Consider the following 118,363-nt stretch of genomic DNA (forward strand, 5'->3'; position numbering starts at 1 on the left):
ACCAGTCCGGGGGGCTCTGCATTTTAATTTAATTTTAAATGAAGCTTCTTAAACATTTTAAAAACCTTATTAACTTTACGTACAACAATAATTGTTATATATTATAGACTTATAGAAAGAGATCTTCTAAAACGTTAAAATGTATTACTGGCCTGCGAAACCTTAAGTTAGAGTGAACACATGAAGACTCGGCACAGCACTTCTGAAAGGTTGTTGACCCCTGCTTTAGACAGTTGTTGTTTTCCTACAGTCCCAGGTCCTGCAGACATTAATTCAATGTATTACAGTAATACCCAGTTGAGACCTGTGTCTGTACAGCGCCTGGCACAATGGGGCTCCGGGCCATGATTGGGACTCCTAGATGCTACTGTAATACCTATAATAAATAATACAGCCTAAACAGACCAGAAAGAAAAGAAATTATTCCTATTCTCCATATGGGGAAACTGAGGCACACCACTGTCTAAAGACTCAAAAAAACCCCAAACAAAACCAGAGCATCCAGAAAATTAGAATGTCTCCCTGAGCTCTTTCCTCATCCCTCACCTTGCTTGAGATGTGACTCAACAATTCTCCTTGTTCTCGCGCAGTGCATCAATTCTCTTCTTGTTAGGCCTTCTCTCTACGGGGGACCTTGACTGACATCGGCTATTCCGGAATAACCTGACACCGTTTTGCAAAGAAGAAAACAATAGATCAGTGCTTCCCTGGTAGGAGATCAACCCGTTATTCCTCTCCCAGTTAAAACACAATTGTGGTTGGTTCAGAATTGCAGGAAATTCTCCGGTAGCATATTCACAGCCCATGCACCAATAAGCCCAGCTGCAAGGCAGAAGTTCTCCCTACCAGATCCCTTGTCTAGGGATAAGAACGGCCAGGCCCATCTAGCCCAGTATCCTGTCTGCCAACAGTGGCCAGTGCCACGTGCCCCGGAGGGAATGAACAGGCCGAGGAATCATCAAGTGATCCATCCCCTGTCACCCATTCCCAGCTTCTGGCAAACAGAGGCTGGGGACACCATCCCTGCCCAGCCTGGCTAATAGCCATTGATGGACCTGTCCTCCATGAACTTATTTCCTTCTATTTTTGAAGGCTGTTATAGTCTTGGCCTTCACAACATCCTGTGGCAAGGAGTTCCACGGGATGACCGTGCATTGGGTGAAGAAATACTTCCTTTGATAGCATCAGTATGGGTCTGTTTATAGATGAGTAGCAAGAGCTCAAAGAATGTTCTGAGCTATACTTGGAAGTTGGCCTCCTAGAGCGATGTCTGTCGGGGGGATGATATGTTTGACCAATCTAGCTATACTGGTACAGCCTGCTAGTCTGTGGATCCAGTTACACCAGGATATAGGTGCCTGCCACCTGGATAGCTTATTCCTCGTCCCATATAGGAATAGTGCTAACTTGGTGGATGGAGTTCCTTTAAATAGGCCAGAATAGTTCAAACGGTACAACTTTAAAGCGCAGTGAGGCATTTACAGAACGGAGCTCTCTGTTATTAATAGTCCGAAACCCAGGTGGCACAGTTAGAAACAACTTACTAACCCACGGTGTCAAATTGATTGAAAAAAAAACTAATTTTTTTAACTAAGAAAAATTTGGGAGGAAATGAAAAATGTTCGGTTTCCATCAAAAAACTTTCCTAGACTTTTGTTGTGGTTTTGCCATCTTTTTTCCCTTTCAGTTTTTGGCCACCGAAAACTGAGGAGAGGGGTCAGGTGGAAGCCAAAGAGATGTTAGGTTTTTTTGCCAGTGAAAACCTCCAATTTTGTATTTTATTTATTTATTTATTTTGAGGTTTGGCTGATTGAAAAGTGACCTTTTTAAAGGGCTGGAAGCCAAAAGCGTCGTAGGTTTTTCTTAAAACCCAAAAGCCCAAAAGATTTTGAGGGAAAAAGGAGAATTTCAGGAAAACAAAAGTTTCTTCCCCCCTAAAAACATGTAGGGGTGAAAAAAAAATGGAAAGAAGAAACTAGCATGAAAGGTTCATAGATCCACTGTGATCATCTGGTCTGACCTGGATAATCCAGCTCCTAGGACTTCTCTGAATGAATCCCTGTCCGAACTAGGCAGCTCTTTTACGACAATGGACCAGCTGGTGGGTTTTCTTTTGCCGAAGTGGGTCCCACCCCAACCCTGGTTGCACCTGGAGGTGTCCTGGCCAGCACTGTCACCAACCCCAAACCTGGATGGGTTATAACTTGCCCCAGGAGTTATAGGGGACCTTTCCTGGCCTATTGTCCCCATGGCAAGAGCTAAGCAGGGAGGGAGCCTTTCGCGGAGCTGCAGGTCGGGGCGGCTGGCACCTCCTGGACGAGTGCTCTGCCCAGGAAGTGGGTGAGGTGCAGACGGGCCCAAGGGATGGCGGGGCTGGGTGGGGGGAGCCAGGCCACGGCTCTCTGATGTCTTGCCACAGGGCCAGCCAGCCGTCTGTCCTAGGTACCTCGCCATCGGCTCTGAAAGCCTCCCGTCCCAGGCTTCCAGGGCTGCAGGGGACTCCGGGAACAGGACACCGGGGAGAGGCAGGTGCCCCAGGGACTCTGGGTAACAAGGAATGGGGCACTGGGGATGGGGAGGGTTCCCAAGGGATACTGGGGCTCCAGAGGATTGAGGGTAACAGAGAATGGGCCATTGGGGATAGGCAAGGGCCCTGGGGGATTCTGGGTAAGAGAGAACGGTCTGGTCTGGGTGGGCAGAGGCCCCAGGGGATTCTGGGTAATGCAGGTATTAGGGCCCTGGAGGATTCTGGGTAACAGAGGCTGGGGCTGGGTAGGGTGCACGGAGGACCAGGGAACTCTGGGTAATGTAGGTGCTAGGGTCCTGGGGGATTCTGGGTGCAGAATGGGGTGCTGGAGCTGGGTGGGCAGAGGCCCCAGGGGATTCTGGGTAATGCAGGTATTAGGGTCCTGGGGGATTCTGGGTAACAGAGGCTGGGTGGGGTGGGCAGGGGCCATGGGGAACTCTGGGTAATGTAGGTGCTAGGGTCCTGGGGGATTCTGGGTACAGAATGGGGTGCTGGAACTGGGTGGGCAGAGGCCCCAGGGGATTCTGGGTAATGCAGGTATTAGGGCCCTGGAGGATTCTGGGTACAGAATGGGGCGCAGATGCTGGGCTGGGCAGGAGCCCTGGAGGATTCTGGGTAATGGAGCTGTTAGGGCCCTGGGGATTCTGGGTAACAGAGACTGGGTGGGGCTGGGTAGGGTGCACGGAGGAGCAGGGAACTCTGGGTAATGTAAGTGCTAGGGCCCTGGGGGATTCTGGGCACAGAATGGGGTGCTGGAGCTGGGTGGGCAGAGGCCCCATGGGATTCTGGGTAATGCAGGTATTAGGGCCCTGGAGGGTTCTGGGTACAGAATGGGGTGCTGGGAGGTCATTAGGCCAAAGCAAAACTATTCAGGGCTGGATGGGCGGAGTGATGCTGGGAGGCGGCTGAATGGGGAACAAAGGGAGAAGTGAGACCCTGCTTGGAGCAGGTGAGGATTAGGCTGGGGTGATGGGGCGGTGGGGGGCTGGCTCAGGCTGGGAGTTCAGGGGGTGCAGTGAACAGGCTTGGGGGGCAGTAGGGGCCTGGCTCAGGCTGGGGGGCAGTAAGGGGCTGGTTCCGGCCGGGGGGAGGGCTGACTCAGGCGGGGGGGGCAGTAGGGGGCTGGTTCAGGCTGGGGGGGCTGGCTCAGGCTGAGGGTTCAGGGGGGTGCAGTGAACAGGCTTGGGGGGCAGTAGGGGGCTAGCTCAGGCTAGGGGGTGCAGTGATCGGGCTGGGGGGCAATAGGGGGCTGGCTTGGGCCGGGGGGAGTGCAGGGGGTGCAGTGACCGGGGTGGGGGGGCAGTAAGGGGCTGGCTCAGGCCGAGGGGGTACAGTGATCTAGCTGCAGGGGCAGTAGGGGGCTGGCTCAGGCTGGGGGGTGCTGATTCAGGCTGGGGGTTGTGTACAGGCTAGGGGAGCAGTATGAGGCTGGCTCAGGCCGGGGGGAGTGCAGGGGGTGCAGTGGCCAGGCTGGGGGGGGGGGCCGTAGGGGGCTGGCTCGGGCCAGGGGGAGTGCAGGGGGTGCAGTGACTGGGCTGGGGGGGCAATAGGGGGCTGGCTCAGGCTGGGGGGAGGCTGGCTCAGGCCGAGGGGGTACAGGAGGTGCAGTGACCGGGCTGGGTGGCAGTAGGGGGCTGGCTCAGGCCGGGGGGGGTGCAGGGGGGTGCAGTGACCGGGCTGAGTGGCAGTAGGGGGCTGGCTCAGGCTGGGGGGAGTGCAGGGGGTGCAGTGACCGGGCTGGGTGGCAGTAGGGGGCTGGCTCAGGCCGAGGGGGTACAGGGGGTGCAGTGATCTGGCTGCGGGGGCAGTAGGGGGCTGGCTCAGGCTGGGGGTTCAGTGTACAGGCTGGGGGGGCAGTAGAGGGCTGGCTCGGGCCGGGGGAGTGTGGGGGGTGCAGTGATCTGGGTACGGGGACAGTAGGGGGCTGGCTCAGGCTGAGGGGGTACAGGGGGTGCAGTGATCTGGCTGCGGGGGCATAGGGGGCTGGCTCAGGCTGGGGGGGGCTGATTCAGGCTGGGGGGTTAGTGTACAGGCTGGGGGGGGGCAGTAGAGGGCTGGCTCAGGCCGGGGGGAGTGCAGGGGGTGCAGTGACCTGGCTGGGGGGGGCAGTATGGGGCTGGCTCAGGCCGAGGGGAATGCAGGGGGTGCAGTGAGCGGGCTGGGGGGGGCAGTAGGGGGCTGGCTCAGGCCGAGGGGGTACAGGGGGTGCAGTAATCTGGCTGCAGGGGCAGTAGGGGGCTGGCTCAGGCTGGGGGGGGCTGATTCAGGCTGGGGGTTCAGTGTACTGGCTAGGGGGGCAGTATGGGGCTGGCTCAGGCCGAGGGGGTGCAGTGACCTGGCTGGGGGGGGCAGTATGGGGCTGGCTCAGGCCGAGGGGAGTGCAGGGGGTGCAGTGACCTGCCTGGGGGGGGGCAATATGGGGCTGGCTCAGGCCGAGGGGGTACAGGGGGTGCAGTGATCTGGCTGCGGGGGCAGTAGGGGGCTGGCTCAGGCTGGGGGGGCTGATTCAGGCTGGGGGTTCAGTGTACTGGCTAGGGGGGCAGTATGGGGCTGGCTCAGGCCGAGGGGGTGCAGTGACCTGGCTGGGGGGGGCAGTATGGGGCTGGCTCAGGCCGAGGGGAGTGCAGGGGGTGCAGTGACCTGCCTGGGGGGGGCAGTATGGGGCTGGCTCAGGCCGAGGGGATACAGGGGGTGCAGTGATCTGGCTGCGGGGGCAGTAGGGGGCTGGCTCAGGCGGGGGGGGGCTGATTCAGGCTGGGGGTTCTGTGTACTGGCTAGGGGGGCAGTATGGGGCTGGCTCAGGCCGAGGGGGTGCAGTGACCTGGCTGGGGGGGCAGTATGGGGCTGGCTCAGGCCGAGGGGAGTGCAGGGGGTGCAGTGACCTGCCTGGAGGGGGGCAGTATGGGGCTGGCTCAGGCCGAGGGGAGTGCAGGGGGTGCAGTGAGCGGGCTGGGGGGGGGCAGTATGGGGCTGGCTCAGGCCGAGGGGAGTGCAGGGGGTGCAGTGACCTGGCTGGGGGGGCAGTATGGGGCTGGCTCAGGCCGAGGGGGTACAGGGGGTGCAGTGATCTGGCTGCGGGGGCAGTAGGGGGCTGGCTCAGGCTGGGGGGGCTGATTCAGGCTGGGGGTTCAGTGTACTGGCTAGGGGGGCAGTATGGGGCTGGCTCAGGCCGAGGGGAGTGCAGGGGGTGCAGTGACCGGGCGGGGGGGGGCAGTAGGGGGCTGGCTCAGGCCGAGGGGGTACAGGGGGTGCAGTAATCTGGCTGCGGGGGCAGTAGGGGGCTGGCTCAGGCTGGGGGGGGCTGATTCAGGCTGGGGGTTCAGTGTACTGGCTAGGGGGGCAGTATGGGGCTGGCTCAGGCCGAGGGGGTGCAGTGACCTGGCTGGGGGGGGCAGTATGGGGCTGGCTCAGGCCGAGGGGAGTGCAGGGGGTGCAGTGACCTGCCTGGGGGGGGCAGTATGGGGCTGGCTCAGGCCGAGGGGGTACAGGGGGTGCAGTGATCTGGCTGCGGGGGCAGTAGGGGGCTGGCTCAGGCTGGGGGGGCTGATTCAGGCTGGGGGTTCAGTGTACTGGCTAGGGGGGCAGTATGGGGCTGGCTCAGGCCGAGGGGGTGCAGTGACCTGGCTGGGGGGGGCAGTATGGGGCTGGCTCAGGCCGAGGGGAGTGCAGGGGGTGCAGTGACCTGCCTGGGGGGGGGCAGTATGGGGCTGGCTCAGGCCGAGGGGGTACAGGGGGTGCAGTGATCTGGCTGCGGGGGCAGTAGGGGGCTGGCTCAGGCGGGGGGGGCTGATTCAGGCTGGGGGTTCAGTGTACTGGCTAGGGGGGCAGTATGGGGCTGGCTCAGGCCGAGGGGGTGCAGTGACCTGGCTGGGGGGGGCAGTATGGGGCTGGCTCAGGCCGAGGGGAGTGCAGGGGGTGCAGTGACCTGCCTGGAGGGGGGCAGTATGGGGCTGGCTCAGGCCGAGGGGAGTGCAGGGGGTGCAGTGAGCGGGCTGGGGGGGGCAGTATGGGGCTGGCTCAGGCCGAGGGGAGTGCAGGGGGTGCAGTGACCTGGCTGGGGGGGGCAGTATGGGGCTGGCTCAGGCCGAGGGGTACAGGGGGTGCAGTGATCTGGCTGCGGGGGCAGTAGGGGGCTGGCTCAGGCTGGGGGGGCTGATTCAGGCTGGGGGTTCAGTGTACTGGCTAGGGGGGCAGTATGGGGCTGGCTCAGGCCGAGGGGAGTGCAGGGGGTGCAGTGAGCGGGCTGGGGGGGCAGTAGGGGGCTGGCTCAGGCCGAGGGGAGTGCAGGGGGTGCAGTGAGCGGGCTGGGGGGGCAGTAGGGGGCTGGCTCAGGCTGGGGGGGGCTGATTCAGGCTGGGGGTTCAGTGTACTGGCTAGGGGGGCAGTATGGGGTTGGCTCAGGCCGAGGGGAGTGCAGGGGGTGCAGTGAGCGGGCTGGGGGGGCAGTAGGGGGCTGGCTCAGGCCGAGGGGGTACAGGGGGTGCAGTGATCTGGCTGCGGGGGCAGTATGGCGCTGGCTCAGGCCGAGGGGGTACAGGGGGTGCAGTGAGCGGGCTGGGGGGGCAGTAGGGGGCTGGCTCAGGCTGGGGGGGGCTGATTCAGGCTGGGGGTTCAGTGTACTGGCTAGGGGGGCAGTATGGGGTTGGCTCAGGCCGGGGGGAGTGCAGGGGGTGCAGTGACCGGGCGGGGGGAGCAGTAGGGGGCTGGCTCAGCCCCAGGGGGTGCAGTGACCGGCCTGGCGGGGGGGGGGGGAAGGAAATTGACTCGCGCTGGGAATTACCCCCCCGCCCGCTACTCGGATTTTCCAGCCGGCCCCTAGGGCGGAGCCGGCAGCTTTAAAACCCGCCCCTGGGCCGGGGCCGGGGCCGGCTCCGCTTTGCAAATTGCCCCTGCTGCCTGCCGGGCCCTGGAGCCGGAGCTGGAGCCACCGGGGGGACTCGCCCAGCGCCCTGCGGGGTGACCCCGGCTCCCGAGCGCCCCGGCTGGGGGGAGACGGGGCCGCCGTGATCCGGAGCGCCAGGACCCGGTGAGGGGGGGTCTCTCCGGGGGCGAGGGGGGACCCCTATGGGGAGCAGGCAGGAACCCCAGCTGGAGCAGGGGGGCAGAATCTCTAGGGGTGCGGGGACCCCGGGATGGGGTCTCATGGGGGGCGAGGAGCCCTAGGGGGAGCAGACGGGGACCCCAGATGAGGTCGGGGTGCAGAAGTTGGAGACGGGAAGAATCTTCAGGGGTGCAGGGACCCCGGGATGGAGGGTGGGGTCTCCAGGGGCGCAGGGATGGGGTTTACTGTCTCCCTTTCCCCAGAGGTGCAGGGATCTGTCTCTCCCCGTTTGAAGAGAAATGCCTGACCCCCCCTCCACTCCCCTGGGCCTGGACCCTGGGCATATTGGGGTGTGTGGATGCCCCTTGACAGTGGGGTGGGGGAATCGCTTCAGTTATCGCTGGCTGGATCCCCCTTGAGACCCTTTGTTGGCCTGGGGCAGGGAGAGCCCCTTGAGTCCTGCCCTTAACTCTGGCACTGATGCTAAGTGGCTCCTGGCATGGCCAGGTCCTTTTTGGGGGGATCTGGGCAGGGGGTCCCTCCTGCTCCAGGTCGCTTTGAAAGCCAATAACCTGTGAAGCCCATGGCTGCCCCCCCGTTCCCCTGCGTCTCAGAGTGCCAGCAGGCCGGGTGGGTGGCCAAGCCAAAGGGGAGATGCTTGGAGAGCGAGCAGCTTGGGATCTGGGGGCTCCCTGCCCCCCCCCCCCAGGCTGCGGAGAAAGGAGCTGTGACTCTTCCCAGGCCACAGCCTGGCGAATAGGGGGTGCAGGTGTCCCCCTACATCCAATCTAGCCCCAGCTGCTAGAGATCAGTGGTTATCAAGCCCATTTTATCTAAAGCATTTTTGATAAACCTCTAAACCAGGGGTGGGCAAACTTTTTGGCTCAAGGGCCACACCTGGGTATGGAAATTGTATGGTGGGCCATGAATGCTCACGAAATTGGGGGTTGGGGTGCGGGAGGGGGTGAGGGCTCTGGCTGGGGATGCGGGCTCTGGAGTAGGGCCAGCAATGAGGCATGTGGGAGAGGACTGGGATGGGCGTGGGGATGGGGGCACGAAGGCCACGGATGATGATGTAGGCCCTGGGGTGAAGGAGAGTAGGACTGAGGAGTTCAGAGGGTGGGAGGGGGATCAGGGCTGGGGCAGGGGGTTGGGGTGATGGAGGGGGTCGGGGTGCAGGCTCTGGGTGGTCCTTGCCTCAAGTAGCTCCTGGAAGCAGCAGCATGTCCCCTCTCTGGCTCCTATGCAGAGGCATGGCCAGGCAGCTCTGCGCTGCCCCATCCGCAGGTGCCACTCCTGCAGCTCCCATTGGCCACAGTTGCCAGCCAATGGGAGCTGTGGGGGCAGCGCTTGGGGTGGCGGCAGCATATGGAGCCACCTGGCTGCCCCTATGCGTAGGAGCCGGAGGGTGGCCATGCTGCTGCTTCCAGGAACTGCATCATGCTAAGAGTGGGGCAAAACCCGGACCCTACTCCCTGGCAGGTGCTCAAGGGCCAGAATAAAACATCTGAAGGGCTGGATGCGGCCCCGGGCTGTAGTTTGCCCATCCCTGAACTAAACCCATTTCTCCAAAGCCAGTGGGTGTCTCCCTCCGGGTTCTAACCCATAGCTTGGTACTGGGAGGGAGAGGGGTGGTGCTCACTTGTAAGATGGGTTTTCAAGTCATACAGGATGGTAACGTGTTGGCTTGTTGCAGCTGGTTCTGCAGCTCTGGGCAGAGGTTACCAGTGAGATGGTGAAGGTGCCGGGATGTCCCAGGCTGCACCGGCCCTCGGGTTACCTCTCCACGGCTCTGTTCTTCGCGGCGCTCTGCGGCTCTGCTGCTGTCCTCAGGAGCAAAGGTACTGGCTGGTTCTCGCTTTCCAAACCCGCTCGTCTGCCTTTCTCTCCCCTCCTTGATGAAACCTTCCCATCAAAATGTTTTTGATGGAAAATTGGGTATTCGACAATCGGGTATTTGACAATTTTTTGGCAAAAAAAAAAAAATCTGCTTCCCTCTGGAAAACTTAGATTTTTTTTTTTAACTGAAGAGCTGAGCACCTGAGAAGCAGAATATTTTGGCTTGGCAGCTGTGGGACCTCATGGGAGTTGTAGTCTGGGTGTCCCCTGCTCCTCTTCTCTTCTGTAGGCCAGTTAAACTATGCTTCCCATGATGCAACATGCCATCCGTTCTTGGACACAAGGTGGTGAATTATGGGCAATCCTGGCTGTGGTGTATCATGGGAGTTGTAGTCCGATCAGGCAGCTCAGCCTATAGAAGAAAATGAGGCACGTGAGGCACATGAACTACAACTCCCATGAGGTGCAGCAGTAGTATTTCAGAATTGAAATATTTGGGTGCTTGAATTTTTGCTGAAAAATCTAAAATTTCCAGATGGAAAAACCCATTTCCTGACCATCTCTGCAGCCTGCCCCATAGCGCTTGTCTTGGTCCCCAGTGCCACAGCTCTAGGAATAGAGGGGTGGGAGCTGGGCTGGCTACGGGCTGGTCTCCCACCCCTCCCGTAGTAGATCTAACCAGCCCGATAGCTAAGATGCCCGTAGCTGGCTGAAGTTAGGTGCAACAGTTGGTGCTGGTGGGAGCCATCAGGAGAGAGGTTGACAGAGATGAGGAACGTAAAAGCCCAGCCAGCTTAGCTGCGGGTTTGTGGGCGGCGGGCATTTTGCTGTTGATGAGTCACTACTTCTCCATCCCTTCCACGGAACCAGGAAGTCTCCCACCATGCTGGTCTTGAGGCCAGGCTGAAATCTGGAGTGAAGCAGGGACAGCTGGTCCGTGTGTCCTTCCCAGAGCAGCCAGACGCCACAAGGAGCAGCATGGGGGACTCGGCTCCTCAGGATCTAACCTCTTTCTGCCCTGGGGGAAATTTGGGGTGAGGGGAGTTGATCCAAGGGCAAGAGGGAGGAAAAAGACGGGTCTGGAGGGAGGGGAGAGAGAGAAACCAGCACGCTGCCCTTTGCCATCCCTCCGAGATAAGAGATCCCCATCCTACAGAGATCATAGATCACCAGTGACTCTGCCGGGGAGAGATGCCCCATCCCCTTGCTCTACCCACCGGACCCCACTTCCTGCCTAGAGCTGGGGGGAAAACCCAGGCGTTCTGGCTTCCAGCAACCCCCCTGCTCTAACCACTAGTCCGCATCATGCTTCACTAGCTTCTTACCCCACTGAGGGGCTCCTGGTCCCTTTTCCCCCATTTGAACCCTCGATGTGCCTGTTCGTCCCTTCCAGATTGCCAGTTCCCGGACCCCTCCGATCACACTACCTACAGGTGCATGTCCCCGGTGTGCAAGCTGTCTCTGGGCAGCGGCGTGTTTAAGGCTGGCTCCATGGTGCAGCATTTCTGCGAAGCCGGCTACGTCCTGGCCGGCCACCCTGGGGTCTCTGTCTGCAAGGGCGGCCAGTGGAGCATGCTGAAGCCGGTCGTCTGCAAGCCCCTGGCAGGTCAGTGCACGCCCAGGCTTTCGGTCCCTCTCATGTTGCGATGGGCAAGGGCCTCTGCCAGAGACGTGGTACCTATTGGGGCCTCCCACAGCAGCTCGCGGGGCCTGTTTGCTCAGCCTGGCGTCAGCTGCTAGCGTAGGCAGATGTGGTGCTGTCCTAGTGCTGAGAAATGGGTGCTGGGGGAAATATGACCTCTGTGCCGCTTCCTCGTCTGTGTTATCATTGCATATTGCAGTCGCGCCTAGGAGCTGCCATCCATGGCCCAGGATCCCATTGTGCCAGGCGCTGTATGTTTTTATTGCTATTAGGTGTATTATGGTAGAGCCTAGGACCCCATGTCATGGCTTAGATCCCCCTTGTGCCAGGCGCTGTACGTTTTTATTGCTATTAGGTGTATTACGGTAGCGCCTAGGACCCTACGTAGCCCAGGTCCCCTTTGTGCCAGGCGCTGTACGTTTTTATTGCTATTAGGTGTATTACGGTAGCACCTAGGACCCTACGTGGCCCAGGTCCCCTTTGTGGCAGGCACTGTATGTTTTTATTGCTATTAGGTGTATTACGGTAGCGCCTAGGACCCCATGTCATGGCTTAGATCCCCCTTGTGCCAGGCGCTGTACGTTTTTATTGCTATTAGGTGTATTACGGTAGCACCTAGGACCCTACGTGGCCCAGGTCCCCTTTGTGGCAGGCACTGTATGTTTTTATTGCTATTAGGTGTATTACGGTAGCGCCTAGGACCCCATGTCATGGCTTAGATCCCCCTTGTGCCAGGCGCTGTACGTTTTTATTGCTATTAGGTGTATTATGGTAGCACTGAGGACCCCGCATGGCCCAGGTCCCCATTGTGCCAGGTGCTGTACAGACACGGAATAAAAAGAGGGCCTGACAAAGCCTAAAATCCAGGTATTAGCCCCATTCTGCAGCTGGGGAATGGAGGCCCAGGTTTACCAAGGTCCTTCAATGCCCAACTCCCATGAAAAGTCTGGGCCTTAGAGTGACTCGCCCCAGGCCAGCACCTTCGCCACTGTGTCACGTCTCTAAACCTGGGCTGATGGGCACTAACCAGAGCTGGGGACATATTCAGGCTCTGGCGGGAACTCTGGCTCCCGGGCCCATCACCTCCCTAGGCGTTGGAGTCTGAGCCGTGATGTCTGCACGGCTGCATTTCGCGTTGGAGCTCCAGGCCGGGTTGGAGTGGGGCTCTGAGACTCGCTGCTGGGGGGCTGGGTAGATGGACCCACACAGGCACTTGCCAGCGGTCGCTCCCAGGCGCGCCTTTGCCTTCGCTCAGGAAGTTGTGTCTTGCGGTGCGTGGGTGGCTCCCTGAGGCTGGGCTGCATTTCCTCTCTGTTACGTTCCTCTTCTGGGGGTGTGACGCTGCCGGTGGAAACTTCCTCCTGCTCCATGACGGGGGGCATGCACCCCATGTGACGCCTGCCGGGAAGGGTGCTGGTGGGGAGGAGGGGATGGTGGATGCACAGAGGAGACCCCCCAGCCATCGCTGCCCCATCTGCCCCTGAGCTGCTCCCTCACCCCCTGCCCTCGCTGATATCCCCATCTCTGTTCCAGGAGAGACGCTGGCAGCCACAGGAATTGGGGGGGGTGGCCTTTGCTCCCTTTTGCCCGGCACTGGTTGGGATGAGGCGGGTGAAACCCAGCCATGGTCAGTCATGTGAGAACACCCCTGGTTAGTCCCCAGCCCATGGTGCTGTCCCTGCTCCAGACCACTAACCTATTAACTAAAGAGAGGCTGCGTGGATAGAGCGCTGGGACGTGGGAGACCTGGTTTCTATTCCCTTGGCCAGCTGGATGACCTTGGACAAGTCACTTCCTCGCCCTGTGCCTCAGTTTCCCCACCCACCTTTTGTCTAAATAGACTGATCTGTGTGAGACTGGGGGGTGGGGGAGAGCAGAGTCTCACTCTGGGTCTGGGCAGTGCCTGGCACAAGAGGGGGGACCCCCATCTTGGCTGGATTCTGCAGTGAAGGTCCCCCAGATCTTGGTGTTGCCAGGTGCCGTGGGAGGCACCTGCTTCCTGGCACCTGAGTGCCATCTAGGGCCCGGAGGGCGCACGTCCCCCATCTGGGTTTCGAGTCCCTCTGGCTGCTTGTTGTTTAATGCATCTCGGGGATCAGGCTCGAGTTTGGAGGGCTGGTACCTGAGATCTGGCTGCCCTGAGTTGCAGGTGGCTGTGAAATATCCCAGCTGCTGTGTGGGATGACGCTGACCTTCCCCCCCCCACCCAGGATCCCCGGTGCCTCGCCCTGGCTCTGTCATCGCTGTCTCCTCCATCCCCATGGTGGCTGCGGCCTCGGTGACGGCGTCCGCCCTGCTGCTGGTGGCCATGGTGTGTGTACTGGTGGGGCCGAAACCCTGTAGCTACTGGTGCTGGAGGTGAGCTCTGCTGCCTTTCTGGGGTGGGTGGGACGGCTGCCCTTGCTGTAGCAATGGTGCTGGGGGAGCAGGCACAAAGCTGTGCTCCCTTCTCCCATTGGTTGATGTCCCTGGGGGGTCCAGCCTCCACCCTCTGTCTCTCCCCTTCCTGCCCAGCCTTTGGGGTGCGTGGGTCTGACTCACCCTCTGGCCTTGTCTCATCTTTGCCCGTTCAGTCAGTGCTGACCCCAGGGCAGGACTAGGGGGCACCACACTGCAGGGGAAGGGGCTGCACAGAGGGTGCTGGGGAAACTGATGCCCAGCGAAAAAGGAAGTGACTTGCACAGGGTCAGTGTAAGGACCAGGGCACCCAGCCCCCCCGCGCTAACCACTAGCCCCCACACTCTTCTCAGAGCCCGGGAGAGAACCCAGGAGTCCTGGCTCCCAACCCCCTGTGCTAACCACTAGCCCCCACACTCTTCTCAGAGCCCGGGAGAGAACCCAGGAGTCCTGGCTCCCAACCCCCTGTGCTAACCACTAGCCCCCACACTCTTCTCAGAGCCTGGGAGAGAACCCAAGAGTCCTGGCTCCCAACCCCTTGCTCTAACCACTAGCCCCCACACCCCTCCCAGAGCCCAGGAGAGAACCCAGGAGTCCTGGCTCCCAGCCCCCTGCTCTAACCACTAGACTCCTTGCACTCCACCCCCACTACTCCCTGTTGTCATGGCGGTCCTACCTACATTGTGGTGGGGTCCCAGCGGTGGGGGGGAAGGTCTGGGGCCTCAGGGTGCAGCCGTGAACTTGACGAGGTCTCCCCGTCCCCGAGCAGGTGGTACGAGCCCATGGAGGAGTCCGAGGAGAGCACAGTCGACAGCTGCCCGGTGCCGCTCCCATCCTACGAGGAGGCCGTCTATGGCTCCCAGGGGGGGCCCGTGCTGCCCGCGCCCCCCACGCTGACACCTCTCGTCCTCTCCAGGGGCCTGGCCCCCCCATCGGAAGCAGCTGAGCCCTGTTGGAATCCAGAGGCCGCCACTCCGCCCCCTTCCTACCAGGAGAGCCAAGCAGCAGCTGCGGGCGGCTCCGGCCTGGCCCGGCCCACAGTGCCCCCTGCCCGGTTCCTATTCCCTGGGGCTGCAAAGGACCTGTACAGGTAGCCGGGGGGGCCGGGGGTCCCCTGGCAGGGTCTCGACACTACAGCAGAGACTCCTCATTTGAAGCACAGACAGCCTGCTCCATCTTTTAACTTGCTGGGGGGAGAGGACACCCTGCCCCCCCCAGTTACTCAGCAACTTGTGAAGCTGATGGGACCAAAGCAGCCCCCTTCGGAGGGGCATCAGCAGCCTTCTGCCTGGATGGGAACCCCTCCCCCCCCGCAAGGTAACGGCTCTGTCTTCGGGGCAGCCCCGAGGGGCCGATCTTTGCCAGCTGGCTGGTAGCCGCCAGCTCAGCGTGTTCTGACCACCCTGCACTGCCATCCTGTGGGATCCCAATTTTCCCTGCCCCCTACTCCTCCCACCAGGGTGTCAGTTCCCAGCAGAGCCGTCACGGGTTAACTCAGGGTACAGCTGCCACCTTCCTCCAGCTGTGAGGATCTGGGGGCGGTGAGAGGCAGATTTCTCCCTCCCCTCCGACTTCCTAATGCTCTGGCGAACATCCCCTGGGCTTGTTCCATTCTTGGGGGGCTTCTCTCCCCTTGTGTGTGTTGATTAAAATGACCCAGGCTGCTTTATCTCTGGGCCATACTGATGCCCCCCCAGGCTGCAGGTGCTGCTCTGTGGCACTGGGGCTGGCTGGCAGGGGCCGTTGCACCTGCATCCCAGCAGGGGGTGCCGTGGGTGTGGTTTAAATAGCTGCACCCCGCCTCCCTAGTGCTCCCGTGGGTGGGTGGCTCTTGTCTCCTTCCCACTCCCATCACCCAGGCTCCCTGGCTTGGCTACAGGGGGTGAGCTGGCACCCCTGGCGGGGGGAGCAGAGTGCAGGGGAAAGTGGGTGCAGGTTCGAATCCCGGCTGGCCCCCGGGCCCATCCCGCACAACAACCATTGCGTCTGCAGGCGGGTGCTGGGCAGGGGCGAATCTTGGGCTATTCCTCAACAGTTGGGCCCGTGTGGCCGGAAGTGGCCAGTGGCCCAGGGGCCAGGTAGCCCCACGAAGCTCCTGTTGATGCCGGGTCATGTGCTCGGGCTGGCCTGCCTACACACGGGCACACATACGCCCGCCTGCCACGGGACTGGTTTTGCACAAGGTTGATTGTTCTAGGTTTGTATTTAATGACTATGGGTTTCTTTTTCTTTGCTTTGATGTATTTATATGGGGGAGGGGGTATTTCTCAACACTCCCCCCCCCCCTTTGCGTGCCCCTCCCTCCACCACTCTGTGATGCTGGGACGGGGGTTGTGGTCCTGGGGGCTGTTAAGGAGCCGAGGTGCTGATTAAAACACTCACCCCACCCGCCCCTTGTCTCCCATGTCTGGTTTTGTGCAGGGGAGGGGCCCTGTGTTAGAACTAGGTGTGGAGGGGAGGGGTATAAGCCCCATTTGTCCTTCTGAGCGTCCCCCACCTTGTCCCCCTATACTCCCTTCTCCCTGTTGGCCTTGGCTGTGGGAGGCAGGTGCTCGAAGGTCGGGGGGGGGGGTTAACTTGGCCTCCTGCCTGGTTGTAGGTGCCGGAGACTCAGAGAGGCAGGGCGTCCCCTCTCTGCTACCCCCCAAATTCCAGTCAGTGCCGGTGGGAGCTGCAGCCCTTAGATCTGGGCTGGCCGAGACCCCTTCCAGGCCTGCATCACCCTTTCCCTGGGGGTGGAGTCCCCGCTGGCTCTGGCCCCCCTGCTGGGGAGCAATGGGGCTCCCAGCTGGATTCCCCAGCCCCACCTGCCCCCCTTTTGTGGCAGGACGGGGCCCTCAGGCCTCTCTCCCCCTGCTTGGGAGGAGGGGCAGGTCTCCTGTGCTCAGCCCCTCGCCTGGTGGGACACCCCCTTCGAAAGGCTGCTGACCACCCTGGCTACAGAGAGCGGGGGGTTAAATCAACCCTGGGGCTGCTCAGTCCAGCAGGGCCTGGCCCTCTCTCTGCCCTCCTGTATGTGGCCCAGTCCCTGTGGCTGCCGCAGGGGTCCAGCGGGGGACCCAAAGCCGGGACCCCCACTCTGGTGCTGCGGCCCCCCGAGGGGGTGATTCCAGCTCCTGCTGTTGTGCCCGTGCCAGCTGCATGAAATCCCTTAGCGAGAAGGCTCAAATGGTGAGGCCGACCCTCAGCTCTCTGAGGCGTTGCTGTTAGCCGTGATGTTCCACCCCAGCCCTGGCTGCATCTCTCGGGGAACGGGCTGGAAGCTGCTAGAAACAAGGATGCTGCTGCTGGCCCTTTGTCTGCGTGGGAGGGAGTGGCTGCCGGGGCCCAGCCAGCCGCAGGAATCTGGAGTGTCAATGAAGAGACAGTGGGAGGCGCTGGCCCGGCTTGTCCGGGCACCTGGCTTCCTTTGTTCTGCGGGGCTGGGCCGACAGGTTCTGATCCCTGATCTGGTCTGTTTCAAACCACTTCCTGGTGGAGGGTGCAGGGCCCTGCCCCCACGGAGCTGGGGTTGGCCCAGGTCGGATCGGCACCCCCCTCTGCCTTTCCCTTCCTACCTCTGGGCAGGAGGGGAGGGGCTAGGACTCCTGGGTTCCTGTCCCAGCTCTGGGAAGGGTGCATGTGTTGGGACTGAGGGCTCAGCCGAGTTGGGGAGCCTGGGCCTGGGCTAGCAGGGGGCTGTGGGTCAGGAGTGAGGGGCCCCGGTAGAGCCGGCGCTGCAGAGCCGAGCGCTCTCCCTGGGGCTGTGCCTTTGCGGCTTGCACAACAAGTGTGTACGTGCCCCGCCTGCCCACAGCCCGTGTCATCACCTCCCCACGGTTGCCCCACAAACCTTCCTGTTCCTCCTCCCCTACCCTGGCCGCGTCCCGCCCTGGGCAGGAATCCCAGCTCCCCAGTCTCCCTCCTGCAACCCCTCGGGATGGCGTCCCAGCAGCTGCGGGCCCAGACCCTGCCCCTCTCCCCCGGGGCCCAGGAGCGGAGCTGGCAGCAGCAGTTCGAAGGGGCCTGGGAACTGGGCCGCAGGGGGGTCCCCCTGCCCAGGGACCCCGACTGGAAAGCCCTGTGCGAGCGCAAACCCTTCGAGAGGAACCTGCTGCAGAGCCCTAACCCCGAAGGTAACGTCTGTCCCGCCGCGACCGACCGATGCTAGCTGCCCCCCCCACCTGCTCCCTAGGGGCGGGGGCTGGCCCCTTGGCTGAGTCAGCCCCAGCTTGGAGGGCGGGGGGAGATGGGAAACTGGGCTGGGGAGGAATTGGGGGGAGGGGGGTATATGTACGGTGGTAACAGCCAGGGTCCTGGCGTGCCGGGTGCTGTACGCTGTCCCGGCCCTGAAAAGCTCCCAGGCTGGGCGGTGGGTAAGGGAAGGGCATGAGCCGGGGGGGGCACCCTGGTTAATAAACCCTGGGCATGCCTGGCGAGTGGAGGGTCTGTGCAGGACTCGGGGGGCTGGGGGAGTTCCCCTCCCATGGAGCTATTTTGAAAGGCCCCCAGATCCCTCCCCTGTAGGGTGACCAGATGTCCCGATTTTATAGGGACAGTCCCGATTCTGGGGTCTTTTTCTTATCTAGGCTCCTATTACCTGCCCCACCTCGTCCTGATTTTTCACATTTGCTGTCTGGTTACCCTCCACCCCCCCCGGGGCCTATCCGGCCGCTGGGCCAGAGCCAAGTGTGGGTGGGCTGGAATGCAGCTTGGGGAGCCCGACTAGCTGCGCCCCCTACCCCGCCCGCACGCCAGGCACCTGCCTCGCTCACTCCAGTAACTGACCCAAACTCCAGCACTTGCCCCAGGGCTGCTCCAGTACCGTGCAGCGCAGGAAGGGTTAATCAGTGCTGCTACCTTCCCGCACTACGACAGAGGGGTCCTGGGTCAACAGCTGTCCATCCCCAGAGATGGACGCATCTCTGTGCCGGGGCATGGGATTGTTGTGTAAACAGCGGCCCTGCCCCTCCCCAGAGGTGGCTGCGTCTGAGCACTGGGGAGGGCTCTCTGTAAACAGCGGCCCTGCCCCTCCCCAGAGGTGGCTGCGTCTCAGCACTGGGGAGGGCTCTCTGTAAACAGCAGCCCTGCCCCTCCCCAGAGGTGACTGCGTCTCAGCACTGGGGAGGGCTCTCTTTGTCAACCGCTGCTGTGCTCCTCCCCAGAGGTGGCTGCAGTGTGTGGTGTTTCTGTGCGGTTGATAGCCTGCTACTGCACCCTACTCCAGAGGCAGTGGCATCCCAGTGCTGGGCGAGGGATCCCTGTGTTAACAGCTGCCACCTCCCACCCCAGAGGCAGCTGGTTGTCAGTGCTGGGTGAGGGATTTTGTACAAAGTCCCCCACGTCCCACCCCAGAGACAGCCACTAGTTGAGGGATCCCTGTATAAACAGCTGCCGTGCCCCACCCCAGAGGCAGCTGCATCTCAGGCAATGCGATTCCCTGTTTGGGATGTGCTGTGGGATCCCTAACATCTCTCCTCATTCACGTGGCCCGAAGGCAGCCCCGTCTCCGGGGAGGTCTCTGCTACAGGGAAGGAGGCTCAGGGGCCTGTCCCAGCTCGCCAGCTCGTCTCTCTGGAGGAAAAGGGGGTTAGCTCCGATGCCAGTCCCAGCCTGCTGCCCGGGATTGCCCCGGGTGCATCCGTCAGCTTGATGAATCAGCATCCCCCCACCCCCACCCTACTCTTACAAATAGTTCTCCCCCATTGCACCTTCCAGAACCCTCCCCAGCTGCTCTCGGGGGGTGGGGGGGAAACGGAGGCACCGAGCAGGAAAGTGGCTTGGCCAAAGCCACGCAGAGAACCCAGAAGTCCGGGCTCCCAGCCCCTCCCCACTAGCCCCCACTCTGTGATACAAGCCAGGCGTCCTGACTCCGCTGCTAACCACTGAGCCACGCTGCCTCCCTGGAAGATGGGCAGAGAGCCGGGACGTGGGGCTGCTGGGTGGGGGAATGTCGTGCTTAGGCTGGAGGGGTGACCATGTTGTGTGTTTCATCCCTCCCCCCACATCAGGTGTGAACATTTCAGAGCCAGCTCCCCGCCAGCCACCCAACAGCCCCCGGGGGTCGCTGGAGTCCTTGGGTAAGTGCAAGGAAAGGGAGCCTGGGGTGGGGCTGGTTCCCCCCTCCCCCTCTGTCCTCCTATGGGGCACTGAGCAGCATAGGCATTGGGCCTGGCCCTGCCGGAGAGCCGGGGGCTAGGAGCTGCCTTGTGTGTCCCAGGAGGGGCAGCATCAGGCAGGAAACCCGCCTCTGCGTACTTCACCCCTGCTTCATGGGCTCCCCCACAGGGCTAAGTTGGGTGCCCTTCGATTTCCCTGGGGGCAGCTGAATCCCTATATAGACCACTGCCATGTCCCACCCCGAGTCAGCTGCATCGCAGCTCTGAGTGAGAGCTCTCTGTATAAACTGCGGCCATGTCCCACCCCAGCGTCAGCTGCATCACAGCTCCGGGCAAGGGCTCCCTGTATAAACCACTGCCATGTCTCACCCCAGAGTCAGCTGCATTGCAGCGCTGGGCGAGGGCTCCCTGTATAAACCGCTGCCACGTCTCACCCCAGCATCAGCTGCATCACAGCTCTGAATTAGAGCTCTCTGTATAAACCGCTGCCATGTCCCACCCCAGAGTCAGCTGCATCGCAGCTCTGAGTGAGAGCTCTCTGTATAAACCGCTGCCACGTCTCACCCCAGCATCAGCTGCATTGCAGCGCTGAGTGAGAGCTCTCTGTATAAATCGCTGTCACGTCCCACCCCAGCGTTAGCTGCATCGCCGCTCTGGGTGAGGCATCCCTGTATAAGCGCTGGTCCTCCCTAGAGCCAGCTGCATGTCTTGTGCTCCTGGCTCCTGGCACAAGCCTCCCCTGGCTCTGCAGACCTGTTTGCTGTCAGGGAGGCTTTTTTCCGCTGCATTTAACCCTCCTTGTAACCCTCCCAAGGGGATTTCAGCGGCTGGGCCATTAGCACCGAGGAGCTCCCTCCCCCGGTGAGCAGCACGAAGCCCGGCTCTGCGGCTCCGCGCTTCAGGTGAGCAGCTGTCCTGGGCCAGCCTGGGGATCAGGCGGCTACTCATGACTGGGCCATCAACGTGGTTTATGGCCCTGATGTCGCCCCCTTGTGCCCGCACAGCTCTAGCAGGAGATCCGGGCGCGTTGGGCACGTGCCTCCCTGGGCTGGATCCGAAGAGAGGGAGCTGGGCATGCATCTGGCCGGCTAGTGCAGCCCCAGGGGAGCGGGGTGGGGGGAAGCCTAATTCTGGAGCTGGTTGCTTTACTCACCTAGCCAGTGGCACCGCCCAGGCTAGGTTAGGCCAAGGTGTAGATCGCCCTGTGTGGCAACACTGGGTGGTGCAGTCTTGAGGCGACAGGAGGGAACCAGAGGTGGGGGTCTGAGTCCAGCAGCCTCCATGAAGAACTATGAGTATTATTTATTAGCTGGCTTACCATGGCACCCAGGCATGCCAGTTATAGACTCGGCCTCCACTGCGCCAGGCGCTGTACGTTGTCATTGCTATTAAGTGTATTACGGTAGCACCTCGGTGCCCCAGTTGTGGCCCAGGCACCCATTGCACCAGGTGCTGTACGTTGTCGTTGCTATTAGGTGTATTACGGTAGCACCTTGGCACCCCAGTTGTGGCCCAGGCCCCCACTGCGCCAGGCGCTGTACAGACACAGAACAGAAAGATGCCCCCTGCCCTGTACACCTGCCCCCTGCGGTTACCAGCTGCTCCGCTCCTCCCTGATCCTTTTCCTTCCCCCTCTTTGCAGCTGGTGTGTCAAACAGCAGCGGGTCGACCTGCTGGCAGAGGGGCTGTGGGAAGAGCTCCTGGATTCCTACCAGCCGAACATCACCGTCATGGACTGGTACTGGCTCTTCTTTGAATGCCGCGGGGGGCGGGTCCCAATCACTGCCTCCACATCTCCCCTCCCCTGGTACCTGGTCCAGCTCACCAGGGCCAGATACGAGCCCTGTCTTGGATCCCATGGGGGTGCTGGCCAGGGTGTGGGGCACCGCGGTGCAGTGCCTTGGTTGGGCTGAAGGGGGCGCATCGTCCTTTCCCACGCCCTGCGCAGAGCCACGTCCGGGCTATGGGGCAGGAAGGACCGTAGGGCAGTTGGGGTGGCACTCGGCTGAGAATCAGGCCACCTGGGTTCCATTCCTGGCTCTGCCTCTTGGGCGCCTGTCCCTTCTCTTGTGCCTCAGTTTCCCCATCTGTGATAATTTGGGAGTCCTGGCTCTCCATCCTCTCTGCTGTAACCACTAGACTCTGCTTCCCTCCCATAGCTGGGGGGAGAACCCAGGAGTCCTGACTCCCCTCACCACTAACCACTAGACCCCCCCCACCCCCCGCCGGAACTGGGGACAGAACCCAGGAGTCCTGCCTCCCTCTAGCCTAGGCTTTGCCTGTAAAATGAGGCTCATGATACTGTCCCCCTCTGGGTCACAGCTGCGGCTTTGCATTGTTACTATTTTCCAGAGAGAAATGGGATTTTTTGAGCTTCCCTTATACCACCCCCCTCCTGACCTTCATTCCCTCCCGCTAACGGGGACCAACCTCCATGATTCACCCCAGATTTTGGCAGCGGGGTGGGGCGGGATGGCTGCTGTTACTTGCCCTCTGTTCTGGTGCAGGTATGAAGATAGCCAGCTGGCCGAGAGCGTGTACCAGCTGCATGTCCGGCTGCTGGCCGCCGATGGGCAGACGCCCCTGCGGGAATTCCACCACCAGGGCCCCGAGCACGGGGCATCCCAAGAGAAGAAGAACTGGTGCCATGTAAGAGAGATGTGCCCCCTCTGGGAAGGGAGGGGGGCGAGACAGCTCAGGAGTAGCAGGGGTAGGGGTGACTTGGATACACAATGTCTGGGCTAGGCCCCAGTCTCCTTAGCATGCCAAGGACCCACTGAGGCAGGCCCACAACTTGAGGGAAACTGAGGCATGCCAGTGCAGTGGGTGGCTGAGGGCAGAGGGAGACGGGGACTACAAAGGGGTGCCAGGGGTGGGGAAGACGCTGGGTCGGGCTCGGTGTCTCTTTGGGCCGTGGGTTCAGGTCCTGATGGTTTCTCTTTCGAAGGTTTCCCACGTTTTCCATGGCTATGGCCCGGGAGTGCGCTACGTCCATTTCCAGCACCAGACCTTGGACGCCGAGACGCCGGGCGGGCTCCGCCGCACCAGAGCGACGGACAGCAGCGTCTCTGTGCAGCTCCGGGACTGACGGACGGGCTGGCAGCCAGGGGGCGGGGGAGGAAGCAGTTTGGTTTCTGTTCCCCGGCAAAAGCCGGTGCTGGATTCACTGGGAGCGGAGACCCCTGCCCCCTCTCTGTGCCCTGGGGGCAAAGCTGGGGCTGGGTGAGGCTGTCAGGTCAGTCTTGTCGCAGGGCTCTGGGAGCCAGGACTCCTGGGTTCTGTGCCCAGCTCTGGGAGGGGAGGGGGGTCTAGTGGTTAGGGCGCTGGTGGGACAGTCTGGGAGCCAGGCCTCCTGGGTTCCAGGCCTAGATCTGGAAGGGAAGTGGGGTCTAGTGGTTAGAGCAGGGGTTTGGGAGCCAGGACTCCTGGGTTCTATCCCCAGCTCTGGGAAGGGTGTGGGGTCTAGTGGATTAGAACAGGGGGTGTGGGGTGGGTGTCAGGACTCCTTGGTGCTATTCCCAGCTCTGAGAAGGGTGTGGGGTCTAGTAGTTAGAGTCGGGGTGAGGCAGTCTGGGAGCCAGTACTTCTGGGTTCTGTTCCCAGCTCTGGGAGGGGAGTGGGGTCTAGTGGTTAACCTTCCTGGTTTGCACTTCTGTCTATGACACTGAGTCAAGGCATGCCAGGTCTGTGCCTCAGTTTCCCCGGTTGCCCAATGGGGTGATACTTGCAGGGGAGCTGTGAGGCTGCATTCAAGATGGGACCTGAGCAGTGGCATTAAAGAATTTCTGGTGCTTCCTGTGATCCTGCAGCCTGTCTTCTTGGCCTCAGCCCCCGTTGCTGCTTCCCCTGTGGTATACCAAAGCCAGTGTTTATTGAGTGCTACCTAGCATCGGGCTAGGGTTCCCTGTATAAACAGCTGCTGTGCTCCACCCCGGAGGCAGCTGCATCTCAACTCCAGGCAAGGGATCCCTGTGCTAACTGCTGCTGTGCCTGCATCCCAGTGTCAGGTGGCAGATCCCTGTGTGAACAGCTGCCACGCCCCACCGCAGAGACGGCTGCATCTGAGCAGCTGGTTAAGGATTCCTGTATAAACAGCCCCTGCCCCAGGTGTCCAGTGGTTTGGGCTCCCAAGCTCAATTTCTTATACCAGCGGAAGCCAGCCAGAGCAGACAGAGCTAGTCTCAGTTCCCGAAGTGAAATCAGCTACCCCGGTGTGACACTCTGTACCTCAGGGGAGCGCCCTATAAACCCCGGATTCATCATTTATAGATAATTGTGATATTTCACTACCAGAGCTTGGCAACCTTTCAGAAGTGCTGTGTTGAGTCTTCATTCATTCACTCTGATTTAAGGTTTCCCTGCCGGTAATAATTTCAACATTTTTAGACAGTCTATAATATAGAACTAAACTTCTGTTGTGTGTAAAGTAAATAAGGTTTTTTCAAAATGTTTAAGAAGCTTCATTTAAAATTAAATTAAAATGCAGAGCCCCCCGGACCGGTGGCCAGGACCCGGGCGGCGTGAGTGCCACTGAAAACCAGCTTCTGTGCCGCCTTCGGCACCCGGGCCGTAGGTTGCCTACCCTGATCTAAAGCAGGCCTTGGGAGGTATCGCGGGAAGGTTACGCTCTGCTGAAAGCCACGGTTCTCTCTCAATACGTATCTCAGCAGTGCCTATGAAGTTATGAGCTTGTGCAGTATGATCGTCACTAAAATATGCCGCTAGCTGGGGAATCGCCCAGATATTAAACCCCCAGAGATGCGAACAAGGAAAGTAACCAACGCCCGGGCGGCTGTCGAACAGCCATTGTCCAGCAAGGAAGCTACAATGCAGTGACTCAGCTGCAGGGCCGGCTTTAGGCTGATTCACCTGTTTCTCCCGATTCGGGCCCCACACCAGTGCCTTTTTAATTTTTACTCACCTGGCAGCTCTCCGGGGGTCTTCAGCGGCATTTCAGTGGCGGGACCTTCACTCGCTAAGGGGGTCTTCGGCTGCATTTCGGCAGCGGGTCCCTGAGTGATGCGGAAGACCCGGAGCGAGGGAAGGACCCACTGCCAAAGTGCCGCCGGAGACCCAGAGCGCCGCCGGGTGAGTACGGATCAGGCCCTGCACTTGTTAAAGCCGGCCCTGCTCACCTGCACAAGGCCACCCCAGGGGAATTGCTCAACCTTGCCTGGAGATAGCGTGACCAGAAGTCCTGATTTTATAGGGACAGTCCTGATATTTGGGGCTTTTTCCTATATAGGTTCCTATTACTCCTCATCCCCGTCCCAATTTTTCACACTTGCTGTCTGGTCACCCTACCTGCAGACTCAGCTTGATTCACTCCAGGGATCCCCTCACACCCGGTAAAAGGGCATTTATGTTGATAGCACTGCGTGGACATGAGAGCCTTTGCCACTGTAGAAATCTCACCCAGCCACCACTCTCCTCACCGGCATTGCCAACATTTCCCCCTGCAGACCTGGCCTGAGTCGCTCTGTGCCTCAGTTTCCCCAATGTGTGAAATGGGGATCGTGCTACCCCTCTCCCTGGTGCTGGAATAGCTTGCAATTACTAGTATTGTCTTGCCAGCACAGTTATGTTTATTGCAGGGGAAGGCGTGGTAAAAGCCCAGGGGTGGGGGAGAGGGTTTGATGAGAATTGGATCTAGGGGGTAAAACCAAGCTAGCCCTGCGTGCTCGAAGATTACAGCCACCTGGAAGTATTAAGCAGAGCGTTGAACCTCTCTGGCTGCTATGGATGCTGAATTAGGTCGCTCGGACCCGCTAAAAGCTGAAGCTTGTGAGCTATTTGTTAATATCAGCTGATGGTTATTTGGTACCACCGAGAACATGGTAGGTGCTGGATAAAGTTCAGATTAACACAGCCCCCCCCCCCCCCACCTCCCAGGGAGTTTGATATTTAAAGGGGAATTTACCAGCTGCTTTGCACAGCTCCCTGATGTTGAGATGCTTTTCCAGTGGCGTGTTCTTGCCGGAAAGTCACCCAGGTTTCAGACAAACAGCACAGCTGCAAAAGCTGGGCTAAAGCCATTCCAGAAACCTCAGCCCCAGAGTGGGCACGAACCCATGGTGCTGTGAGCTGGCAGCAATCACTCAGGCGCTGTGGGAGAGCTGTTCCTGGGGGTGAATAGCATGGTGGTGTGTGGGCACTGAATACCGAAGCATTCAGGGATGCAGTTTGCCTGGTTAGAGGTTTGCTGTGAGCAGTGGGATTAAGGATTGGTCCATCTGGAGTCAGTGGTGGGATAAAGGCTTGGTCCAGCGGAAGATTTGATGGTGGCGGTGGGATAAAGGCTTGGTCCAGCGGAAGATTTGATGGCGGCGGTGGGATAAAGGCTTGGCCTGGTGGAAGGTTTGGTGTCAGAAGTGGGATAAAGGCTTGGTCCAGCAGAAGATTTGATGTCGGCGGTGGGATAAAGGCTTGGTCTAGTGGAAGATTTGATGTCGGCGCTGGGATAAAGGCTTGGTCCAGCAGAAGATTTGATGTCGGCGGTGGGATAAAGGCTTGGCCCGGTGGAAGGTTTGGTGCTAGTGGTGGGATAAAGGCTTGGTCTAGCAGAAGATTTGATGTCGGCAGTGGGATAAAGGCTTGGCCCAGTGGAAGGTTTGGTGTCAGCGGTGGGATAAAGGCTTGGCCCAGTGGAAGGCTTGGTGCCGGTGGTGGGATAAAGGCTTGGTCCGGCGGAAGGTTTGGTGTCAGCGGTGGGATAAAGGCTTGGTCCAGCAGAAGATTTGATGTCGGTGGTGGGATAAAGGCTTGGCCCAGTGGAAGGCTTGGTGCCGGTGGTGGGATAAAGGCTTGGCCCGGTGGAAGGTTTGGTGTCAGCGGTGGGATAAAGGCTTGATCCAGCAGAAGATTTGATGTCGGCGGTGGGATAAAGGCTTGGCCCAGTGGAAGGCTTGGTGCTGGTGGTGGGATAAAGGCTTGGTCCGGCGGAAGGTTTGGTGTCAGTGGTGGGATAAAGGTTGGGCCCAGCTGGAGGCCTGGTCTCACTGCTTCTCCCCTGGCCTCACCTCAGTTTCAAAGGTAGTAGGCAGAGATGGAGTTGTCCCAGTCCCCCAGGAGCCCCTTCTTGATCTCCTGCAGCCGATACACCACCCCACCGTTGAACTTGTGGCTGTAGCCTTCCTTGCCCGTCCTGGACCAGATGCTGAGCTCGCACCGCGGCGCCACCACCAGGGAGGAGACCTTGTTGTTCCAACCGAAGGGTATGTGGGTATGTCGACGCCGGGCTGAACCTGCAGCATTGGGCATAGTAGGGGTTGTCGTCACTGTACAGCTGGGCACAGATCTTGCTCCCGTCGGCGTTCTTCAGGTCCGCCGGCGCCGGGCACTGGGCCCAGGACGAGGCCAGGAGCAGGGGAAGGAGGAGCAGGGTGTGAGCAGTGGCATCGTCCCGGTGCCGATGGGGGAGCCGCCACAGCAGTTCTCGTTTATAGACACCCCCCTTCCGAGGCTGGGGCCCTGCTGGGGGCGGGGCAATAAGGGTGGGAAAAGGGAAAGCTGGTGGCACAGTGGAGCATGATGTGTCCTGCCAAGGAAGCTCCCCCAGCTGAGGCCTCACGCGGGCACCTGGGGGGGAGGGGGTGGCAGCTAACTGGAGTGGGGGCTGCTGCCCCTGGAAAGGTGGAGTCACTCACTGCTGCCCCCCAATGTCCTTTACTGTCCTCCCCCTATTTTATAGCTAGGGAAACTGAGGGGGGAGGTCATCCAGGAGTCCTGACTCCCCAAACTGGTTGTGCTGTAACCATGAGATATCACTAGCAGTAGAACCCAGGAGTCCTGCCGCCGGCCTCCCCTTGCTCTAACCCCTCCCAGAGCAGGGAAGAGAACCCAGGCGTCCTGACTCCCAGTCCGTCCCTCCAGTCAGGACGCCTGGGTTCTGCTCCTGGTTGTGCCGCGCAACCTTGGGCAAGTCATTTCACTCGCTCTGTGCCTCAGTTTCCCTGTTTGTAAGGCCAAGCGGAAATGAGCAACACAATCCCCTGGCTCCAGCACAGGGCTGTTCCAGGGACCCCCCAAGTCGCTGCCATTTGCCTTCCCTGCAGCCCTAAGATGCCGGGGTTCCATTTTCACCCCCCAGCGGGAGGGAGAGCAGTTCCCCTTCCCCCCACCCCGACCAGCTGGAACGACAAATGACAAGCTCCCCCATGTCGGTGGCAGTGACAGGTGTGTGCTTTCCCCAGGGCAACCATCCCCCTTGAGTCACGGCCCCGAACCGAGTGGGGAGGAGGGAGACTGAGCCTTTCATCTGCTTCCAGCCAAGCTTGTTTCCAAGGATGTGGCCTTCTCCAGGCAGCTCTGCAGACATCTGCAAGATCGGCTCCCCGCCCGGAGACCCTGGACCCTTTCCAGAGCCAAGTGGACGAAACTTGGGGCCCGATCTCTGCACGCAGGTGGGCTCCTAAGGACATCGGGGGGTGCCTAGGGGGATCCCTGTGAAGCGCCTAGCTGCTTTCTGTGCCTATGTCCCTTTGTAAAATCCAGCCTAATGCTCTCTGCTGGGACCTGGTTTTCCCTTGGGAATAGCGGGGACAGAGGAGGGAGGTGGTGTTACTCATTAACTGATTTTTGAAGCCCTTCTGCATGTGAGGAGAGCAGCCTGGCGATTGGGATGCTGGCCTGGCTCTCTGGTGTCGCTGGTTCCAGGCCTCGCTTTTCCAGCAGTGACTTTGAGCAAGCCCTCGACAGGGGGTACACAGGGCGGCTTAGGGTGACCAGATGTCCCAATTTTATAGGGATAGTCCCAGTATTTGGGGGTTTTCTTATCTAGGCTCCTATTACCCCCACCCCCGTCCTGATTTTTCACATTTGCTGTCTGGTCACCCCAGGGCGGCTAGTCGCTACTAACTGTGAAAATCGACCCCCCTCACAGTAAAATCTCTGGGGGTGTCTGTTTCCTTGGGAGAATAGCCCTGTCTTTGTCTATAGGGGCTGTCAGTCCTGCAAACCCCTGCAAAAGTCCTTCAGGTGGGAGGAGCCTTGCAGGGTGGGGCGGGGCTTAGCCCCTCACCACCACCTGGGACTAATTAGTGGCTTCCCAGGTGATGGGTCTTGAGTAAGAGGCCTAGGAACAGCTCAGGGGACTGGGAGCAAAGGCCACTCGGCCGCCCCACCTTGCTTACATGGAGCTGTTCTGATTTGGAGAAATAAACCCATCCCCAGAGAAAAGCTCCTGAAAAGTCTGGGAGTGCTGCAGAAGTGCTGGCCGGTGAGTCAACCCCACCGGTTTACAGGGTGCAGGTTGGGGCTTTATGGAGAGGCCGAGGCTCCTGGTGGTCTGGAGCCGCTTGGGAGATTCCAGCAACTTGAGAGCATGTTAGCAAAGCCCAGTGGGGCTGGAGGCCCTGGGGCAGGGCAGGGCAGGGGCTGCATGGGGAGATCAGGATGGTGGTTTTTTTACAAGGATGCGCCCAGCCCTCGGTGTGGGAAAACCTTGACCGTGTCCTGCCTGAGCCTGAAATTAGCTGCTGCAATCCCAAGGATAGGAGAGGGGACGGGGGCCACTCACATGTGGGGTGTGTCATGGGCCCTGCATTGCCTTCGTTGGGCCCTGCTGGCGGGGATTACTGGCTGCTGAGTAGCTTAGAGGGGAGTCCGATGTGGCTAAGCAGAGCGAGTCCGGAGGAAAGGAGGGAACAGCAGAGCCAGAATCCGTAACCTGAGCAAGCGTAACATTGATAGGATCGAACCTGGGACCCCTGGAGCTTAGTGTATGAGCTCAAAGCCACGTGGCGCTTAGCTAACGCTGTGCAGCAGCCTCGCTTGCTCTCTCTCTAAGTGGTCTTGGTGCCGCTAGATGGGACACAACACCATACCCAGGTGTGTGGCTTACACAAGGTGCTTTGCTACCAGCTTCTGTGGGCCTCGTGCCCGGACCCTGGCTTGGGAGGCAGGACACCTGGGTTCTCTTCGTGTCGCTGGCCTGCGGCCGGGTCTGACTTTGTGCAAGTCGAGGCACGGAGAGACCCTACACAGTCATGCCTGAGCTCCCACAAGAGGCTGTGGCCAATCCCCCGAATGCCCTGGGGATGGAACCCAGGAACTCAGGGTCTGCCCCACCGCACCTGCCTTCAAGGACCCACATATCTCTTCGCAGGTGGCTAAGGCTACATTAGCCAAGTGTCTCAGCAGGACATGTGTATCTTATTCCTTCCCTCCCGTCTCAGCAGAGACTGTGCCAGGTGAATCTGGGACTCCAGGAGCTGGGGGTTTAAGGATACCCCTGAATGAGATGAGAGTTTGCAAGGCTAGAACTATGGGAAACTGGTCTGCTGTGCTTGCTTGTGTGGAAGGCCATCGCTTAGGGTGACCAGACAGCAAATGTGAAAAATCAGGATGAGTGTGGGGGGTAACAGGAGCCTGTATAAGAAAAAGACCCAAAAATCAGGACTGTCCCTATAAAATCGGGACATCTGGTCACCCTGCCATTGCGAGGATATGGTAACGCAGCAGGCTGCTGTTCCGGATGCCTGGGTTCAGTTCCTGGCTCTCAGCATAACTCTGGGCAAGTCGCTTTCCCTCCCTGGGCCTCAGTTTCCCCACCGTTTCCTGTAACGTGGGGATGATGATAATCCTGCTTTGTCCACTGGACGCTCTTTGTCTCTCTCCCTGGGTCTGTGCAGCACCTTGATCTTGGAGCCACGGGGGGTGCTACCATAATACATGTAACACTGGGTCCGTTTCCACAGGTTGTTTTGTTGTCTTCAACCCTGCTGCATTCAGGGGGCTCTGCCATGAGGCTGTCATTAACTCTCCCTGGGTTCAGAGGGGATGAAAAGGGAAGTGAAAGCAAAACGGCGCCGGAGCCGGGAGGAATTCCCCGGTTGAGGAGAGAGAACCTGGGCGCTACGTCAAGTCGAGATTGTACCAGAGTCCCAGGCCTGTGCTTCTCTGGACGGATCCCAGCAGCCAAGGTTGAGCAGTAGATCATTAATGAAACCAGAGCCCTCTTAGGAGTGGAATCTGTGTTCGCTCTTGGCGGCGCCCTGTCCCCGTCCCATGGTGGCTGTAGCCTTGGCTACATTGCCGCGGCCTTGTGCTGTTAAATTCATGGGTTTGAGCCCGGTGACTGGGCCTTGCTCTAGCACAGCAAGACCCAGAGGTTGAGGGGTTGATCCGTGGCTGTACAACCATGTCTTATTCAAAGCTGCCCCGTGTCCTTTCCTTCAGCAGCTGCTTTTGGGACGGCGTTTGAAAGCCCCAAGAGTGATGCAAATGGAGCTGTTCTCCCAGCCCGGCCCAAGCAGATGACAAGAAGTATGTGGGCTTTTTTTATTTTTTAACCAGCCTTTTTATTAACACTGACATAAGGCACAGCACAGTGATAGGAAAGGCTCAAGGACCAAGTGAGTGCCTGCCATCATCACTCAAAATGGTACAGTGCAGAGAGCTCAGATTCTCCCCCCCATTCTGAAATCACAAGCTCCCTGCCACTCACATAATAAATAATTATTTAAAAAAAAAAACCATTAGTAGTACAGGGCACATGACACATGTCTGAGCAGTTCTCAATCCTCCCACTGCAGAGGGCAGTATTGCATGTGTACACGCAAGTCGGCTCATTGCACCATGTCGGACGGAAAGTCTCTCTTAACAGATGATCTAAGTCATAGACGATGAACCATGAATAAATAAATATCTAATCAAACTCCAGTTTCAATAATTACCCTGCTGATTCCAGGGACTGAAAATAAATTACATAAATAAGACACACATCCTGTAACACTGCTGCAGCCAGGGACGGCAGATTGCACCTTAAAATACGAATGTAGAATTTCTTCTGCTGGAGTGAAATTCACCCCCTGGGTAGCCGTGCGCTCCTTCTACACAGGGTTGAATTTCTCTCACTAGTGAGCAGAAACCAGCTATGTTCTCTTACTAGTGAGCAGAAACCAACGCTGTCTGCATGAAACTGTTGAAAGCTACTGGAAATTTCAGAATCACGAGTTTTGAAAATTCAGCAGTTTGGAAATCCAACAATGCTGTCCCCTAGCTTCAGAGTGAGTTTGCAAATCAGCGATAACAAAGCCACGAAACTGGCCATGCTTCGACCAGCGCTGATCGCGAGTCCCTTTCGAAAATGTTAGGCCTTAATTTCTTAAAGGAGAGGAAATTAGCCAGGCTGGTAAATCTCTGAGGAGGCTGGCAGGCTCCGTTAACTCACAGATGCAATCTGAGGGGTTGACTTTGACCTGAGAAGGTGAGGCAGGAGAAAGCTACATCATGTGATTGTTTTCCAGCCAGTCATGAGCCAGGATCTTCTCCTGGTATGTAACAAATACAATACTTAAAAGTATATAAGGTCCCACCCAGCCTTTCTCCCTCCTCGCCCATTTCAGTTCTGTGGGTGTCTGGTCACGGGGCAGCAGGGCAGCGACAGGGTTTCAGTGGCAGGACTCGTTGAACTTGTGGGCAACATTCTGCACCTCGTTCAGTAGGTGGAAGAGGTTGAAGATCACGCCTCCCTCCAGGCACCCGGCAGACCCCTAGGACCAGAGAAATAGCAAGTGGGTGTTACAGCCTGTCACAGCCGCAGATTCAGAGCCTGGCACGGAGCGCTGGGGGGCTGCGTGGCAGCGCCAGGGGATAGAACTTGGGTCACTTGGGCTAAAGGAGAATCGCTGTCAGCACTAGAAGGGATAGGACACAGGGTTGTGACTCGAGCCGGCATGTACAGATGTGCACAGAGTTCGCTACTATTCCAACAGCGCCTTTCCTTCTCAGCGGCTCAGGGTGCCCCTCCCCATCTCATCTTAACTGGCCCCAATGCCCCAGGGTGCAACTGAACAGGGATTTATTTGTAGTGGCCTTAGGGTAGCACCTAAGAGCCTCAGTCATGGAGCAGGACCCTCCTGTGCCAGGTACTATATATTTGTATTGCTATTAGGTGGATTACGGTAGCACCTAGGCACCCTGGTCATGGAGCAGGACCCTCCTGTGCCAGGTACTATATATTTGTATTACTATTAGGTGGATTACGGTAGCACCTAGGCTCCCCGGCCAGAGCAGGACCCTCCTGTGCCTGGTACTATATATTTGTATTGGTATTAGGTGCATTACGGTAGCACCTAGGCATCCCGGCCATGGAGCAGGACCCCCCCCTTTCCCCGTGCCAGGTGCTGTACATTTGTATTGCTATTAGGTGCATTATGGTAGCACCTAGGCACCCCAGCCATGGAGCAGGACCCTCCTGTGCCAGGTACTATATATTTGTACTGCTATTAGATGGATTATGGTAGCATCTAGGCACCCTGGCCATGGAACAGGGCCCTCCTGTGCTAGGCGCTGTGCAAACTCAGACCCATGGGGCAAAGGGCCGTAGCGGCATCCCACATCCTCACCTCACTTTTTCCGGCGTGGGGCTCCCGGAGCCATTTGGCAAGGATGGGCTGCTGCGCAGCAGCGTCACCATCCAGGCCCTTCAGCTGGATCTGAAAGACGGTGCAGAAGGCGTTACAAACAGCGCCCTCTCTAGCGTGCCGAGGGCAGGCAACAGCTGTGCTCGGCCTGCCGCTCTCTGGGTGGCACCAGCCTCATCTTCATGGAAACTTCTCCCACCCAGAGACTCCCCAGGCTCTGGCTGGGCTTTTGCGCCTCCGGAAAAGCCAAACCACCGGCTTTCAATTCCCTCCCGGCTGGCTCACGGCATGCTGGATTTCACTGGAAAAGAAGCGTCTGGGCCGGGACGCGGCAGGTTGTGGGGTCGAAACTGAGTTACAGGCCAGCTTGGAGGTTATTACACGGACAACGCAGAGACGTGTTGGGATATGTTTTAGCCACATCCATGTGATATAAAGCCACTGCCACTTGCATGAGTATATTAGAAGGGAGCAGTAGTTGTGAGTTGCTTAGTGTGTGTGTGTGTATGTGTGTGTGTAAATATAATCCAGATACTCACTGCACTGAAAGAAGCTGCCTTCAGCTCACCTTAAACTGATCAAAAGAAATATGTTTTCACGTGATGGGCAATTGGCCTGTGGATCTCATTGCCACAGGAAGTTGGCAAGCTCAGTGTAACAGGGTGGCCTTCCCCTTTAAGAGCCTGGGGCTTGCCCACCTGGTCTATGATCAGACCCAGCTGGGAAGGGCAGATGTTTTCTGGAAAAGCTCATGGGGGTGGAGAAACTGAGGCATCAGCTAGTCTGAGGACAGACTGGGTAAGGTGGTGATGTGCCTGGCAGGAATTTAGCAAGCTTTAGGAAGGGCTGTTTCTATGGTGCACAAGAAACGATGGTGTTATAAGAGCTAATGAAAATTTTAAGATTTTTGGCAGGGAAACTGAGGCTTCTGCTTTCAGGTTTAAACTCATCTCTGGGTATTAGTGATCAGGATGCTGGCTGCTGTCAGAGAGGGGATACCGGGTTAGACCGTCCTCAGCTCTGATCCATCCTGGAGACTCATGTGTTCGTTACAAACCGGATTCTGTGCTCCGTTTGCTGTGATTGAGAGTGGAACCTAGCCCCGAGTTCAGGAAGCCATGAAACCCTCTGCGGAAATGCAGCAGCCTCTGAGGTGGGGAGCGAGGTGAACAAGCCAAAGCTTGCTATATCCCATCCAACTGCAGGGACACGTGGGGAGAGAGAGGGCAGCTAGGCTGGGACGCCTGTGTTAAAATCTCTGAACCAACGCAGCGGGCCTGCATCTCAGTGCCATGTGAGGGGTCCCTGTATACACAGTTCCTGTGTCCCACCCCAGAGGTGGCTGCATCTCAGTGCCGGGCAAGAGATCCCTGTATAAACAGCTGCCATGTCCCACCCCAGAGGTGGCTGCATCCCCGTGGTGGTCATCGGTGCTGGTACTCACACAGCTCCTCAGGTCCTCCTGGATACTCGCCAGGATCTCCAGGGGCCTGGACGCGTTCCTGACCAGCTCGGGCTTGGTGAGGTTCTGAATGACCCTGATGGTCAGATCCACTTTCTTCTCCAGCACCAGCAAGTTTTGACATTCCTGGGGGGCACAGCAGAGGGATGTCTGTGTGAGACCAGAGGGGGGCAGAAGGGGACCCTCCGGGCTGGGGTCAGAGGGCAGGTCCTGGGGATTGCCCAGGCATGGTGGGGGAGGAGGGATGGAGGGGGTGGGGTAGAGGGAAGGGTGGTATGGGGCAGAAATCGGGAGAGGGAATGGGGTTGAGCATGTGTCTCTGCTGTGGGGTCTCTCACCGACAGCTTGTCCAGCTTGCGACGGAAGATCGCAGCGGAACAGTCCCTGGCAGGGTCCTGGAGCATCTCCTCCTGTGGAGAAAGGCAACGCGGGCGGTTAGTCGTTCCTTGGGCCGTGCAGCGAAACGTCCTCCATTCAGGCATCAGAGCAATGCAGGGTCGTACTTTACCCTAGAATGACTCCATCTTCGGCAGCCACCCATGAGATGCAGCTGTCTGTGGGGTGGGACGGGGGACTGGGATCCCTCCCCCAGTGCTGAGATGCAGCCACCTCTGTGGTGGGACGTGGCAGCTGTTTATACCATGATCCCTCACCTGGTTCTGAGATGCAGCCACCTCTGTGGTGGGACGTGGCGGCTGTTTATACCACGATCCCTTACCCAATGCTCAGATGCAGCCACCTCTAGGTAGTGGTGCGGGGATGTTTATGCAGGGATCTGTCACCTGGTGCTGAGATGCAGCCACCTCTGGGGCAGAACAGTGGCTGGGCAGCCACACAGCAGTGCTCGCACCACCCTTTAGGACAGGAAGTGGCAATCACTTCCTCCTGTATCCCACTGAAACTGCCAGGGGCTGCATGAAATTCACAGTTTGGCTCCAGTACTGAGGTTACCCCTACCCCTTGTGCTAACTCCTCAGATCCTGAGGGATCGGGACAGCGGTTTTACATCTCGCCCAAGAGGTGCCTCTACTCACGTATTTATCCCTGAAGTCCTTAAAGGCTTGGTTATATGGAGGGTAAATTAATTTGTATTGGGAAAGTTGGCAATTCTTTACTGGAGCCCCTTTGGCAAAAGCTTCCACCAACACCAGCAGGAGAGCTGAGACTAGCAGCGTCCGGCTCATAGTGACTGCGCCTGGGGAAAAAAAATCTCCTAAGTACAGTCTTTTCTCCACACAACATTAGGGCAGAGAGAAATTTTTCAGTCAAAACTTTTTGGGTTGGGAGGAACCTGGTGACCCCAAAATGTTTTTGCCAATTTGTGTCAGTTTGGTCAAATCGATTTGGTCAAAAGAAATGAAAAGTTTTGAGGGTATTTTTGGTTTGGCCTGACTTTGATTTTCAAAAATCCTTCAGTTTCATTTCAAGAGCAATCAAAAAGAGTCACAATTGAAATGAAGCCTTTTGTTTGACTCTAAATTAAAAAAAAATTATTATTTTTTAGACTTTTCAATAGGCTCCAAATTTTGAAAATTTTCCTTTTTGGTTCAACCTGAAAATATTTTTTTTCTTATTTTTAATTTTTTCCCCCCAACAAACCAACCCACCCCCACCATTGTTCACACAAGGGAGCCCCTCTGTTAATCATGCTTGGACCCATCAACCGCAGACTTTGGACCAGAACCGCCAGTCCGGATTGCTTTCACTTGAGCTATCTGCAGTCCTTCTGTGTCTGACTTTCCCATAGTCTCTGAGCAGCACCCGCACTGATCCTCACGACACACATGCGAGGTAGGGAAGTGCTGTTATCCCCTTTTATAGATGGGGAAACTGAGGCACAGAGCGGCACTGTGACTCTTCCAGGGTCACACTGGAAGGGGGTGGCAGAGCAGGGAATTGCATTCCAGAGTATGCCTTAATCGGTGTCACACCCTTTTTCTGTACACGGCCCGCTAAGCTGAGTCTGCGGGACCCAGGTTTCTGGGGATTTGAAGCCCACGCTGGCGTGTCCACACTGCATGGTAAACCTGGACTCGCAGTTGCTGGACCCAGGTCTGGCAGCCTCAGTAACGCATCCACTCTGCACTACATGGACCTTCTGAGCCGGGGCTGCAGTCTGAGCTGCGTTCACATTGCAAAAGGCCAGGGCTGGGACCCGAGTCCCAGCAGAAATGAGCTTTGACCCACCCTCCTATCCAAGGGCCTGGAGCCTGCGTGTTTGCTGACTTGAGTCAGACAGGTTTGTGTGTGGACGGGAGGCGGGCGTGGGCTCCAACACGTGTCAGAGCTTGAGCTTCGCGAGCAGTGTAGATGTGCCCTGATGGAGTGACATCATTAGCAACAGGTCATTGTCCTCTAGCAGAACTAGCCACTAGAACAGGCAAGAGGTTCTTCTCCAGGGTTAATTTCTCCCCTGGGCAGAGCAGGAGAGCCAGACTCATGAAGCAAGAGCTGCTGGCCAGATTTTTCCACTGGCTCTGCACCATCACCTGGGGCCAGCTTTTCTAACGAACTCAGCCCCAGGTCCTCCGAGGGCTTTACGCACCCGACGCCCAAGGGCCTCAGCACCCGGCCTGAGACTCAAGTGGTGCCTAGGCCCGGGGGGGCTGAACTGCAGTGGGGGAAGGGGTGTACCTATCCCACACTGGGCCAGAGGGGGTTAACCCCATGCTGTGGGCCGAGGAAGCCACACACCCCCTTGCCCCTGCTGGGCATACTCCCATTGGGACCAGCGTATCAGAGGAAACAGCCCAGCTCTGGCATGGCAGCCAGTGAACGCAGACGTGGATTCTGGGTTGGAACCTCAGCCCCCCAGCTGATGCCGAGGGACCCCCACATTGGAAGAAAGGGGAGGAAGTGACCCGGGGAAGGGGATGAGCAGCAAGAGCCCTGGGTCGAGACCCGGTGGAAAAGGGTGTGCCCGGGTCCCCCTGCCCCGTCCAACCTGCCGTGGACACTGCTGACGGGCTGGGAGGTGAATTGGGCTGCCAAAGGCCATTGCATAGGCTTTGGCCATTAGGCTGTATTGTCTTGAACTCTGGGACAGCCCTGTTGATTCTGGCCATTGGGCTGTACCACCCTGGGAAGGATGGCTACTTAGACTTTGGCCACTAGGCCTTACTGTTCCAAAGCCCAAGTCAGTGTTAGCGACTCACTCTATGAGGGCAGACTGCCCTAAGGGGCTGACGGGGTGAAGGTACCCTGCAGCAGGAGGGGAAATGTCACAATTACTTATTTATTTTGTATTCTCCTACCCCCAAGGAGCCCCAGGCTTGGACCAAGACCCCGCTGTGCTGGGGGCTGTACATTTTAGTGCTATTAGGTGATTACGGTAGCACCCAGGCCTGCATTGTGCCAGGTGACCTAGGAACACGCAGAACAAGCCGGTCCCTGCCCAGAAGAGCAAGGATCTCAAAGCCACGTCTTTCCCTTCTTGCACTGAGAGTGAATATTCATACTCCGTAGTGATCTGCCGACTAGTTTCCCCTTGGCTTCAGGGTGTCTGGTTTTTTGTTCTTGAAATGTGCCTGATCCCTGGCGCTACGTGATCTCACACATGCTGAATGCCAGGCCCAAAGCGAGAACGTTTCCCTGGGTGGCAAACTTCACACGTCTCTGGGACGTCTACGGAGAGCGTTAGAGTCACAGATGGGAGGCGACTCGTGTAAGTATGTCTCTGACGCAGGCGTATAATTGAAAATCCAGCGGGGTTCCATGGATCTTAAAGAACGCTTCCTCGGGAAAAGAAACAATTTTGTCTCCGCTAAGCCGGCTTCATAAACACGCCGCTAAGTTTTGTTGCTAATTAATACCAACGAAGCGGGATTGCTTCCCTCCTCGAATTGCAGCAATTGAATTGGCTGCTTTCCTTGTGTGTTGCGGGCATTCTCCATCCCGCTCAGCAGGAGTTTGGCAGCACAGAAATTGTGGGAGTACGATCATCCTGCTCTGAGAATGAAATGGTCATTTTTGCCCGTGGACCTCATGATCAGGGTTGACTTCTATTGAACTCCAAGGAACTGGGAGCGGGGAAGGGGAGGGTATGTGGATGGATAGGTGGGTTTGTGGGAAGGGAGGGGAGGATCGATAGAAGGGAGTGTGTGAGGATGGATGGATGAATACACCTTGAATCCTGCATGCAGCGCGAGTCGCCCCGTCTCAAAAAGATACCAGAATTGGAAAAAGACCAGAGAAGGGCAACAAAAATGATTAGAGGATGGGACAGCTTCCCTAGAAGGAGAGTATCAGAGGGGTAGCCGTGTTAGTCTGGATCTGTAAAAAGCAACAGAGAATCCTGTGGCACCTTATAGATTAACAGATGTATTGGAGCATGAGCTTTCCTGGGTGAATACCCACTTCGTCAGATGCAGGTAGTCAGATGAGGAGAGATTCAAAAGACTGGGAGTTTTCAGCTTGGAAAAGAGACGATGAGTGCGGTGGGATATGATAGTCTATAAAATCATGAGTGATGTGGAGAAGGTGAATAAGGACGTGTTATTTACCCCTTCTCATAACACAAGAACCAGGGGTCACCCACAGAAATGAACAGGCAGCAAGTTTGAAACAAACGAAAGGAAGGACTTTGTCACACAATGCACAGTCAACCTCTGGAACTCCTTGCCAGGGGATGTTGTGCAGGCCAAGACCATAACAGGGTTCAGTACGAAAGAGATCAGTTCCTGGAGGACAGGTCTGGCGATTAGCCAAGATGCTCAGGGACGCAACCCCACACTCTGGGTGTCCCTAAACCTCTGACTGCAAGAAGCTGGGAATGGGCAAGAGGGAAGGATCATTTGATGATTCCCTGTTCTGTTCATTCCCTCTGGGCCACCTGGCATTGGCCACTGTTGGAAGACAGGGTACTGGGCTAGATGGACTGTGTGACTGTTCTTCTGTTCTATGTTCTTATAATGTGTGTGTCCAGGGAAGGACGGAGGGAGCAAAGGAGGGGTGGCGTGGGGTGGATAGGAACAGAAGGAGCAGAATAAAGCTCCAGTTTTTCCAGGCTGTATTTGTGTTTACTCCCAGGCAGACATTAGGAGCGCTTGATGAGGGAGCTAATTGCATAATTACTGTATCGGGAAGCTCAGATAAATAAAATACTGGATGTGCTTGTGGCGAAAGCCTGGTCCTTTTCAGAAACGCAAGAAGGTAATTATGGGACTTGCTGGAGTCTGCCAAGTGAAGTCGTTCATTGCCAGGCGCAGTTTGGATTTCAATTATTTTTTAACAACATTTACATCAGCAAATTGAGTAATGGGGTGATTAGCACAAGGCAGAAATCTGATCCGGGGCTCCAATGCTGCCAAAGGAATCACGATGGCTCAGTCCTATCTCAGTGCTACAACCGACTCACTGTGTTACTTGGGTGCTGAGTTGCGTCACTGTTCAGTGCCTCAGTTTTCCCTTCTCTAAAATGGGTTAATACTATCCTGACTTTGTAAGGCGAGATCACCAGCTGGTGGTAATTGGCCGTAACTCCATTGAAGTCAGTGAGGCCAGCTCCCCAGGTGGTATAAATTCAGCCTCTTCTCCACAACTTCAAGGACCAGAAACTTTCTTCATTTGAAGTGAGGGAGAGATTTTCACCCAACTGTAACTGAGGCACCAAAAGTTGGCCAAAACATTTCAGCAGCATATGTTTTCACCAGGTTGTAAACAACCTAAAGAGATCTATTAGCGCTGGTTGGGAAATAGGGTTTTTTTTCCTGCAGAAAATTTGGACTTTTTGTTAAAGAGCAGAAACCCGAAATTTTCAGATAAAAAACTGGCGAAGGCTAAAAAGATTTAGGCCCAAAGTTGCCAACACCTGAAAAGTTTTAGCTGAAACTCTGAACGGTTTAGGTCCAAAACTGCGAAAAGCAAAATCATTCTAGATCAAAAGCCGATTTATTTTTTTAGGGCAGAAATTAAAGAATTTAGGCCAAAACCTTGACCATGTTCAGAAGAAAATTAGAAAAGTTGAAGCTGAAAATGAAAAAAAAATTGCAGCCCTGAAAAATCTGGTTTGGGTTTTCCTGAGAAAACGGGAACGTTTCTGCGGAAAGCAGGCACCTCCTGTGAAAACTTTCGTCCAGGCAAATCCTTCCTCCCCCATTTTCCCATCACACTGAAGTTTTGACCGAAAACTTGGGATCAGCCGTAAAGTCTGAAAAAGCCCTACCTGTGAGAGTGATTGCCAGGATGTCGGTCTGATTCCTCTGGATGCTGCGATCTCTTTCCACCCGCTTTTTGCTGCCGATTGTGTCTCTGCTACTCCATTGCTATGGCTTTTATGCCCCAGATGTTTTCTGTTTGTAACCTTGCAAAAAGAAAACATGCTTTTGCTTTTGGTACCATGGCGAATTCTCAATGCTCATGTTTGGAAAGAGAAAATGGAAAGGTTTGGCAGGTGTGTGCCAGCAGGCTGGGTTGCAGGGGAATGATCTTTGGAGAGGAAACACCAGCGGTATCGTGGTTCAGTGACGTAAAGTTTGGAGAGGTTTTGTACAATGTTAGCATGAGCTTGCCCCTCTGTGCATGAGGTCTCGACCAACAGGAAACCATGCCAGGAGGAACTAAAAAGGACTTTCCCCCGGCTCACGAAATCCCAGGTCAAGTTTGCTTTGCTGGGTGGTTTTCGCTCTGGCTTGCACAGAACCCCGGGGGGAGTCACAGGGGCTCAAGTCTGGTGGGGGCACACGAAAAAACTTTCTGCTGATGCCAAGGGGCAAAAGTTAGCAAGGTGCTGGAGGCAGGTTGGCCAGAGTTTTAGCCGTGGCAGCTGGTGCAGGGCCTGCTCGTTTAGGCCAGAGGTGCCAGGAGATCTGAGGTTCGGAGGGGTGGAGGTAGGTTTGGCCTCTGATAGATGCCAGGAGTTGGACATGAAATTAGGATCCAGATGCCAGTTTGCCCCCAAAGTTTGGGGCCATTTTAGTGCATCAGGGTCCACTTTATACAGATCCAGGAGATGCTTTATATCAGGAAGAGGAGTGGAACAGGAGCTGGCACTGAAGGTTGAGAGCCAGGACTCCTGGGTTCTCCCAGCTCCAGGGGGCAGCAAGAGCTAATGGTCAGTTCAGAAGGTTGGGAGCTAGGACTGCTGGGCTCGAATTTCAGCTCTGGGAGAGAGCAGAGCCTAGTAGTTAAAGTAGGAGTGGGGTGGGCCCAGACTGCTGGGTTTATCCCCAGCCCTGGGAGGGGAGTGAGGTCCAGTGATTAGAGCAGGGGGGAGGAGGGGGCTGACTGCCAGGACTCCGGGGTTCTGTCCCCAGCTGTGGGAGGGGAGTGGGATCTAGTGGTTAGAGTGGGAGTGGGGCTCGGAGCCAGGACTCCTGGGTTCTAATGCAAGGACTGGGAAGCAGCACACTCACACCTCACAGAGAGTTTTCAGCATGGATAGATTTGGGTGCATTCCCTGGAGCTGGGTCTCTGTCGTGCGTTATGTCCCACCCCACCACGCCTGTGTTATACAGTCCTTGGCCATTTCAACCCCAGACTCTCAGGCCCCGGCTCAAAGTGGCAGAAAATCCACTGCTGGGCCCTAGCACAAGTGCGGGATCTTCTGAAATCCGGGAATTTTGGGAATATCTGAGCAATCTTAGATTATATTTTTCTGCATGTGGGATATAAATTATTGGAAGAACAAATATTGACTGATAGGTGTATTATGGTAGCTCTTAGGCACCCCGTTCATGGCCTAGGCCCACGTTGTGCGAGGTGCTGTACATTTTTGTTGCTACTAGGCATATTACAGTAGCCAGGATCCTGCTGTATCAGATGCTGCACAAACCCAGACCAGAAAGACAGTCCCTGCCCCAGTGAGTTTCAGCCTCGGTTTGTGGCTCCTCTAATGCGTCAGCCTGGCCCCGTTTCGAATCGTCTAAAGCAGAAACCACCCAGCCAAGGACCCAGAGAACAGCTGGGTCCCTTTGTCACCTGTTCTGTGTCCCAAGCTGCAGGGTGTGGGAACCGCCAGCAGGGGACCCTGCGGCACTCACCAAAAAGGCTTTTCAGTAGAATCAGAAACCATCTGGCATCTGAAGGGGAAGATGCCCAATCAAACAGGCCTGAGATGTAGAGTTTTATTTTTTTGTGAACTTAAACAACAACACACCCAATCCCACTGCCCCCAAAACCAAACCAAAACAGAACCCCCTAAAATCCCCAACCCCAGTCCCCAAACCAATAACATCCCAACAGAAATTAAGAAAAGAAGAAGGTGACCAGATTGAAGTTGACAGAAGGAAGAGCTGTTTTGGTTTTGGTTTTTAAACATTAGGCCAAATTAGCCTGTGGAACTCCTGGCCACAGGCCGAGAGAGAGTCAGGATTCCTTTCAAGCAGCTGGGACCAGCCACTGTCAGAGATGGGCCATTGGACTGGCTGGGCCTGATGAATCGATTTGGAGGTTTGAAGGCCAGAAGGGACCCAAGGATTTGGGGGGATCATTTGGTTTCAAAAAGAAATGTCTATAAATCATAGAGCAGGAAGGCAGGAAAAGGCACCTGATCCCAGGCGGGTACTGTCTAGGCGGGTAGATTTGTAAGGCCTGGAGGGAGTGTTAGATCTTCTAGTGCCTGACCCGTGTAGCAGATCAGAGACTTTCATTCCGATCCCTTGCGGCTGAGTTTGGCTAACGCGCCTTCTCCAGAAAGCTACCAGCTGGGAGCTGACTCCAGAGATGGAGAATTCACCCCTTCCCCGCGGTGTTCATTGCAACGGTTAATCGCCCACACTGTGAAAAATCGCGGCTTGATTTCCAGCGGGAATCTGTCTGGGTTTGGTGTCCAGCCGTTGGCGCGTGTTCTGCCTTTCTCTGTAAGATTGAAGGGCGGTTTTAGGTTCTCCCAGTGGAGGTGTTTAGACACTGGGATTGACTTACCTCTCTGTCTCTTCTCTTTGACTAAGCTCCTGAAGTCTCTCCCTGCTGGGCATTTTCTCCCACCCTCAAAGAATTTTTGTGGCTCTGCTCTGTCCCCTTAACCAGCTTTCAACGTCCATTTGGAAACACGGCCCCCCAGAGCTGGTCGCATTAGCCCAGTATTGGTCTCATCAAGGTTGTGTGCAGAGGTGAATCCCCTCACTGCCACCAAGTATACATCCCAGGACAGCATCAGCCCTGCTAGCCCAAGCACTACCCGGGGACCTCACACTGAGCTGCTTGCCTGCCATGATCACTAAACCTTTTCTAGGGTCCCTGCTTTCCAGGAGACAGCTCCCCATTCTAGAGGGATGGATGTTGGTTTCAAATCTTGGAAAACTTGCCTATAGGTTAGTTCTTGTCCAGCTAATAATAATCCCTCGCTCTTAGCAGCAGGGAGATCTCAAAGTGCTTTACAAAGGAGGCCAGTATCAATATCCTCATTTTACAGATGGGGAAAACTGAGGCACAGAGGCGGGAAGTGACTGGCCCAAGGTTGCCCAGCAAACTGGTGGACTAGAACCCAGGTGTCCTGAATCCCAGACCAGTGCTCTGTCCACCACCTCCCTCCTAGGAGCGTGTCAGTTCCTGCTACATTTTTATCCTCCCTGACATACCTATGGGTGACCCTGCTATCTAGATACATGTGTAGCCCTCGCTTCTATCTCCTGTGCTGTGCATGACACAGCAAGGACATAAGCCTGCTGTATGTGCCAGCATGGTGGGAGTGATCAGGAAGTTGCCCCACTGTGCAGTCCTGAGGATACCAGCTCTCTGCCTCAGTGACATCTTGTGGCGGTGAGTTCCACAGGTTAACAGTGTGGTCCTTCGATCAGTTGCCTTTCAATTTCCTGGACAGCCCACAACTCTGACCAGTGATCAATGCCTTGTTTGACAATAATCCGAGCCAACAGGGGCACCTGGCTACCCTTCTGGATTGTACACACCTCTAGCCACGTTCCTTCTGATTTCTTCTCTCCTGGAACGGCCTTGTTCTTTTCAACCTCTTTTCATTTCATCATAGAATATCAGGGTTGAAAGGGACCTCAGGAGGTATCTATTCCAACCCCCTGCTCAAAGCAGGACCAACCCCAACTAAATCATCCCAGCCAGGGCTTTGTCTAAGGAAGGAGATTCCACCACCTCCCTAGGGAACCCATTCCAGTGCTTCACCACCCTCCTAGTGAAATACTGTTTCCTAATATCCAACCTAGACCTCCCCCACTGCAACCTGAGACCATTGCTCCTTGTTCTGTCATCTGCCACCACTGAGAACAGCTGAGCTCCATCCTTTTTGGAACCCCCTTGCAGGTAGTTGAAAGCAGCTATCAAATCCCACCTCATTTTTCTCTTCTGCAGACTAAACAATCCCAGTTCCCTCAGCCTCTCCTCGTAACTCATGTGCTCCAGCCCCCTAATCATTTTTGTTGCCCTCCGTTGGACTCTCTCCAGTCTTTCCACATCCTTCTTCTAGTGTGGGGCTCAAAACTGGACACAGTATCCAGATGAGGCCTCACCAGTGCCAAATAGAGGGGAATGATCACATCCCTCGATCTGCTGGCAATGCCCTGACTTACACAGCCCAAAATGCCATTAGCCTTCTTGGCAACAAGGGCAACCTGTGGACTCATATCCGGCTTCTCATCCACTGTAACCCCCAGGTCCTTTTCTGCAGCACTGCTGCCTAGTCACTCGGTCCCTAGTCTGTAACAGTGCAGGGGATTCTTCTGTCCTAAGTGCAGGACTCTGCACTTGTCCTTGTTGACCCTCATCAGGTTTGTTTTGGCCCAATCCTCTAATTTGTCTAGGTCCTTTTGTATCCTATTCCTACCCTCCCGCCAGGGACGGCTTTAGGAAGTGCGAGGCCCAATTCATACTCACCCGGCGGCTCTCTGGGTCTTCGGCAGCATTTTGGTGGTGGGTCCTTCACGCGCTCTGGGTCTTCGGTGGCACTGAAGGACCCGCCACCGAAATGCCACTGAAGACCTGGAGCGAGTGAAGGACCCGCCGCTGAAGTGCCGCCGAAGACCTGGACCACCGCTGGGTGAATAAAAATTAGAAAGTTAGGCGTTCTTCTTTAGGGCACGGGGCCCTCTTAGGCGTGGGGCCCGATTTGGGGGAATCGGGGGAATCAGGCTAAAGCCGGCCCTGCCTCTAGCGTATCTACCACTCCTCCCAGTTTAGTGTCATCTGCAAACTTGCTGAGGGTGCAGTCCACGCCATCCTCCAGCTCATTAATTTCATCATAAATTTCTCTTGGCCGATCTCTGCTCCAGCTCCCCTCTCGCGAAGCCGAAGCAGGCTGGTGTGTGTGTGTGTGTGTACGGTCATGCTACGCCCACCCCTGTGATGCTATCGTCAGTATCGCTTTCAGCCCCGCCGCGTGTCCCTCAGGCTTTCGCGCTGCCATCATGCGGCTGCGTCGTGCCGAGCTGTCAGCGAGATCCTTTTCCCCGCACGCTCGCTCATTGAGAGCTCATCAGCTCGAACGCGAGGCTCCAATTGCCCTTTGCGATGAGCAGCCCCTCACTTGCACTTCAGCAATCAATTCCCCGCCGGCATCTCTTAGCGCTCGCTAAAGTAAACATATCATTTCGTGTCACCCACTCATTTGAGTCCGCGCCTTCCCTACATTGCTAATAAAAACCCTCAGCTGCTGCGGCCTCCCAGCAGATCCACAGGGCGGCCGACGCTTAACCTTTTGCCATATTGAAAATTACCAGGCTCTGTCTCAAAGATTCCAGTTTCTGACCCAAGACAGGGCTTCACTTCTCGGCCCTTTGGCAGGGAGCTATTTTCTTTACTAGGCATGTGGTGTGCGGGGGACGGCGCTGGAACATGGGTGACTTGCTCGATACCTCAGTTTCCCCACAGTCCTCCTTTGTAAAGCACGTTGAGATCCACGGCTGACAAGCGCTAGGTGGTGGTGTTTATTAGGTGTATTACGATAGCACCTCCTGGCCCTGGTTGAGAGTGGGGCCCAATCCTGCACAGGTACAGAGTGAGAGATAGCCCCTGCCCCCCAAGAGTGTACAGTCTCAATAGACAAAGCCTGGGAGGGGAAACTGAGGCACACGATGGGGCCTGGATGCATCAGTTGCTCAGTGGCAGGAAGAGAACCCAGGTGTCCTGAGTCCCCTCCAGCATCCTACCCACTTCCCTGATCACTTGGTGCTGAGTTCCCACCTCCAAAAAACTGACGAGAGACATGCAGGCGAGGCAATGGGAAACTGAGGCTCAGAGATGAGAAGTGAGTTACCCAAAGTCTGACACCCCCTCCCCGTTATCCTTCCACGTGCCTGATATTAACCGGTTTGTCTTTCCCCATTGTCTCGCTGATGCGCACAAAACAGACAAAGACATGGCCAAGTATTCTGGTCTTTTCTTCCGTTTATTGTGTCAGTCAATTTTCTGGAAGCGCAGTGAGCTGCAATTCTGAGAAACACCCCCAGGGCATTTCCACAAGCGAGGTACAGGCAGACAGCATGCGTGAGACAGAGAAACCATGGCCAAGCGCTGAGGACAGCTCTCGGGGAAACACATCCAGAAGAATTCAGCACTAGGAAAAGCAGGTTCAAACACGCTGACCACAGCCCAGCAGTGCCAAGGTTAATTATCATTGGGGTTAGTTAATTATTAAGGAGGGGAAACTGAGGCACAGAACTGAGATGTGACTTGCCCAAGCAGGCCAGTGGTAGGGACAGGACTAGAACTCAGGGGTCCAGGATCCAGCCCTGAACAGCTGGGCCCCACAGCACTATGGCCCAGCTGCGTGCTGGCTTGTGCATCATGGGTATGTAGATCTGAATTCATGAAGGCAGATTCTGATCTCAGCCACTCCGGAGTGACTCCGCTGCCATCCAGGAAGGGGTTCCAGATTTACACTCGCCTGTAACTGCAGTTCCATTCTGGCTCCTGCTCCAGTGAAGTCAGTGGAGTATTTACCCCACAGTGTAAATGAGGTCAGGATCTGGCCCCAGGAGCATTGGTGTGAAAGAAGAATTACTCTGGATGTGCACCACAGTGTAAATGAAATCCAGATCTGGCCCCAGGAGCACTGGTGTGAAAGGAGAGTTACTCTGGATGTGCACCACAGTGTAAATGAGATCAGGAGCTGGCCCAGAGGGCACTGATGTGACTCCAGCATGGAAGACAGCTGGGTCTGGCTCCTTCCCTCTCTGCCCCGCTCTACGCTGGGCGTGGGACGGCACGGAGCTCATAGGAGAGGCCCTGGCCACGGAAAGCCCTCCGCAGCGAGGCCAAGTCGATGGCTCCAGGGTCCGCGAGCAGCTCCAGGGTGAAGCTCTGCAGCAGGGTGGTTATAAACAGGAAGATCTCTGCCTTGGCCAGCCCTTCCCCGGGACACACGCGCTTCCCTGGAGGGGGGACAAGAGGACAAGCCCGTCAGGTGGGTCTTGTCGGGCCACTCGGGGGCCTGCCGCCAGCACACAGCTGAGAACTGCGGCAGCCCCTGAGAAGCAGCTTTGAACGCCAGGGGCCAGTCGCCTCTTTCGGAGACGCTCAATCTCTTTCCAGCTCACCTTTTCTCCAGCCCGTGGCGCCTTCTAGGGGCTCTCCTTGGTGCCCTCTCCAGGGAGCAGCAGCAGTTTTAGAAGGCAGCTCCTGCCCCAGCGAGTGCCCAGTTGAAACAAGCAACGGGGGGAGGGGAAACTGAGGCACAAAGCGGGGACGCAACTTGCCTCAGGCCACCTGGCAGAGCAGGGGATAGAACCCAGGTGTCCCTGCCCCAGGGCGCAGCTGTGTTCTGTCGTACGCACCCGGAGCAGGACCCAGTAGAATCATAGAAGATCAGGGTTGGAAGAGACCTCAGGAGGTATCTAGTCCCACCCCCTGCTCAAAGCAGGACCAACACCAACTAAATCATCCCAGCCAGGGCTTTGTCAAACCTGACCTTAAAAACCTCTAAGGAAGGAGATTCCACCACCTCCCTAGGGAACCCATTCCAGTGCTTCACCAGCCTCCTAGTGCAACAGTGTTTCCTAATATCCAACCTAGGCCTCTCCCACTGCAACCTGAGACCATTGCTCCTTGTTCGGTCACCTGCCACCACTGAGAACAATCTAGATTCATCCTCTTTGGAGCCCCCTTCAGGTAGTTGAAAGCAGCTATCAAATCCCCCCTCACTCTTCTCTTCTGCAGACTAAACAATCCCAGTTCCTTCAGCCTCTCCTCAGAAGTCATGTGCTCCAGCCCCCTGATCATTTTTGTTGCCCTCCGCTGGACTCTCTCCAGTTTTTCCACATCCTTCTTGTAGCGTGGGGCCCAAAACAGGACACAGTTCTCCAGATGAGGCCTCACCAGTGTCGAATAGAGGGGACTGATCATATCCCTCGATCTGCTGGCAATGCTCCTACTTACATAGCCCAAAATGCCGTTAGCCTTCTTGGCAACAAGGGCAAACTGCGTACTCATGTCCAGTTTCTTGTCCACTGTAACCCCCAGGTCCTTTTCTGCAGATCTGCTGCCTAGTCACTCGGTCCCTAGTCTGTAACAGTGCAGGGGATTCTTCCATCCTAAGTGCAGGACTCGGCACTTGTCCTTGTTGACCCTCATCAGGTTTCTTTTGGCCCAGTCCTCTAATTTGTCTAGGTCCCTCTGTATCCGATCCCTACCCTCCAGCGTATCTACCACTCCTCCCAGTTTAGTGTCATCTGAAAACTTGCTGAGAGTGCAGTCCACACCATCCTCCGGATCATTAATGAAGATATTGAACAAACTGGCCCCAGGACCGACCCTTGGGGCACTCCGCTTGATACCGGCTGCCAGCTAGACATGGAGCCGTTGATCACTACCCATTGAGTCCAGGAATAATGATCTCACCCTCTGAAATCCCCTGGCTACTCCCCCTGGTCGTAGGTCAGGCGGGAGGCTGGCAAGGCCTTTGCATTGGTCTTTGTTCTGAACTGAAACAACCCCAAGCCTCTGCAATGTGTGTGTGTGTGTGTGTGTGTGCGTGTGTGTCACTCCTGCCCCCTGCTGGAGGGACTGAGCCCTGCTCTGTGTGTGTGTGTGTGTGTGACTGCTGCCCCCTGCTGGAGGGACTGAGCCCTGCTCTGTGTGTGTGTGACTGCTGCCCCCTGCTGGAGGGACTGAGCCCTGCTGTGTGTGTGTGTGTGTGTGTGTGTGTGTGTGTGTGTGTGACTGCTGCCCCCTGCTGGAGGGACTGAGCCCTGCTCTGTGTGTGTGTGTGTGTGTGTGTGTGTGTGTGTGTCACTGCTGCCCCCTGCTGGAGGGACTGAGCCCTGCTCTGTGTGTGTGTGTGTGTGTGTGTGTGTGTGTGTGTGTCACTGCTGCCCCCTGCTGGAGGGACTGAGCCCTGCTCTGTGTGTGTGTGTGTGTGTCACTGCTGCCCCCTGCTGGAGGGACTGAGCCCTGCTCTGTGTGTGTGTGTGTCACTCCTGCCCCATGCTGGAGGGACTGAGCCCTGCTCTGTGTGTGTGTGTGTGTGTGTGTATCACTGCTGCCCCCTGCTGGAGGGACTGAGCCCTGCTCTGTGTGTGTGTGTGTGTGTCACTCCTGCCCCATGCTGGAGGGGCTGAGCCCTCCTCTGTGTGTGTGTGTGTGTGTGTGTGTCACTGCTGCCGCCTGCTGAAGGGGCTGAGCCCTCCTCTGTGTGTGTGTGTCCCTATCACCCCCTGCTGGAGGGGCTGAGCCCTGCTGTGTGTGTGTGTGTGTGTGTCACTCCTGCCCCATGCTGGAGGGACTGAGCCCTGCTCTGTGTGTGTGTGTGTGTGTGTGTGTGTCACTGCTGCCGCTTGCTGAAGGGGCTGAGCCCTCCTCTGTGTGTGTGTGTCCCTATCACCCCCTGCTGGAGGGGCTGAGCCCTGCTCTGTGTGTGTGTCCCTGTCACACCTTGCTGGAGGGGCTGAGCCCTGCTGTGTGTGTATGTGCATGTGAGAGAGACGGGAGACGAACCCGTGTCCACATTACCTGCAGAGAAGGGCATGGCCGTGTCTCTCTTCCTGAATGCTCCGTTCTCATCTAAGAAGCGACCTGGGTTAAAATCCTCTGGGGTCTCCCAGCTGGCTGGGTCGAAGTGCACCGAGGCTAGGAGAGGGATGATGGTCGTACCCTGGGGAGGGTGGAGGGAGACAAGACACTGACAGCGCAAGGTTTTAGGCATTTTACGGCAATAGGACTGGAAAGAAAATAACACCCTGTGGGGTTGCTATGTCCCTTTCCCAAAGAGGAAAACTGAGGCACAGGGCAGTTACGGGATGGGCCCTAGGTCACACACTGGACAGCAGAGGGGGGAGGAGACTCCAGGATGTCCTGCTTCTATGCTGGCCGAGTAACATTTCACGGCTAAGCTGGGTAGGGGATCCCTTCTCCCACCACTGAAAGGCAGCCACCTCTGGGGTGGAACGGGGCAGCTGCTCGCCCAGGTGTCCTTTGCTTGGTGCTGAGATGCAGCCACCTCTGGGGTGGGACAGGGCAGCTGCTTGCCCAGGTGTCCCTTGCTTGGTGCTGAGATGCAGCCACCTCTGGGGTGGGACGCAGCCACAGTTTAGTGGCCCAGCAGCTTGGGGAAGTGAAAGCTATAAGGGGGAAGGGTGGCATTTCCTCAGCTCGACCTGGGCCAGTGAACTGGCTGTGTGTGTGGGGGGTCTCACCTGGGGGATGAGGTACCCCCTGAAGTGGGTGGGGCGGGTGGTGGCGTGCGGCAGGCTCATGGGCACCAGGTCGACGTAGCGCTGGAGTTCATGCAGCACAGCATTGGTGTAGGGAAGCCGTAGCCGGTCCTCCAGGGTGGGGGGCCGGGCCCTGCCCACCTCCCTGTCCAGCTCCCCATGTACCCGTGCTGCAAGGAGACACGAGTGGCCCTGGCATGTCAGGGAAGGGAGGACTCCCCCTATGTGTGTCCCCCCCACTTCCATCCTCCCCTTCTCACCCATCCCCATCAATGTCTCTCCCCACCCCCAATGGCCAGCCCCGCCTTCCAGACAGCAACACGTTTCCCAGGATCCTTTGCATCACTTTTCCTGCCCTCCCCAGGGTTGGTTGGCCTCCCCATGATGGCCTTGCACCCCCTCCCCTATGCCTCCGTCTCGCTCCTTGAACCCTGTTCTAGTCTCCCCCACCCTGCCCTTGGGACTGGGATGGGGGCAGGGGCTGTAAATTGCCCTTGTTCTCCCCTATGCCCAGAGCCCGTTGTAATGCAGAGCAACCTCGGGGCTGCTCTAATTCATAGGCCGCCCCCATGGGCCCTGGGGGAGCAGAGAATTGCCATAGCGCAGGGCGCACTGATCTGCCCCCTATGGGCCCTGACTGGGAGCAGGGCCCTTGCATCTGCTTCACCCTGGCTGGTGTGGCCCCTCTATGTGAGGGAAGAAACGTTGGGATCCTCGGGGGGGTGGTCCCCCTCCTTTTGAGACCCTTTTATTGCTGCCAGGAGCCCCCGCCTGCCTGAGGATGGAGCCGTCTGTCTGCTGCCAGCTGGGGTCCCCCCGGCAGGGAGCGTTGGGGATTATCAGCACCCTGGGGATGGGCTGTGGGAAGGAGCCGCTCGCACCCACCTTGCATGTCCGGGAACTTGCCGAGCACCAGCAAGGCAAACTGGATGGTGTTGCTGGTGGTCTCCACGCCGGCGATGAACAGGCTGTTGACCAGCGCTGTCAGGTTCTCATCCTCAAACTCCGTCTGCTCCTTCCCTCGCTCCTAGCACAGGGCCGGGGGGGGGGACCCCAGTGAGGCACAATCCCACCCCCCCACCGCAACCCGGGGCAAGGGGCTCCCCTGCCAGCCACCGCTGCCTGGCTCCCGGCCCTGGGGAGACGGAGGGATGGTCGGCCTGGCTCCAGGAAACTGGGAGGAACCGGCATCGGGGCAGGAATCTGAGCTGGAGGAGAGAGAGCCTGAACCCACATAGCGGTAACAGGGTGCCAAGTGTAGAGTCAGTGGCTGGCTAGATAGGTAGAGGGGTGTGGCTGGGGATGGGTGGGGGGGATTGGTGGATAGAGGGGTGTCTGGGGATGCAGGGGTGGGTTGATTTAGGGGTTTCCATGGGGTTGAAGGGATGGGTGCAGAAGTAGGGAGTGTCTGGGCTGAGGGGTGTCCATGGGGATGGATTGGGGGGATGGGGGGAGGGGGTGGAAGGAAGGGGGGATGATTAAAAGGAAGCGGGAGTGGGGGGATGGGTGGGGCTGTGTGGATTGAGGGGTGTCCATGGGGATGGATGGGGGGATGGGGGGAGGGGGTGGAAGGAAGGGGGGATGATTAAAAGGAAGGGGGAGTGGGGGGATGGGTGGGGCTGTGTGGATTGAGGGGTGTCCATGGGGATGGATGGGGGGATGGGTGGGTTGAGGGGTGTCCATGGGGATGGGTGGGGGGATGGGTGGGGTGTGGAAGTTGAGCGGTGTCTTTGGGGATGGGCAGGGGGATGGGTGGGCTGAGGGGTGTCCATGGGGATGGATGGAGGATGGGTGGGTTGAGGGGTGTCCATGGGGATGGGTGGGTTGAGCGGTGTCTTTGGGGATGGGCAGGGGGATGGGTGGGTTGAGCGGTGTCTTTGGGGATGGGCAGGGGAATGGGTGGGTTGAGGGGTGTCCATGGGGATGGGCAGGGGGATGGGTGGGTGAGCGGTGTCTTTGGGGATGGGCAGGGGGATGGGTGGGTTGAGGGGTGTCCATGGGGATGGATGGAGGATGGGTGGGTTGAGGGGTGTCCATGGGGATGGGTGGGTTGAGGGGTGTCCATGGGGATGGATGGAGGATGGGTGGGTTGAGGGGTGTCCATGGGGATGGGTGGGTGGGCAGAGGCATGTGTAGGGAGGGGGCGCAGAGGTATCTATGAGGATCTAGCTACAGGATCCCATCAAACCCTGCCCCCCCATCAATGGGACTGAATTCCAGCCGCCGTCTCCTCCTGCACCCTGGGATGCCCCTCACCTTGGCCTGCTGCAGGAGGAAGCAGTCGATGAGGTCGTGGGGGGCACTGGGGTCCAGGTTGTGCCGGTGGGACGCCACCTGGGCCTGGATGAAGGCTTTGAGGCGCTCCTGTTCCCTGAAGATCCGCTGGTGCTGGCCGGGCAGGAAGTGCATGATACCCGGGAAGGTATTGTACAGCTGAGGAGGGGGAGCAGAGAGATGGGATGGAGGGGGGATGGCCGTTTAATAGCAGGCAGGGAGAAGGGAGGCTAAAGTGCTGGGCTGGAATTCAGCAGCCCTGGGTTCTCATCCCACCACTGCCACTCATCTGCTGGGCAACCCGGTGCTCAGGCACTGCCTCTCGCTGCCTCAGTTTCCCCTCGGAGGCAGCTGAGAAAAGCTGGCTGGGAAACGGCTTTCCCGTCTGCTGAGCAGCAGGAAAAATGTCCTGCCCTCAATTGGGACATCTCGCAAATCCTCACAAACCCAAAGCGGAGGGGCAAGAGAAATTCCGGCACGGGGCTGTGGAAAGGTACATTTTGTCGCCTGCCTCATCTGCATTTGCTTTTGCGAAAAATTAACAGAGGTTTGGGAGCGAACAGTCATTTGGACACAAAACCCTGGAACTTTTTCCTTTCAAAAACCATTCTCGCCGGAGGGGGCAAGTTTTTTGGAAGTGGGGAATTCCCCAAAACGGGCCCTTTTCCCGCACTGGGGAATTGGAGATTTCCAAGGGGAAACTGGTTTGTCAAAGAATTCCCGACCTGCTGAAGGTACATCCTGGCCGCAGGAATGGGCTCACGGCTGTGCCCAGAGAGAGGGGCCTGCAGCCCAGCGAGCGACTGTTTTGGTGGTTTGGGGCTGGGAGCGTCGGGTCCCCCCGGGTACCTGCGCTGGGAGGGAGCGGAAGTAGCACATGTAGGACATGATGAGACGCTGGAGCTCCTGGAATGTCTCGTTGTCACTGTTGAATCGGGTCCCCATCACCATGGAGCAGATGACATTGGCGGCGGCCCGGGTGAGGTCAGGCACCGGGTCGAACGCGTGCCCTGTAACATGCGGGGCGGAGGGGGAAGCAGACAGCAGGGAACAAGCCCCACATGGGGAAACCAGAGAGTGCCCAGGAATCCTGGCTCCCAGCCCCCCAACCACTACAGCCAACTCTCCAGAGCTGGGAGAGAACCCAGGAGTCCTGGCTCTGCCCCACCCAAAGCTGGGATAGAACCCAGGAGTCTGGAATGCGAGCTCAGCCAGTTCTAGCCACTGGACCCCACTCCCTTCCCGCAGCTGGGGACAGAACCCAGGAGTCCTGGCTCCGAGCCCCTCCTGCTCTAACCACTAGACCCCACTCCCCTCCTGCAGCTGGAGTCCTGACAGCTCCTGCTCTAACCACTCTCAGACACTTCCCTTCCAGGGCCAGGACTCGCCGTCGGGTGTCCCAGGCTCACTGTCGGGGGATGCTGCCCGGTGCCTGTGTTGGGCACCCCACTGCTCACCTTGTTTCTCAGCCACAGCTTGGGTGAGGTGCTGCGCCTCCTCCTGCACTCGCTGCTCCAGCAGCCTCTTGCCCATGCCCAAGTCCCGGAGGGTGGTGAGGGTGAACCGACGCAGCTGCCTCCACCGCTCGCCGTTGGTGTTAACTAATCCTGCCACAGCACCGTGGGGACGTCATCTAATGTCATTAACAGAGGCCCTGGCTCCTCTCCCAGAGCTGGGAATAGAACCCAGGAGTCCTGGCTCCCAGACACCGCCCCCGCTCTAACCACTAGACCCCAGTCCCCTCCCAGAGCTGGGGTAGAACCCAGGAGTCCTGCTGCACACCCCAGTCTCCTCTACTGTCATCACTAGACCCCACTCCCCTCCCAAAGCTGGGGATAGAACCCAGGAGTCCTGGCTTCCATCCCTCTGTCTCCCCTCCCAGCTCTAACCATTAGACCCCAACCACCACATTCGGTTAGCATGGGTTACACAAACAGCCACTCCCTGGGGTTAGTTGGGAAATGTGTCCCCCCCGGCCATGAAAATTTTGGACAGAAAGGGAAAACAAACGAGGGGAAAAAAGCCACCATTTTCCTGTACACTTATTTGAAGTTTTTCATCACCTCTTGCCCCCCACAAAAAGGCCAAAGAAGGTAGTGATAATCTCCAGTGGCAGGCAGTGCTACAGGTTAACAAAGCCACTGAGGCAGTGGAGCCGGTGTGATGCCACCAGGCAGGGAGCAGGGCTTTGCAGAGAGACCCTCCCTGGCCCGCACTCACCATACCCCTGGTTCAGCTGCTTCTCCAAGGGGACGGGCGCCCGGCCGCTGAATTCCTCGCTGTGTTCCACCAAGGCGTCGTGTACCACCTCGTACCCGCACAGCACCACCGTGGGCCTCGGGCCCAGCCAGACGGTGAAGATGGGGCCGTACTCCTGGCAGAGCTGGGGGTGGGAATCGCAGCAGGAGGGGGAGCGATAAGACAGCAAAATGGGGTTTGGGAGGGAATTAATCAGGAACCAAGGGGACGTCACTGTTTTTACCTATGGTGGCTTTACCCTCAGTTTCCACTCAGGGCAGAAATGGGGGAAAGCAATATTAAGCCTCTGTGTGCTGCTTGTACCCTGCCTGGCCCCCAGTGTAATTTAGAGCAGCCTCAGGGCTCCTGTAACTCATGATCTGCCTCCTATGGGCCCTTGGGGGGCAGAGAATAGTCACGGCTCAGTGCTCTCTGGCCACGCCCCCCAATCTGCCCCCTGGGGGGCAGAGAATAGCTGCATAGTGCTTCAGCCACAGACCCCGATTCACCCCCCTACGGGCCCTGGGGCTGCCAATTTTGGTTGGCTGTATTCCTGGAGGTCTCATCACGTGGCCTAATTAAGTTTTAATTTCTGCAGACGCCAGGACAATCCTGGAGCGTTGGCAATTTTAGGCTGGCTAGATCGAGGGGGTGCCGGGGGCAGGGGAGGTAGATCGAGGTGCGGGGGGTGGGGATGGGCAGAGGGGTGTGCAGGGCAATGGGTAGCTCCATTGCACCTGCAGAGAGAAAGCAGGACGCCTGCCAGACGGATGGACCCGCAGTGGGAGCCGCCTTTGGCCCTGGCGCCTGGGCCCAGCCCCCTTCCTTACCTGGCGGTAGGATTGATAGAGCGGGAGGACGTTCTGAGTCAGGTTCCCCAGCACGGGCAGGGGGGCTGGCCCCGGGGGGAGACGCCCGGGGCCCTGGCCCGCTGAGGCTCGGAAGAGGAGGAGGAAGAGGAGGAGAAGAAGTCAGCCCGTGATCAACACGGCACCAGGCTCCATCCTCCTCGGCTGAGATCAGCGCTGCCTGCACGTCCCGGCTGCCTCGGAAGGTGTCCAGCAGTGCCCCGCGGCTAATGGCCCTCGGGCCTTATAGCCGGCCACAGGCTGCCCCCCAGTCACTGATTAACTCGCTGGGTGGGCCCCTGGCACGGCAGTTGTACATTGACCCTGGCAGCCGGGGCTGGCCCTCTGCAGTCATCAATGGACTGTAGCCTCCCCACACCCGGCAGCCTCCCCCCACCCATTCCTGCAGCAACTCCCCGCAAATGAACCTAACTCCCTCTGTCCCCAGCAACCCCCGCCATGGCAGGGTCGATCCCTGTGCCCTCGGCCCCACAGCAAGGGGCCGGGATCAACACACGTAGGGGTTTATCCGAGCGGTCATGCACCAGGGGCCCCACTCTGCCCGGGAGCTGCTCCAGTGTCCCGCTGCCTGTGGAGGGGGGGTAGATTTGGCACGGTCCCTCGCTGACCTTTGGGCTCTCCGCTTTCTCCACCCCCTGGGGGCACCCTGGGATGAACAGCTCCATAGCAGCATGGCAGGGCTGCCCTCCCCCATCCCCGGCATGCTGTCATCGCCCTAAAGAGGAGAAATCTCTCCCCAGGTAGGTCGGTGCGGACTGTCATCCCAGCCTCAGTGGTGCGGCCTAGTGACTGGAGCATTACAGTGGGTCTCAGGAGGCCCGGCTTCTCCAGCTCTGGCACTGGCAGTGTCTGCTGGGGCAAGCCAACCCCTCCTTCGTGCCTCAGTTTCCCCATCTGCGCAATAGGGACAATGCTGCTGCGCTCCTCAGCAAAGCGTGTTGCGAGCGCTGGGGGAGAACATCTGGGGATTGTTACTAACCGGGGATCGAGGGATGAGGCTCGCAGAGGGCTCTGGACTTGCCAGGTGCCTTGAGGGGACTTGGCCAGCGGAGTAGGGGCCAGGACACCCTGCAAAACCACAGCTCTGCCCCGTGAGTCCAAGCAGCCGCCGAGCCCTGGGGCAGGATTTGGAACTGGATCCTGGTTCTGCCCAGGAACCTGGCCGGGGGGCTGACTGAGGCCTGGAGCGTTTGTGCGCCGGGCACCCTAACAGGTGCCAGTCGGTCTCCAAGCAGGTTGCCCCCCAGCGGCTGGCCATGGGCCTAGCGAGAGAACGAGCAGCCCCCCATCAGTGCTCCTCCAGCCCCCGTCCCTGTGCTGGTGCTGGAGGGGTCAGTGGGGTTGCAGCTCCCCCTTCTGATCTCCTCCAGGTAGTGTACTGGGCTGGGGGAAGTGGGGCCTGGGTACACCTTGCCTGCCAGCCCCAGGTTCCCTCCCCCTTTCCCTCTGGCTTCGGGGGTGCAGGTGGGATTGACCCTTCCCCACATCTCCAGTGGCAACGACCGCAATTAGCATCAGACCTGCAGCTGGGGGCTGCTGGAGGGGTGATAAGCTGGGTGTTAGAGGAATGTGTGGAGGCAAAAGGAGGCGGCTGCATCTCAGCACCTTGCATCCGTCGAAGTGGGTATTCACCCACAAAAGCTCATGCTCCAAAACGTCTGTTAGTCTATAAGATGCCACAGGATTCTTTGCAGCACCAGATGAGTGATTCCTGTACAACCAGCCCTTGCGCCCCCACCCCAGAGGTGGCTGCATCTCAGCACCAAGCGAGTGATCCCTGTATAAACAGCCCCCATGCCCCACCCCAGAGGCAGCTGCATCTCAGCACCAGGCAAGGGATCCCTGTATAACTAGCCCCTGCGCCCTACCCTAGAGGCAGCTGCATCTTAGCACCAGGCAAGGGATCCCTGTATAACCAGCCCCCGGGCCCCACCCCGGAGGCAGCTGCATCTTAGCACCAGGCAAGGGATCCCTGTATAACCAGCACCCGGGCCCCACCCTGGAGGCGGCTGCATCTCAGCACCAGATGAAGGACCCCTGTATAACCAGCCCCCGTGCCCCATCCCAGAAGCAGCTGCATCTCAGCAGTTGCTCTACATAGCGATGGCCGGGCGCCCTGACCTCCTTTGAGCATTTCTTCCCCACGCCTAGGCGAACCCACAAGCTGCCCCCTCCCCCCTGAAGACTCACGGCTTGCTTCCCACGCCCCCCCCCAGCCCCATTGCAGCTCCCAAGCGAAGCTGTCTGATTTTCCAACACAACAAATGTAGCTGTGGGTCCTCCTCCCACTCACCTGTCCCCCCACCCTCTGTGGAGATGGGGTACACGGGTGAGGGGGGGCAGGGGACACCCTGACATCAGCAGCCCTCCGCCCCCTGCCCCCGTACAGCGAACGGGAAGCTCCCAGGAACAGCTGGCCAGGGGCGGCTCCCAGGCAGAGGGCTGCAGGGAGAGGGGCACCCCTGCTCCGGAGGTGCCCCTATGTAAGGCCGGCCCTGGTTGCAGAGCTGGGGCTCGGAGCTGAGTCTCTGCAGCCGGCACGCATTGCTGCTGGCTGGCAGGGGCAGCAAAGGCCAAGCCGATGCCAGAGGCCTGAGCTGTGGGCTTCGTCCGGGCTGCTGGGCTGGCCCGTTTCACCCTGAGCAAACGCCAGAGAGCCTAGGGCCCAGCACTGTGGCCCATGTGTGTCATTAACGATGTGTGGGCCGGGGCCGGCCGGAGGGGCCGGGGGGATGTTAGCGAGAGGTGGAGGGCTGGGGATTTACGGGATCTGAGACAGGTCAGTGAAAACTGGAGCAACTCTGTGGGCTTTAAAGGGGCCAGGCCGAGTTCTGATCTCAGCCCCCCCCCCCCAAGGGGTCAATCCGGAGTCACCCCCTGACTGCAATGGGGCCAAGCCGGGTTCTGATCTCAGTCCCCAGGGGTCAATCCAGAGTCACCCCCTGACTGCAATGGGGCCAAGCTGGGTTCTGATCTCAGCCCCCAGGGGTCAATCCAGAGTCACCCCCTGACTGCAATGGGGCCAAGCTGGGTTCTGATCTCAGTCCCCAGGGGTCAATCCAGAGTCACCCCCTGACTGCAATGGGGCCAGGCCTGGTTCTGATCTCAGCCCCCCCAGGGGTCAATCCAGAGTCACCCCCTGACTGCAATGGGGCCAAGCCGGGTTCTGATCTCAGCCCCCAGGGGTCAATCCAGAGTCACCCCCTGACTGCAATGGGGCCAGGCCTGGTTCTGATCTCAGCCCCCTGGAGTCAATCCGGAGTCACCCCCTGACTGCAATGGGGCCAGGCCTGGTTCTGATCTCAGCCCCCTGGAGTCAATCCGGAGTCACCCCCTGACTGCAATGGGGCCAGGTCGAGTTCAGGGGAGAAAGGCCCAGACTCTCAAGGATAACTGGGCTCCTCATGTCTGTTGAAATCAAGGGGAGTCCTGGGTTCTATCCCCAGCTCTGGGAGGGGAGTGGGGTCTAGTGGTTAGAGGGGGGGGCGTTGCTGGGAGCCAGGACACCTGGGTTCTCTTCGCTGCTTGTTCAGGGCCCTTGCGTGACTCAGGTCACCTGCCTTGCGGCTCCCGCTCTTGGCTATTTGAGGCCAAACTGACAGGTGGCGAATTTCCCTCCTTGCCTTTGCTATGGGGAGAGCCAGGAGACTCCCCGAGGCTCGAGTCCCGGCGTCTCCCGTGCCGCAGGGCGCGCGTAGCTTTTGGCTGGAAGAACTGGCCCAGTGACAGCTTAATTGTACGTCACAGCACAGAGGCAGGGGGAAATTAGTGCTTCAGGAGAAGGAAAATCCTCTGTGATGCTGGGCATCTCCTTGGGATTTCACCTGCCCCCTGGCAGGGCTCCTCACTGACTGATTTCTTAGGATTATAATAATGAGTTTATATTTCACCGCTGCCTTGCAGCCAGAAAGAGTCCCAAAGCACATGAGACGCTGCATGTAAAAGTAGTTAATGGATGAGATGCAGCTACCTCTGGCTGGGGGCGTGGCAGCTGTTTATACAGGGGTCTTGCACCCATTGCTGAGATGCAGCTACCTCTGGGGTGGGGGCGCGGCAGCTGTTTATACTGGGATCACTTGCCCAGGGCTCAGTTGCAGCCACCTCTGGGGCATGGTGTGGCAGCTGTTTATATAGGGATCCCTTGCCCAGGGCTGTGACATACTGACCTCCAGCCCCCCTGCCTCCTGCTGTAACCACTAGCCACCACTCCCTTTCCAGTGCTGGGGGTAGAACCCAGGCGTCAGTTGGGGTCTGTGCAGCTCCCAGCCCTGGCCTCCCCCCAAGCTCTGCCTGTGCCCCTCATTCCTGACCTGCAGCCCCTGCTAGCCCAGGCCTGGGCTCCCCCCATAACCCACAGCTCCGCTAGTGCCCCGCAAGCCAACCTGCAGCCCCACCTTCCTGTTTGCGCGGTTGTGGTGAACACTCGTGTCCCTTGTTAATGACTCGCACGCCTGGGGGTGCCCCCTAACTGCGAACAAGGTGGGTCCCGTGGTTAGGGCTGGGAACCCAGACGCCTAGGTTCAATTCCTGACTTTCCAATAGACTTCTTTTTACTCTTCTGCCTCTCCATGCCTCAGTTTCCCCTCCCTCCCCTCTTTCTGCGGGCCCTGCCCAGGGGGCTGGGGTTGCTCCCTCATGCCCAAAAGGCAGGGAACTCTAGGGGGGAGGAAAGCTCCAAGGATTCGAACAAGGAAGGGATCAGAAGGGGGAAGAAGGGCCTATGAAATGCCAGGCTAACTGAGGAGGGCAAGGAAAGGGTTTATCCCAGCCCCAAGCAGAGAGGGGCCCTCGGGCCCACGACCAGGGCTGGGCCGTATAGTTACTGACAGCCTGGTGCAGCCAGGGGGTGAGGACTTGCTGAGAAGCTGTGATTATTGAGGTCAGGTAGGAAAGGGGGTGGGGGGGATCCTGGAGAGGAGCCGTAACCTGCCTTGGAAAGTAGGCCATGGAAATGCCAGCTTGGCACTTCGGGGGGGGGCAGGATAGTGGCATTGGGGGCCCCAGGGAATGAGCTACAGGAGCAGGATGGTGCGGGGGGAGCGGAGTCTGGCAACAGGCAGAGGCAGAGACGATTCTGGGCATGAAGGAGGAAGGATCCGTGGCTTCAGCTGGCATCACTGGGCCTGTGCATGACAGCTGTACTGAGACCTGGGCCCCCACTGTGCCAGGCTCTGCACAGACCCCGACCGAGATCAGGGCCCCATCGTGCCGGGCGCTGCACAGACCCCGACCGAGATCAGGGCCCCGTCGTGCCAGATGCTGCACAGACCCCAACTGAGATCCGGCCCAGGGCATTGGCAGTATCCAGGAGTCCCGACTGTAACCACTGGACCCTCGCCCCTCCCAAAGCTGGGATAGAACCCAGGAGTCCTGGCTCCCTCCCGCCCCCCTGCACTCTAACCACTACACCCCACTTTCACACTTTCACTTTCATACATACCTGACTCCCTGCTCTAACCACTAGCCCCCACGCCCCTCCCAGACTGAGAGGGGGGCCCCCACTGCTCCCGGCGCTGCACACACACAAAGAGCAGGACGCTGCCCCGTCCCCAGATGGTTCATGCTCTAACCACGCAGCTGGGTTAACATGTCCGCTGAGGAACCCACAAACTTGTGTCCCAAGTGACCCCGGCCCAGCTTGCTGAGCTCAGGTGCTGGCAGCTCTGATCATCTCACAGCAGCAGGTTCCTGACCATCCCAGGCAGAGGCTGCCACAGCTAGACAGGCCCCTGCTGCCCTGTCACAGGCCTTCCCCGGCTCCTAGGGACGGGACCGAGGGCTGATCTGACGGCATGGAGCCTGAGACAGGGAATGAGTGGGACAGCTGGGGGACCGATTGACAAGTAGAGCAATGGACAAGGCCTGGGGGAAAAGAAAGAAAGAAAGAAAAGTCTGCTCAAAAAGAAAGAAGAAGAAAGGAAAGGAAAAGAGAAAAAAGAAAAAAGAAAGGAAAATCCAGTCAGAAAGAAAGAAAGACTGGCACAGCCCTTTCTCTTCAAATCTCCCACCATCTGTCCCCTCCACACCTGCCTTTCCCACCCTCTGGCTTCCACCCCCGCCCCATGGCGTGTGCACATAGGGGTGTGCTCACTTGCACACGTGAGAGAGCCGTGCTTCAGCATAGGCGGCGTGGGCATTGGGGGCCGTGTGAGGCTGGGGGTACTGGTGAGCAGGGGCCTTTGCACATGTGTGCATGCACATGCCAGGGGACTGTGTGCGTGGCTGTGTTCTCACGTGTATTCTGGGTGGGACACCCCCCAGCTGGGGGAGGGGGCTGGGAATTGGGAGCTGTGACTGGCAGTGAAGCCGGAGGGCAGGGCTGGGGAATTAGCACGTTGGGCATCTCTGTACGGGACTCCTGCAAAGGGATGTTCGGGATGAGGGGGGCACTGGGCTCCCCAGAGACCCTCCCCAGCACTGCGTGGCTGGCAGGGGGGGCCATGTGTCCATGGGTGAGAGAAAGAGGCAGCATAGCCTAGTGGACCAACCACCGGACTGGGATCTAGGAGTCCTTTTGCAAGTCACTGCTTTGCCCTGTGCCTCAGTTTCCCCTCCTGCCTCTTTGGAGCGGGAACTGTGTGTCTTCAACGGAGCCACAGGCTTGGTTGCTAGTGTGATGCCCAAGAACAATCCCAGTTGGACGACTGAGGACGCGGCCAGGAAAGGGCCTTGGCCATCTAGCCGCATCCAGCCCTTTCATGAGGCTTCCCAGCCAGGCGGTGCTCAAATGCAGCCTCTTCTGGGGTGGAGCGGTGACAGGAGAGGGAGTGAAGGAGAATCCGCAGGCTTTCGGCTGCTGGAGCGTAACAAGGATTTGATGGTAACCCCCTGCTCCAGGGACGAGGCCCATGCATCATTTGATGGCCAGAGATAGCGAGCACGCCAGTGTTGGGTTTCATGGGGCTTGTGGGAACTTGAGATGCCCGACACCCATGTGCAGCATGATGGGGCATTGGGGTCAGCCCTGATTGCCAGGGGAGAGCGCCCCTACTGAGCCCCTGCCCCACTTCCTGCAGCACAGGGCCCCCCTAGTGCCGCAAAGCCATTAGGGCAGATTCAGTGGGTGTCGTGCTACCATTTCAATCCGGCTCTGGCACAGGGAGACCTCGTGGCCCTGGGGAGTCGCATGCAGCTGCAGCTCAGGCACTGACATCTCCACAGGCCCCAGAGCCTCTGACAAGGATAAATGTCTGCAACAAGAAAATAATGACTAAGCAGGATGTAGAGTTTAATTAAGCTGCAATCCCGGCAGCTGCGTGGACAGAGAACTGACCAGGGCTTGAGCTGCTGGCTCTGGGGGGAACCGGAGAGAAACATGAAACCTGTTAATTCCCAGTATAAACAGTCTGAATCAAGAGGCATTGTTCATCCCCTCCAGTCCCTCTGGGGGCTCGGTCGCTGGAGCGATTCCTGAATAACTGGCCCCATTTACGTTCGCTCCCGACCTAGAATCTGAATCCGTTTCCCAGTGTAGACAAACCCTGTGCTCTTCAAATCACAATGACTAGGAACAAGGCCCCCTTGTCCCCGGAACATGAGCATCTCCCTGTGGCGTTAATCAGGAACAGTTAATCGGCTTTAAATTCCCACCTGACCTTAATTAGGATTAATTTTCCTGTGTAGACAAGCCCTAAATCTCTCTCCATTTTCCTCCAGCCATGCTCACTCGCTCTTAATTCTTCCTTCCCTATTTGAGCAGCACCATCTGCCTTTATCTGTTGGGCCAGTCCCTATTTGCCATTAATTATCCATTATTCTCCTGGCAGAATCGTTTCTGGCCTTCGAATATTACCCAGCAAATAACCACCCTGGGCGCTGCTTGAGAAATCTCTTCTTGCTCCTGCCTTCAGCATCCAAAGGGTGCCCTGGCTCAGGAATCCCTTCGCTCACCCTGGGAGCGACTGCGGCCTTCCACAGGCCGCCCAGCTGCTCCAGCTGGCCTTATCTCAGCCCTGGTGAATGCTCCCTGACCCCCTGACAGCTGCGGCGTGGGGCAGTGGATCTAGTGTCAGGATGCCTGGGTTCAATTTGTGGCTCTGATGCTGGGCGAACCTGGGCTAGCCCCGTTCCCCTCTCCGTGCCTCAGTTTCCCCCGTTACAGTAATGGGGGCCAGCTAGGCCTGGCTAGTAACTAACCAACCCCTAACAACTCCACTAGCCTCTCCCAGCGCTTCTCATTCCACCCTCTGCCAGTGCCTCGGGTGGCCTCAGGGGCTCATCTCCCCCGGCATCTTACCTCCATACGTCGTCCCCAGTGGGTGATGACACACAAAGAGAGACAGTCCCTCCAGCCGAACTAGGCAAGGAAAGGATCGTTTCTCCTGTCTTCCAGAGGAGCCCCAGAGAGATGAAGTGACATGCCCAAGGGCACGCAAAGCTCTAGGAACGGACCCGAGATCTCTTTACTAGAGCCACTTGTTTTGCTGGGAAATGGGGGTTTATCGAAATTGAGAGGTTTCCCGGGAATGGGCCGTTTGCCGAGGCATTTTTTTTTATTAGAAGCAAAAAAATAAAATCCACTTTGTTGGCTGGAAACAACTTTGTTCCTTAACAGGAATTAGAATTAAAAAAACGGTCGAAACTGAAATGAACCAGTCGGGCCCCGCAATCCATTTTTTTCAGTTCACGAATGTTTTTTGGCGCAGGGGATGGGAAAATCTTTTGCTGTGTTGAAAACTTTCTGCTGGATGGGAAAACCCAATTCCTGCCCAGCTCCGATCTAGGCTCCCAGACCACCCTGCCTCCAATCTATGGAAACCTTGTGGTGGTGAGTTCCACTGGCGAGTGTGTGACGAACTGGGACTGTTCTTACTGTGGTCTGTGAATGCTGAGTGGAGGGTGTTGGCCTGGGAGGACGGGCTGCACTGGGGGATGGGAGACTGGCCATGAGGGAAGATGCCTGAGCATGTAGTGAGAACCCAGGAATGGGTTAGAGGCCAGGTGACACCTCTGCCCAGGAAGCTGAACAAAGGCTGGGGGAGAAGATGCTGGGGAGTGAGAGAGTTTCAGGGGAAGGCTGGGGAATGGAGGGAAGGACAGACAGGGCTCTGACCCTGCAAGGGGGCTGTGCTGCTCCTGGGACCCCAAGATGGACCTATCTGGGGAGGATACTGTTGTCTGTGCCTGCAAGACCTGTCTTGGACTGTGTTCCTGTCCTCTAATGAACCTTCTGCTTTACTGGCTGGCTGAGAGTCACGGTGAATTGCAGGAAGCCGGGGGTGCAGGACCCTGACTCCTCCACACTCCATGACAACTCCATCTATGGGAACCTTGTGGCGGTGAGTTCCACTGGCGAGTGACATCACGCGGTGTCGCTTTGGCTTTGCGATTGGCCAGAGTGTGTAACTAGCTGGGCGGTGTCTGACCAAGTCTGGATCTGCATTGGGATCAGCACGGGATACCTCTGGAACAATTCACCCTCCCGCCCTGTTTCCAGCTCGGACCCGGAGCCAGCCAGTAGCCCGCACCCGATGACGAGGAATGGCTTTTACTGAGCCAACTTCTGCTGCTGGAGGAGACCAACTTTTGAGTTCCACAGAGCCTGGAAAGCCCCACCAGTCCTGCAAAGAAATCTGGAGCTGGTTCAGGGTTGGGCGCTGTTTCTGTCTGGGGCTGGCTGGCAGTCTGGCCTGTTTACCCGTGTGGGTCTCCCAAGGAGAAATGTCAGGCCCCCTCCAGCCCTGCCTAGCACACAGCCAGACGTTTGCTTCCAGGTGGCCCCGTTTTTTGTTTTTAGTTGAAAGGGGAAACTCTTGGCATGGAGCTAAACTCTGCTGTGCGAGGCCTGAGGGTGAGGTTTGCTGGGGGACCGGGGCCTGGGTGGAGAATCTCTCTCTCTGGATCTATTGCTGCACCATCCTTTGAGCACCTGTGCACAGGACTGTCTGAGAGAGATGGGGTGGGAGGAGGGCCTGTCAAAGCTGGCTCCCTATCAGGACTCCTGGGTTCTATCCCTGGCTCTGGGAGAGGAGTGGGGTCTATATGATGACCAGATGTCCCAATTCTATAGGGACAGTCCTGATTTTTGGGGCTTTTTCTTATATAGGCACCTATTACCCCCCACCCCTATCCTGATTTTTCACACTTGCTGTCTGGTCACCTTAGAGGCTAGATCAGGCAGGTCTAGTGGTTAGAAATCAGGGAGCTGGGAGCCAGGACTCCTGGGTTCTATTTTTAGCACTGGGAGGGAAGTGTGGTCTACTGGTCAGAGCGGGGGTGGGGTGGGGTGCTGGGAGTCAGGATGCCTTGGTTCCATCCCTGGGTCAAGGAGGAGGGTGGAGTTTATTGGTTAGAGTTGGGGGACTGGGAGCTAGGACTCCTGGGTTCTATTCCCAGCCCTCCAAGGGAAGTTTGGTCTAGTGATTAGAGTGGAGGGCTGGGTGTCAGGATGCCTGGGTTCTAACCCTGGCTCTAGAAGAGGGGGTCTAGTGGTTAGACATGGGGGACTCAGACCCAAGACTCCTGGGTGAAATCCCTGGTTCTGATTTTGCTGTGACTTTGTCCCCTCCAGCTGCATCAGTTTCACTTTCTGCAAAACCCAGCCAATGGTAGTGACCCACCCGAGGCTTACAAGGCTCCAGTCAGCACTGGCTGTAGGATTAGATGGGCCAGAGAGACCCAGCTTCCCTCAGCCACTGGCTAGCAGGGTTGCCATGGGGCTGGCCCAGGGACCTTCAGCTGTGCCGGGCAGGTGCGGGGGCACCGAGGGCCCAGACCCCTGCACCAGGGAATGGGCAGGTGGGGGAAGCCGCTGTCTGTGTGACACAGACATGCTGCCATCTTCTCTCCCCATCCCAGATCAGACCGGCAGGCCCATCTAGCCCAGCATCCCCCTCCGTCCCTGCCAGCTGGGGGCTGACCCACGGGCCCATCTGCCCCGGCATTCTGCCTGCAGGAGCTCAATGGAGAAGGGAGGGGAAAGGGCACAGAGAACCCAGAGCAGGGTGAGGGGGAGCAGAGAGAGGGAACCGCAGCTGGGTGATGAGAGTGAGACCCCCCCTGCAGCTCAGCAGGCACCCCTCAATCCAGACCCCCATTGCAACCCTCAGCTCTCCACCACCCCCATCGCTGGTGGTGCCCCTCAATCCCAGCCCGCAGCCCCCTGCTAGCCCAGTCCTGGGCTCCCCCCATCTCCGGAGATATCCTTCAATCGCTGCATCTCCAGCCCCCCCTCTGCATGCGGCCAGTCCTGCTCTGCCCCCCTGGCTGCGTGGGGGGGTTGGAAAGGCATGTTAAAGCCCTGCTTAGATGGCTGGAGGCCCCCCAGTGCCTGCCCCTGTCTCTGCTGATCACATAAGGAGAGCGGGAGCCGTGCTGCAGCGCTGACCTTTAGAGACCTACCCAGCATGTGGAGCCAGGAAGACACCAACAGCCTCCCCCTCCCCAGCCCAATTCTGCCCCCCTTCCTTAGGGCCTGGGGCTTGCACATGCCTGGATGGTTGGTGTCTCCTCTCAGCAAGCTGGGCTGGGAGTGCAGACACCTGGGTTCCATCCCCAGCTCTGGGAGGGAGCAGGGCCTACTGGTTAGAGTGTGTGTGTTGGGAGGCGGTAGGTGTCCTGTCCTGCAGCCCACTGCCCCCCACCCCACTCCCTGCAGCCCAGCGCCCCCTGCCGAGCCCCTGCCCCGCAGCCCAGCACCCCCTGCCGAGCCCCCACCCTGCTCCCCGCAGCCCAGCGCCCCCGTGCTGTTCAGATCCTTCTTGACAGAGCTTTGAGCAGTTCCCAGCTTACAGACATGGATGAGAATTGGTGGCTTAGCTGTTCCCCCTCCCCCAGCTCCCTGGTGTCCTGTCCCCCTCGGGGGTGAGGTGTGCCCCCTGTGAGGGGAGGCGGTCTTGCCTGCCTCAGCCCCCTGCCTTTTGTGGGATGCTGTGGGGTGAGGGGCTGATCCAGGGGTGGTGTTTCCCTGCAGGATGTTTCGCTGGGACTCTGCCCCGGCCCAGCTGGGAGTTAGGGGAAGGCAGGGGATGGGGGAGTGGCAAAATCTTGCCTCAGCTCTATGGCCCCCTGGCATGGCTCTGTGCCAACGCTGGGAGCAGGGCTGCTGCTCTAGCTATGGGCAAACTAGGCCTCTGCCTGAGGCAGCAGGGGACGCCCAGCCAGACTGGAGGAGTGGCACTGCCACCTGGCGCTTGGGCTCCTCCGAATCATCAGCAGACTGGCCGTGCCCCTCTGCAAAGCCCGTCACATTCGTCTTATGAACGAGAACTTCTGTTCTAGGGGGTAGGGGTTGTTCTGCCGGGTGCTGGTCAGGTGGTACAGCAGGAGGCTGGTTGCCAGGCACTGGTCACAGGGATACATCAGCAAGGGGGCTGGTTGCTGGCATTGGTTGCCAGGTACTGGTCATGGCCATACCGCAGGGGACTGGTTGCCAGGCACTGGTTGTCCAGCACTGGTCACGGGCATACAGCAGCAGGGAGCTGGTTGCTGATTGCCAGGTACTGGTCACTGGGATATAGCCAGGCACTGGTTGCCAGGCACTGGTTGCCCAGCACTGGTCACAGAGATACAGCAGCAGGGGGCTGGTTGCCAGGCACTGGTCAGTGGGACATAGCTGGGTGCTGATTGCTGGGCACTGGTTGCCAGGCCCTGGTCACTGGATACAGCAGCAGGGGCTGGTTGCTGGGCACTGGTTGCCAGGCACTGGTCACTGGGATACTGCAGGGGGCTGGTTGTTGGGTACTGGTTCCCAGGCACTGGTCACAGGGATACAGCAGGGGGCTGGTTGCTTGGCACTGGTTGCCAAATGCTGGTCACTGGGATACAGCAAGGGGCTGGTTGCTGGGCACTGGTTGCTAGGTACTGGTCACAGGGATACAGCAGGGGGCTGGTTGCTTGGCACTGGTTGCCAAATGCTGGTCACTGGGATACAGCAAGGGGCTGGTTGCTGGGCACTGGTTGCTAGGTACTGGTCACAGGGATACAGCAGGGGGCTGGTTGCTGGGCACTGGTTGCCAGGCACTGGTCACTGCGTACAGCAGCAGGAGCGGGTTGCCGGGCACTGGTCACAGGGATACAGCAGGGGGCTGGTTGCCAAACACTGGTCACCAGGATACGGCAGGGGGCTGGGGGCTGGGCACTGGTTGCCAGACATTGGTCACAGGGCTACAGCAGGGGGCTGGTTGCTGGGCACTGGTTGCCAGGCACTGGTCACAGGGATACAGCAGGGGGCTGGTTGCTGGGCACTGGTCACAGGGATACAGCAGGGGGCTGGTTACTGGGCACTGGTGACAGGGATACAGCAGGGGTCTGGTTGCCAAACACTGGTTACCAGGATACAGCAGGGGGCTGGTTGCCAGGCACTGGTAACAGGGATACAGCAGGGGGCTGGTTGCTGGGCACTAGTCACAGGGATACAGCAGGGGGCTGGTTGCTGAGGACTGGCTGCCAGGCACTAGTCACAGGGATACAGCAGGGGGCTGGTTTCCAGACACTGGTCACTGGGATACAGCAGGGGGCTGGTTGCCAGGCACTGGTCACAGGGATACAGCAGGGGGCTGGTTGCCGGGCACTGGTTGCCAGGCACTGGTCACAGGGATACAGCAGGGGGATGGTTGCCGGGCACTGGTCACAGGGATACAGCAGGGGGATGGTTTGCCGGGCACTGGTGACAGGGATACAGCAGGGGGCTGGTTGCTGGGCACTGGTTGCCAGACACTGGTCACAGGGATACAGCAGGGGGCTGGTTGCCGGGCACTGGTGACAGGGATACAGCAGGGGGCTGGTTGCTGGGCACTGGTGACAGGGATACAGCATGGGTCTGGTTGCCAAACACTGGTCACCAGGATACAGCAGGGGGCTGGTTGCCAGGCACTGGTAACAGGGATACAGCAGGGGGCTGGTTGCTGGGCACTAGTCACAGGGATACAGCAGAGGGCTGGTTGCCGGGCACTGGTGACAGGGATACAGCAGGGGGCTGGTTTCCAGACACTGGTCACTGGGATACAGCAGGGGGCTGGTTGCCAGACACTGGTCACAGGGATACAGCAGGGGGCTGGTTGCTTGGCACTGGTTGCCAGGCACTGGTCACAGGGATACAGCAGGGGGCTGGTTGCTTGGCACTGGTTGCCAGGCACTGGTCACAGGGATACAGCAGGGGGCTGGTTGCCGGGCACTGGTCACAGGGATACAGCAGGGGGCTGGTTTGCCGGGCACTGGTTGCCGGGCACTGGTGACAGGGATACAGCAGGGGGCTGATTTCCAGACATTGGTCACTGGGATACAGCAGGGGGCTGGTTGCTTGGCACTGGTTGCCAGGAACTGGTCACAGGGCTACAGCAGGGGGCTGGTTGCTTGGCACTGGTTGCCAGGCACTGGTCACAGGGCTACAGCAGGGGGCTGGTTGCTGGGCACTGGTTGCCAGGCACTGGTCACAGGGCTACAGCAGGGGGCTGGTTGCTGGGCACTGGTTGCCAGGCACTGGTCACTGGGTGCAGCAGGGGGGTGGTTGCCGGGCACTGGTCACTGGGTGCAGCGGGGGCCTGGTTGCTGGGCGCTGGCAAGACGCGGGGTTGGGGGGAGCTGGCGCTGACGGAGGCGGACGCTGTGCCTTTAAGAGCGGGGCTGTTTGGGCCCTGCCCCCTGTTTTGCATATTCATGAGGCCCGGGGGCCGCTCCCAGGCTGGGCGAGCGGCCGTGCTGGGCTACAGGGACCGGCCCGCCACTGCCACCGCCCCCTGGCTCCCTGCACCGGCCCCTGCGGCCCCCGGTACCCAGCGCCCGCCTGTAGCCCCCGGACCAGGATCCAGCCACAAGCATCCTGCTGCACCCCGGCCCCCAGCGCCCGGTAACCGGCCCCCAGCTGCACCCCGGCCCCCAGCGCCCGGCAACCGGCCCCCAGCTGCACCCCGGCCCCCAGCGCCCGGCAACCGGCCCCCCGCTGCACCCCGGCCCCCAGCGCCCGGCAACCGGCCCCCAGCTGCATCCCGGTCCCCAGAGCCCGGCAACCGGCCCCCAGCTGCACCCCGGCCCCCAGCGCCCGGTAACCGGCCCCCAGCTGCATCCCGGCCCCCAGAGCCCGGCAACCGGCCCCCCGCTGCACCCCGGCCCCCAGCGCCCGGCAACCGGCCCCCAGCTGCATCCCGGTCCCCAGAGCCCGGCAACCGGCCCCCAGCTGCACCCCGGCCCCCAGAGCCCGGTAACCGGCCCCCAGCTGCACCCCGGCCCCCAGCGCCCGGTAACCGGCCCCCAGCTGCATCCCGGCCCCCAGAGCCCGGCAACCGGCCCCCAGCTGCATCCCGGCCCCCAGAGCCCGGCAACCGGCCCCCAGCTGCATCCCGGCCCCCAGAGCCCGACAACCGGCCCCCAGCTGCATCCCGGCCCCCAGCGCCCGGCAACCGGCCCCCCGCTGCATCCCGGCCCCCAGCGCCCGGCAACCGGCCCCCCGCTGCATCCCGGCCCCCAGCGCCCGGCAACCGGCCCCCAGCTGCATCCCGGCCCCCAGCGCCCGGCAACTGGCCCCCAGCTGCATCCCGGCGCCGGGTACCAACCTGGCCCCGGCTGGGAGGCCGCTGCCCGGACGTGATTCCCGAGCTGGGGGCGGCGGGGGGCCGGGGGGGGTTTGCATTTGCCATCTGGACCTTTAACCCCAGGGAGCGTGGGGGAGGGGTCTGACCCCCCGCCGTCCCAGGGTGATTTGGCCCGATCCTGAGCGTGCCCCCTCCCCGGGGGCAGAGCTGGGACCGTGGGGGGTGTCCAGAACCGGTACCCGAGCCTCCCCCAGGATGGACGGCTGGCGGCTGTTGCTCCTGCGCAGCGACCTTCCCCGCTCCTGAACGACCCCCTCCTTCTCGTGCCAGACGCTGCTTTGGGGTCAGTCAGAAGGGGCAGCCCCCCGCCCCCTTCCTGTATCAGCACCGAGCTAAAACCCTGGCGTGGCTCAGCTCCCCTGGCTCTGGGGAGATGCAGCTCCCACCCTCCCCCATTGCCTGACCCTCCCCCCCAACACTGCTTCGAAACTCACCCCCTCTGACCTCCAATCCGGCCTGGATGTTTTACACCCCACTTCCCAGCCTGAGACGAACCCCGGATAGGGAGGAATGAGGTGCTGGCAGTTGGGGGTGCTGCCGGAGTACAGCATCGCAGCAGCTGGAGGGAGAGCTCCTGGCACTCAGATGCCCCCTATATTTTGGGGGGGAATTTGCCTTAGCCATCCAGGCTCAGCCTCAGGACCCCCCCAGCTGAGAGGTCGGAGCCAGCATGGACGGCTGAGCCCTGGCATTAGCCAGCTTGGCCCCCCAACCCTGACCTGAGCCCAGCCGCCGGACCCCTGCCCGGACGCTCCTGAAGGTTTATGGCTTGCTGGAACCAAAGCGTGAGGTAGGTGAGTGCCTCCCTCTGGCTGTGACTTGTTGAGGCTGCCATCACTGGGTGGGGGCCGGGCTGATGGGATGCAGGGGCAAGACCAACTTGGGGAAACATCAGAAAGGGGCAGGAGGAGTCAGCTGGGAGCTTGGCCTCTTGTCGTTAGCCGGCGGAACTCACCGCCACAGGGTTTTGACTGGCGGCCAAGGTGGTGGGAGATGTCTGTGGATGAGAGCGGCATTGTCTGGGGAGAGGGAGCCACCCCCAGGCATCAGGGCACGGCTTTTTTTGAGGTGGGCGGGCTGCATTGAGAGGCTAGTACTGTGGGGACATTGGGAGTGGAGGGGGTGGGGAACTGTCCTGACATGGTTCCTCCTCCCCTATTGCTGCAAAATTCAACTAAAATCACAAGCCTGTCACCCCACCCTGGTAGCGCCACCCCCCAAGCCGAACTGGGGGAGCAGGGTGACCTGATGGTGAGGGGAGGAAGGGCCAGTCTGGCTGCCCATCCTCCCCATCTGCCCATCTCCCCCGCATCCCACCGGGGTCTCATTGATTTCATGGTTTGTCCGTCCCCAGCAGAGATTTGAGGGCAGGTGTGTGTGTGGATGTAGTCTTGACCTCCCATCACCCATAATTCCATGGGGCTGGGGGGCATCCCACAGAGCACGTGTTGGTCATTCCTGATTTGCCCCACTGCCCTGACGGGGGTGGGGCAGAGGATCTATCCTGGGAGTGGGACGGGAGCGTTGCATTAAGACTCACTGATGGTTCCTCCCCTCTGGTGGGGAGCTGGGGGGGGGGCACAGGCCAGGGGTTAAATCCCACCACTGCACAGCCAGCTCCGAATCCCATGCATTGGGGGCGGGGTGTGTCTATGACCAGGGATCATGCCCCGAATGCCCCCCCCAGCATGGGGGGTGAGTGAAGTGTGTTGGAACAGGGCGGCTGGATGGGGCTGTCAGAGGTGTGTGTGGTGGGGGGTAGAGGGCATGTGGGAGGGAGGTTGTCACGGCAGGGGGTGCTAGAGGGCATGAGGGGGTTACAGTGGGCATGTGGGGGGGCAATAAATGGTGTGTTGGGGAGGGGCAGAGCGGGGTGTGTCAGGGAGTTTATAGGGCATGTGTTGGGGGCATGCGGGTGTGGGGACCTGAGGATGTTTGGGGGCGGGACATGTTGAGGCAAGGGGCAGGGTCAGGCCTGCCTTGCCCCAGGTCCCTGGTGGAGCAGGCGGGATGGGAGAGCTACCTGAGTGGAGACGCAACTGGGAGCCCCCCACACCCAGCTGGGCCCTGGGAGCTGGGCCAGACCCGGGAGGCACCGTTGGGGGCTGCGGTGGCTTCAGGCTGTCATTCATGGTTCTGATCTGGCAGGACCCAGCTTTCGGGGCCAGTTCCGGTGGGGTTTGGGTTGCCCCAAACAGCCAAGACTCCCAGCACCCTGGGCCAAAAGCACAAGATGTCCCCCAGAACCGGAACATCAATCTGGGTCCGAGTCCGCCCCACAGCTGGACTGATGAGGGGCCAGCTGGGATCTCAGGACAGGAACCCAACCCAGATTGCAAGGGGGTCAGATATGAGGTTAGAGGAGCTCCCGGGAGTCAGGGTGCCCAAGGCCAGGATAGCAGGGGGCTGCAGGCTAGAATTGAGGGGCACTGGTAGAGTGTGGGGCAGAGCCTGGGGCCTGCGAGTCGAGATTGAGGGACATCGGTGTGAACAAAGAAGTATCAGTGAGATGCAAGAGCAGGGAAGGGGTGTCAGGACTCCTGGGTTCTGTTCCCAGCCCCGGACGGGAGTATTACCAAGGGGTGACAGATGTGCCATGGCCTGGGAATTAGGACTCCTGAGTTCCATTTCTGGCTGGGACACTGGATGATGCTTCAGTTTCCCCATCTGTGAAATGGGGTGGGAGATACAGCTCCTCCCCTCCCCCTGCTGTGAAGGGCTCAGCCAGCTGCACTGGTGTCCCGCACACGCCTACAATGCTGGATGAGATCCCTGGCAGACCCTGCCGCCACCTTCCCCTATGTGGGCGTCGGGGGCTGCGTCAGGAGGCTAATCAGCTTGCTCAGCCCTGAGAGTGTCATGATAATCTTGGATTCCTGAATTAAACCCAGCGGGGATGAGGGTGCTGGGGATCCAAACAAGCTGCAGGTTCTGCAGGTGGAGGCGGGTGAAGTGGGGGACACAGGACAGACCAGAGGCAACAGAATGGCTCAGAGCCCAGGGCTCCCCTCACTCCAGGTCTCTCAGTGCCCCTCAATCTTGATCTGCAGCTTCCTGCTAGCCCAGCCCTGGGCTCCCCCCCCCCCCAGCTCTCCAGTCTTGTCCAGACTGACGCTGGCCGGGTTTAACTATCCTGGTCTGGTTACAGCAGCACCACTCATCTAGCGTGGCTGCGTTTAGAGGGGAATAAAGGTGCTTCTAGCAGTACGGCCTCTCCAGTATGGGAAGGGGAATGGGCTCTCTTCAGCCGGATAGACCTGCATCCACACTGGGGGATTAACGGCTCACGCCATCCAGCTTCCTTTCCCAAGCAGGAGCGCTAGAACCGTCTCCAGCACTAGACAGGGCTGTGGGGGTCAGCCGGCTTCAGGTGACCCTGAGCGATCGTTGCTTCGGAGCCCGGCCTCCCCATAACCACGAGGCTGGATTCAAAGAGAGCCCAGGAAACGTTCATTTCCTTTGCGTCCGAGTCACCTCGGGGGCATGTCAGCACTTTTCTCCGGCCGTGAGGGGGAGAACGGCGCTTTCTTCTAATCTCATGATTCCGGCAGCTGGGGCTTTGAGAAGAGACTGAAAAGCTGCAAGAGGTGCCTGTTGGCCGCCTGTTTGGCCCGAGCAAAGGAGTTAAAAGACCCCCGAGCTCAACGCCCGCACGGCTCCTTCGAATGAACTCCCACGCTAACACTTCCCCGCACAGCGCCGCTCTGGAGCCGCTCCGAGACGGACTGTCCCTTATTTGAACTTGTCGGAAACGTGGGTCCCTGTGCCGTTTACCAAAGCCACGTGCCTCCTAATTATGTCGTTAATTTGTTAATTAGCAGGCGATGGCTCAAAGTGCTTTCCGTCCGCCCCCAGATTGCCAGGCCCCCGCTCGGTGGCGGTCTGGAATGGAATGAAATTGCTTCAGAATTCAAACCCTCAAACTTTCAGGTTTTTCCTTCTGGAAACTTGTTTGTCTCCCCGGACATGGGTGCAGGGGGGTTTGTTCTTGTAGGGTAGCTTGGGAGCTGTCGGGTTGAGTAGGGTCTCGTGTGAAGGCCAGGCGGCATGGGTTTATTATGCCATGATTGTTATTGTAGAGTCCTGGTCAGGACCAGGCTGGTGAGTTTTGATTTTTAAAACACAGGCCAGGTGGGGTAGATCCTGCTCTTCTCTGGGATAAGCCACAGTGACTCTGGATTGATGCCGGAGGAGCCAGGCTCCGAATCTGGCCCATCCCAGGATGCACTTCCATGACCCCGACATTGAGTGGGGCTAGATGAGCTGCATGTTGGGTGGTGGTGGGGGTGAATGGCCGTGGCCTGTAGGGGAGGGAGTTGAGGAGAGGCACATAGCCTGGTGCTGCCCCAGTTGCTCCTGCCTCTTCTGCCAGGTGGCCCCACTGCCTGGCTTACCCTGGGCCCCTCAGCTGCTGCCCCTCACCCCCCAATCTGCATCAGGGCTGACTTGTCCCGGCTCTGCAAAGTCCTCGGTGCATTGGGGCAGGGGAGGGCTTTGGGCAGCTGCTTCTGGACCGCAGTCGCCTTCCTCACTTTGTTCCTGGGGGCTGCTGGGAGTGGCCTGTGTGTGTGTGCCTCGTGGGCTGGGAAAGGTGGGAGGGGGGTGTACTCTGAGGGCTGCTGGGAAGGGTCTGGGTGTGTGTGTGTGCCCTAGGGACTTCTGGGAAAGGACTTGGAGTGGGGAGGGCATGGGGGAAAGCGTTTGTGCCCCTGGGCCTAAAGGGAAGGATCTGTGGATAAAGGGTTACTTGGCCCATTTTATAGAGTAGGAAACTGAGGCACAGAAAAGGCAGATTAGTAGCTCAAAGCCACACTGAGAGTCAGTTCTAAAATGGGGCATGGAACCCAGGAGTCCTGGCTCCCAGCTCTCACCACTAGCCCCCATTCCGTTCCCAGAGCCAGGGATAGAACCCAGGAGTCCTGGCTCCCAGCTCTCACCACTAGTTCCCACGCCCCTCCCAGAGCCAGGGATAGAACCCAGGAGTCCTGGCTCCCAGCCCCCCTGCTCTCACTGCTAGCCCACACTTCCCCTCCAAGAGTTAGGAGTAGTGCGGGGCGCCTCTTGCTGGTGAAGGAGGATGCAGTCCCTGGTAAGAAAGACTCCGCTGTCACCTGGCCCATCTCTCTCCCTCTCTCCCTGCAGCCAGGCCCCCTGACGGCGCCATGGAGCGCCTGCTTCTCTACGCCCTGGCCCTCTGCCTGGGCCCCTCCTGTGCCCAGCTGTGCCCTCCCCGCTGCACGTGCCAGAACCTGTCCCCCTCGCTGGCCGTCTTGTGCGCCCGCGCTGGGCTGCTCTTCGTGCCTGGGCTCCTCGACCAGCGCACGGCCGAGCTGCGGCTGACGGACAACTTCATCACAGCCGTGCGGCACCGGGACTTCGCCAACATGACGCGGCTAGTGCACCTGACCCTCTCCCGCAACGCCATCCGCCAGCTGGTGCCCTTTGCCTTCGCCGACCTGCGCGGCCTGCGGGCCCTCCACCTGGACGGCAACCGCCTGCCAGCCATCGGGGCCCAGCAGCTCCGGGGCCTGCCCAACCTGCGCCACCTCATCCTAGGCAACAACCAGCTGCAGGCCGTGGCGCCCGGCGCCTTCGACGACTTCGCCGGCACCCTGGAGGACCTGGACCTGTCCTACAACAACCTGGCCCGGCTGCCCTGGGAGACCATCCGTCGCCTTAGCAACGTCAACTCTCTCAGCCTGGACCACAACCTCATCGCCCACGTGCCCCAAGGCGTCTTCGCCGACCTGCACAAGCTGGCCCGGTTGGACATGACCTCCAACCGGCTGAAGAAGATCCCCCCGGACCCGCTTTTCCTCCGCCTGCCCGTCTACGCCAAGTCGAAGGGCTCGCCCCTCTCCTCCCTGGTGCTCAGCTTCGGGGGTAACCCCTTGCACTGCAACTGCGAGCTGCTGTGGCTCCGGCGCCTGGCGCGCGAGGACGACCTGGAGACCTGCGCCTCGCCGCCCGAGCTCCTGGGCAAGTACTTCTGGAGCGTCCCCGAGGAGGAGTTTGTCTGCCAGCTGCCCGTCATCACCCACCACACGGGCCGGCTGGCGGTGACGGAGGGCCAAGCGGCCACCTTGCGCTGCCGCGGAGCGGGCGACCCCGAGCCGGCGGTGCACTGGCTCTCTCCGGAGGGGAAGCTGGTGGCCAACGGCTCCCGGACGCTGGCCTACGAGAACGGCAGCCTGGAGATCCTGGTGGCCGCCGTCCAGGACGCTGGCGCCTTCACCTGCGTGGCTTCCAATGCCGCCGGCGAGGCCTCCGCCTCCGTGGAGCTGCAGGTCAGCCCCTTACCCCAGCTCGCCGACGGCACCCAACCGCCGGCACCCGGACCCTCCGATATCCTCACCTCGGCCAAGGCAGGCGCCGATGGGAGCACCGCCCCACGTGACGCGGGGGTCCTGGCCTCCGAGCTCTCAGCGTCCTCTGCCCTCATTCGCTGGGTCCCGCCGCGGCCTGGGCCCAGCGTCCGCATGTACCAGATTCAGTATAACAGCTCCTCTGACGAGACCCTGGTGTACAGGTGAGCCCGTGCCGCTGGGTGGGGGGTGCCAGGCTCGAGGCGGTTGGGGGGGTCTGAGTGGTGCTGGCCTGAGTCGGCCAATTCATCTCACCTGGGTGGTTCTGGGCTGGGGGGGTCCCATCTGGTTGGGTCTGGGCTGGAGGTTTTTGGGGGGTGGATTCCATCTCAGTGGCTCTTGGTCGGAGGTTGGTCTGTGCTAGCCAACATGGAAGATGGTAGCCGCATGGCCATGGGATGGGGGGGCAGGAGGAGGGTAGCAGGGTGGCTGTGGGGCGGGGGAGAAGGCTGGAGGAGGGTAGAAGGGTGACTGGGGGGCAGAGGCTGGAGGAGGGTAGCAGGGTGGCCGTCGGGCGTGGGGTGGGGGCTGGAGGAGGGTAGCAGGGTGGCCGTGGGGCGGGAGGTGGGGTCTGGAGGAGGGTAGCAGGGTGGCCGTGGGGGGAGAGGCGGGGGCTGGAGGAGGGTAGCAGGGTGGCCGTGGGGAGAGAGGTGGGGGCTGGAGGAGGGTAGCAGGGTGGCCGTGAGGCGAGGGGGGTGCTGGAGGAGGGTAGCAGGGTGGCCGTGGGGCGGGGGGGTGTTGGAGGAGGGTAGGAGGGTGGCCGTGGGGTGGGAGTAGAGGTGGATGGAGGTAGCAGGGTGGCTGTGGGGCGGGGGGGGGGGGCTGGAGGAGGTTAGCAAGGTGGCCGTGGGGCGGGGAGGGGTGCTGGAGGAGGGTAGCAGGGTGGCCATGGGGTGGTGGGGGTGCTGGAGGAGGGAAGCAGGGGGCCGTGGGGTGGGAGTAGTGGTGGAAGGGGTAGTAGGGTGGCCATGGGGCAGAGGTGAGGTCGGGGAGGGGCAGATGCGTTTGTGTGGGGTGAAGCTGAGATGGGGCGGGATCCGCACTGCTCACCACTCCCCCTCCCGCCCCCTCAGGATGATCCCCCCACCCAGCAGGGCCTTCCTGGTGAAGGACCTGGCGGCGGGGCGGGCCTATGACCTGTGCGTGCTGGCCGTCTACGACGACGGGGTGACGGCGCTGACGGCCACCCGGGTGGTGGGCTGCATCCAGTTCACCACGGAAGGGGAGACCGCCCAGTGCCACGCCCTGCACACCCAGTTCCTGGGCGGCACCATGATCATCATCATCGGCGGGATCATCGTCGCTTCCGTCCTGCTCTTCATCATCATCCTTATGATCCGCTACAAGGCCCACAACGGGAACAAGCAGGCCCAGGTCAGCAACGTCTATTCCCAGACCAACGGCGGGCAGCCCCCGGCTTCCCAGGCACAGGACGGGGCCGACGACAGAGCCAGGGAACAAAACAGGGTGGCCCCGAGCAAGGACTGCGAGAAGGGGCTGGCCACCTGTGGCCAAGAAGTGGGCGCGGGGCAGACACCCTCTCCCAGGAGGAGGAAGTGGTCAAGGACTACTCTAGATCTCCACCGCAAGTGCCCCGCGCCCAGCCGAGCTGAGGAACAAGGTAACGGGGCCTTACGGGCGTGGTGAGGATCTGCCCGGAGGAGGCAAGGTTTCGTGTCACGTGTGGTGCAGGACGCTTCATGCGTTTTCCCTGGATGGTCCTTGCAAGCATCATAACTGGAGGAGAACCATATCGGAGACTCCAGCAAGAGCCACCAGAAGGTCCCATCGAGCTCAGCCCCCCCAGGCGCCTAGCCGTGGGCATTTCCTATGGGTCCTTCTCCAGTGTTGGGGCCTCTCTGAGCGCCACTGACCCTTGCGGCCCTGGGCAGGGGCCGAGGGATGGAAGCTAAGCAAAGGGTTTGGAAGGCAAAGATTAGAGAGATCCGTAAAGAGTTGAAAAGGGAGGGGAGCAGGCACCTGGATCCTATGGGGATGGATGGATGGAGACTGGATAGACGGAGGGATAGATCCCTGCTGTCCGTGGAGAGGTGGGTAGATGGAAAGGTAGAAGAGGGGCAGATAGATGCATACTGCCGGTGGCTGCATGGGTGGATGGATAGAAAGATAATGCGGATGGACGGATAGTTTGGGTGGAAGGATAAATGGGTAGACATAATGCAGATGGGTGGATGGGTAACATGGACAGATGGCTGGATAGTGTTTGTAGGGGGGAGGACGGGTAATGCAGGCGGGTGGATGGACGGGTAATGCAGGCGGGTGGGTGGGTGGGTGGACGGGTAATGCAGGCGAGTGGGTGGGTGGGTGGACGGGTAATGCAGGCGGGTGGGTGGGTGGATGGACTGATGGGTGGATGGATGGATGGGTAATGCAGATGGGTGGATGGATGGAGGGTAATGCAGACGGGTGGATGGCTGGATGGCTGGATGATGGCTGGATGGGTAATGCAGGTGGGTGGGTGGGTGGATGGACTGATGGGTGAGTGGGTGGATGGATGGGTAATGCAGACAGGTGGGTGGTTGGGTGGCTGGATGATGGCTGGATGGGTAATGCAGGTGAGTGGGTGGGTGGATGGACTGATGGGTGGGTGGGTGGGTGGATGGCTGGATGGGTAATGCAGACGGGTGGGTGGTTGGATGGACTGATGGGTGGGTAATGCAGACGAGTGGATGGGTGGATGGATGGATGGGTAATGCAGACGGATGGGTAACTGGATGGGTAATGCGGACAGGTGGGTGGTTGGATGGCTGGATGATGGCTGGATGGGTAATGCAGGTGGGCGGGTGGGTGGATGGATTGATGGGTAATGCAGAAGGGTGGGTGGTTGGATGGACTGACGGGTGGGTGGGTGGATGGGTAATGCAGACGGGTGGGTGGTTGGATGGACTGACGGGTGGGTAATGCAGACGAGTGGATGTCTGGATGGACAGGCAGACTTGTTCCAAGCAGCCTGAGTAGAGCCCGTCCCGTCACCACTCCAGCACCCAACCAACCCTCCTTGTTTGTCCCCTTTTTGGCAGAGCCCCCGGAGGCAGTGCCCCCCACGGGTGAGAGGAGACAGGCCGGCGAATGGACCGATGTGAAGATCTGAGCATCTCACCCAGCAGGAGTGTGGCCAAGCCATCGGGGCACCCTCAGGTGTGGGTGTCCCTCATCCAGGGAGGCCGGGGTGGGGGTGCCGGAGCTGCTGTGCCGAGCGTCTCCACTGGGGGCACTGTCACTCTTTCATCTGCAGAGGGTGATGTGGGGGAGCTGGGGGCATCACACTGACCCTCTGCCTGCACCTAAGAGCTGAACAGTGGGTGCCAAGATTGTCCACGGTGTCTCCGAATTGATCCCGGCAGGCTGAGATGAGAACCCAGCCCTGCCCCATTGCAGGCAGGAGGTGACTCCGGATTGACCCCAGCGAGCTGAGATGAGAACCCAGCCCTGCCCCATTGCAGGCAGGGGGTGACTCCGAATTGGTCCCGGCAGGCTGAGATGAGAACCCGGCCCTGCCCCATTGCAGGCAGGAGGTGACTCTGGATTGACCCCGGCGAGGCTGAGATGAGAACCTGGCCTGGCCCCATTGCAGGCAGGAGGTGACTCCGGATTGATCCCGGCAGGCTGAGATGAGAACCCAGCCCTGCCCCTTTGCAGGCAGGAGGTGACTCCGGATTGACCCCGGCGAGGCTGAGATGAGAACCCAGCCCTGCCCCATTGCAGGCAGGGGGGTGACTCCGGATTGATCCCGGCAGGCTGAGATGAGAACCCGGCCCTGCCCCTTTGCAGGCAGGGGGTGACTCCGGATTGATCCCGGCAGGCTGAGATGAGAACCCAGCCCTGCCCCTTTGCAGGCAGGGGGTGACTCCGGATTGACCCCAGCGAGCTGAGATGAGAACCTGGCCTGGCCCCACTGCAGGCAGGGGGTGACTCCGGATTGACCCCAGCGAGCTGAGATGAGAACCCGGCCCTGCCCCTTTGCAGGCAGGGGGTGACTCCGGATTGATCCCGGCAGGCTGAGATGAGAACCCGGCCCTGCCCCATTGCAGGCAGGAGGTGACTCTGGATTGACCCCGGCGAGGCTGAGATGAGAACCTGGCCTGGCCCCATTGCAGGCAGGAGGTGACTCCGGATTGATCCCGGCAGGCTGAGATGAGAACCCAGCCCTGCCCCTTTGCAGGCAGGGGGGTGACTCCGGATTGATCCCGGCAGGCTGAGATGAGAACCCGGCCCTGCCCCTTTGCAGGCAGGGGGTGACTCCGGATTGATCCCGGCAGGCTGAGATGAGAACCCGGCCCTGCCCCTTTGCAGGCAGGAGGTGACTCCGGATTGACCCCGGCGAGGCTGAGATGAGAACCCAGCCCTGCCCCATTGCAGGCAGTGGGGTGACTCCGGATTGATCCCGGCAGGCTGAGATGAGAACCCGGCCCTGCCCCTTTGCAGGCAGGGGGTGACTCCGGATTGATCCCGGCAGGCTGAGATGAGAACCCGGCCCTGCCCCTTTGCAGGCAGGAGGTGACTCCGGATTGACCCCGGCGAGGCTGAGATGAGAACCCAGCCCTGCCCCATTGCAGGCAGGGGGGTGACTCCGAATTGATCCCGGGAGGCTGAGATGAGAACCCGGCCCTGCCCCATTGCAGGCAGGGGGGTGACTCCGAATTGATCCCGGGAGGCTGAGATGAGAACCCAGCCCTGCCCCTTTGCAGGCAGGGGGGTGACTCCGAATTGATCCCGGCAGGCTGAGATGAGAACCCGGCCCTGCCCCATTGCAGGCAGGAGGTGACTCTGGATTGACCCCGGCGAGGCTGAGATGAGAACCTGGCCTGGCCCCATTGCAGGCAGGAGGTGACTCCGGATTGATCCCGGCAGGCTGAGATGAGAACCCAGCCCTGCCCCTTTGCAGGCAGGAGGTGACTCTGGATTGACCCCGGCGAGGCTGAGATGAGAACCTGGCCTGGCCCCATTGCAGGCAGGAGGTGACTCCGGATTGATCCCGGCAGGCTGAGATGAGAACCCGGCCCTGCCCCATTGCAGGCAGGAGGTGACTCTGGATTGACCCCGGCGAGGCTGAGATGAGAACCTGGCCTGGCCCCATTGCAGGCAGGAGGTGACTCCGGATTGATCCCGGCAGGCTGAGATGAGAACCCAGCCCTGCCCCTTTGCAGGCAGGAGGTGACTCCGGATTGACCCCGGCGAGGCTGAGATGAGAACCCAGCCCTGCCCCTTTGCAGGCAGGGGGTGACTCCGGATTGACCCCAGCGAGCTGAGATGAGAACCTGGCCTGGCCCCACTGCAGGCAGGGGGTGACTCCGGATTGACCCCAGCGAGCTGAGATGAGAACCCGGCCCTGCCCCTTTGCAGGCAGGGGGTGACTCCGGATTGATCCCGGCAGGCTGAGATGAGAACCCGGCCCTGCCCCATTGCAGGCAGGAGGTGACTCTGGATTGACCCCGGCGAGGCTGAGATGAGAACCTGGCCTGGCCCCATTGCAGGCAGGAGGTGACTCCGGATTGATCCCGGCAGGCTGAGATGAGAACCCAGCCCTGCCCCTTTGCAGGCAGGAGGTGACTCCGGATTGACCCCGGCGAGGCTGAGATGAGAACCCGGCCCTGCCCCATTGCAGGCAGGGGGTGACTCCGGATTGATCCCGGCAGGCTGAGATGAGAACCCGGCCCTGCCCCTTTGCAGGCAGGAGGTGACTCCGGATTGACCCCGGCGAGGCTGAGATGAGAACCCAGCCCTGCCCCATTGCAGGCAGGGGGGTGACTCCGAATTGATCCCGGGAGGCTGAGATGAGAACCCGGCCCTGCCCCATTGCAGGCAGGGGGGTGACTCCGAATTGATCCCGGGAGGCTGAGATGAGAACCCAGCCCTGCCCCTTTGCAGGCAGGGGGTGACTCCGGATTGATCCCGGCAGGCTGAGATGAGAACCCGGCCCTGCCCCATTGCAGGCAGGAGGTGACTCTGGATTGACCCCGGCGAGGCTGAGATGAGAACCTGGCCTGGCCCCATTGCAGGCAGGAGGTGACTCCGGATTGATCCCGGCAGGCTGAGATGAGAACCCAGCCCTGCCCCTTTGCAGGCAGGAGGTGACTCCGGATTGACCCCGGCGAGGCTGAGATGAGAACCCAGCCCTGCCCCTTTGCAGGCAGGGGGTGACTCCGGATTGACCCCAGCGAGCTGAGATGAGAACCTGGCCTGGCCCCACTGCAGGCAGGGGGTGACTCCGGATTGACCCCAGCGAGCTGAGATGAGAACCCAGCCCTGCCCCTTTGCAGGCAGGGGGTGACTCTGGATTGACCCCGGCGAGGCTGAGATGAGAACCCGGCCCTGCCCCATTGCAGGCAGGGGGTGACTCCGGATTGATCCCGGCAGGCTGAGATGAGAACCCGGCCCTGCCCCTTTGCAGGCAGGAGGTGACTCTGGATTGACCCCGGCGAGGCTGAGATGAGAACCTGGCCTGGCCCCATTGCAGGCAGGAGGTGACTCCGGATTGATCCCGGCAGGCTGAGATGAGAACCCAGCCCTGCCCCATTGCAGGCAGGAGGTGACTCCGGATTGATCCCGGCAGGCTGAGATGAGAACCCAGCCCTGCCCCTTTGCAGGCAGGGGGTGACTCCGGATTGACCCCGGCGAGGCTGAGATGAGAACCCGGCCCTGCCCCTTTGCAGGCAGGAGGTGACTCCGGATTGATCCCGGCAGGCTGAGATGAGAACCCGGCCCTGCCCCATTGCAGGCAGGGGGTGACTCCGAATTGATCCCGGGAGGCTGAGATGAGAACCCAGCCCTGCCCCATTGCAGGCAGGGGGTGACTCCGGATTGATCCCGGCAGGCTGAGATGAGAACCCGGCCCTGCCCCATTGCAGGCAGGAGGTGACTCCGGATTGACCCCAGCGAGCTGAGATGAGAACCTGGCCTGGCCCCATTGCAGGCAGGGGGTGACTCCGGATTGATCCCGGCAGGCTGAGATGAGAACCCGGCCCTGCCCCTTTGCAGGCAGGAGGTGACTCCGGATTGACCCCGGCGAGGCTGAGATGAGAACCCAGCCCTGCCCCATTGCAGGCAGGGGGGTGACTCCGAATTGATCCCGGGAGGCTGAGATGAGAACCCAGCCCTGCCCCATTGCAGGCAGGAGGTGACTCCGGATTGACCCCGGCGAGGCTGAGATGAGAACCTGGCCTGGCCCCATTGCAGACAGGGGGGTGACTCCGGATTGACCCATGGGGGTGGGGCTGAGATCAGAACCCAGCTGTGCCCCATTGCATTCAGTGGTTTCAGACCCATAGGCTGAGGGGATCAGAGTGGCAGGATCTTCTGGGGCCACTGGGGCTCCGTTGTGCCCCTCCCCAGCCCCTCTCTGCCCCCTCCCTGCCCCACATCCTCAGGGTCCCTCTCTCCCCAGCCTCACCCTCTTTCTTCTTCTCTCTCCAGATCCCCATGGTCACCGGAACCAGTGGGGCCCCCCTCCCTGCCCCCTCAGGGTTCCCATTTCACGCCCCCCACCCTGCAGCCAGACCATATGGGACCCTGGGAGCCAGACTGTGCCCCTCCCCCCCCCCTCACGGACCGAGGCCTGTGAGGGGGTGTGCCCAGACAGGCGGTGAGTGTGGGCCCTGGTCGGGGTGTGGGGGGGAGGCATCTCTTGCAAATCAGTTCCCCTCCCTGTGGACCCCGCTTTGACCCTGACCCCAAGGCCACAGCCCACAGGGGTGGGGAGGAGATGGGGGGTGGCTGTTCCCCTGCAGAGCCTGACTGTCTCTCTGCCCCCCCTTCACCCCTCCCTGCCCCCCCTCAGTGCTCAGCCCCCAGGCACTGATGCCGTCTCTCTCTCTGTTTCAGGGCTTTTGCAGGACCCATTTCTCCAGAGGATGGTGCCGCCCATCCCTGCCCTGGCTTAGCGTTTGTCCCGGGCCTACGTGGCTGGCTCCATGCTGGGGGGGGCCTCTCGCTACCCCTCCCGAACTCCTGCCCTTGCCTGCAGCTCCAGCAGCTGTTTTTCTATGACACCCCCCCCTCCCCCCACACACACACAAGTTTTCAAAGGGTGTCTAACTTTCTAATAAACTCGCCTGCTCTGAGTGGGCCCTGGCTGGGAGCTGTCACTGGACTGGGGAGATCACTGGGTGGGGTCGCTGCATGGGGGGCTCAGGGCAGGGTCATAGTCTGGGGGTTATTAAAGCAGGGGTGGGGATGGACCGCTATATGGGGGGATTGTGGGAGAGTCAGTGTCAGGGGAGTACCACAGTGAGGAGCTGGGGGTGGTGGCTGCATGGGGGGGATTGAACTGGGGCGGGGGTGTCACTGCTCTGGAGAATCATTGCAGCAAAGGAGGGCAATGTGTCACCTCTGGGGAGGTGGCCCTAGTGATGAAAGCGGGGGTGGGGGCTGGGAGCCAGGACTCCTGGGTTCCCCTCTCCCTTCCCTCCCTCCTATATGGGATTGTGGGGCCTTCCCGCAACCTGCTTTTCCGACCAGCAGTAGTCTCCTCCCAGCCCAGCCCCTTATCTCCAGCCAAACCCAGGGAGCATCTTACCCCCTCCCCCTCACACAGTGATGGGTTCAGGCTCTCAGCAAACTCAGGCAGCGTCGGTCACACCCAGGGCGGTTTGCTCCATTTCACAGCAATAGGTTCAGGCTCTCCCCGAGCCAGGCAGGCGGGAGAGGCGTCACTGGGCCTGGGAGGAGGCCCTGGGCAGCACTTCCTCGCCCGCCTTAATTAGGAGTGAAACAAAATGATTCTAACCACAGCCAGGCCTAGTGGATTCGCTGCCACAGCCTCACCGGGGAGGAGGGATGTCGATCTCGTCTGATGCTGCGGCTGAAGGGAGCCCGAGTGATGCCAGCTCAGGGCTAGGGTAGCAGGGTTTGGGGGTTGGGATTGAGGGGCACCGGCAAAGATTGGCGGGGGGGGAGGGAGAGCCATGGGCTGGAGTTACAAGGGGCTGCAGATTGGGAGTGAGAGGCACCAGCAGAGCTGGGTATGGGGGGCCTGGGTATGGGGGGCCTAGGGCTGGGCTAGCCGGGGGCTGTGGGTCAGGAGTGAGAGGCACCGGCAGAGCTGGGGGAGGGGAGTCCTGCCTGCCCACCCCCCACACCTAGGCATCAGATCATGTCCCCAGACCCGTCTGGTTTGAATGTGGGTAAGTGGAGCAGGGCGGAGCCAGCCAGGTGGGTGCCCAGATGGGAGCCCTGGGCTCTGATGGCCAGAGGTCCCCTCACTCGGCTCCAGGGGCCGTGTGGCACCAGGCAGCGGGCTCACCTGGCAGGTTAGCTCCCCTCCTGTACTCAGCGATGGGTGGACCTGGGATGCTTGTCTCAATGCTGAGCTGAAGTCCCTTCTCTGAAGGCAGGACTCCTGGGTTCTTTCCTCAGCTCTGGAAGGGAAGTGGGGGCTAGTGGTTAGAGTGGGGTGGAGCTGGCAGTCAGGACTCCTGGGTTCTAGCCCTGGGAGGGGAGTGGGGGCTAGTGGTTAGAGTGGGGTGGAGCTGGCAGTCAGGACTCCTGGGTTCTGCCCTGGCTCTGGCCAAGGAGTGGAGTCTAATGCTTATAGCCAGTCTCACTCCAAATGGGGGGAAGGGGGGGGTTCCTTGACTGCCAGGGGCAGGGAACATGGGGGTAGTGAATTCAGAGGGATGTGAGGGGGCTAACGTGAGCAAAGGGGAAAGAAGCTGACAAAACTGCGGTGGCAGGGCTGGGCAATTAGCCATTCCCTGGGGGGGGGGCTGCTCCGCTCACAGCCCCCCCACTGTGCTGTGGCTTCTGGCCACTCCTCTGCCCCGAAAGCTTTTAAATCTGAGGGCTGGTTGCGCTTGGCCCAGGAGGGCCTGAATAATTTAGGTCGCCGCCTTGTTAAGTGGCTTTTGCTTTGAAAAATGCATGTGGGATTGTGTGTTTGTCTGGGCCCGGGGGAGGATGCGGGGAGCAGAAAGGCATGGGGCGGGATGTCTACACGGCCAGCAAAGCTGTAAGCGTGGCATGGGATTTTGCACCGAGCCAGCGCCGATTTCTCCAGCTGAACTAAACAACCGGCGATGTTTTGGAACAAGGGAGAAGCTGAACCGGACTCAGCCCAAAAGCGGCACGTCCACGCTGGCGTCTGCACCGCTTCAGCTAGGTCAGTTTCAAAGCCCATTTGGCTCTGCTGCAGAAAAAGAGGGTGTTTGTTCCTTGGGACGGTTCCTCGCTGTATAATCCCCAGGAGACAAGGGCTGGGTCAGCAAGAGGTGGTGGGGTGAGGTGGATGGACTGAGAAAGGGACAGACCGATGGAAGGGTAGATGGATGGATGGACAGATTGGTGGATGGATGGGTAGCCGGATGGCTGGATCAGCGAATAGGTGAGTGGATGGATGGATGGATACATGGTTGGATGGATGGTGGATGGATGGATGAGTGGATAGATGGATGTTGGACACATGGATTGATGAGTACATGGATGGTGGACAGGTGGATGAGTGGAAAGACGGATGGATGGTGGACAGAGACGGATGAGTGGATAAATGGATGAGTGGATAAATGGATTGATGGAAGACGGATGAGTGGAAAGACAAATGGATGAGTGAATGGATGGATGGTGGACAGAGGTGGATAGATAGATGGATTGTAGACAGATGGATAAGTGGATAGCTGGATGGATGGTAGATGGATGAATGGATAGCTGGATGGATGGTAGACGGATGGTGGACAGATGGATGAGTGGAAAGATGGATGGATGGTGCACAGAGACGGATGAGTGGATGAATGGATTGTAGACAGATGGATAAGTGGAGGGATGGATGGATGGTAAACTGATGGATGATTGGCTAAATGGATGGATGGAAGACAGACAGGTGGATAAATGGATGGATGGATGGACAGAAGGAACTGGTTCCAGTGTCATTCTCCCTGTGGCTGTTGCTCCATCTGGTCCCCATGTGATGACAGCCAGACACAACATCTGTGCCCAAATGACCTGGCAGGGAGCCGTGCCCCCTCAGCTACCCACCCAGCCCTGACGTGGCCTGAGACATATCCCCCATTCCCCTCTCCCGAGGGGTCAAAGGTACCTCTGGAACTAACTGGCACCGGCAGCCTCAGCCATGAATGGGCAACCATTGGGGGATGAGGGCCCCTCTGCCCACAGGCACTAGTCTGGGGCTCATGGGGGTGAGGGTGGGGTGGCATCTCCATGCCCTGTGCTGAGTAATCCAGGGGGCAGCATCGTTATCCCTCTGAGGGATTGTACCCCGAGTGCAGCAGCCGAGCGGGATGGCTCTGCCCGTGGATGAGGACGGGGGGAGACAAAGCTGGCAGCATCTGCTCATCCCGCCGCAGAGCGCGTTGGCCTCGTTAATAGCCAGTATTTAGGACGAGATTTCCATGGCAACCGGGCCTTAAATTTTCCCCGTTGCTTTTATGTTTTGTTGTTTTATTTTAAGCCCGTTTGCCGCTGTGACAACTAGCCTGGGGGGTTGGGGGTCTTGGCGGGCAGAGGAGGGAAACGGAGTCAAGTCTCACCCCAAAGCCTGGGACAGAGAAGCCAAAATCAGCCCAGGAGCCCCAGCGGTGTTAATGCCAGCGGTGAGTTGAGATAGAGGAGGGGAGGGGGGAGATGCAGGAGACTGGGAATCAGGACTCCTGGGTTCTATTCCTGGTTCTGGGAAGGGAGTGGGGTCTAGCAGTTTAGAACAGGAGTTGGCAGTGAGGGGAATCAGGATTCCTGAGACCCCAGCTCTGCTACCATTGGGTGACCTTTGCCGAATCACCGCTCAATAATTCTGCCTCACTTTCCCCTCCCACCTTTTGTGCAATTAAACTGGAAGCCCTTTGGGGCAGGGACTGTCTCTCACTGGGTGAGTAGCGCCTGGCACGACGGGGGGCCCTGATCTCAGTCAGGGTGTGAGCAGCGCCTGACATGACGGGAGGCCCTGATCTCGGTCAGGGTGTGAGCAGCGCCTGACATGACGGGGGGCCCTGATCTCGGTCAGGGTGTGAGCAGCGCCTGGCACGATGGGGGATCCTGATCTCGGTCAGGGTGTGAGCAGCGCCTGGCACGATGGGGGATCCTGATCTCAGTCAGGGTGTGAGCAGCGCCTGGCACGATGGGGGATCCTGATCTCGGTCAGGGTGTGAGCAGCGCCTGACATGACGGGGGGCCCTAATCTCGGTCAGGGTGTGAGCAGCGCCTGACATGACGGGGGGCCCTGATCTCCGTCAGGGTGTGAGCAGCACCTGGCACGACAGGGACCCCAATCTCAGTTGGGGTCTGTGCAGTGCCTGGCATGACAGCCTCGGTGCTGAGGCCTTCAAGAGTTGCTGCTTCCTCCTCCCTTGGGGGGTGGGATTTTGCATTTACTGGTTGGGAAATAGCTCTGGGGGAAGTGGGATGTAGTGGTTAAAGTGTGTGTGTTGGGGGGGGGCAGATGTCAGGACTCCTGGGTTCCAGTGCCAGTTCTGCTGCTGATACCCCATATGGCCCTGAGGCAGGCTGTGCCCACACCCCATGGCTCAGTTTCCCCACACTGCAGAAAAGGGGGAATCATGCTGCCAGCTCCCTGTAATGCTGGCAACTGTGTCAGGGGAAATCGGTTGATTGTAACCAATGGACTGTTTGTGCCTGGCCAGAGGCTGAAGCATTTGGGCCATGTGGCTAGTCCAGCATGTCCCTTCTTCAACACCCCCCCACCCCCCCCACAAGCCACCGCTGCCCCTCGTATGACCTAGCCCCCTGCAGCCCCCCACCCCCCCACCCAAGACTGGGAATGGTCCCAGTGAGAAGGTCAGATGCTGGCAGACCATGGCTGGGAAGGGCTCTGTACCCAGCCCCCGTCTCAATGGCATGTGCCTCCTGCCCTTGGGAGTAAATTTCATCAGCCTGGGCATCTCATGTAACAAGCTGCCATGTCCCTCCCCAGAGGCAGCTGCATCTCAGTGCTGGGTGAGGGATCCCTGTGTAAACAGCCCCTGCAGCTTACCCCAGAAGCAACCACATGAGCTTGTGCTGGGTGTGTAAACAGCTGCCATACGCATGCCCGCCCCCCGTTTATACCGGGACCCCATGTGCAGGACTGAGATGAAGCCACCTCTGGGGTAGGTCACAAGGGCTGTTTATACTGGGACTTCTCGCTCAGCACTGAGATGCAGCCATTTCTCAGGGGGAACAGGGGCTGTTTATACAGAGACACCCCCCCCTTACCCAGCGCTGAGGTGCAGCTGGCTCTGGGGGGGTGTCATGGACCCCCTTGTTGCCCCTCACATGCACACACTCATGAAAACTCCTTCCCCCCCGCACACAGATGCCCAAGCGCTCCCCTTCTGCTGTGGCTGATTCATCCCCACACATGTGGGAGAGTGCGCCCCACTTTTATGGTCTGCTGTTGCCATGGAGATGGAGTGGGGGAGGGGCCTTCAGCTGGTGTTAGCCTGGCAAAGGCCTATCTCAGTGGACTGAGATAGATCGGGGTGGGGGGGCAAGGGAGTGGAGCAGGAAGGGGGTGGGGGGCATAGAGCTGAGGGGGGCAGGGAATGGAGGAGTGAGGGGAGGTCCAGCCAGGTTGAGGGGGGTCTGCCCTCCAAAGAGACCCAGTAAGTGGAGGCAGGAGGCCTTGCTGTTTTCCCCTCCTCCAACTGCAGCTAGGACAGAGGGCTACTGGCGCACTTGGAGGGGTCTAATGGTTAAAGCAGGGGGCTGGGACTCCTGGATTCTACGCCTGGCTCTGGGAGGGAAGTGGGGTCTAGTGGTTAGAGCAGGGGGCTGGGAGCCAGGACTCCTGGGTTCTATGCCCAGCTCTGGGAGGGGAGTGGGATCTAGTTGTTAAAGCTGGGGAACTGGGAGGCAGGACTCCTGGGTTCTATCCCTGGCTCTGGGAGGGGACTTGGTGACAGATCAGAATCTGCCCCATTGCATTCAGGGGTGACTCCAGATTCCACCAAGAGGAGCTGAGCTCAGACTCAGCCCCCTGGTGTCTGATCCTCCTGCAATTCCCCAGCCGTCCACACCCTGGGACAGGTATTGCTGGCCCAGGTGCTTCTCTCTCGCTGTCTCCTGCATTCTGAGATCAGAACCCGGCCCTGCCCCACTGCAGTCAGGGGGTGACTACGGATTGACAGCAGGGGGCTGAGATCAGAACCCGGCCCTGCCCCATTGCAGTCAGGGGGTGACTACGGATTGACAGCAGGGGGCTGAGATCAGAACCCGGCCCTGCCCCATTGCAGTCAGGGGGTGACTACGGATTGACAGCAGGGGGCTGAGATCAGAACCCAGCCCTGCCCCATTGCAGTCAGGGGGCAACTCCAGATTGACAGCGGGATGCACGATCAGAACAGCCTCGTGTCTGTGGCCCGTCTTGCTAGTGCCACCCGCCCCCTCATGTGGACCCGAGGCTCCAGCCGCCAGCCCAGAGAGACAGCTGGATCCCCCTGCCACTCGCCCCTACAGTGCCCCCCCACCCCTCTCCCGCCCCCCTCCCCCAGCCAGCCCTGGTATCACAGCCAGCCCTGGAGAACATTTGGCTGGTGCATAGCGCCACCTGCTGGGGACCTGGTGGAGCTACATGGGGTACCCCCCAAGTGGGCTCCCGGGTGTCATGGCCCCATGGGGCAGCGTATGACCAGGCTTCAGGGGGGAGTCTGAGCCCAGATGGGTCACTGGGCCGGACACCACCCGGGTAGTGTGGAGTTGTCAGACAGGGCCTCCCAACTAACCCCTGCTCTGGGGTGGGGTTGGGGGGGGTCCCTTTGTGGGGCTGGGGGAGTGTCAGGGCTGGAGTGACCCCTAATATTGCCAGAGTCCTGGGGGGCAGGGTGTCCATGGTAACCAACCCCCCCAAGTGTGTGTGGCTACACCCCGACGTCCCTGCCCCACCCCCACCATCAGCCCCACTGCCCTCTGGCCCCCCACCTACCCTACTGCACAGCCAGCCCCACTGTGTCCCCAAACCGTCCCTTACCCATAGACAACCCCAGTGCACCCCCCCAGCCAGTCTCAGGCAGGGTCGTTGCATCATTACACTCAGCCCTGCATGGCCTCAGTGGGGTGTTGCTGCTTCGGTTACAGTCGGAGCCCTGCATGGCTTCAGTGGGGTGTTGCTGCTTCGGCTACAGTCGGAGCCCCGTCTCAGGCTCTCTGCAGACTCAGTCTGCACTGGTTACACTGGCATCACATTTTCAAGCTTTTTTTGTCAACCACAAAGGTTGACAATGCTCCATGGACAATATTCTGGTGCCTTCGCATGGTTCCAGGTGTCAGGGCCCCAGGTATGGGCCTGTAGCACCTGTCTGGGTCCTGAGTCCTACAATAACAAAAAAGTGGGCAGCGCAGAGCACTCAGGAGAGACTCTACAATAATAAAAGAGAGTAGGCAGTTCTGGTGGTCCTAATTAATGTGGTCTCTAGAGGAGGGAGGACTCCTGGGTTCTATCCCAGCTCTGGGAGGAGAGGAGAGGAGGCGGGGGGCTAATGGATAGAGTAGGGCTGGGACTGGGAACCAGGACTCCTGGGTCATGTGCCCAGCTCTGAAATAGGAGTGGGGTTTAGTGGTTAGCGCAGGGGGGTGGGGCTGGGAATCAGGACTCCTGGGTTCTATTCCCAACACTAGCATGGGAGTAGGGTCTAGTGGTTAGATCGGGGGGGATATTTAGAAGGCAGGACTCCTGGGAGGAGAGTGGAGGTCTAGTGGTTAGAGGAGAGGGGCTAGGAGCTGGGACTCCTGGGGTTGTGTCCCCTGCTTGGGGGTGGGGGGAGTGGGCTCTAGTGGTCCCACAGCCATTGCCCTGGTTCTCTCCCCCCTCCTCCCCCCGTTCAGTCATCAGATCAGGAACCAGCCTGGTTGTAATTGGAAAAAGAGTTAACGGAGCCGAAGAAACGGATGGTTCCCCCTTGCGCCCTCCCCAGCCCTCAGCCTGGGTTATTGATGTTGTTTTAAAGGCTCATTTCACCTCCAGTCCCAGAAGGTTAAGGCACCACGGAAGGGAGAGGTGATGGCTAACCCAATTGTGAGAGGAGAGGGAAAAACTCGGGCTGCCATTCTTGATTATTGGGGAGCTGTACTGTGGTAGTCGTGAGCCAGGCCCCCAGTGTGCCAGGTGCTGTACATTTTTATGTCTATTAGGTGTATTATGGCAGAACATTGGTACCCCCGTCATGGACCAAGCCTCCAGTGTGCTGGGGTGCTGTACATTTTTATGGCTATTAGGTGTATTATGGTAGTGCCTCGGAGGCCCAAGCCCTCTGTGCACCAGGTGCTGTACAGACATGGAACAGACTGACGGTCCCTGTGTCCCAGACTGACTCAGACTCAGACCCGTCACCCCCGTGGATCCTGGGCCCTGGGTCTGGGCCTTGTGTTAGCATGATTTGGGTGTAGCTGGAAGGCGGCGGGGTTAGACTGGCGCCTGAGTGCGAATCCTGAGCTGACGTTGCAGTGCTGATGTAGCCTCAGTTAATCCAGCTGTAGAACTGGCCTGGCGGGGTCCTAGCCCACACATGTCACACTCTGATGAGTGACCAGAACAAGGGGAGCACAGGTTTTAAAGGCTTGTTTCCCAGATGCAGCCAAAACTCACATGTTGATGGTGTGTGTGTGTATAATAACCCCTAGCTCTTCGCAGTCGGTGAGCTCAAAGCCCTTTACAAAGGAGGGCGGCATCATTACCCCCATTGTACAGATGGGGAAACTGAGGCACAGAGCAGGGAAATGACTTGCCCAAAGTCACCCAGCAGGCAGAGCTGGGCATAGAACCCACGTGTTTCGTGCCGTCTCTGCCCACAGCTCATTTTTAATACCTCTTGGGCCAGGCCCACACTCCCCAAGCAAGGCGATGCGCCCTCACAGCTGTATTCACACTCTGCAGAAGGGGAGCCTAGGTGGTACAGTAGCAAGTGGGTGGTGTCATATTTTGGCCCCGCCCCTTGGGTGGAGCTTAGTTGGTGGGTGGAGCTGGGAGGATTCATCTCAGTTCTTATTAGTGAGCACCTAAAAGAGGCAGCCGCAGATCAGCTACTCTAGCTCCGACCTATGTCAGCAGGGGGCGCTGTGGGACATAAGCAGGCCCACTGGATGTAAGGGAGCTCTTGTCTACTCCAGCCCTGGCCTCTGCCAGCAGGGGGCGCTGTGGGGAATAGGGCAGGGGAGCTGGCTGTAGGGGGAGCTCCTGTCTACTCCATCCCCAGCCTTTCCCAGCAGGAGGCGCTGTGGGGAGCAGGGCAGACCCATGAGCTCTGTCAGGTTTCCCCACTGCGCTAGGTGCTGTACAAACAGAGCACACAAATGCCTCCATTCAAGCCCTGGGGCCTTTGCAGATGGAATGTGACTCCCGGGAGCAGGTTGGCAAAATACAGTTTACAAATCACCCCTGTGGGTTTTTAATCCTGGTGCGGGGGCAGAAAAAGGGAAAGAAAATTCACAGCAAAAGGGCCTTTAATTTTCCTGCCCATTACTTCATTGATTGTCGGTTAGTTTAGCCGGGGCAGATCAATAATTAATTAGTGCTGTTGGGCTGGCAAGCCGGCTGTTTAAAAGCGACTGGGATGGCAGGGTGAAGCCTGGACTGCTTAATTACCAGAGGAACTTCAGCCACAATTAAACTCCAGCTGATCAGCCCCTGAGCTTAACTGCATCCCAGGCTGCGGGGGGGGGGGGGCGGGCCCTAGCACGGTCCCAGCATGTACCAGATGTACCAGAGCCCGTCGGTTCCTTGGAAAGGGATGTAGGGTGAATGGACCTCTTAGCACCTCCAGTCCCGGCCTCTCCCAGCAGGGGGCGCTGTGCGGAGCAGGGCAGGACCTGGGTGTGGGTGGAGCGGTTCCCACAGGTTCTCAAGAACCGGTTGCTAAAATTAGACCTCTGTGGAGAACCGGTTGTTAAAGGGCCAGGAGGTGGACAAAGAACTCCAGTCCGCAGGCCAGATCATCCTGTTGCTCCCAGGATTCCCAGCTGGGGGGGCTGAGGCTCCCCGGGCCCCTCCCCTGCTTCCCCCCAGCTGCAGCGTGGCCAGCTGCCGGCACCAGCTGGGCAGCTCAGCTGAGCTCCGGAGTTGTCCTGCTGCTGCTTTTTGAGTGGGCCGGCAAGGTGGTGGTGGTGGTGGGGCTGCTGCAAGCTTCAGGGCTGGCCAGAGGAGAGGGGAGGGGGCAAGTGGGGCAATTGGACCAGGCCCCGCAGGGGCCCCCGACCCCACAAGTATGTCTCCCCCCACCCCAGCCCCTCCCCTTAAATCAGAACTTTTTATAGGGAACCGGTTGTTAAGATTTTGGCAGCTCATCACTGGGTGGAGCTCCCAGCTACTCCATTCCCGGCCTCTCCCAGCAGGGGACGCTGTGGGGAGCCAGGGCAGGAACTGGGTGTGGGCAGAGCTCCTGGCTACACCAGTCCCAGCCTCACCCAGCAGGGGGCACTATGGGGAGCAGGGCAGCACCTGGGTGTGGGCAGAGCTCCCGGCTACACCAGTCCCGGCCTCGCCCAGCAGGGGGCGTTGTGGTGTGGGAAGTGGGGTGAGAGGTGCAGCAGGGGGCGCTCTGCTCTCAGGCAGTGCTGAGCCAGCCCTAGGGGGCGCCACGCTGCCCCAAATCAGCTGGTCCAGCCGAGATCCTGAGCAAAGGCAGGCGGGCTAGTTTTGCAAGCAGACGTGAATTACACCTGGTTTCTCTGAGTTTTAGCTGCATGTAGCAGGCCAGGCCCTGGGCTCAGGCCACTCAGCATGGAAACAAACCTGGCCATAGCCAGGAACGCCAGCTGGGGATCAGCCCCGGAGCCCGCGCTCCTGGCGCATCTGCTGGCTCTGCCAACTGCCCCAGGAGAGGCATCTCAGCCCCGACTCTGCCCAATTGTGCCACGCTGGAGAGGAGAAAGCTTGGGCAGTTGGTCTGGCTTGGGAGTGGACGGCACTAAGGCCCAGCTCCTCCAAGGTATTTAGGCACCTAACTTCTATGGGAATTGTGCGCCAAGTCCTGTCCGGAGTCGTGTCCTGGAGCAATGTGGCTCAGTTTCCCTGTCCTGCCACGCCGTTCGCCACCTCCTCCAGTCGGAGCACGTCCCCCGACCGAGCGATTTGCTAATTTCCTGCGCCCTGGGAATATCCGCGGGTTTGGATTGTGTTGACAGTGGAGCAATTTTTAAATAGGATGTTAAGAGCCGCGGAATGAATCACCGGTCCCCGGAGCGCCGTGCCGGAGAGGCTGTTCAGATTAACGAGAGGGAGAGAGGGAGAGAATTGCCACTAAATCAACCCCCTGACAAGGGCTCTCAGCTGTCGTTGGCTGAGTGTGTGTGTGTGAGTGCGTGTGGTGTGTGCTGGCGTGGGGGGGTGTGTGGATGTGCATGTGTGACTGCACAGATGTTTGGGAATGTGTGTCTGAATGAATGGGTAAGCACACTGGGGGGGCAGGGAATAAATAGCCAAGGGCAGTGGGTTCTGGCCACCCCCTCGATCCACCCCCTATGTGTCCCAGGGGGCAGGGAATAGCCACAAAGCAGTTTGCCCCGGCCATGCCCCTGATCTGCCCCCTGTGAACGCCAGGGGGCAGGAAATAGCCACAGCACAGTGTGCCTCGGCCAGGCCCCCCAATCCACCCCCTATGGACGGGGGGGGGTAGGAAATAGTCACAGTGCAGTGTGACCCAGCCACGCCCCCCCCAACCTGCCCCCTATGGATCCTGGGGGGCAGGGAATAGCCACAGCACAGTGTGCCCCGGCCACACCCCCGATCCGCGGAGAACACACCGGAGCGAGTGTGGAATCCGTCCCCCTGACGCAAGTGGAGTCACTCCTGATTCACGCTGCGGCGAGAGGCGAATCTAAACTCACTCACCTTTGTGGAGCGTTTGCTCAGGCGAGTTCTGAACAGGAGCGCACGGGACCGCGGCTCAGAGCCGGCCCGTTCGTTCCCTCTCGGCCCCTTTGAACCCACCACCTGCGTTTTGGGTGTTCGCCCCAGCGGAGACGCACCTCCCTCCCCAGGCGGTGGAGTTTGCTTTTAAGAGCGCCGGGCGGCGTTAGTCTGGGCTCCTGGCGCCTGGCTCCAGTTCACTTTTGCTTTATTTACCAAGCCAGGGAAAAGCCAGAGGGGGAGAAATACAGTTTAACAAGCTCTGTTATTTCACTGCAGCAGCCTCGTTAAATAACCCAGGCGGCTGGAGCCAGGCTGCGCAGTGACAAACCAGAAGGAACAGGACGCAAAGGAGTAAGTGTCAGGGCCAGACCCCAGCCACTGTAAACTGGCCTTGCTCTGTTCAAGTCACTGGGGCCAAATCCCTGGCTGGTGTCAACCAGCCAGAGCTCCCATTGGAGTTAACGGGGCCAGCTCCCCCACGGGTGCAAATTGACTTTGTTCCATTGGAATCAATAGAGCCAGATCCCCAGCTGATTGGAATCGTAGAAACAGAAATCATAGAAATCTCGGGCTGGAAGTCAGGGCCTGACAGGGGTTTGTCCAGCCTCTTCCTAAAAACCTCCAGGGACGGGGATCCCACAGCCTCCCTTGGGAGCCCGTTCCCGAGCTTCCCTCCCCGCAGAGTTAGAAAGTTTGTCCCAAGATCTCACCTAAATCTCCCTCGCTGCAGACTACACCCGTTATGTCCTGTCCTGCCATCAGCGGACATGGAGAACAACCGCTCCATGTCCTCTTTATAACAGCCCTTGGTGTAGTTGAAAACTGTTCTCAGAGCCCCTCTCAGTCTGCTTTCCTCCAGGCTAAACAGGCCCAGGGTTTTTTTAGCCTTTCCTCCAAGGGCAAGTTTGCTAAACCTTTGATCCTTTTTGTTGCTCTGCAAAAGTGTGGTGTCCTTGGCCACCGTCCCCCAGCTGAGGCCTCACCAGTGCCGAGTAGATTGGGATAATTACCTCCTGCGTCTTACGCACAACGCGCCTGTTAATACATCCCAGAACAATACTAGCCTTTTTTGTAGCTGCATCACCTTGTTGACTCACAGTTAGTTTGTGATCCACTCAAACGCCCAGATCCTGTCGCCCGTAGCCAGTTGTTCCCCATTTTGTGGTGCTGCGTTTGATTTTTCCTTCCCAAGTGACGTCCTTTGCCCTTGTCTTTACTGAATTTCATCCTGTTGATTTCAGACCCAATTGGTCAAGGGCTTTTGGGATTCCTCTCCTGTCCACCACGCTGCCTGCCATCCCTCCCAGCTCAGCTTCAGCTGCAAATTGGAAAAGCACATGCTCCACTCCATTATCCAAGTCATTAAGGAAAATATTGAACGGTGCCGGCCCCAGGGCTGAGCCCTGCGGGACCCCACCAGCTATGCCCTCCCAACTGACAGCAAACCATTGATAACTACGCTCTGAGTAGGGTCTGTCGATCAGTTGGTCACCCACCTTACAGGGATTTCATCTAGGCCGCATTCCCCTAGTTTGCTTAGGAGAATGTCAAACGCCTTGTTAAAATCAAGCTATATCCAGTCTACTGCTTCTACCCCATCCACTAGGCCAGGAACCCTGTCAAAGAAGGAAATTAGGTTGGTTTGGGACGATTTGTTCTTGACAAAGCCATGCTGGCTATTCCTCATCACCCCATTATCCTCTAGGTGCTTGCAAATTGATTGTTTAATAATTGGTTCCAGTATCTTCCCAGGTATCAGAGTTAGGCTGGCTGGTCTGTAATTCCCTGGTTCCTCTTTGGTCCCCTTTTTAAAGATAGGTGCTATGTTTGCCCTTCTCAGGTTCTCTGGGACCTCCCATCTCCTCCAGCAGCTCTCAAAGATCGGTCCGAGATAGCTGAACCAGCATCACTCTCCTGGATGCAATGGGGCCGGATCCCCATCTGGTATAAACTGGTGTCACTCCACTGGTTGCCATCAGGCCAGATCGCCATCTGGTGTAAACTAGTGTCACTCCACTGGATGCAATGGGGCCAGATCGCCATCTGATGTAAACCGGTGTCACTCCACTGGATGCAATGGGGCCGGATCACCATCTGGTATAAACTGGTGTCACTCCACTGGCTGCAATGGGGCCAGATCACCATCTGGTGTAAACTGTTGTCACGCCACTGGTTGCAATGAGGCTGGATCCCCACCTGGCGTAAGACAACTCCACTCTATCTAGGTCAACAGAGCAAAACCTGTTTATGCTGCTGGCAGTGTGGTCCAGTGGGTAGCGCACCGCTCTGCAAGTCAGCAGACCCTGAGTCAGAGCCAGAAAACAGAGCCAAGAGACAGGGATGACAGGAACAGGGCTGGGTCGAAGGCAAGAGGAGATTGAAACAGGGTCAGAGCATGGCAGGGCCTGTCTCAGCCGCAGAGCTCGCTCAGACAGCTTCCATCCTACCGGCCCCTCTGAGCTTAAATAGTGTGCCAGGACCAATCAGCGATGCTGGGAGCCCTGCTAATCAGGCCGTCTGTGAGTGGGACATCCTGTGATGCTTGGGTTGCAGCCTATGTCTCTGCCAGGCGATGGTACCGGTGCAGCCGTGGGTCAGCGGCCCTAGACGCATGGGTGAAGCACGTAAATAATGAGGGGCCGAGAAGCGAATGGATGCTATCTCCCCCCCAGGAGCCCGCAGATTGGAGCGGGGCGGCCGGGAAAGGCATGCAGAGCCGGCGTCTTGTCTAGCCAGCGCATTTCTCTGCAGCAGTAAATTAAGTTCTAAGCCGTGCTCTCTCCTCCCCAGTGAAAGGCCAGCGGATATTGCCTGGCGAGACAGGAGCAGCTCCGGGGAGCCCCCTGTGAAATAATCAGCACTCCCCACAGGTGTCTCAGAGCCTGGGCTCGGAGATTTGTAAGCTTCCCCGTAATGAAGCCAGGAGAAGGGAAGAGTTCAGGAAACGTCCAGAATACTGATTGCTCCCGCCGGCTCCGCAGTGAATGCAAAGCCGGTTCTGCCTTGAGGCACAGATGTGCCCAGGCGGGCTGTCGCTCTCCACATCTGCACCGCCGGCTGTCACCACCAGGGGTGTCCGTGCCAACAACAAGGAGGGTCTAAACCATTCCAGCGAGAGCTGGAAACAACAAAAAAGGGGCCAAGCTCCTCTGAGTGTCTCTTCCCCTTCCTGCGTTTGGGGACAACTGGCTTGAAGCCGCTGTATTCTGCACCCCGCCTTTATGGCTGGTCGAGCTCAGGCTCCATTCACCCTGTATGGGCCCCGGGGGGGCAGAGAATAGCCCCAGCCCAGGGCGCTCCGGCCACGCCGGTCACTCCACCCATTATAAAACAAGGGGGTACGGCACCGGGCTGGGAGCCAGCAGACCAGGGTTCTAATCATGGTGCTGCTCCCGGGCGTCACTTCTGCCCAGCTCTTCCAAGGGGTTTGGGGCCAGATTTCCCACTGCAATCGGGGGGAGTTAGATGCCTAAATACCTTTGAGGATTTGGGCCGGAGCCATTCCGTTCCTCAGTTTCCCCCAGTCACATGGGGGAAGCACAGACGGCCTTCCCTTCCGACTGAGGGCAGCGCCCGGGAAGAGCAAGGGGGCGTCACTGTAATTCTCCACAGCAGGTTGCTGTGTCGCTGCCACCCTCAAAATAGTCAGGAGTGGGGTAAAGGGCTGGGCACTGAGGGGTCTACATACCCCTTCATCCATCCTCAGACACCCTCATCTATCTGCCTACACATCCCTTCATCCATCCTCAGACACTCCATCCATCTGTCTACACACCCCTTCATTCATCCATCCATCCAACCTCAGACACCCCATCTGTCTATACACCCCTTCATCCATCCATCCATCCTCAGACACCCCATTTATCTATCTACCCACCCCTTCATTCATCCATCCATCCATCCATCCAACCTCAGACACCCCATCTGTCTACACACCCCTTCATCCAGCCATCCATCCTCAGACACCCCATTTATCTATCTACCCACCCCTTCATTCATCCATCCATCCATCCATCCAACCTCAGACACCCCATCTGTCTACACACCCCTTCATCCAGCCATCCATCCTCAGACACCCCATTTATCTATCTACCCACCCCTTCATTCATCCATCCATCCATCCATCCAACCTCAGACATCCCATCTGTCTACGCACCCCTTCATTCATCCATCCATCCAACCTCAGACACCCCATCTGTCTACACACCCCTTCATCCATCCATCCATCCTCAGACACCCCATTTATCTCTCTACCCACCCCTTCATTCATCCATCCATCCATCCATCCAACCTCAGACACCCCATCTGTCTACACACCCCTTCATCCATCCTCAGACACCCCCATCTATCTGTCTACACACCCCTTTATTTATCCATCCATCCATCCATCCATCCGCTGACGCCCCCTCTGTCTACACACCCCTTCATCCATCCATCCTTCTTCAGACACCCCATCTATCTGTCTACACACCCCTCCATCCATCCGCAGATACATCTAGCTATCCTCTTACATACACCCTTATCATCTATCTATCTATCTATCTATCTATCTATCTATCTATCTATCTATCTATCTATCTTTAACCCCCCCTCCCCCCGCCATCCATCCCTCCGTCTCAGGGTTCGTTATTCAGGCTGCTGGCCTGAGCCAGCCCCGGTGGTTCTCCAGCACCCGCCTACGCTGCCCAGTGAGGCCAGCTGGGCTCTCCCTGTGTCCCCAGCTGGACTCCGGTGCCAGCGCTCGCAGTGGAGGCTGGAGCCGGTCCTGAGCTTGCCATGGTGATCCGGCAGCATTAAAAGAAGGCGCCCGGCTGCTTTCTCCTCAGTATTTACTGCAGTCGGGGTCGGTGCAGGATCAGGGAGGCAGGAGGTAATAATGCCCGGGCGGTGATCCCCACGGCTAGCTACAGCCAGCCCCCTTCATGCTCTCACCCCATTGATCCATCCCATCCCATCCAGGTGCCAATGTTCCTATTGCAGAAAACTGAACACCCCTGCCCTGCCCCTCCCAATGCCCCGCCCCACTCACTCCATCCCCCCTCCCTCTGTCACTCATTCTCCCCCACCTTCACTCATTTAAACCGGGCTGGGCAAGGGGATTGGGGTATGGGAGGGGATGAGGGCTCTGGGGTAGAGCCAGAAATGAGGGGCTCAAAGTGTGGGAGGGGGCTCCAGGCTGGGGGATAGGGTGTGGGAGGAGAGACGGGCTCTGGGGTGGAGCCAGAAATGAGGGTTTCAGGGTTGAGGGGGGGCTCCGGGCTGGGGTAGGGGCTTGGGGTGCAGGTTCTGGGAGGGAGTTAGGGTACAGGAGGGGGTTCCAACCTCAGGCAGGGGGTTGGTTTACAGGATGGGGTTCAGGGTGCAGGCTCTGGGTGGTGCTTACTTCAGGTGGCTCCTGGAAGTGGCCAGCATTTCCCTCCAGTTCCTACGCGGCGGTGTGGCCAGGCACCTCTATATGCTGCCCTCATCCACAGGCATCTCCCCCGCAGCTCTCATTGGCCATGGCTCCTGGCCAATGGGAGCTGTGGAGCCAGCGCTCAGGGCAGGGGCAGCATGTGGCACCCGCATGGCCGTGCCTCCACCTAGGAGCCGGAGGGAAATGCTGGTCACGTGGAGCCCCTCTGTGCCGCCGACTGGACTTTTAATGGCCCGGTCAGCAGTGCAAACCAGAGCTGCCAGGGTCCTTTTTCGAACGGGCATGTTGGTTGAAAACCAGACACCTGGCAACCCTAATCTGGATGTAAGTGGGAGAAAGGTCCCACTTTTGTGGAGAAACTTCCTGGTTTACACACCGCCCCAGTGGGATTGACTAGTGAAAGGATCTGAGTCCTCGCTCCAGCTCCCTTTACCCAGAGCCCTGCCTGACCTCGAGGGCTCCCCTTCCTCCGTCCCGTGCAGCAGAGTCCTTGTAACCCTGGCATGGCTGGGCCCAGGATTCCTGGGGGGCTGGACGCCCAACCTTGTGATCACTTAGGGCAGGGACGAGGGTGTCCCCACTCCAGGGAGTCTCTCTGCAGTGGACACTTCCCTGACCCAGTGATCATTGCACAGAGCTCAAACAAATACAATGGATTAAACAGCAACCCATTTAAACAATAAGGAAAAAAATGGGAAAGGTGGCTGGGGGTGTCTCCCTGCGCTGGGCCCGCTGCCCAGGGTCCCCCTCGCTCTATCCAGCTGTTCACTGCACCCGGCTCCACCCCCAGCTCCAGCTCCCTGGACAGCTCCTCTGGCCCCTCTGGCTCTCACCAGTGTCAAATAGAGGGGAATGATCACGTTCCTCGATCTGCTGGCAATGCTCTTACTATGCAGCCCAAAATGCCGTTGGCCTTCTTGGACAAGAAGGCAGGTTAAGAATCAGCAGGTTGCCCTTGTTGCCAGCTGTGTTGGGCACTGGGTTTGTAGGGTGCAATGCTGCCAGTGGGGAACTCGTCCTTGGGCTACGTGGGTTTTGACAGTGGGTCATGGAAATCCCCCATTTGTTTTGGGGGGGGTGTTCACATGTGTGCATGCACCAGTGCATGGGCTTGCACCAATAGTGTGTATGCAGCAGTTCATGGGCTTGCACTAATTGCATGTGTGGGTACCAGCGTATGGGCTCAGGTGAACTGCGTGTGTGTGTGAACGTGCACCATCCCGTGCTCCACTCACCACAGGAATGGCACTGCCTCCTGGCCGTTCTGGGGATTAGCTCCAGGAGGCTGGCTCCCCTTCCAGCAGTTACACCCCATCTCCCGGTCAGCCGGCAGCCCCTCCCTCACTCCAAGCACTGCAGCGTCCTCTTTGTGACTCCAGCCAGGTCACTCAGTGTCCCCCACCTTCAGGGGTAGAGTCTGTCAAAGTCTCTGCCCCTCCCACAGCGACCCAGGCAGTCTTCCAGCTCACTGCCCCACCCACACCACTTCCCAGGCACCGGTGGGGGACCCAGGCCCACTGTCTACACTAGGTGCCAGCCCAGGGACTTTACAACACGCAGCCAAGGGCTTTTCAGTGCCCAGCCTGGCTGCTCACGCCCTGGGCTGCTTCCTATCCAGCATCCCAGGCTCGCTTCTCCACCCTGCTCTCTTCAGGACATGTCCCCCTCGAGCTGGGGCCCCTGGGATCCCTCCCTCCTAAACAGAGCGTGACCACTAACTTCCTCCCCCACCCTTGCTGCTGCCAGCTCCCTGGGTTTATACCAGCTCTACCCACCTCCACCAGGTGAGCGTCCTTCTCACCAAGGCTCTCAGCCCAGCCTGTAGCTTCCTCCTTTGCTGCTGAATAAGTTAACTGGCCCATCTGGCCTCCGTTAGTCCCTTCAGGGCAAGTGTGGGGTGGACAGCCAGTCACAGAGCCAACCCCAATATTCTGTGTGTGGGGAGGCGGCCTCACGCTAATTGTGGGTGTGCATACACCAGTGTATGGGCTCATACTGATTCTATGTGTGTGTGTGTGTGTGTGTGTGTGTGTGTGAGTGTGTGTGCTTGCACCAGTGTACAGACTTACACCGATTCTGTGTGTGTGTGTGTGTGCTTGCACCAGTGTAGTCTCACACCGATTCTGTGTGTGTGCTTGCACCAGTGTACAGTCTCACACCAATTCTGTGTATGTGTGCATGCACCAATGTATGGGCCCATGCAAACTGTACGTATGTGTGTGTGTATGTGTGAGAGAGAGAGAGAGAGAGAGAGAGAAAGAAAGAGAGAGAGAATGTGCACCAATGTCTGGGGGGGCTGAAACAAACTGTGTACGTGTGTGTGTGTGTGTGAATGTGCACCAATGTCTGGGGGGGCTCAAACTGTGTATGTGTGTGTACACCAGCGTTTGGGCCTACACATTAATTGTGTATATGGGTAAGACTGTGCACCAATGGCCTGTGCCAATACTGTGTGTGCACTTGTGCACGCACCTGTTTCTAGGCTCCCACAAACACTGAGTGTTGGGAGCAGCGCGTGTGCTGGCAGGGCCAGTGTCTGAATGCATGTGTTGTCAATGTGTGTGTGTGTGTGTATAGGTAGAGCCGGTACGTTGCTCTAGTGGGAGCCACCAAGTGGCACTGTTAATTTTGCAAGAACGTTAGCTTTGCAGCCGGACCACTCTCAGTTGTTGCAGACGCGCTACGTTGTTAGTTTCACAATGTTCTTTTCATGGGGAGCTAATTAGAGCCAATTCCTGGGGAAAAATGCTCGCTGGGACCTGGGCGTTGGTGTGGGGCTTAATGGGCTGAGATCCCTGACAGTGGGGGTTGCCTAGGTGCCATTTGTGACCACCTCTGTTCCAGGACTGGGGCATATAGTTAAACTAATCTGCATCACACATATCTTTTCCAATGGGAAACTGCAAGGCCATGAAACCAACTAGGGCTTGGCAAAGGGGTGATCATATTACGGGTGGTCTTGGAACAATTCGATTTGTCTCAGTAAATGTCAGTAAAGCAGTGAAAATATTTCCATTGATAATAACCGAAATTTACCAACAGGCGCAGTAAGAAAAATATGCTTGAGAATTTAGGAGTCAAAATCCAGTGATTTACTTTTGCATTAGGCTTGTTACAGCCGGGCGAGCGAATGAATGGTTATATACAGGCCGAGTTTGTTGAGTTAAGCTATTTTCTTTGTACATTTGGACAAGCAGTGTTGACAATTTGTGTTTATAAAGCGTCTCCTGTCATTAAATAAATGGCTGACCAACTTCCCCCCAGCAATTTTCTGCAACTGTGACTATTTGAAGTGATACAAATCTAAAAAAAGTTTGACATTCTACAGCGATATTAGTTGTATATTATCTGTGTATCAGCAAAATTATAAAAAATAAACCACAAATTCTGCCAAATCTAATGATGTGGGGGCTGTTTGTGTATCAGTGTGTACCCATAAGATGTGGGCATAGCCGTGTGTGTATCAGTGTTTGGGCTTACAAGTTGTGTGTGTGTGTGTGCATCTCTGTGTGTTTGTGCTCACAAAGGTGTGCTTACAAGGTGTGTGCATGCATGCATTTCTGTGTGCATGCACTCATCCTAGTTGTGTGTATGGATATCAGTGTGTGTGTCGGTGTCGGTGTGCTTACATGTTGAATGTGTCTGCACCTATGTATGTGTGTGCTTACTAGTTGTGTGTGTGTGGACCAGTATTTGTGATTACAAATTGTGCGTGCATCTGTTTGTCTGTGTGTGCATATCAGTGTGTGTGTTAGTGTGCTGACAAGTTGAACGCATGCATGCATATCTGTGTGTATGTGTACACGCAGGCTTACAAGTTGTGGCTATCCGTGTGTGTCGGTGTACTTACAAGTTGTATGTGTGTGCATCTCTGTGTTTGTGTGGACACAAGTTGCGTGCATATCTGGTTGTGTGTGTGGCGGTGTGTGTGCTTACAAGTTGTGTGTGTGCATCTCTGTGTTTGTGTTGGCACAAGTGTGCGTGTGTGTGTGTGTGTATGCTTACAAGTTGTGTGTGTCAGTCTCCAGTTCGCAGGGTTGAAACCAGCTCTCGCTGCTGAAACCACATCCAAGGAGAGACACAGATATTAGCTGCCGGGTCTTACGCTCTGGGAAATACGTGTCAGAAAGAAACCCTCTCTGCAAAGGAGAGGCAGAGAGAAGGGAGCGGGACTGGACCTGGTGCAGTGTGGACCCTCCTGTCCTGGTCGATCCCTGCAACCGCTGCGGAAATTGAGCAGAGAGCAGTAGGGCTGGGCACTGCAGAGCTGGGAGAGGAAAATGGGGGAGATGCGAGCGACTGCTGGCAGGGACCCAGAGACAAATGGACAGTTGCAGGGATTTTGAGGTTTCAGAAGGCTGGGTGGGTATCAGGACTCCTGGGTTCTCTCCAGTGGTGTAGCCAGGTGGAGGGAAGAGGGAGAGCGAAAAAAAAAAGGCATCACCCGCTGTGGCGCTTTTACTGATGGGGCAGCGCTCCGGGTTTTCGGCGATGAAGCTTCAGTGCCGTCGAAGACACCCGAAGCGAGTGAAGGTCCCGCCACCGAAGTGCCGCCAAAGACCTGGAGCACCGCCCCATCAGTAAAAGTGCCGCAGCAGGTGGTGCCTTTTTTCCCTTCGCTCCCTTCCACCTGGTTATGCCACTGGAGAGAACCCAGGAGTCCTGAACTTCTCTCCTGGGCACTGAGAGGGCAGTGGGGTCCAGTAGTTAGAGCAACGGGTGGTGCTGGGAATCAGGATTGCTGGGTTCTATTCCTGGCCCTGGAAGGGGAGTGGAGTCTTGTGGGTTATGGGGAGGAGAGGGGCTGGGACTCAAGACTCCTGGTTCTAACCTTGGCAGGCCCACAGAGTCCACATGTGATGGGCATCCTCCATGAAAGCCCCTTGCTCTTCATCCCGGCCTGGTTCTGGCCCCTCTCAACTGCAACACTCACACCAGCCTCTCCTGGGGTCATCCCAAGTAACGCCTGGGGGAATCCAAGCCTCAGCTACCTGGTGCTGACCCTGCAAAGGGAGTGAACTCGACATCCTGTGTTGTAAGTGAGATAGAACCCAGGAGTCCTGGCTCCCTGCTCTAACCAATAGCCCCCACTCCCCTCCTAGAGCCAGGAGTCGAAAGCATGAGTCTTGATTCCCCAGGTCCCATCCTGCTCTAACCACTAAACCCTCTTACCAGCCCAGAGCCAGGAACAGAACCCAGGAGTCCTGACCCCCCTGCTCTAACCACTAAACCCTCTTACCTGCTCAAAGCCAGGAACAGAACCTAGGAGTCCTGGCTCCCAGCCCCCATCCCCACTGCTCCAATGCACCCGAACTAATTTCCTTTAAAAATAGAAGCAAGAAACCTCCCCCACAAACCCTCCCTCATTCATTATTTCTGCCCCCAGGCCCGTCTCCCAACTGATTCAGAGCGGCCGATTCCAGAAACACCGGCAAAGATGATTAAGAAGCCTAAGAAATTAATCCCACAAGAAAGAAGGGCCCAGCGCGATTTCAAAGGGCACCGCTCGTTATATTATTGTTCGGCACCCCTCCTCCCCTCCCGCGCTCCATAAGATCTTGATTGACTCAGGGTGCACAGAGGACGGGGCGGGCGGTGGAAAGAGCGAAGGGGAGCTGGGACGAGAGAGAGAGAGGAGGCAGCATCCCAGTTCCGTCAGCCACAAGACACGTTCCCCCCTCGTAATCACCATCCCCAGCATTTCTGAGCAGTGTCATGACACCCTCCCCCCCTGGGACAGATGGGGAAACTGAGGCACGGAGCGGCCAGGTGAGCAGCCCAAGGTTACCCAGCAGGGCAGTGGCAGAGCTGGGAATGGACTCTGCCCGCCTTTGGCCAGAATCCCCTAGGAAGAGTTCCTCAGGTCGCCTGTGATCCCCGCCATCGAGATCCTCCAGCCCTGACCTGCTGGCCTCACCTGAGCCAGAGAATCCTGCCCGGCCACCCCGGCAGCCATCTGGCAGGTGTGCGACGGCCGGTCTTTTAGAAAGAGCTGACTGCGATCCGTGCTAAGATGCCAGGTGATGGCGCCTCCACTGCGTCCCTAGGGCTGTTCTCACTCGCCCTCCGCCCCCTATGGGCCCTGGGGGGCAGAGAACAGCCGCAGAACAGTGGGCTCTGGCCTCATCCCCGATGCACCCCATACGCCAGGGACTGGGAGCAGGACCCTTATGCCAGCTCCCCATTGGTTACTGAGGTCTCCTGTGCTTGGGGGGAGGATGTGTTTTCAGGGGGCCAGTCCCACCCCCTCTAGAGGGGCCCAAGCACAGCTCAGATTGGGGCCGGACGGCTTCCTCGTGGTGACTCCCCCCCGCAGCCGGTGTCTCAAGCCCCTGAGAGGCGGGGGGGGGGGGGCAGATTTCCTAGCAAAGGGGAGCAAGGGGGGCAGAGCTGCTGGGATGCAGCCGGGGGTAGGGCTGGGGCCCATGGCCTGTCCAGCCTTGGGACGTGGGGCTGGGCTGCTCTCCAGCACCCCCAGCCAGGTTCATGTGGGGAGGGCGGGTGTTGGCAGTCGATGCAGCAGTTAGGGGCGAAGGGGAGACAGGAGGAAGAACCATCCTCAAACACCCCAACCCAGATGGCTGCTGCTGCCATGGAAACAGCTCTGGAGCCGCAGCGCTGAAAGATGGAGCGTGACAGAGAACCGGAAAGGGGGGGGCTGCCCCCCCCACCCGCTGGGAGCATGGAGGGAGAGACCCCAGAGCTTAGAGACCACAGCCCAACACAGCACCAGAGATTGCTGGGGGGCTGCCCCGAAGCCCCTCTTCTGGGAGAAACCCCCACAGCCAACATAGGCCAGCCACCTCCTCCCAGGTCCCTACATATGGACCTCAGATTTCCCACCCCCCCTGCTCTAACCACTAGACCCCCCCTCCCTGAGCTGGGCATAGAACCCAGGAGTCCTGGCTCCCAGCCTCCCCTGCTCTAACCACTAGACCCCACTCCCCTCCCAGAGCTGGAGAGCAAACTCAGGAGTCCTGGCTCCCAGCCCCCCCCGCTCTAACCACTAGACCCCACTCCCCTCCCAGAGCTGGAGAGCAAACTCAGGAGTCCTGGCTCCCAGCCCCCCCCCGCTCTAACCACTAGACCCCACTCCCCTCCCAGAGCTGGGGAGAGAACCCAGGAGTTCTGGCTCCCAGCCCCCCCCACTCTAACCACTAGACACTACTCCCCTCTCCTGCTCTCCCAGTGCAGGGGATAGGACCCAGGCTTCCTGATGCTTGGTGCCGACTGTCCTGCTCATTCTCTCGCCCCTGCCCTTGGCTGCCCCCAGCTAGGCCCTGGTAAAAGTGTCCACACTAGCTAAGGTCCCTTTCCCCGGGTACAGCCGGCCCCAGTCTGACGGCTGTATGATTCCTGGCCTGCCGGGGCCTTGGAGCGCCGCCGGTAGCAATCCGCCTTTGGGGCCAGGAGGCACCATTGCATCGCCTTGTCTGATTTCCTTGGGAACCAGGGCCTGAAAATTCCCCGGCCCCTGTTCCCGCTGTGCTGATCCCAGAGCCCCAGTGCAGGGCCAAAGCCTCCTCCCGTCGGGATTTGATGGGCTCAAGATGCGGGATCCATCGGTTACTCACCCTCATTGGTCAGACTGGCTTGAACCTCCGGCCACTGGGCCTCGTGCGCAGGTCCAATAAGAGAGGGGGTAAAGCCAATACAAATTAGCGGGGCCTGGCTTCCCCGGCTTCATCGGCCCTGTTCAGCCGCTCTGCCCTTGCTGGGCGGCCCGAAAAAAATTTTCACCGGGGCCTGAACTCGATCTCAGTGGCCCTGCTCGTTCGGCTAAGATCACAACCCCATTGGGAGCTGGGCTTTGGGCCAAGGGAAGCCAGGTCTCCACTCCTGCCTTCCCTCACCTGGCTGCTGGGGTCCCTTCTCCCATCAGGCCAGATCACCGTGGGGAAGCATTTGATGGGGAATGCCAGCTGGGATCTTTTTGTGACTCCGTGGGGCGGGTGGATTACCGGACCCCGATCCTTGGATTATCTGAGCCTGGTCCAGCCCCAGCCCCCTGGCTGATTAGCTCACAACATAGCAGCCCCTGCTGCAGACAATACTCTCCGGCGTGCTAGCCAACCTGGCAGACGAGCTCTGTGCAAGCCGGGACACTCGTCTCCTTCCCTGCCAGTCGCTGGGCCAGAAAGAGACATTGCCCCCCCACCCCCAGCTTGTCTCTCTGCTTCCCTGGGACCGACGACGTGGCGGCAACACTCCCACAGCACTGCAGGGGGCGCAGTAACCAGAGATGTCAGAAGTGATATGTTGTGGGATAGCAGCAGGAGGATGGGGTGGGGAGGGTGTTTGTGGGAAGGCATGGGAGGACGGTGAGAATCCCTGGCTCTTATTATTAGAGCACCCATAGTGCGTTACAATGAATCGTTAGTCCCCTTTTATTGCTGGGGAAACTGAGGCACAGAGCGGGGCAAGGGCAAGTGCACCCAGCAAGCCAGTGGCAGCACTGGGAGCAGATGCTGCTGAGTCCCAGTGCAGTGCTCTGTCCACTAGGCCCCCCTGTAGCAGCCCTTGATTGTCAGGTCACTGGGCCAGTGGTTAGAGGGAGCAGCTCCGATGGAAAACTCTCTTAAGCCCGAGCCTGTGTCCCTCCACCCCAGTGGTGCCAGCCCTGTGACCACAGGGCATTCCAGCCAGGCACTGGGAGTTTGTGGCTGGATGGGGGTCAGGTGTCGCTGCTGGCGTATCGCCCCCGGGCATTCCCCAAAACCAGCCTTTCCAAATCTCCCTCAAGCTCCATGTCTTCGTCACCTCGCTCTAATCAGGCTGCAGCTCTGAGCTCCACATGTGGCTTGTTCTCCACAGCCGGTGTTCGCTCGCACCCCCAAGCCGACTACGCCCTATCTCTGCTCACACAGCCAGGAGGGATGGATGGGCCCCCGGGTCATCAGCTACTGAGCCGGTTCTCCCAGGCAATGCGCCTGCCCAGAGGGGAACCCAGGAGTCCAGGGTCCCATCAACCTGCCAGCTCCATCACACGCTTCTCACGGAGATGGGAATAGAACCCAGGAGTGCGGATTCCCCTCCGCTCCAGCCAGCGCCCCCTAGAGGGGAAGGCCTCATATCCCATTCCCCGCCCCCCTGAGCCAGCCAATTATCTTTTGACAATTTTATACATTTCCAGCATGGTTTGACTATTGGTGGTAAGCCAATGATAATAATAATAATAATAATAAACGAGCTTGTTTCCGTAATAAGTTAATTATCATGTAAAATCATTAACATAACAATGAGCCTCTTTACCATAACAAGCTAATTGCAACAAGGTGCTTACTGTAGCCCCTCATTAGCATAGCAACAAGCTAATTACCACAATAATGAGCTCATTATGGTGCATCATTGGCATACTAATTAGCTTATTTGCATGGAAGCTTCTGATCTCTTTTACTGGCTTCTCATTGGTAATTTTTCTTGCCTTTCCCAAAATCGCCACGACACCACAAACGTATAAAAGAACCAGATGGGGGTCCCACTGATTCCTGTATTACACTTCCTGGAAATCAGTCAAAGCCAGTTCGTCAGGGATTAGTCATCTGTGCATAGAGCCAAAAAAAAGTCACAATGTTACATCACAACAGGATGGCATCACGCTGAGATGCCAGAGGTGGCAACAGGTTCTGTTGACCCCCAAAAAAGACCAGAAGCTGGGATCTTGTGACCTAAATATCTTACCAAGCTGGGCTTGCTTTTTAATTTTCCCAGTGAGATCTACCAGACAAGACAAGTTTGACATTTGTCCTCAGCCGCTTCTGAGTGAACCCAGGGAAGCTTTCCAGGGAGAGTGTGGGTGTTTGTTTATTTATTTTTTTGGTCAGGTCTCTCTTTAGACTAGCTCAAAAGAAGCTGGGCTGATTGCCTGCAAACTTTCCACGCCTGGATGGAAAACGTTTGGGAAAGTTATGAGCAATTGGAAGAGAGAATTTGCAGCAAGAAAGGTTGTTAGCTGGGTGCATTGGACCAAAGTTAGGGGAAAGATGGGGCAGGAGAGGGGGAGGGAGATTAAAGCCAGATCAGAGACTGACTCACATGCACATTGTAGGAGCTCTTCTTGCTGCATCTGCCAGTGGCATCAGTGAACTGCTCAGCATCCCATAAAATGCAAGCAGCCGGCTCTCCGGGGAACTCCCGGGCCTTGCTCGTCCAGCTGCTCCGGCCGCTCAGCCTTCCGTCCGGGCTCTGCGGCCTGGCACTGCCCCGTGCAGCTTGGGGGGCGGGGGGGAGAGAGAGTCGGTAGTGCTGAGAGCTGGACAGGCTGGGCAGGCCGGGGGGGGCAGAACCTGACTGACTGACACGGCCCCCAGGACACACAGGAGCCAATCAGCACTGTGCAGTGCATCCCCCACCGCGTGTGTGCAGGCAAACACGCAAACACTACTCCTAATACACACACACACACCCCACTCCAATCAGTACATGCACACACACACACACACACTGCCTCCAATCAGTACACACACAGACACACAATCCCCGATCAGTACACACACATACACACACACTGCCTCCAATCACTACACACACAGACACACAATCCCCGATCAGTACACACATATACACACACACTGCCTCCAATCAGTACACACACAGACACACACACACTGCCTCCAATCAGTACACACACACACAATCCCCGATCAGTACACACATATACACACACACTGCCTCCAATCAGTACACACACAGACACACACACACTGCCTCCAATCAGTACACACACACACAATCCCCGATCAGTACACACATATACACACACACTGCCTCCAATCACTACACACACAGACACACAATCCCCGATCAGTACACACATATACACACACACTGCCTCCAGTCAGTACACACACAGACACACAATCCCCGATCAGTACACACATATACACACACACTGCCTCCAGTCAGTACACACACAGACACACACACTGCCTCCAATCAGTACACACACACACAATCCCCGATCAGTACACACATATACACACACACTGCCTCCAACCAGTACACACACACAGACACACACACACTGCCTCCAATCAGTACACACACATACACACAAACTGCCTCCAATCACTACACACACAGACACACAATCCCCGATCAGTACACACGTATACACACACACTGCCTCCAATCAGTACACACACAGACACACACACACTGCCTCCAATCAGTACACACACACACAATCCCCGATCAGTACACACATATACACACACACTGCCTCCAATCAGTACACACACACACACACACACTGCCTCCAATCAGTACACACACACACAATCCCCGATCAGTACACACATATACACACACACTGCCTCCAATCACTACACACACAGACACACAATCCCCGATCAGTACACACATATACACACACACTGCCTCCAGTCAGTACACACACAGACACACAATCCCCGATCAGTACACACATATACACACACACTGCCTCCAGTCAGTACACACACAGACACACACACTGCCTCCAATCAGTACACACACACACAATCCCCGATCAGTACACACATATACACACACACTGCCTCCAATCAGTACACACACACAGACACACACACTGCCTCCAATCAGTACACACACAGACACACAATCCCCGATCAGTACACACATATACACACACACTGCCTCCAATCACTACACACACAGACACACAATCCCCGATCAGTACACACATATACACACACACTGCCTCCAGTCAGTACACACACAGACACACACACTGCCTCCAATCAGTACACACACACACAATCCCCGATCAGTACACACATATACACACACACTGCCTCCAATCAGTACACACACACAGACACACACACTGCCTCCAATCAGTACACACACAGACACACAATCCCCGATCAGTACACACATATACACACACACTGCCTCCAATCAGTACACACACAGACACACACACTGCCTCCAATCAGTACACACACAGACACACAATCCCCGATCAGTACACACATATACACACACACTGCCTCCAATCAGTACACACACACAGACACACACACACTGCCTCCAATCAGTACACACACATACACACACACTGCCTCCAATCACTACACACACAGACACACAATCCCCGATCAGTACACACGTATACACACACACTGCCTCCAATCAGTACACACACAGACACACACACACTGCCTCCAATCAGTACACACACACACAATCCCCGATCAGTACACACATATACACACACACTGCCTCCAATCAGTACACACACAGACACACACACACTGCCTCCAATCAGTACACACACACACAATCCCCGATCAGTACACACATATACACACACACTGCCTCCAATCAGTACACACACAGACACACAATCCCCGATCAGTACACACACATACACACACACTGCCTCCAATCACTACACACACAGACACACAATCCCCGATCAGTACACACATATACACACACACTGCCTCCAGTCAGTACACACACAGACACACACACTGCCTCCAATCAGTACACACACAGACACACAATCCCCGATCAGTACACACATATACACACACACTGCCTCCAATCACTACACACACAGACACACACACTGCCTCCAATCAGTACACACACAGACACACAATCCCCGATCAGTACACACATATACACACACACTGCCTCCAATCTGTACACACACAGACACACACACACTGCTTCCAACCAGAACACACACACACAAACACACTGCTCCAATCAGTATACACACACACACACACACACAATCACACTGCCTCCAACCAGTACACACACACACACACACACACACACACACACACACACAGCTCCAATCAGTACACACACAGACACACAATCCCTGATCAGTACACACATATACACACAAACTGCCTCCAATCAGTACACACACAGACACACAATCCCCGATCAGTACACACATATACACACACACTGCCTCCAATCAGTACACACACAGACACACACACTGCCTCCAATCAGTACACACACAGACACACACACACTGCTTCCAACCAGAACACACACACACACACACACACACACACACACAGCTCCAATCAGTACACACAGACACACAGACAAACACACATACGTGTACATTGGCTCTGCCCTTCCCTGGCTGGATCTTCACAGAGCCTGTTTGTAATTTCACAGGGTGTCTCCAGTGCCCCGCCCCGTTCCCGGCCCAGGGGAGGCTGTGTTCTGGGGTGGGTGCGCAGGCCAGGGGCACCTTCCTGGCCCTTCCTTCAACGCGGCGACCTCCCCCCCGGCTCCGCCAATCTTCCGCCATCAGCTGCTTTCCTGTGCCCAGCGAGCGGCATCAGGGCCCAGTCACACAGCTGCGGGGGAGCTCCCAGCTACTGCAGTCCTGGCCCGTCCCAGCAGGGGCCGCTCTGGGGAGTGGGGTGGGAACTCGCTATGGGGGTGCTCCCAGCTACTCCAGTTCTGGCCTGTCCCAGCAGGGGGCGCTGTGGGGAGCAGGGCAGGCCCTGGGTGTGGGCGGAGCTCCAGGCTACACCAGTCCTGGCCTCTCCCAGCAGGGGGCGCTGTGGAGAGTGGGGCAGGCGGTGTCTGGGGGGGGGGCTCGCAGCTACTCCAACCTTGGCCTCTCCTGGCAGGGGGCGCTGTGGGGAGCGGGACGGGGGCACTGGCTGTGTTGGGGGGCCCTTCTGGCCACTAATTCCGTGTTCATGGGTGTGCCCTTGCGGGCTCATCCTGTCTCCACCAGGCGGGCAGGACGGGAGCGGAGCCGGTGGGTCGGGAGATGGGCAGCAAAGGATGTAGCTGACAGGGTCCAAAAGAACTGGCTCCCCCCTCCCCGCTTTGCTCGGCCCTTGGGCTTGTTAATTAGTATGATCTGCATATAATCCCTTAGCCCCAGCTTCAGTGCCCACCCGTAACCCCCCAGCACTCCCGTTGCCCCCTCCCCAACCTGCCTGGATCCCAGCTGGTCTCTCGTCACCCCCACACCACTGCTGGATTTGCCCTCAGATTCCTGCTCCCTGGCGCCCCCCTCTGCCCTCTGTGTCCCCCCCGCACCCCCTCTGGGCACCACCCCCATCCCCTCCCTGCCTCAATCTCTACGCCTGCCCCCCTTGATCTGCCCCCATCCCCGACACGACAGACACAGGTCGGACCCCACTGCAGTTCACACATAAAAGGTTTTAATCACCTCCTGAAAAGGGGGGCCGTGCCCCAAAAGGGGACAGTAGGGGGGAGAGGGGTTGGGGGCAGATGAGGAAATCAGGAGGTTCCAGGGGGCAGAGGGCACAGGTTTTTAATGTAAAAACTTGTGTTCGACACTCAAACAGCGTTTTCCTTTTAAAAAGTCATGATGGGGGAAGGATGATGGGAAATGGGGTACAGTGGAGGGGTTGGGGGGATGGATGGGGAATGGGATATTCTGGGGGGCTGGGAGATGGCTCTGGGGGTTGGGGAGATTGTAGGGGGATGGTGGGGGAATGGGGTACTGCGGGAAGGCTGGAATGGATAGAGAGGAATGGAGTACAGCTGTGGAGGTTGTGGGGAAAGGATGGGGAATGGGGTACTGCTGGGGGGCTTGGAGGGATGGTGGGGGATGAGGGATGGCCCTGGGGGTTGGGCAGATTGTGGAGGGATAATGGGGAAATGGGGTACTGCTGGGGGGCTGGGAGGGATGGTGGGGGCTGGGGGATGGCTCTAGGGGTTGGGCAGATTGTGGGTGGATTGCGGGGAATGGGGTACTGCTGAGGGACTGGGGTGGATGCTGGGGGGTGTGGGACAGTTCTGGGGGTTGGGCAGATTGTGGGTGGATGCGGGGGAATGGGGTACTGCTGAGGGGCTGGGGTGGATGCTGGGGGGTGTGGGACAGTTCTGGGGGTTGGGCAGATTGTGGGTGGATTGTGGGGAATGGGGTACTGCTGAGGGACTGGGGTGGATGCTGGGGGGTGTGGGACAGCTCTGG

The 118,363-nt window shown here is 58.5% G+C and overlaps 4 protein-coding genes and 1 long non-coding RNA gene across 13 annotated transcripts; 3 read left to right on the forward strand and 2 right to left on the reverse strand.

Annotated features, from left to right (window-relative positions):
- The first annotated feature begins 7,463 nt into the window (after positions 1–7,463).
- LOC115641352 (sushi domain-containing protein 6-like) lies at positions 7,464–15,806 on the forward strand. 2 transcript variants are annotated; one of them, XM_030544435.1, is made up of 5 exons: positions 7,464–7,553; positions 9,265–9,409; positions 10,801–11,013; positions 13,260–13,407; positions 14,216–15,806. In XM_030544435.1, exons 2-5 carry the CDS (start codon positions 9,301–9,303, stop codon positions 14,538–14,540), a joined length of 795 nt encoding a protein of 264 aa, XP_030400295.1. In that variant the 5' UTR covers positions 7,464–7,553; positions 9,265–9,300; the 3' UTR covers positions 14,541–15,806. The 2 variants fall into 2 exon arrangements, with proteins under 2 accessions (XP_030400295.1, XP_030400296.1); XM_030544436.1 differs by having other exon boundaries at positions 9,277–9,409.
- A 1,323-nt stretch (positions 15,807–17,129) lies between these two features.
- Positions 17,130–22,987, forward strand: NCCRP1 (NCCRP1, F-box associated domain containing). Its single transcript, XM_030544438.1, has 6 exons — positions 17,130–17,561; positions 19,437–19,505; positions 20,359–20,446; positions 21,187–21,282; positions 22,052–22,193; positions 22,492–22,987. Exons 1-6 carry the CDS (start codon positions 17,366–17,368, stop codon positions 22,630–22,632), a joined length of 732 nt encoding a protein of 243 aa, XP_030400298.1. The 5' UTR covers positions 17,130–17,365; the 3' UTR covers positions 22,633–22,987.
- Positions 22,988–46,687: 23,700 nt separating this feature from the next.
- Positions 46,688–56,972, reverse strand: LOC115641294 (cytochrome P450 2C23-like). Its single transcript, XM_030544341.1, has 10 exons — positions 56,804–56,972; positions 56,269–56,375; positions 55,421–55,682; positions 54,658–54,807; positions 54,050–54,210; positions 53,183–53,359; positions 51,812–51,953; positions 50,909–51,096; positions 50,226–50,367; positions 46,688–47,650 (listed from the first exon to the last, which is right to left on the reverse strand). Exons 1-10 carry the CDS (start codon positions 56,970–56,972, stop codon positions 47,463–47,465), a joined length of 1,686 nt encoding a protein of 561 aa, XP_030400201.1. The 3' UTR covers positions 46,688–47,462.
- On the forward strand, positions 55,011–86,295 carry LOC115641341 (leucine-rich repeat and fibronectin type III domain-containing protein 1-like protein). 7 transcript variants are annotated; one of them, XR_003998058.1, is made up of 5 exons: positions 71,801–78,363; positions 79,273–79,820; positions 81,241–81,389; positions 85,634–85,802; positions 86,042–86,295. XR_003998058.1 is itself a non-coding variant. In XM_030544421.1 (4 exons), exons 2-4 carry the CDS (start codon positions 76,997–76,999, stop codon positions 81,309–81,311), a joined length of 1,986 nt encoding a protein of 661 aa, XP_030400281.1. In that variant the 5' UTR covers positions 55,011–55,048; positions 76,686–76,996; the 3' UTR covers positions 81,312–81,891. The 7 variants fall into 7 exon arrangements, 4 of the variants coding, with proteins under 4 accessions (XP_030400281.1, XP_030400282.1, XP_030400280.1 ...); XR_003998059.1 differs by having other exon boundaries at positions 81,241–81,358; XM_030544421.1 differs by lacking the exons at positions 85,634–85,802; positions 86,042–86,295 and adding an exon at positions 55,011–55,048 and having other exon boundaries at positions 76,686–78,363; positions 81,241–81,891.
- LOC115641362 lies at positions 61,822–93,466 on the reverse strand. 2 transcript variants are annotated; one of them, XR_003998063.1, is made up of 4 exons: positions 93,129–93,466; positions 87,462–87,576; positions 86,736–86,913; positions 61,822–62,199 (listed from the first exon to the last, which is right to left on the reverse strand). It is a non-coding gene; the product is annotated as an uncharacterized LOC115641362 (long non-coding RNA). The 2 variants fall into 2 exon arrangements; XR_003998062.1 differs by lacking the exon at positions 61,822–62,199 and having other exon boundaries at positions 86,381–86,913.
- Between the last annotated feature and the right edge of the window lie 24,897 nt (positions 93,467–118,363).

The sequence above is a fragment of the Gopherus evgoodei genome, unplaced genomic scaffold, assembly GCF_007399415.2.
Source record: "Gopherus evgoodei ecotype Sinaloan lineage unplaced genomic scaffold, rGopEvg1_v1.p scaffold_34_arrow_ctg1, whole genome shotgun sequence".
In the NCBI taxonomy this organism is placed as follows: Eukaryota; Metazoa; Chordata; order Testudines; family Testudinidae; genus Gopherus; species Gopherus evgoodei.

Coding starts and splice junctions, on each gene's coding strand:
- LOC115641341 (XM_030544421.1), top strand. CDS start 76,997: ATGGAGCGCCTGCTTCTCTACGCCCTGGCCCTCTGCCTGGGCCCCTCC. Junction 78,364..79,272: donor GACGAGACCCTGGTGTACAG/GTGAGCCCGTGC, acceptor CCGCCCCCTCAG/GATGATCCCCCCACCCAGCA. Junction 79,821..81,240: donor CAGCCGAGCTGAGGAACAAG/GTAACGGGGCCT, acceptor CCTTTTTGGCAG/AGCCCCCGGAGGCAGTGCCC.
- LOC115641352 (XM_030544435.1), top strand. CDS start 9,301: ATGGTGAAGGTGCCGGGATGTCCCAGGCTGCACCGGCCCTCGGGTTAC. Junction 11,014..13,259: donor CGTCTGCAAGCCCCTGGCAG/GTCAGTGCACGC, acceptor CCCCCCACCCAG/GATCCCCGGTGCCTCGCCCT. Junction 13,408..14,215: donor TGTAGCTACTGGTGCTGGAG/GTGAGCTCTGCT, acceptor GTCCCCGAGCAG/GTGGTACGAGCCCATGGAGG.
- NCCRP1 (XM_030544438.1), top strand. CDS start 17,366: ATGGCGTCCCAGCAGCTGCGGGCCCAGACCCTGCCCCTCTCCCCCGGG. Junction 17,562..19,436: donor GCAGAGCCCTAACCCCGAAG/GTAACGTCTGTC, acceptor CCCCCACATCAG/GTGTGAACATTTCAGAGCCA. Junction 20,447..21,186: donor TCTGCGGCTCCGCGCTTCAG/GTGAGCAGCTGT, acceptor CCCTCTTTGCAG/CTGGTGTGTCAAACAGCAGC.
- LOC115641294 (XM_030544341.1), bottom strand. CDS start 56,972: ATGGAGCTGTTCATCCCAGGGTGCCCCCAGGGGGTGGAGAAAGCGGAG. Junction 51,954..53,182: donor TCCTCCTGCAGCAGGCCAAG/GTGAGGGGCATC, acceptor GCCCTGTGCTAG/GAGCGAGGGAAGGAGCAGAC. Junction 51,097..51,811: donor CAAGTTCCCGGACATGCAAG/GTGGGTGCGAGC, acceptor GTCTCCTTGCAG/CACGGGTACATGGGGAGCTG.